Here is a 121,896-nt window from a genome sequence, read left to right on the forward strand (position 1 = left end):
CACATCCCATCACCCGGGTCTGGCCATCGTTGTTAGCGTCTAAAACCTACGCGGGCAGAGAGTCATGGGGTCCCGGGGCCTTTGTCTCCCAGCCACTTCACCGTGAGTGCAGCGGGCTGCAGGCCTGGACACAAAGGCCAGTGCCTCCCCCCACCTGCACTGACGCAGCGGGGCCTGCGCTCCTCTGAAAGCCTCTCCCCTCCCCAGGTCCACCTCCCCAGCAGCTCCATCTGGGAAATCTGCCTCTTCAACCCGGAGCGGGCAAACCACTTCCCCTCTCAGCATCTCAAGCTTTTTAAAAGCAGAGGGAAGAGACAGATATGACTACCCCCCTTTGATCCCCACCTCCCTCTGCTTCTCCTACGCATCTGGCTGCAGGGTGGAGGCAGCGACTACCCCAGGAAGAGCTCATGGCTTTGTTAGGGACAAACGGAGCCGGCAGACCTTCCTTCTCCCCACTGGCTGCAGCTGAAAAGGCAGGTCCCCTTGACAACATTTGTTCCCTGTCAATGACTGTCTCAGGGCTAGTGTTCTCAAGGCTGGGCCACCAGCTGCCCTGGGGACTAGTCAGCACAGATCGGAGGTGGGGGTGGACCGTCTGTCTGTGCTGCTCCGTGGCTGGTCCTGGGGACAAAGCTGCCCTGCTCCGTGGGGTCTGTTAAAGGACCCAGAGACCCTTCGTGGGCAACCATGGCCATCATTCCCTTCTCTTACCAATTGGGGTATAATTTACCTACAGTGAATTGCACCCGTGGTAAGCATACCTTTCGTGGGCCCCTGACAGATGCGTACACCTGTGTAACCCACACCCCATTAGGACATAGACTATCTTCCTGACTCTAGAAAGTTCCCTCAAGTCTCTTCCGAGCCAACCCTCCTCACCATCACCAGGGGCAGTACTCATGGGACTTCTTTCACCCTGGATGAATTTTGCCTATTGGAGAACTTGATACAAACAACCATACAGCGTGAATACTTCTGACTTCTTTCACCCAGTGTAATGTTTTTTTCAGATTCATCTGTGTTGTATTTATCATTAGTTTGTTCCCTTTTAAAGTAGCATTCCCTTCTGTGAATATACCATAATTTTTTATAAGTTTTCCTCCACAATCATCCCATCTCCATTTTTTGTTTCTTTTTGTCTTTCTTTCTTTCTTTCTTTTTCTTTCTCTTTCTCTTCTTTCTTCTTCTTCTTCCTTTTTTTTTTTTTTTTTTTTTTAAAACTAGGCTCTGCGCCCAGCTTGGAGCCCAATACAGGGCTTGAACTCATGCCTCTTAGATGAAGACCTGAGCCGAGGAACTCCTTGGGGAACTCAGTGGTTGAGGATCTGCCTTTGGCTCAAGGTGCAATCCCGGGGTCCTGGGATCAAGTCCCACATCAGGGTCCCTGCAGGGAGCCTGCTTGTCCCTCTGCCTAGGTTTCTGCCTCTCTCTGTGTGTCTCCCATGAATAAATAAATAAAATCTTCAAAAAAACAACAACAACCCCAAAACCCAAACTGAGCCAAGATCAAGAGTCTGACACTTACCCGACTGAGCCACCCAGGTGCCCTGTGTATGTTTCCTTATACAGCACTGAACTGGATTTTTAAAAACCCATCAAACGTATTTTTTCTTTATAGATGATTCAAGTCCATTTACATTTATGAATATACTTTTTTAGGTCCCAGTTTGTCATATAGCTCTATGTTTCACATGTTATATCAGTATTTACCGTAGGTTATACATACTGAGTAGAGCTTTTCATTAGATGGACTATATTTTCTTTCTCATTTTGTGGTGTTTAGGAAGGTATATATTATTGTTCCAGGGATGATCACTAATGAATACTTTTATTATATAATATAATACCTTTAGTTATCTCTCTCTTTTTTAAAAGATTTTATTTAGTAGAGAGAGACACAGACAGATACCACAGGTGGGGAGGAGGGGCAGAGGGAGAGGGAGAAGCAGACTCCCCGCTGAGTAGGGAGCTGGATGTGGGGCTCTGTCCCTGGGACAGGACCCTGGGATCATGACCTGAGCCGAAGGCAGGCGCTTAACCTCCTGAGCTGCCCAGGTGCCCTCTAGTTATCTCTTTATTTAGAGATTTAGATGTTGTCCCTTGGTTTCCCATTAGGAGCTATATTGACATTAACTATGAAGTACTTCTTTCTCTCTTTTGCCCACTATTTTGCTGCGCAGGATTTTACCTCTGTAAAGGGAAATAAACACCTATTACTTGATTTATCAGTTTCTAGTGTATTGTTTTATTTTCATTGAATACCCAGAAGCACTCAGAGACCTTATTCTATTTTACACTTATTGCTTTCCTTCCTCTCCCATTCATTGTTAGTCGAATTATTTCTACGTTGTCAGAACATATAACACATTCTTACAGCTTTGCTTCCCTTCTCCAAGTTTTAGTACTTGGGTTATTCACATTTAACAGTAACACTTCCAGACTTATGCTGAAGTTTCAAAACTATCTTGTAGTTGCCTTAAATTTGGTCTGTGGTCAATCCCTGTGCTCCTCATTGGTTGTCTGTGGTCTTTGCTTTTTTTTTTTTTTTTTTTTTTTTTTAGTTTGGAATATCACCTTTATTGAGTTTATCCACTGGAGTGGAAATAATGTCTGTACAAAATCAAATGTTTGTTACAATAACTTCTGTATCATAATTAAAATCCAAACAGTGTTTTTTTTAAACAGTCATCTCAATCAAAGCCCACTACTTCAGAATCAATAGCTTCTTTGAAGCCACAGTAACATATACATATGGTTAAGACTCGAATGCAGAAATTTGGTTGGTTGGAAAGCGAATTAAACTTCCAACTTAAAAAGAATTACAAAAAGGCAAAATTGTGTTTTTCAGAGAGGTACAGTCCAGTGGAATCACCAACACTGTAGAGCTGTTAAGAGTATTTGAGTCCTGAGATAATAAGGAATCCAGGCATCCTTTAAACAGTCTTCGTTGTCCTTTCTTCCCAGTCAGAGATTTGTGGATATGTGGAATAATACCACCACCAGCAATTGTAGCCTTGATGAGGGAATCCAATTATTCATCTCCATGAATAGCAAGTTGCAAGTGATGAGGGGACTTACCCCTGAAGACTTACCTTCAAGTCTTTCAATGCATTTCCTGCCAATTCAAGTACCTCTGTGGCAATTCAAACTCAGTCTTTGCTCTTGAAGAATAATTTAGGGCAAGACTAGAACCCTTGGCTCACATTTTTCCATGAGAATGGCGCTTTATTAAATAATAATTGACTGTTATTAATTGATAATTGATTTCCTGATAATAAGTCTGATTTTCTTTGATTTTTCAGATTTAGACTTCCTGTGTTATGCTCAAAGCATGTTTTCCTTTTAATAAAAGCCCAATGATTGATTGTATGGGAGTATGTGTTGGCACTGAACATTTTGAGTCAACTTTTCAAGTTATGGAACACCCTTTCAATATAAATATCAACATATATGTATACCTACATATGTTTAAAATTTTTTCACATTTATTATTATTTTTTTAGTCATATCTACATCCAAAGTGGGGTGCGAACTCACCCCAAGAGCAAGAGTCACACTCTCTTCTGACTAAGCCAGCTGGGCGCCCCATGTATATCTGTATTTTAAGGTCCTTTTAAAAGCAGTGTTTCCTTGAGTTAGAGTTTTATTTTGTTTTATTTTTTTTACAGATTTTATTTATTTATTCACACACAGAGGCAGAGATGTGGGCAGAGGGAGAAGCAGGCTCCAGGCAAGGAGCCTGATGTGGGACTTGATCCTGAGACTGCGGATCACACCCTGAGCCAGGGGCAGGTGCTCAATCGCTGAGCCATCCAGGCGTCCCGAGTTAGAGTTTTAAATATTTATTCCATTGCTTTGGTTTTCTTCTCTGGAGACTCCAGTTAAACATCAGTTAGATCACAGTTGTTTCACTTCTCTATCATTTTCTCTAGAAGCTTTTCTTTTTCTTTTCTATGTGATTTTTCTTTTACCTATATCCTTTTACACTTTATTTCCTTTCTGTGCTTTTAATGATGTGCATTTTCTCTGGTGTTTGTTTCTGTATTTCTTCTAATCTAGTCTTTATCTCTGAAACATGATTCTCTCCTAATATGTTTTTAATTCAGTAAGCCTTCTTTTGCCTTCTCCTGCCCACCCCCACCTCCCAAATAACTCCTTGAGGTGTTAGATCATATCCCTGTTTCCTTTCCTTTCTTTTTTTAAAAAATATTTTATTTATTTATTCATAAGAGACACACACACAGAGAGGCAGAGACATAAGGAGAGGAAGAAGCAGGCTTCCTACAGGGAGCCTGATGCGGGACGCAATCCCAGGACCCTGGGATCATGACCTGAGCCAAAGGCAGACATTTAACCACTGGGCCATACATGTGCCCCTCATCCCTGTTTTCTTTTGCATGTTTAGATTGGATGAGTTTTCTGAGGCTACTACAGGAGGAATTGCATGAGATCATGGGACATAGTATTATTGAGATAACAGGAAATATGTAACAGTATCTCTGCCCTTGGTTCCTGGCACTGTTCCTAAGACCCTAGCAATTTCCTAAGTGATAAGACTACTAGGGGCATCTTTTGTTCTATTGAAGTGACTCTGAGTGGGCTCCTGGATGGCTCTTGGATGGACCCAGTCACCAGAAAGACCAAGGCATATTAGAAGCTTGAAGTTTTCAGCCTCCTACTTCCTCCCATCCTTTAGAGAGAGGAGAGGGGCTGGAAATGGACTTAATCATTGATTATGCCTATGTGAGGAAGTCTCCATAAAGCCTTAGTAGTAAGGGGTGCAGGAGCTTCCAGGTAGGTAAACACTAGAAAGGTGACACACCCCACCGGACAGAGGCTTCTGCTCTCGGGACCCTCCCAGACCTACCCTATGGGTCTCCTCATCTGGCTGTTCACCTGTATTCTTTATCATATCCTTGAACAAACTGGTGGATGTGTTTCCCTGATTTCTGTGAGCCATGGCAGCAAATTAATCCAACCTGAGGAGAGGGTCCTGGGAATCTCGTTTGTAGTTAAATCAGATAGAAGTCGTGGGTAATCCAGGGACCTGCTATGTGCAATTGGCATCTGAAGTGGGGTGGGGCCAGTCTTGTGGGATTTAGCCCTTAACCTGTGGGATCTGACTATCTCCAAGTAGACAGTGCTAGAATTGAGTAAAATTGTAGGATACCCTCTGGTGTTGTGGAGGATTCTCTGATGTGGGGGAAAAAACCCATATATTTGGTGATCAGAAATGTCAAAAGTGAAATGTCCTGTGTGAGGAGACATGAGAGAAGGGGCAGCCCAGGTGGCTCAGTGGTTTAGCGCCACCTCCAGTCCAGGTCCTGATCCAGGTCCTGATCCTGGAGACCAGGGATCGAGTCCCACGTTGGGCTCTCTGCATGAAGCCTGCTTCTCCCTCTGCCTGTGTCTCTGCCTCTATCTCTGTGTGTGTCTCTCATGAATAAATAAATAAAATCTTTAAAAAAAAAAGACATGGGAGAAAAAAAACTAATGTTTTTTTCTTACACAAAGGGGTGGTAGGTCTGGGTGGTTTTCAGTTTCACATCTGCAGGATCCCCTTTTCATTTATTATGTTGAGAGATTCAACACAATCCTTTCTCTGCAGCCATATCTTTGTGTCTCAAAGAATTACCCCCTTTTAAATCATGGTGTTATTGAGATATAATTCACATACTATACAATTCATTCGCTTAATTCATGTACAATAGTGGCATCTGGGTTCCTCAGTCAGTTAAGCCTCTGCCTTCAGCTCAGGTCATGATCTCAGGGTCCTGGGATGGAGCCCCGCAACGGGCTCTCTGCTCAGTGAGAAGTCTGCTTGTTCCTCTCCTGCTGCCTCTTCTCCTCCCTCGCCTTTGTGTGTGTGTACACACGCTCTCTCTCTCAAATAAATAAATAAATAAATAAACAAAATCTTTAACAAAAAATAAAGTGTACAATAATACTCAGAGAGTTGTGCCACCATCACCACAATTTTATTTATTTTATTTTAATTTTTAAAAAAGATTTTATTTATTTGAGAGAGAGAGAGAGAAAAAATGAGCACAAGCAGAGAGGCAGAGGGACAAGCAGACTCCCCACTGAGCTGGGAGCCAGATGTGGGGCTTGATCTTATGCCCCTGAGATCATGACCTGAGCCAAAGTCTGACAGCTGACTGAGCCACCCAGGTGCACCTCACTACAATTTTGGAAGATTTTAATTACTCTAAAAGGAACCCCTATACCCACGAGTAGTTACTCCGATATCCCCCAACACTCCTAGTCCTAGGTAACCACCCGTCTACTTTGTGTCTGAATGAACGCACCTCTTCTGAACATTGTGCATAATGGAATCACACAGTAGGTAGCTTTTTGTGTCTGCCTTTTAATTAGCACGTTTTAAATATTCATCTGTGTTATAACGTCTATAAGCACTTGGTTTCTTTTTATTGCTGATAATATCCCACTGTACAGGATATGCCACATTTGGTTTGTCCATTCATCAGTGGATGGAGATTCGGGTTGTTTCCGCTTTTTTTTTTTTTTTTAAGATTTTTAAAATTTATTTATTCATGAGAGACACAGAGGGAGAGGCAGAGACACAGGCAGAGGAAGAAGCAGGTTCCATCCAGGGAGCCTGACATGGGACTCGATCCTGGGATCCCAGGATCATGCCCTGGGCCAAAGGCGGCATTAAACCGCTGAGCCACCCGGGCTGCCCTGTTTCCAGTTTTTGGCTATCATGGATAATGCTGCTACAGACATTCTTGTATAAGTTTGGGGGTATATACCTGGGAGTGGAATGGCTGAGTCATGTGGTAACTCTTGTTTAACTTTTTACAGAGCTGCAAACTATTTTCCATTCCAACCAGCAGCAAAACTCCCTTGAAAAGCAAATATTCGGGACACCTGAGTGGCTCTGAGGCTGAGCGTCCGCCTTCAACTCAGTCCTGATCCCAGGGTCCTGGGATGAGTCCCACATCAGGCTCCCCGCAGGGGGCCTGCTTCTCCTTCTGCCTTATGTCTCTGCCTCTCTCTCTGTGTCTCTAATGAATAAATAAATAAAATCTTAAAAACGAAAAAAGACCTTACTATAATATAAAGGAGAAATAAATGGGACATAATTGATGCATTTTTTTTTTTTAAAAAAAACTTTATTTTTAAAAAAGATTTTACTTATTTGATAGACAGCTCAAGTGCGCAGGGGGAGGGAGAAACAGACCCCAGCTGAGCGGGGAGCCCAACTTGAGGCTGGATCCCAGGAACCTGGGATCATGACCTGAGCCACCCAGACGCCCCGTTGATGCATTTTTAAAAATGTGACTTTGAGGCAACTCTGGTGGCTCAGCGGTTTAGCGCCGCCTTCAGCCCAGGGCGTGATCCTGGGATCCCAGGATCGAGTCCCACATCATTCTCCCTGCATGGAGTCGGCTTCCCCCTCTGCCTGTGTCTCTGCCTCTCTCTCTCTCTCTCTCTCTCTCTCTCTCTCATGAATAAGTAAATAAAATTTTTTTAAAATGTGACTTTGGAGTCAGGAGACTGGCCTTCTGGGGTGACTTGGAAACTGGCCCCGGGGGCGGCTCCCCAGTGGGGTCTGCCAAAAGCTCCAGCGCCGTCCCCACTGCAGGCATCAAGAACAACTGTGGGGGGATCCCTGGGTGGCACAGCGGTTTAGCGCCTGCCTTTGGCCCAGGGCGCGATCCTGGAGACCTGGGATTGAATCCCACATCGGGCTCCCGGTGCATGGATTGAATCCCACATCGGGCTCCCGGTGCATGGAGCCTGCTTCTCCCTCTGCCTGTGTCTCTGCCTCTCTCTCTCTCTCTCTCTCTCTCTCTCTCTCTGTGTGACTATCATAAATAAATAAAAAATTATTAAAAAAAAATAACAACTGTGGGGGCGCATGCATGCTTTGAAGTGCATCACTTTTCAGCTGGATGTCAAGATTTTAGCCGGTTTGTTAAAAACCAAATCAAACTACCCCCCACCACGTCGGTGCCCTCCCCCACCCCCAACGTGCGCTCGCTAGTGCGGCGGGATGGGCGCCCGGGGCCTCGGCCCATCAGGTCACCGTGCACCGGTACTGCCCAGGCCTGGCGTCACCCTCCCAGGGCAACGGGACTTGAGGGCACGGCGGGGGCTCTTTGGGCCTCCATTCCTTTGAGCAGGGCATGAAATGCAAGATGAGCCCAACGGGTGGGGCTCCGGGACAGGGCTGAGCTGAGTGCCCGTAAAAAGGCCACTTCAAGCCCCCTCCACAGCAGCCATTGTTGGATCTGCAGGAAGAGGACAATTCCTGGGCTTCTGAATGCCTCTCCTCTGATGCACTAATGGATGTACATTATCAGTGTCCTTCCTGGCCACCAAGTCACTTTCCTGACTTCAACTCCTGGCTAGAGAACTCTGCATTCTTCTGGAAAAGCAGCTGTCACCCCCAAGGCCTCACAAAGGCATTTCCCCACAAAAGAACCATTATGACCATCGCTGCATCAGAACGGTGGCTGCTGGCATCTGGGCTCTGTCTAGAACTAGTGGCAGCAGGGACATCGTGTAGTAAAGCTTAGTGTGTCCTGTATGTCTGTGACATCTTCAGCAAGACCCCCACCTCCAGGAAGTCCACTTTGGTTGCACAGGAACAAGCCCTCAGTTTGAAGAAAGGGATTAGGATAAGAGAGTGGCTCTGAAAGAACATACACCTGGTTCTGTGTGCCCATAGACCTACGTACAGAGTGGGTACGTAGGTCTAATTTAAAAAAAAAAAAAATTTGTTTTTTAATTTTTTTTTTAATTATTTATTTATGAGAGTCATACAGAGAGAGAGAGAGAGAGAGAGGCAGAGACATAGGTAGAGGGAGAAGCAGGCTCCATGCACCGGGAGCCTGACGTGGGATTCGATCCCGGGTCTCCAGGATCGCGCCCTGGGCCAAAGGCAGGCGCCAAACCGCTGCGCCACCCAGGGATCCCAAAAATTTGTTTTTTAAAGCAGGTTCCACACCCGGTGTGGCTTGAACTCACAACCCTGAGATCAAGACCTGACCTGAGATCAGGAGTCACATGCTTCACCAAGTGAACCAGCCAGGTACCCTGGAGTGGGTGACATTTCTAAGGTGGGACTGTAAATATGAAACCCTGTCACACTGAGATTGGGCCTGTATAGAGAATCAGTTGCAGGGGACTCTACTTGGGGCTGGCCATCTGGAAGCCCCTGGACCCCTCAGTAGCTGCCTGCAGGACTCTGGGCAACAGAAGAGAAGGAGGTTTGTCAGGCCAACCCCCGGCTTCCTCTGGGATTTGGGGAGGAGAGAACAGAGATTTGACTGGCCCATGGAGGCAACTAGAGCAGAAAAATGAGAAGAGCATGAGAGAGGCCTAAGAGGAGGGACAGAACTTTGCTCCTTAGGCCAGCAGGTTTTGCTGTCCCCATTCTAGGCCATATTCTGCAAAACTAGCTATTTTTACCACAGAGTTTCACTCTAGATATGAGCTTAAAACCACAGAACATCAGGCCTGGATGGGACCAAGGGGGCCATGGACTCCAGGAGTCCCTTCCCTGCCACTGTTTGGAAGAGACAGACCCACAGGTCGGGGGAGGGAGTGCTGGCCCAGGTTTCAAGGCCATCTGCAGCAGAGCTGGGGCTGGAGCCCTGCCCCTGCTTCTTCCTCCACTCTGGACTCTGCCTTGGACCCTAAAGAGGCTGCAAACCAATTCCAGGGGGGCTGGGGTGGGTGGACTCTGGCTCCTGGGCCCCTCCAGCCTTGTCCCCCCCTCCGCCCCACTTCCTCCCTCCCGCTCCCCCAACCAGATGGAGGCCCAGGCTGCTGCACTAATGCACGCAGGAGTGGATAAAAGCAGTCTCAAGGGTCTCTTCAGGAGGCCCCTTTGGCTGTAATAAAGCAAATTAAAACCCCATTCAAAGGTCAATTGAAATCACTTTCATTCCAATTCTCTGCACAAATTGATTCCTCTTTGCCCTTGGGGTCAAACTGAAGGCCATCGAAGTGGCCCAGCTGCGGTGCTGAATGGGAAGCACAGAGCAAGGGCTGCAGCTGGGGATGTGTGGGTGGCAGGGCATAGAGGGGGAGCCGTGGGACCCCTCCCCCTGGGCCATCAGCACACCTCATCGGGGACCCTCTCCACTGTGCTCCAGACTTCAGGGTCCCTTTCTGGAGACTAGCTCTGCCCCCAGCCCCCATCACGCTCCCCTTGGACGACTTCATTTTTTTCCCCCTTGGAGGAATTCTAATTAGTGCTTCCATTGATAAGACCCTACTTAGCATTTCTCACATCTGCTTAGGAGTCTCTGATCTAGGGCTTTGAAAATCCCCAGGGACGCTCAGAGGAGTAATTTGCCCAAGGTGGCAGAGCTCATGGTTTTCTCCTCCAAACCTCTGAGGCTTTCAGTATTCCCCAGTACCTCTGAACAATCCCAGGGACTCACTCTCCAGCTGCTTAAACCAGAATCTGGAACCTTCTTTAAACCTTCCCTTTGATAGATGGATAGATAGATAGATACATAGATAGAGAGATAAATAAATAACCCCCCCCCCCGCCCCGCCTTGCTTCACTTCCACATCTGCTCCAAGTCCCATTGATTCTGACTCCAAAAAGAAGTTGGTTTTTTGCCCTCAGACTGATTCTGCAGACAACAGCCAGAGCCATCTCTTAAAGGAATTCTAGTGGATCCCATTACTCCCTTGCTCAAAACCCAGCACTGGCTTCCTTCTGTTCTTGGCATAGAATCTAAGTCACCATCTAATGACCTTCACAGCCCTCAAGACCTGTCCCCTCAATATCAGAAAGGGAGACAGAACATGAGAGACTCCTAACTCTGGGAAACGAACTAGAGGGGGTGGAAGGGGAGGTGGGCGGGGGGTGGGGGTGACTGGCTGATGGGAACTGAGGGGGGCACTTGATGGGATGAGCACTGGGTGTTATTCTATATGTTGGCAAATTGAACACCAATAAAAAATAAATTTATTAAAAAAAAAAAAAAAAAGACCTTTCCCCTCAGTTTCCTTCATTCCAAGAGTTACTCTCTTCCCCTTGCTCCCACTGGAGCAGCTCCTGGAAGGCTCTTATCTTCTCTGCCCCAGGGCTTTTGCATGTCTTGATTCTGCTAAGAAGTTTTCCCCTCCTCTCTCCCACTGTTTCCTTCATGGTATTCACCACAGTTTTTAATTATTTATTAATGTGAACATTAGTAATGGGAAGCCTCACTTAAATGGAGTTGGGAGGATTCAGCAGGGGGAGCTGTACTGCCCTACCAGTCAATTGCAGACCCAAGAGGAAGAGATGGACTTGACCTTATCTAGACTTGACTTTGCACAGGACACTCCTCTACTACTCCAGCTGGAGGAAGAGAAGCTTTCCTCATTGCCCAGGGTCACAGCTCCACCTAGGAAAAGCCAGCACATTTCAAACTCCCAGTTGGCTCATGAACAGTATGAATTACTGTTAATTCATAACAGCCATCCCAACTTACCCCTTTTCACCTTAAAAAGTATGGCTCTCCTATGTTCTGCAGACTTGTCTATGGTTTGCTGCAGCTTGCTTGTTCTGTATTGCAATTCTTTTTTTTAATTCCCAAATAAATCCATCTTTTGCTGGCAAAATAACTGGCAGCGTCTATTTTTAAGGTTAACATCGACTAGTTTATTTGCAGTTTTCCTAAGGCTGAATTCCCCACGAGAGAAGGTCTGTCTAGGCACACATAGGGGTTAAGAACCATTTGTTGAGTGAATGAGTGATAGAAGTAAATCTGGGCACTCCAAGCCAGCACTTTCCCCACCATACCAGGCAGCCTAATAAGCCCTATGTGAGCAACCACTGGGTGCCTGGTTTTGGGCCAAGAGCAGATGGGACAGTAGTTGCTTCAGAGTCAGGATGTCTCAGCTATTCCCCATCCCCGAGCCTCTCCCTTGTTCTCCCAATCTGCCCCCAGCCCCAGGGCCCCACTAAATCCTGCCCAAATTCTCTCCCCCCAAACTTTGCCTCAAGTCAGAGCTAAGGCATGACCATGGCCCTTTAATGGCTCTTCCTCCCAGTCTCTCTCCTTCCCTTGCCCTCCCTTCCCTCCTCTGCTCCTGGGGCAGAGTGTGCCCAAAGCCCTGGTCACCCCATCCACCCTGCTGTAACCTTCTCATGGACCCTCCTTTCTGAAGCATAAGGCTGGTGGGCCTGGGGCCTGTCAGGGTTTTGCTCCCTGGCCTCTTCCCTGGGAGTCTCCTCTTCTCCCAGAGAAATGTGCCCGAAACGAACTAGGGGTGGTGGAAGGGGAGGAGGGCGGGTGTTGGAGGGGAATGGGTGACGGGCACTGAGGTGGACACTTGACGGGATGAGCACTGGGTGTTTTTCTGTATGTTGGTAAATTGAACACCAATAAAAATTAATTAAAAAAAAAAAAAAAGAAATGTGCCCCTCTGCCTCAGCCCCTAGGCTCAGGGCAAGGCCACCTTCCTTGTGCGTCCCTCCCCTGTTGGGCTCCCAGCTACCCATCCTTGTTGCTGTCCTCTCAGCTATTCCCTCTCCCCGGGAGGCCAGCTCTGCACCTGTCTATGTAACGCACTCACACCCTGGTGACATTTTGCTTTTTCAATTAAACCCTTAAAGGTGAAAATCTGGAATGACGAGAGCAGCCCTGGCCCTTTGCCTCCAGCCAGGTGTGGGTGCGTCACCTTGTCTCAGGGTCCTCACACTCAACGTCCCTTAAGGAACCCTCGCCTACTCTGTCCAAAGACCCTGTGTCTGCTCCCTCTTCTTTCCCTCCCTCCTTCCCTCCCTCCCACTCTTCTTTCTACTCCAGGCTGGGCTCTCCTGGGCCAGAGCTTCTATAATGATAAGGACAAGGGCTAGCTCTCTACAGGGCTAACTAGCAGCCAGGCTCTGCTCTAAGGTCTTTGCATGTATTATCTTATTTCAGCCACATGATAGCCACATGGGTTAGTACAACCACTTCCCTCATCTCACGGATGGGCCTACTAAGTATGGAGAAGTTGGGAATTTGCTCAGAGGCTCACAGCTCAGCAGTGGTTGAGTGAAGGGCCCAGGGAGTCTGTCTGGCTTCAGAGCTGTGCCCTTAACCATGGCACCATATGGGGCCATCCATGTAGCCACACCTACCTTAGAGAGGGGGCTTCCCTGGCTCCTTCCTTGACACTGATGCTGCCTCTTTAATATTTCATAAATTTACCTTTGTCTCATCTTCCCCCTCCCTGCTCCCACTCCTGGCTGGACTGGTCTCCAGGCCCTGGAGCAGAGCACTGGACTTCTGATCATCCCTTGCTGTCTCCAGGCTCCCTCCTCTCTGCCACAGAAACCTGGTCCTATTGCTCCTCTGACTCAATCCCAAAATGGTCCTCTACTTCCTCTCCTCCTACTTCTGACTCTTTCCAGTATTCTCTCTCTCCCTCTACCACATGCACCCAGCATCTCAGGAACATAATCGGATTTCTCCTGCCTTAAGCTCTTCACACATGCTGTTCCCTCTGCCTGGGTTGCCTTTTCTTTCTTCATCCTGTTGATCCACCGTATCATGGCTCAGCCCAAGTCAGCATTCACTTCTCTGAGAAGCCCTTACTGACCACCCACTGCCTCTACTTGGCAGAGCAACCTGCCTCCAGATGCATGCTTGGAAGGCCTGAGCTTTGTGTAGGCAGTCCAGCTGCAAGAGATCACATGGCAAGGCTACATAGAGACAGAAAGGGGTGTCTGAGGAGTCCCACCTCTTCTTGTCCTCAGCTGTTTGAGTTTTTCCAGCCCAGGAACCAGTCATGTGAAGGAGTGATTTTAATCATAATAGATGCCAGTCCAAGCTGATGCCAAGTGGGGCAGGGACATGCTGGTCATACTGCAGATTTATAAGCAAAATAAGTGTTGTTTCAAACCACTATGTTTTGGGAGTGGTTTGTAATATAGTGTTAGATAACCAGAACAACCACTACAGACAACACTTTGATATCTTTAATCTTTATCTCAATTCCTATCTCTATTTATACCATTATCTTATTGTATTTCCTTCACTTAACAACACATAGTGGCCATTTTTTATGTCTAGAAATTAATATCTACATTGTTATTTTGAAATGCTTCCAAGTATTCCATTATATGCCTTTAGAATTATACCCTACTATAGATGTTCAGTTTATTTCATTTTATTGCTAACATAAACAATTCATATGAATAGTCTTGAATAGTAATTAGTGTAACTGTTAAGATGATATTCTAAGGATAATTCCCAGGAAATGCTGGGTTCAAAGGTAAAGGCTTTGGTTCAGACAGAAATCCACTCATCTTGCTATAGCTTATCTTACAAGTTTACTTGTGTCTGCATCTCCTTCTCCTCCTTCACTACTGCTGTGGAAGAGGAAGACCTTCCACTGTTCTAAGGTTCAGTTCTTCCTAAATCCGATCTTGTTGATACCAAAGGCTTGGATTATACAGTTTCTCCCCTCTCAACTGTAGCATCAATTTCCCCCTCTCCACTAGATTATTCCCATCGGCATGTAGTGATCCCCTAGTATCTTTCTACTCTCTTTATCCTTAACCCTATATTACTCTCTACCACCGCCCCACATTCACCATTAAATTCATAGAAAGAGTTGTTTTTATGCCAGGACTAAAGAGAGAAGTAGATGAATCTACAAAAATAATGAGATTTTATTTTTTTTTAAGTATTTTATTTATTCCTGAGAGAGAGAGAGAGTGAGAGTGAGAGAGAGAGGCAGAGACACAGGTAGAGGGAGAAGCAGGCTCCATGCAGGGAGCCTGACATGGGACTCGATCCTGGGTCTCCAGGATCAGGCTCTGGGCTGAAGGTAGCACTAAACCGCTGAGCCACCAGGGCTGCCCATGAGGAGATTTTAAAACATACATCTATTAGTAACATAAAATAAGATAATAAATAATCAGAAAGGATATAGAATATTTAAGAAACCATAAAATACAATGTTTGAACTGGGTATGAAACATTAATCAAAACGGGCCAGGGGATTCCTGGGTGGCTCAGTGGTTTAGCGCCTGCCTTCAGCCCAGAGCGCGATCCTGGAGTTCCAGGATCGAATCCCACAACTGGCTTCCTGCGTGGAGCCTGCTTCTCCCTCTGCCTGTGTCTCTGCCTCTCTCTCTCTCTCTCTCTCTCTCTCTCTCTGTGTCTTTCATGAATAAATTAAAAAGAAAAACATGGGCCATACGGTCATCTATTAAGCAGCTCCACACATGTACACTAACTTCAAAGGACTGAAATAAAATAGAGCATGGTCTTTGACCACAGGGGAATCAGTCTAAACATTAGTTTCAAAACATAACTAGAAAATCCCCAATGTTTGGAAATTAAGCAAAACACTTTTTAATAACCCATAGGTCAATCCAGATATCTTAAGGAAAATAAGAAGATATTTAAAACTAAATGGAAGTAGAAATACAACATAGCAAAACTTGCAGGATGAAACCAAAGCCATACTTTACTTATTTTTTAAAAGATTTTATTTATTTATTCATGAGAGAGAGAGAGAGAGAGGCACAGACACAGGCAGAGGGAGAAGCAGGCTCCATGCAGGGAGCCCGACGTGGGACTCGATCCTCTGTCCCCAGGATCACACCCTGGGAGAAGCAGGCTCCATGCAGGGAGCCCGACGTGGGACTCGATCCTAGGTCCCCAGGATCACACCCTGGGCTGAAGGCGGCGCTAAACCGCTAAGCCACCAGGGCTGCCCTAAAGCCATACTTTAAAATAAATTCATAGGGGCCCTTGGGTGGCTCAGTCAGTTAGGTGACCAACTCTTGATCAGGTCATGATCTCAGTTGGTGAGATCCGGCCCCATATAGGGCTTCTGTGCTCAGTGCAGAGTCTGCTTGTCCCTCCCCATTCCCCCTCACTTACACATTCTCTCTCTCTCAAATAAATAAGTACAATCTTATTTAAAAAAAAGAAGAAATTTATAGCTGCAAATACATATATCAAGAAGAATAAAGGTTGAATATCAATTATCGAAGTAAAAGCATTCATTTAGTGTCTAACTCAAGAGGATAAAAAGGAGGGGCACCGAAGTGGCTCAGTTGGTTGAATGTTACTCTTTCTAAAACTTTTTGTTTTTTTCAGAGAGAGAGAGCGAGAGAGCACGTGGGGTGGGGAGGGGCAGAGGGAGATGCAGAGAGAATCTTAGCAGGCTCCATGCTCAGCGAGGAGCCAATGTGGGGCTCAATCTCATGACCCTGAGGCCAAGACCTAAACTGAAATCAAGAGTCAAATGCCTAACTAACTGAGCCACCCTGCACCCTAAGCCTTTAACTCTTGATCTCAGCTCAGGTCTTGATCTCAGTGTTGTGAGTTCAAGCCCCATGTTGGGCTCCATAATGTGTGTTGAGCCTACTTAAAAAAAAAAAAAGGATAAAAGAAGAATAGATAACTAGGAATTAGAAAGCAAAAAATAATAACAGTGGAAATTTCAGAAGTAGGTAAAAGTGTATATGCAATAGAGAAAAATCAATGAAACTAAAATTGATTCTTTAAAAACACTAATAAAATTGAATAACTCCTAAGAAACTAATCAAGAGGAAAGGAGAGATGACATAAGTTACCAACATCAGAGATGAAAGGGGATCATAATTATAGATTCCATAGATGCTAAGAGGATAATAAGAAGATATAGTAAACAATTTTAAGCCAATTAACTTAATTTAATTAATTAAATAAATTAAAAAATTGGGCAGCCCGATAGCTCAGCGGTTTAGCGCTGCCTTTGGCCCAGGGCCTGATCCTGGAGACCCAGGATCAAGTCCCTCGTTGGGCTCCCTGCACAGGAGCCTGCTTCTCCCTCTGCCTGTGTCTCTGCCTCTCTCTCTGTTTCTGTGTTTCTCATGAATAAATAAATGAAATATTTAAAAAAAAATTAATTAACAATTTTAGATAAAATGGATACATTGTTAGAAATATGCACTTTGGGGCAGCCCTGGGGGGCTCAGCGGTTTAGCGCCACCTTCAGTCCAGGGTGTGATCCTGGAGACCTGGGATGGAGTTCCACGTTGGGCTCCCTGCATGGAGTTGGCTTCTCCCTCTGCCTCTCTCTCTCTCTCTCCCGCTCCGTGTGTGTCTCTCTGAATAAATAAATAAATCTTTTAAAAAAATATGCACCTTACTCAAATTGACACAAGAAGATCATTAGAATAGTGCTAATCAAGTGATTGACACTGATTCAAAGCCATTCAACAAATAAACAAATGTGGTATCACTGACGAATTATCTCAAACATTTAGGGAAGAGATAAATATCATTGTATATGAATTGTACCAAATTATAAAACTAGAGGAGATGGGGGATAGAGATTTCCAGCTTGTTTTATGAGGACAGCCTAATTTTGACACCAAAATCTAAGAAGAATTCTATAAGAAAGGAAAATTACAGGCTAATGTCATAAACACAGATACAACATCTTAAATAAAAGATTAGCAAATTGAACTCAGTGTTACATAATGATAACATATCATAATAAATTAGGCTCAATCCAGTAATACATGGTAGGTGTAGCACTAAAAATCAACAATGCTATTCACCACATTATCCCAGTAAAGGGGAAAAAATCATATTATCATCTGACACTATTCATTCTATATTCTGTTAAGAAAATTATGTCAGTATAAGAAATCTCTCAAGAAGATGTAAAACATCAGACTGGGGAAAAAGCAATAAAGTATCTGACTAAGTAAAAAGTCTCTTAACGAAATAATATTGGAGGGGGACCTGGGTGGCTCAGTGGTTGAGCGTCTGCCTTTGGCTCAGGTCATAATCCTGGGGTCCTGGGATGGAGTCCTGCAGGGAGCTTGCTTCTCCCTCTGCCTGTGTCTCTGCCGCTCTGTGTCTCTCATGAATAAATAAAATAAATAGAACTTAAAAAAAAAGAAAAAAGGAATGTTGTGGATGGTTGAAGTGCCAGGATGTAAGATGGACAGGTGGGAAGTGACCCTTGAGACTCAGGGCAAGGTCAAGTGATAAACAATCTTGTTTACTGTTTAGGAGCTTAGATTTCTCCTGTATCCCAAAAGGAAAGGATTGTGGACTATAAAGCCAATGTCACCAACCAAGAATTCTCACAGGACTGTTGGAGTCCGAAAGAACATCTGACTGGGAATAAAGAAAGCTGCAATTGGCAGACTAAAATGAGCACATAAACAAACAACAAACAAATAAATAAAACAAGCACCTTGATCTGAAGTTCAGTTTTGTTCTAACACTCCCTCCCACCCCTGCCGCTCACAATTTGTTTCTTCTTTACTCCAGGTTAAGGTAGACCACAGGGAAAGTACTTCAGCTGTTCTCCATAGAGCACCCCATTCCCCTCCCCATTAGTAGTAGAAGGTTAACAGCACCTTTTCCTTGGGGTCTGGAGCACAGGAAGGAGCCTGCTCTGGCCTAGGCCCCAGGAGCGGCAGTGCAACTTGCCTTCACACCTCCAAGAAGGCAACCTTCCCTGGGCCTCAGGTGAGTGACCCCTGACCTTTTCTGCTCCCCTCCCTACCTCCCTGGTTCCCACCAACCTACTCTGCTAACCTGAGGCAGCGGGATTGTGATTCCCCATGACATCTTCACCACAGTTTCCAAAGGATGGGGAAATCTGAGGTATTACAGACACACTCCCCTTTGCGGAATATTTACCTCCAAGTGTGAAGGAGGCTGATGCCAGACCAAGCACGCACACAAGTAACTTCACCCTCTCCTCAAAGACCTCAGCCAGCGCTCCAGGCCTGCCCCACACCGGGGTGCTAAGCCACCTGCTCGTCCTAACTGGAGACCCAACACCATCCTTAATTAAGTTCTCTCCTGATAGCTGCCAGGTGCACCCTTCAGCAGAGCAGTGCTAATTCCAGCCTGCGGGGTAGAGACCCGGCCCCCTTTCCGGGCACTTCTGCCCTTTCGCTAGCCCTTACCTGGAAACCTCCCTCCTGAGCCCCATGGCCCCCCCCTTCTCATGGTCGGGGGAGTTGCTTGTTACGCTGCCAGGAAGTCCACGTCCGTTGCCCACCCGGGCGAGCCCCGCAGGTATATAAGGACCGAGGACAGCGACTCGGACCAGGCGGCGGCGGAGGAGAAAGGAAGAAAAGTGACCTGACGAGGCCGCCGAGCATCCTCGCCCAGCGCAGCGGGAGTCGCCCAGAGCGCAGCCTCTCTGCAACAGGTAAGGGCGCAGCGGCGCCGAACCTCGCTCTTACCCCGAAACCCCCTGCCCCTGGGCCTCGGGATGGTCTCGCCCGGCTCCGATCGCTGACTTGAGGCGCCTCTGGCTCGCTGCGGTCCTGAGTTCCTTGAAAACTTTCTGTCCTGAGTGCGGCGCGGGAAGCCTCGGGATGGTGGGCGAGCGGCTGCGACGCTGAAAGCGGTCCCTTCCAGGAGCCGGCGGCCGTGTCTTTCCCGGGGAGTCGGGCTGCTAGGACCCCTGAGACTCCTACCGCCTTCTGGGGGGAGATCTCGGTAAAGCCCCGTCTTTTGGTTCCTCTTCCTCTCGATTTTCTTTTCTTAAAAGATACCATATGCTGTAGAGCAAATTAACGTTGGAAATGAGAGCAAGAGAACAAAGGCTAGAAGTTACAATAAAATCCCTGCATTCCAGACTTCTTTGGATTCAGATCCCTGAATCCTCCTTTCTCTGCCCACTTTAGGGCACCTGAGGTGTCTGGATGCAGATGCGGGTCTCTAAGACCCAGCTGGGGTTAAAAAGAGGTGGCCCCGTGTGGGAACTGTCCAAGGTTCTGAACACCCTGTGGGTGCCCTCAATAGGACCGCAGAGTGGACCTCTATCCTGAAGACCCTAGATTGCAGGGTGGAAACAACCCTTTGAGCTGTTGGAGGCTTAGTTGATGGAGATTTCCAATGAAAGAGGAAGAGTCTGCAGGGCATTTGGATCCCCCCAATTTTTCGTGTATAAATGGAAAGGTGGTGGTTCTCACAGATGGCTGGAAGAAGCCAAGGAAAGTACAAGTGCATTTATTTTGTCACTTGCGAACATATGCACAGATTAGACCTTATTTAATGACTTAATATTCCTTTGGCACTTTTGTTTTAGGACTTGATGCACGTGTATCATGGTGAAAGGAGAAAACTCTGCACCTCTGCTCCTCTAATCTTTACAGAAGGGCATGACCAGTGTGCAGTTTTAGACTGACAAACAATATTTTGTTTATCTCAAAGAGAATTTGCCTACACATATGAAGTGCTCATAAAAGTAGTTCTGTTTAAAGTTAATGTCAAGATTAGTAAATCATAAATTTCTATTTATTTTCCCAAGGCTTTCAATTATTAAATTATATATAACACTATCCCTACCTACAAAAGCACGACATCTGACATTTCTTCGTTACTTTATTGCTTGTAAAAAAATGACACAAGATAATATTTGTTCATTATAGAAAAATGGAAAATACACATAAGCAAAAAGAAATCAAGTTGCTTTCAGGAAACTGACTTTTTAGCAGTAGAATGGAACTCTGAGAGGGAGGGCAGTGTGAATGTTATTATGTTGTATGACACAGCCAGTGCAGTAGAGAGAGGAGAAATGCTCTCTGGGGCTTCTCAGGAAGGCCTGAAATCATGAGGTAGGTTTTAAGAAAATGGAAATCATCCCAGAATGGCCAGCCTTGAGGAGAATTGAAGTATAATTGAAGTGACTGGCAGATCTGTATGATTTTACTTTTTCTCTACTAATGTTATTTTGCACTTGCCCACGGTGATATGTAATGACCATTTTTCTGCCTCTCTTGTAAATCTCACATTTTTCTGACCCAGATGTTTGTATAATCTCAGAGCTTTTTTTAAATTAAGATTTTATTTATTTGACACACACAGAGCACAAGCAGGGGGAGTGGCAGAGAGAGGCAGAGGGAGAAACAGGATCCCTGCTCAGAACCTTGAGATTATGACCTGAGCCAGATGCTTAACAGACTGAACGACCCAGGCACCCCATCAGAGCTTTAATCTAAATTGCTTTGCCCACCAAGTTTGGGCTCCAATTTTGAACTGGAGCATCAAAATGCTACAGTGGGGGCAGCCTACCCCTGGTCAAGACTTAGACATCAAGGGGCACCTGGGTGGCTCAGTGGTGGAGCATCTGCCTTCGGCTCAAGGTGTGATCCTGGGTCCAAGGATCGAGTCCCACATCGGGCTCCCTGTGGGGAGTCTGCTTCTCCCTCTGCTTATGTCTCTGCCTTTCTCTCCGTGTCTCTCATGAATAAATAAATAAAATCTTAAAAAAAAAAAAAAGACTGAACATCAAGGTTGATCAAATGCTCTCCTGGTTGCCCCTTCAGCCAGCTGACTGGCTGCCAGCGCCACCTAATGGCTGCTCTGAAGACACTCAGGTTGTGCCTGGCAATCATTCAAGAAGGGAGCCCAGAGCTGGCTCAGCTTTGGGGGGAAGGATTGGGGGTGGGACAAAGAAAAGGAAATGGCTTTCTGAACTAGACAATGAGAGCCAGAGAGAACTTTCATTTCGAAAGCCTTCTCTATAAAAAAGATTTGCCCCCCCCCCCTCCACAAATAGGAGATTTCTTTTAGGCAAACATTTAAAAATGCAAATGTCCATTAGGACAGATAAGAAAATTAGTCATCCACACCTTAATGTGAATTACTTTTCTCATCTAATTAGATTTCTTTCTGCAGTTGGTTGAGAAGTTCTTCTGAAATGTAAAATGATTGTGGGTTGGTTGTGAGCTAATCACAAAAGAAGCTGACCTGGGTGAGGGGGGAAATGACCATGGGAGAGGTGGAAGGCTGGGGAAAGTGTGGGGTGCAGGGGCGAAGGGCAGCATCAGTGCTCCCTTCTTTACTGCATCCTGACCTCTTGACTTCAGCTTCTGCTGGGAGGTGCTTTCTGACTTCTCCAAAATTGTCTTTGGTGGGTGTTCACAATGGGGGGGGGTAGTTCCCTTCTCTTTTGTGTGTCCATCTCCTTCCCTTCTACACTTATAGCATCTTCTGCTCCAGCTATTTCAGACTATGAGAGACTCAGAGAAAAAGAGGAGGTCCAATACGGAATGTATTTAGACGATGAGCCAATTTTAAGAGAATGGGGGTCTGCTTTAAAAAGAAATCTCTTCAAAGCTGCAGGAATCTGAGAGATAGTGATGGTCTAAGTGATTTCTGTACAGGACATCAAATTAGGCTGGTTGAGGTTTTGACCAAATTGGCCAGAGGTTTTATTTGCTTTTATGTAAACCTACTATTCATAGGAAATAAGAGTTTCCAAAGAATGATAGGATCCTAGGGGATGAGGAGGAGGATAGACCATCTTGAGCAGGAATTTCAGAATCCCTTGTCTTTCCCAAGTTACTCCTTGGATCTGGAATGTTAGAACTATGCTGCATGAAGGTGGTTAAATGGGGAAGTTTAGGATAACAGTAGAACTTGTCATGAACACCCAAGTTATTCTCTGTCTCTGGGCCTCAGTTTCCCCATTTCTCAAATAAGGGGCTGGACCAAATGATCCCTAAAATAGCTTCCAGCCCTAATGTCCTTTGGGGTCTGATTTTAACAGGAGACAAAGTGGAAATTGTGCATAGATTACCCAGGTCCCGTTCCCCTGCTCATACCAAACTTCTCATACCACAACTCATACCAAACTTCTCCTTGAACTGCCCCTGTCCTCAAAAAGCCTCGAGCTCCACAAGTGAGTGTGTTGTTAATATTGGCTCACAGTCCTTCCTGGTCAGTGGCCAACATTGTTCTGCTCCTCGCAGGGGTCCCACCAATCTTGTTTGCCTCTGCAGAGCCTCAGCCCGCCTGGAAGATGCCGAGATCATGCTGCAGCCGCCCAGGGGCCCTGCTGCTGGCCTTGCTGCTTCAGGCCTCTGTGGAAGTGAGTGGCTGGTGCCTGGAGAGCAGCCAGTGTCAGGACCTCACCACGGAAAGTAACCTGCTGGTATGTGGGCTCTGGCCGCCATCTGGATTTGGGCACTGGCTGGGACTGGGGCTGGGACTGGGACAGCACAAAAGAAAGGGGTGCAGGGAAGGGGAAATTCATTTCCAGAGATCTGGTAACTCAGCTCAGGGTAGGAACAGATCTCTAGGGTGAAGTCAGAATTGAGCTAAGGAGAGAGGGAGAAGCTTCGGGGAGATGAGTCTGGTCCACAATTTCTACTTGATTATCTTCCTACCCTGTCTTCTTGTATGAAGACCCACTCCGTTTAAGCTATTTAGAGATATTGCCATTAAGATAATAATGATAGTAACAGTAATAATAATTGTTCCCTCTATTGATTCTACATTTTCAATCATTTAGCATTTTATTCCCTTTCAAATAACTTTGTATCACTTGACATTTTCATTCCCTAGAATTCTCTACAAGGAGAAGGAAAAACCCAGGTGCCATTTTCCTCTAACTGGTCCCAAATGTCTCATGCTTCTTCTGGAAGACTGATCTTCTGAAGCCTTTCCAGAAGCATGTAAAGACCCTTTGTGCCAGGCTGGAATTTTGTGTGTGTGTGTGTGTGTGTGTGTGTGTGTGTGTGTGTATTGGGAGCTCTAAATGAAAAATTACACCACGTTAAGGACTCAAAGACACACTGCCAGTATCAGTGACTGAGTTCCATCCTGCTGCCAGCATCTGCCTGGTGAGGGTGGAATGCACGTCATTACATTTGTGTGCTTCAGTTAAGGTGAAGAGAGAGAATTTAAAAACATGGAGCAGGGGTCATGTACAATATAAAACAGAAGAAAAAGCCCAGGGAGTTATGTCCCTTCTAGTCAGAGAGAGACGCAAGAGACTTTTGATTAGAGACAACCACTGCATAGCCTCTCCTGTTGAGAGTCCACTAGGGAAGGAGCAGTGGCCACGGTCAGAGCCCATGGGTTCTAGCCCCTTCTCTCCCACCAAAGAGTTGTGAAACTTCGCCAAGGTCCTTTCACCTCTCTGAGCCCCCTGTTATGTGTCCAGGGGAGAGGAGTATGAGATAGTTTTCACTTTCCACTGTTAATATTCTGCAGTGTCATGATTCTAAATCCCTGGAGTATGAAATTCCCAACTCAACAGAGTGGATGGGATCCTTCTGTTTCCTCCTTTGCAGTCCCACGTAACTAAAAACTCAAGGTTGCAGCCTATAGGTCATTTCCCCAGGCAAATGTGTACCATAGTGGAGTTGTCTGCTTACAGAAAGCAGAGACATAGGCCCCGTGACTAAAGCAATGGAAATAATCGTGGCTGTTTACCCTTCCCTCCAGTCAGAATGAGGTAACAGGGAAGTGAACTGCTCCCTCCCAAAGCTCACTGACTGGGAAAAGCACAGGATCAGCTCAAAAGACTTGAAAGAAACAAAGAAAGTGCCAGATGGCATAGGAAACATTTTTGAGGCATGGTACAGGGAGATGGCGGGGGGGTGTGCCATGAATTAGGTGTGCAGATCACTGGGGTGAGGTTGAGGCATTATTGAAAACACAGGCTCTAGAGGCCAGGCTTCTATTTCTTCCATCTGAATAGCCTCTCCCCCAAATTTCAGCCCAATGCCCCTCCGAGACTCGAACTGAACCATACTTATTTATTCAATATTGATTGAGTGCAAACAGCTACCACCCATTTACCATTTACTGATCAATTCCTATGCATCCTGGGTATTCCGGGAAGCTGCTGCCCCTGCTCACAAAAGCCCTGGGATAAGTAAACCGCTGGATGGCATGGGGTGGGGGGGGATTGTTGTAGCTGCCAGGGAGGAGAACCAAGGGGTCCAGGGGACAAAAGGGGTGATGATGCTTAAGCCGAGTCTTAGACGTCCGCGGGCGCCAGCTGGGCGGGGAGGGCAGGCGTCCTCGAGCGGGTCCTCCGCGGCCCTGGGTCCCGCCCGCACGTGCTGAGGGCCGCGGGCGCACAGGGCGCATGCGCAGGCGTGGGGGGCGGGGCGCAGGGCCGGGCGGCCCTAACCCTCTGGCTCGCGGCCCTCCCCGCAGGCGTGCATCCGGGCCTGCAAGCCCGACCTCTCCGCCGAGACGCCCGTGCTCCCCGGCAACGGCGACGAGCAGCCGCTGGCTGAGAACCCCCGGAAGTACGTCATGGGCCACTTCCGCTGGGACCGGTTTGGCCGCCGCAATGGCAGCGCGGGCCAGAAGCGCGAGGACGAAGAGGTGGCGGCGGGCGGAGGCCGCGCCCCGCTGCCCGCGGGCGGCCCGGGGCCCCGCGGCGACGGTGGCGAGCTCGGCCTGCAAGAGGGCAAGCGCTCCTACTCCATGGAGCACTTCCGCTGGGGCAAGCCGGTGGGCAAGAAGCGGCGCCCGGTGAAGGTGTACCCCAACGGCGCTGAGGACGAGTCGGCCGAGGCCTTCCCCGTCGAGTTCAAGAGGGAGCTGGCCGGGCAGCGGCCGGAGCCGGCGCTCGGCCCCGAGGGCCCGGCCGCGGGCGTGGCGGCGCTGGCCGACCTGGAGTACGGCCTGGTGGCGGAGGCCGGGGCGGCCGAGAAGAAGGACGACGGGCCCTATAAGATGGAGCACTTCCGCTGGGGCAGCCCGCCCAAGGACAAGCGCTACGGCGGCTTCATGAGCTCCGAGAGGAGCCAGACGCCCCTGGTGACGCTGTTCAAAAACGCCATCATCAAGAACGCCCACAAGAAGGGCCAGTGAGGGCGCAGCGGGGCCAGAGGCTTCTCTTCCCAGGAAGTCCACGGAAGGCCCCCCTCCTGCCTGCCCTCCTGCCTGCCCTCCTGCCCTCCGCCCCCCGCCCCCCAGCCCCGGATGTGCTCCTCGCCCAGGCGGTGGGGGGCCGCCCGGTAGTCAGCCTCCTAGAGCTGCCTGTAGTCAGGAAATAAAACCTTGCAAAGTTTCACACCTGACTCTGACTTTGAATGTCCACTGGGTGAATAAAAATCCGCATCCATCCAAACAAGAGCAGCATATATTCATTGGAGAGACTGGTTTCCATGTGGCCGCGTGGCAGTATAATTCATAGGACACATTGGGAATGGAAAGAAAACGTACCCTTCCTTGTCCCCCGTGGGTCTGAAAGGGGAGGCTGCAGGAGCTCCCCTCTGTTAAAGAACAAAATTCACCTGGGTAAATTAATCGATTATTTATTCATTTAAGTTCAGTTTGCCAACATATAGCATAACACCCAACTGGGTAAAATCTGAAGATGTAATTGGCTTTATTAAGTGATTCAAGAGTCTAGAAGCATCCCATCTAGGAAGTAGAAGGAAGCTCAGAGGAATGAGACAAGATGGAAGATTTTTATAGGAAGGAGGGCTGGGCAAGAAAGTTATTAGCAAACGAAAGGATTGTTCAGGGGCAAGGTGGCTCCCTTAGAAGGAAAAGCGGGGGTGGGGGGGTGGGGGAGGTGGGGGGGTGTCTTACCCTGATTGCCTAATCTTTGGGATGGGAGTGGGTGATGTTTGCCTTTGCACACATTGGGCGTGTTTGCATGTTGGGTGCTGGTGGGAGGCAAATGGGAAAGGCCCATGTGACAGATTACCAGATTGGTGCTAGTCGGAAAATTCCCAATAGAGGAATTAGATTTACATTTCTGGGGGAGGTTGAAACTGCAGTTAGGTAAGCCCCCGTTTGGTGACTTGGCCTAAGTGATGCCATTTTGGGCCTGTGGTTTTCTTTTTAATATGTCCAATGGCCAGCCAGACATTTGCTGAAGCTTACTGCTACTGGGGGGTGGGGTGGGGGTGGGGGGCGGCTCTGGGCTTGGGGGTGGGAAGCTGTGGTAATACCTCCCTGGCTCTAGCTGTCTCTGTGACCTTAGGCAAGTCTCTAAACTTCTCCAAGATTTGGTTCTCTCATCCATCCACCCCTCCGTTCCTAGTTTGAGGACTATTGTGAGGATTAATGAGAAAATAGATGTGATCTTTTTTTTTTTAATTTTATTTATTTATAATAGTCACACACACAGAGAGAGGCAGAGACATAGGCAGAGGGAGAAGCAGGCTCCATGCACCGGGAGCCCGACGTGGGATTCGATCCCAGGTCTCCAGGATCGTGCCCTGGGCCAAAGGCAGGCGCTAAACCTCTGTGCCACCCAGGGATCCCAGATGTGATCTTTTCATCACTGAGAGGTTATGTGTGACAGCTGAGGATGGGTAACAGTTCAGATTTGACTGCATTCCCAGGCTACTCACAAATATTCGCAAACCCTTGTTCACACCTACAGATGCATCTTCTAGTCCCCCAGGCTCAAGCTTTCATGTCTCTGGTTTTCTTTTTGCTCTTGCTACACCCAAACCCCTCCCCATGTTGCCAAGCTGCAACCTTTCTCTTTATTATACTCAGTGCTTAGCCTTGACCTTCACTACCACTTCCTAACCAGCTGGTGTCCTTGTCTCCCCAACTGGTCCCTTTCCTCCCTAACCCATCATACACAAGTTCTTCAGATTAATGCATACGAAATCTTGCTTTCCTCACATTCCTTGGTTCAAGAGCCCAAAGTCACCCCACCTCAATGTTCTTTCAATGTCAAATTCCAAGCCATGGCAGGGCCCTCGTCCATCAGCTTCACTCTCCTTACCAAACCCCATTTCCCATGTTTTCACCGACCAGTATTCTCACTCTTCTTTTCCCTTCTTCCTTCACCTGTGCCTGAAACCCACCACCTCCCCCGATTTTGAAACCCTTTTAAAAACATGAGCCCAGGATTGACTTTAGTTCTGCTGGGAAAGTTATGATCTCTTCCAGGTAAGCCTCTTCATTCTCTGCTCTGGAGGGCACACAGTCCAGCTGGAATGGCAGTTTCTAGCTGCATGTATATCTTGTACTCTCTTCAGGGAAATTCTAAGCTCCAAAGGGCAAAGGCCAGGAGTTGTGTTTCTTTTTCTTTTTCTTTTTTACATAGGCTCCATGTGCAGCATGGAGCCCAGTGGTGGGCTTGAACTCATGACCCTGAGATCAAGACCTGAGCTGAGATCAAGAGTCGGACACATAACTGACTGAGCCGCCTAGGTGCCCGTTTCTCTTTTATATGTCCCATGGTGTTTGTACAATGCTGGGGCCGTAGATTTACAGCTACATTTATAATTCACAAGAAACTCATACTTACATATACACAGAGATCCACACATATATGTCAATTGCATTAGACATACCCGTGAATGATATAGATCAAATCCAGCTGGGAAACATCTATGTATGGCACTTGCACGTAGACCCCCATATATTGATGCTGTAGGAGTTCATAATTAAAGAAAACTGGAATGTATCCTCAGAAATCCCATATAAAGGGAATCAGAAAGCCTGATTTTTAAGTCTATTGTCTCCCCCACAGTGGATTATATTATGGGCCTAGAGTCTAGTCGTTGTGAAGAAGAAATGGCCCAGGCTTTCCCATCTGAGGATGCTCCCATGCTGGGAATCCTGAGCTTCATGTTTACATCTTGTTAGCATCTTTTCCCCTAGTCTCCTTCCTTTTTAGGTGAGTAAAGTAATGGTAAGTGGAGGTGGCTAAATGTCAGTAGTTAATGTTGGTATTTTCAGATCCTGTTTGCATCTCAAAAAACCATTTACTTTAAAGAAATCAAATACACAACCATGTGGTGACAACATTAACATTTATTTGAAAAGGGCATCATGAAGACTCACTGGGAAATCATGACTAAGAGTCTTAAAGAATGATCTTGCTAAGAATCCTTCTGCCTACAATCCCCCCCTCCCACTCCTTTTTCCCCTTCCTTAAAATAAAACTAATTTGATCAATGAGTTTAAAATACAGAAAACTGCCACAGGCACTAATTCTGCACTCCCATATAAATACATCAGCTGTTATGTACATATATTGTCAACTATGAGCTACATTAATCACACGTGTGCACGTGGGCACACACACACTCAACCAGGTTATGAGGGTCTAAATGGACACAGACACATTACGATGTATGTGTAATGCTGCAGCATTTGTGGATTTACAGCTCTGTACTACATAGGCCAGAATCAACAGTCACGGAGGAAGAGCTCAGAAGGGGAAAGTGATAGCTTGAGGCCCCAAGATCCCCTGAAGGAGAAAAGACCAGGTCAACCTGGCCGGTGCTAAAAGAGAGCCACAGAGCCCCATCACAGTCCCTGTATTGCCTCCCCACTTCCCCAGCTGGCGAGGCCCACCATGAGCATCTTTCCAACATTCTGCAACCTTCAGACCTAGGGTCACTTTCACCAGAAAATTTCTAGGGGATGGAACAGCAGCACATGGCCCTAAACTTCCCCAGACACCAGGGAGATACCTTATTTTAGCAGGATCTGGCTGTCAGGTCTATGGGTTAGGAGAAGCAGGCATGACCTGCTCTGATGGGACATCTTTCCTGTTGACTTTTAAATTTCATACTCAAACTCATACACAGGTCTAGTCCTTTCCCACAGACCCTCATAGGCCAGTTGCCATTTCATGGTCACAGAGAAGGATTGGAAGAAATGGCCTCACTTCCCAGTGACACTCTCTGTGCCCAGGTTAGAAGGCCTGGGGACCATGCAACAGCAACTGGAAGCTGTCATGACCCAGGGGCCCCCAGAGAAACCCAGAGGCCTGGCCTTAGAGCTGTTTCAAGGTACTCTAAAGCTGCTGTGATTCTTAGGCCAATTGAATCATGTCCTCTGGGACCCAGGACACCCAGGGCGAAGGGTAGCATGTATATGATCCTCTTACTACTTCTCAAGTGCTGTAGATTGTTCCAGCCCCACCTTATCACTGCACATCCATTTGTACTTGTGTAGGAGGCTGGACAAAGGACAGTATCTGAGTGAGGATGTTTCTAATTCTTCTCACCTACTTGGGCTCCTCCTTTGATGAGGAGGCATTTAGGAGTCAAGGAACCATTTATCTTTACTTTTCAGAGTCAGGAAAGTGGGAACAGGCCCCTGCACAGGGTAGCAGGGATCCCATTGAAAGGAAAACAAAGATCCTCCAGGATCATATTGGTACTTTTGCTGACCTGCTTTTTACTTACTTACATGATTCAAACAATATTTTTAAAAAGATTTTATCCATTCATTTGACTGAGAGAGAGCACATAAGCTGGGGCAGGGGCAGGCAGAGGGAGAGGGAGAAACGGCTCCCTGTCAAGCAGAGAGCCTGACACAGGGCTTGAACCCAGGACTCTGGGATCACAATCTGAGCTGAAGGCAGATGCCCAACCAACTGAGCCACCCAGGTGTACCATGATCCAACCAAATTAACAGACTCTCCAAATCTCAAATACATTCATGCCTCAAGTTCTGCCAACAGAGTGCTAACTCCATGGCCATGAAGCAAGAGTTCTCAGTGGCTCTAGGGAGCAGTTGGCTTAGATGGGCTTTGCTGGCTCAAGCAAAACAGAAACAGGCAGCAAAGAGGGTTGGTCGAGTGACACAGTGCAGCCAGACACCAGAGGGTTTGGAGGGCAGTAAACGGTGAATTTCAGCCAAGGGCTGGGGTGCCTGCCACACTCTGCTTCATCTTTCTTCCCGGGCTTCTGGGAGTGGTGGGGAGCTATGTGTGTGAGTGAAGGATACTGCTCAGTTTACCAAGTAATTGTCTGCTCGAGTTAAGTCACTTTACACTTTGTGATTCCGAGGCATATTTGGTTAGGATCCAGGTTCTACTTCATGTCAGGAGGCAATCCAATATTCTACTGAGTGAGTTTTTAAATTGAAACTGAGAAGAGGGCATTCAAGAAATGGCTAGTCCTCTAAAAGCAGTTGTGAGGTAAAGAGCGAGCTGCTTTAGACAGGTACAGGGGTGAGTGCGTATGAAGAACAGCAACTGCACCTTCTCTTTTCACTCTGTTCCCAGGGTGGGAAGAAGGAGAGGCATCTGAGTGGGCCTACGGATCTCTGGTTCTAGTGCTGGCTCTAGAAAGAGGCTCGAGGGCCACAACGCCCCAGTCCAAGGACCAGGACCCCATGGGCAGGGCTCAGGGTACAGCTGCCATGGGGTAGACCCTAAAGTCAAGTGGACACAAGAAAGAAACAGGGCTCCTCATCAAAGACAAGCAGGGATAAAGATGGAGAAATCTAGTAAGGAAAGATGTTTGTGGCTCAAGATTGAGATTTTTCTCTGAAGTTTCTTCCAAAGGTTATTTGCCTTCAAATTTTAGCTTAAATTCTGTTTTTTAAACATAAAGAGTAAGGTAAAGAGAAATCTTAGTTCATGCTTATAAATTTGGGTTGAGCATTAGCCAAGAGCCATAGGACAGAGCCAAAAGCCATTGGGGCAGGGTGGGGGTGGGGAGCAGGAGCCAGGCTCCTGAGGGCTTGTAATCATGCAGGCTGTCTGGAAGCCACAGGCCCATAGCACAGAGGCACTGACCAGCATGGGAACTATGGGAATGAGAGTCAGATAGCTCCCCCATCCAAAACATTTATTGCACATGTAATGGGAAAATGCATATGTTAAGGTTTTCCCAGTTTGGGAAAATACACCTATTTATCCTAATAATCAGGCTTTCATTGTGTGTTTGTGCAGGGCTGTGTGCGTGGGTGGGCCAGGTGTCCCGAAGAAGCCTGCCTTCCCCTTGGCAGAAACATCCTACTTCTGGCCCTTCCCCACACAGCCTAAAATTGTAAAAAGAGATTCCTTTGGGTCAGGAATTTACTTACTCTCTCTGTTTTGAAAAAACAAATCCTCTAGGGAGGAATGGTTTGACCATTCACATTTTCCTATAAGTTACATCAGCTCAGAAAAGTTATGAGAAGTCTGCCTGGAAGGGAAGAAAAGGGCTATTTGGGATACAGGGTGCTGCCACGGAGGATACCCAGGAGGCTCTGGAGGTACAAAGGCCCCCAGAGGGAGGATGGGTGCGGGGAGCGGAGGGAGCACAGCAGAAGGCCTCTAGCTCTGCAGCAGCCCCTCCTCTGCACACAGGCAGGCATGGCACTCAGGGAAAATGGAAATCCAGAACCCACAAGGGTCTCCACTGCCTGCCCTCCAACCTCAAGCTTTGCCAGTTGGCAATGATGTCCTGACTTTGTCCAAAGAGTGAAGACATCATTCCAATACCAGGTGCTGGGGCCTCTTTCCTTGAATGAAATATCCAAAAGGTTGACTCTGACAACCTTGCAATGCAAAATGCTATCCTCATAACTTGCTCCCCTTCCCTCTCCCTAAACCAGGCTGGGAGCCTCTTCCATAAGCAGTGAAGTAAGCAGGCCTGGGGCCCCTTGCCACTCTTCTTCCTTTTGAGCCAGGTAGAACCAGATTTTCCAGAACCAGATTATCCCATTCTACCCTCTCTCAACCCAGAGGCTATAGAAACATGCCAGGATCCTCAGGAAGAAAGGCATCAGAGAGAGAAAACTCAACTCAGAGAAACATCCAGAAGGGAGAGAACGATGGGAGGCCCCAACAAGCTCCCTCTGAACGAAGAAGGTGAGAAGATGCCATAGAGGGATGGCGGCCTTGCCCGCGTCTGCCGGCTGTTCGTCTGTGGGGGGCAGGCCCAGCCTGGGGAGAGCCAGCCCCCTCTATGGCCAGCCTGCCCACCCTGCCTCTTCATCCTTTCTGGCCCCGCATGGTATCTTTACCGCAGTTCCTGTTGGAAGGGCTCAACATGAACGAATAGTAGAACAAATCACAAGGACACAGCTGGCAGGGCGAGCAGGAGAGTGGAAGGGACAGCAGGCCGAAGGAGGGAACGCTCTGAGGAGCAGCCACCTTCCAGCCTGGCACACTGCTGCTCTCCCAGAGGAGCTGGAAGCTTGCCCTGCTTCCTCCTGACCACAGGCCGTGGCGGCTTCTTCTGACTGACCGAGTCTCCATCTGGTTCCCTCCCGGGGGGCTGGCAGCAGTGACCCCTGACCCACCCCCGTGAAAGCCCTTCCCACGCTACACCACGCAGGAGCTTCTCGGGACCCCAGCCTCCTTCTGGAGACGCCCATGGTTCTTGGCTCCTGGTGGACACAGAAGAGGAGAAGGGTGGTGAGATGCTTATTGACCCCAGAGGCAGGGGAGGCCTGTCTCCCTCGGGGAGGACAAGGAGGAAGTGGGAGGGCCGAGAGGTGGCCTGAGGGAGGGCCCTCCACCTTGCTTAGCCGAGAAGGTGATGCCAACCACAGTGCTTTTTCTCTGAGGTCCCAGTTCCATTTCCATGCCACAGGGGTGGGTTGTGAGGGCAAGTGCTTCCCTCAGACCCCACCCCTCCGAGGAGCTCTGTCTTCTGGAATTCAGTATACGCACAGATCGGGAAACTTCATCTCGTAGACGGGGATGGAGTGGTTCTGAGGCTGGCCATAGGCTGCGGTGATGGTGCCTGATGGGCTTGGGGGTGGCCTGGGCAGGAGCACACGGAGGAGAAGGGTGTGGGAAGGTAGGGTTCTGGGGTCCCGCCCCGTGCAACCAAAAAGCATAGCTGATTTGGGTTTTTCTTTGGACAGGAACCAGAGACTGTCACCCCATGGGTTCCTAGGTTGCAAATTCTAGAATCTTCTAAACTTCACTTGAAGTCTAACTTCACTGTAGGTTTTAGTAACACTGTTGCTTTGGAAAGTACCAGCCTGGGACACTAGGACTACTGGCCCTTTTCTGGGGTTCACTGAGCTGTCTCTATCTCTCTCTAGTCTTGATTTCCTTGTCTGAGAAAGAGAACTGGTGGCAGACTCCAGCCCTGGAGAGAGAGGCTGTAGGCAGGAGGCCTGGAGACAGGTGTGAGAGGAGGACTCGGGAAGAGGGGTCCCTGCCCAGGGCTGCCACTTACCGGATGGTGATTTCAAAGATCTGGTTGAGTTTGCTCTGCAGCAGTGATGCCTAGACACGAACAGAGGGAATGTGACCTGGTGGGTCCCCCACACCTATGCTAGTTCTCTTGGGTCCATCTGTCTAGAGAACCCATGGAGGCATGGGGCAGTTACAGTCTTAGGAAGGGAACTAGTGTGAGCTCCTTTCTGACACTTATCTGTGGATCCTGGCCATGGGTTCAGATTAGGCAGGGCCACCCAGGGAGGCCTGCTGGGGACAGAACAGAGGCCAGGACCACCAGGAGGACCTCGACAGGCAGTTCTTAAAGGGCCCTTCATTCCTCCAAGTGGGCAGCAGGGCTTCCTGGGTATACAGTCATGAGGCTCAGAGCTGGTTTCAGATCTCCCCTTAACTCCCAAGGAGTAGCTGTGCAAAACTGGTGGGTTAGGGAAGATGCTCTCTCTGGTCCCTTCTGGCTGCAGCTAAGCCCATGTGCATAGAGAGCGACAGCCTGCATGTGCTCAACTTTGAGCTCATGAAATGAGCAATATCTATTTCTGGAGCTGGGACAAGAGGTGAGAATAACGTAGGCCCAGGAAAATCTATATGCATTTACATATACTATTATATTGTTATATATCATGATATACTAGAAATATAGATAATATATCTTGGGTAATAGAAAAGAAAATACCATGTATTCTTACTGAGAGGAAAAATTACAATAAAATAGAAGTTATTTGTAGATTTTGGATGTCTGCAATTATGTTTCATTGTTATGAAGATGGCCACTGTGACTAACAAATCCTGGCATGTAATCAGTTTCAAGAAATGCAAAGACATAAGTCACTCTTCTTACTTATCTGGCACTTTCTCTTTCAAATCTCTTTTCCAGGGCCAGACTATTCCATTCCCCCTGTTGGGGTCCGCTGGTTGGAAACTGGGCCCTGATGCAAATGTTGGCCATCTGCCATGGCTCCTTCCCCCCTTATCCATAATGAGATGAGCATAAAGGCACAGACTTCACAGAGTTGTCTTGAAAATGACATAAGCTAATAAATGTAAGATGCTCTGGCTGTGCCTAGGTGCGAGTTACATACTTGCTATTCTATGTATTACAATCTGTCCATCTGATGCAGGAGCTCCTGAGTCGGGACTTCCTCATTATACAGAAATTATGAGGTTTAAAGGAGTATATGGCTAAGAGCCCAGCCTTCTGGTTCTTGGGGGAAACGATGTAGTACCAGGGCACTGTTGGGATCTAAACCTTAATTTCTGGGTGACAAAAGTGCCAAGACCTCCTAGAAACTCAGTCTGCCCTGGATCCAAATCCAGTGTCTGCTTGGTCCCCAAGGACTCACCCCTGTTAGGGCTCACTTACCCGGGCCCCACAGTGTGCTGCAATCTCCTCAAAGGGTGCCTTCTGGAACTTCTCCACCACCTGTCGCCGCCGTTCACGTTCCTGCTCCTCAACGGCCACACTGTCCACTGCAGCACAGATTGCTGGGTCAGCCCTGGGGTCCCACCCACTGATGCCGGGGTGAGGGCTGGAGAAGATGGACCCCTCCAGGGGAGCTGGGTCTGTGACTGTGTTTTAGGTTCTGCCCTCTGCTGATGAGCAGGGCCATGAGCATGGCATGGAGGATGTGGTGCCCATTACTCAGGCCTACAAAGGCTAGATCTTTTCCCGACTTGGTCTGAGGTTCAGCCCCACTCCTTGTGAAAGAGTTTGAGAACTAGTTAAGTGGGCCCTTAGGCTGGAGTTTATTTATTTATTTATTTATTTATTTATAACAGATTTTATTTATTTATTCACAAGAGACACACAGAGGCAGAGACATAGGCAGAGGGAGAAGCAGGCTCCCTGTGGGAAGCCCAATGTGGAACTCGATCCCAGGGCCTGGGGATCACAACCTGAGCTGAAGGCAGATGTTCAACCACTGAGCCACCCAGGCGTCCCTAAGCTGGGCTTTTAAAGCCCCTGAGTAGCTGTGTTACCACTAGGACTCTCAAAGAAGTTCCTGGAACAGGAAGTACTCTGTCACTAATTTGAAAGGGACAGCAACTATGGAAAAGCCAGATGGGTCCCAAAAGCTAATATGAGAGCTCAGCCCTCCGTGGCTCTGCAATCCGAGATTGTCCAGTTTAAGGCTTCTATGTATTCCTTTTAGCTTCCAAAATAAGTCAGTGAAAATAAAGGGGGAGGGTGGTCAGATATGTTCACACGTTAAGGCGGCAGAGCAGTATGCACATTCAGAAAGTATTACTACCAGAGACAACTGAAATTAAAATGGTTTGGCATTTGAAGGTATAATTTATCATCAGTTATCAGAAAAATTCTCTTACTTGGGACACTTTATTGCCCAATAATCCAAGTAAATGAGGTACTGCTGCATTTTAAAATCTGCTGCCAACAAATATTAATATGATTTGTTCTTAATATCTTCTTTTTTTTTAAGATTTTATTTGTTTATTCATGAGCGACAGAGAGAGAAGCAGAGACACAGGCAGAGGGAGAAGCAGGCTCCATGCAGGGAGCCAGTTGTGGGACTTGATACCAGAATGCCCTGGGCCGAAGGCAGGCGCTAAACCGCTGAGCCACCCAGGGATCCTCAAGTTCTTAATATCTTTCATTAGTCAACTTGTTCTTTTGTATTATAGTGCACCAAAAAATGGTCTAAGTATTTATACAAAATTGCTTTTTATCTAACTGGCTATAACCCTCAATTGATTACTTTTTTTTTAAAGCTTTATCACTTTATAAAACATTTTATTTATTTATTTCAGAGAGAGAGAGAGTGAGAAAGAGTATGAGCTGGGGGAGAGGCAGATGGAGAGAGAGAGAGAGACTCTCACTGAGCTGTGAGCCTGATGTGGGCTTGATCCCAGGACCTCAGGTCATGACCTGAGTCAAAGGCAGACGTTTAACTGGCTGAGCCATCCAGGCACCCCACAACTGATTTTATTTATTTATTTATTTATTTATTTATTTATTTATTTAAAAGATTTTATTTATTTATTCATGAGAGACACATAGAGAGAGAGGCAGACACACAGGCAGAGGGAGAAGCAGACTCCATGCAGGGAGCCAGATGTGGGACTCGATCCCGGGTCTTTAGGATCAGGCCCTGGGCTGAAGGCAGACGCTCAACTGCTGAGCCACCCAGTCATCCCCAACTGATTACTTTTAAAGGCATCTAATTGTCAGTAGAGAAAGGGTTGCCTGACATAGGATATGCTGGCAGCACTACGGATCCCCATCAGGAAAGTGGAACTATTCACTGCAGGATTTGTAGCTGTCATGAGTTTTGGGAAAGCTGCCAGCCTCCCTTCACCTCTGCACTGAATCCCGTAGCAGGCTGCACACACCTGTGCCTCCCCCAGGACCAAGCACTCCCTCTCCTCCAACTTACCGATGGCCTTCTTCAGGGTCTCATAGGTGATCTCCTCGGCAGGCACTCGCTGAGAGAGAAGGTGCAGAAATGCTCAGAAAGGTAAAGTCGGGGTGAGGGAGGGCGGTTTTGGCAGCTCCTTTGCTTCTCAGAAGAATGTCCCCATGGGCAGAAACTCCCCCAGGACCCCCACATTCTCACCAGTCTCTGAACCTCCCCCAGAAGGTGGCACAGAGCCGCCATGGGTGGGGGGGCCATTCCTCATCAGCATGCAGAGGATCACCTGATAGAGCTCACTGCCCTCCCCCCACCTCCAGCTTGTCCCATTAAGCCCCATGGGAGGAAAACACTGTGAAAGTAAAAAAAAAAAAAAAATCTTCAGAAAATATTGGCAGCAGGAGGAAGCAGTTGGCAAATATCTCAAATGTAAATTTTAAGAAGTGAATAACATTTTGAAAGAATCAGGATATAAAATTATCCACCATGGTGATTTGAATATTTACTAAAGGTCAGACATGCTGAAGTTATTCAGGGACCTGGGTCACAGGATCTCAGCCCTCACAGAGCCTATTAAAGGAGGTGAAAAATAATAAACCCAAAGAAGGATTATCCCATAGATGCCTAGCCCCGGGCCAGAGGCTGAAAGCTGTGAAGAGTTTGAACTAAGTCCCAGGTATTCCCCAGTAGACTCTGAGCTCCCTGAGGCAGGATCCATGATCCACTCCTATCCCATCATTCAAATGTAGTATTAAATGAAAGAAGCAGACACAGGAGAGAATGATGTCACTGATAGAAAGTGCAAAAAGTGACATAAGTCAGGCTTTGGGAGAGGGTCCTCTTGGGCAATGACAATGTTCTATTTCCTGATCTGGGCTTGATTGCACATATACATTCCTTTTGTGAAAATTCACTAAGCTGTACTTTTGTGATTTGTTTGGCATTCAGCAAATGCTAGTTTGCTAGAACTAGAGTAGTTCCTACTAGAGTAGGAAAGGCCAGAGATGTAGGTATGGGATACAATCGTTTAAGAAATATTAAGTAAGCACTGGGTATGTGCGGGACTTGTGGCTGGTCACTCAGTAGAAATGGCACAGTCTGTCAGCATGGGAATTACAGGCCAGAGGGAGCTGTGCTGAGCTATCAGCCACTCTGAATCCATCCTCCGCACGTCCATCCATGTAGCTGCTCAGCACTGACCTGTGTGGGAGGTGCCAGGGAAGATCGCAGAGACAAAGAAGATCACTGGTCAAGGGCAGGTAGACAGGGGCTTATGGAGGAAATGGGACACAAGCTGAGCTTGGAAGAGTAGATGATTCATGGGCACAAAGGTGCAAAGGGAGGGGCTTACATATGGGATTACTAGCAAAGACCTGGCCGAGACCTCACGGGTAGACTGAGCAGACCAGCCACAGTGGCACACAGGCTGCCTGCCAGAGCGGAGAGGAAAAGAACACGAACCAGTCACACCAGCCCAGACTATAAATGGCTCTGGATGCCAGGCACTGGTTGGGGGTTTGATCAAATCAGTATTTATTGATCAACTGCTTTGAACTTGGCATTTAAGGCTATAGGGGGCCAGCGTGGGATTCTGATAGGGCATGGTGGGCTGAGAGTGGAAAGAAGTGCAGCGTGGCGGAAGGGCACAGGGTGGAGGCCCCCACACCCCTTGCTTTGGCTACCAGGCTCCCCCTGAGTTAGGTGGACCCTCCAGGAGGGAAAGGAACCCATTCTGGTGACCCAGAATACTAGAGAGTAGTAGGCTCTGTACATGGGCAAGCATTTCTCCTTCTCCTTCTGCTTCACTTAACTCATCAGTTCCTGAGGGTCTTAACTCCTGGGCAGGGAGAATCACAACTATGGTGGGGGGACCAGCCTACTCACATCGCAGTCCTGACACATGTGAGGTCTCCTGTCCTGCAGAGCTGGAAGGCCTTGGAGGGCACATGGTTCAACCTCATTCTACTCTTCCAGTTAGCCTGACTCAGAGCTTCCTTCTTTCCATGGGAAATTTCCAGACAAGTGTCCCAATGAGAGAAGAGTTGGGAAAGTGGAAAGTGGGCACAGTTGGAGGGAAGCTCAGTCTGGACCCCAATGACTTGCCCTTGCTCCAGGGTATCTGGGGAAGGGCTTAGGGTTGAAGCTGTCCCCCATGGCTACCCCAGCACCAGTGAGCAGAAACTGACCCAGTTCCCCCTTCCCTGCCATGGGCATCCTCCTCACTTCCCGCTGAAGCTCTCTCATGTGTCTGTCAATTCCGTTAATGGTGGGAGACACCATTAGACACAAGTATGCTGCATCTTATGGTTTTACCTCCCTCACAACCCCCTTCTCTCCCTCTCGACCCCTTTCTCTCCCTATCTGCCCCTCCCCTTATTTCTTTTTCACTTGTAGGAGGAAAGATGGGTCTTTCCACTGTGATTCCTTCTTCTCTCTTACTCATGGGCTCATCTGCTTTATTTTCTGAGGCGGAAGAAGTAATGGCAGGGGAGATATCGCCAGTTAATTTGAGCAGAAATTAGGTATTCATGGCCCCCAAGAGAAGATGAAAGAGAGATCTTTAAGCTGCAACTTTGTCTTTAAAAAAGCACTTCTATCGATCTATGTGGAAGAAACACTGTGAAAGCTATTCTTGCCCTCATTTCTCCCATTAAGTCTTCCAATTTCCTACATGGAGCGCATCTGCCTCCGTTGGGAATGGGAAATGACCACTAGCAAGCGATCCGTGTGATCTGTATGACACTGTCATGGGAGTGTGTGTGTGTGTGTGTGTGTGTGTATGTGTGTAGCACATATATTTTTTCCAGATGGAGATATCTATGATATATGTGAGTAGAGACAGTAAGAAAATAGGATATTTGAGAACTTTGCTTTCCATGCAACTTTAAATGTGTTATGTAGTTAAGGGAGCCTGGAGCATGGAGTGTCTGACTGCAGAGGAGGCAGGAGCAGGTTCCTTCCTTGGGGATGCAGGATAGCATTTAAACAATAGGACACTCACTTCCTCCTTCTCGGGGCTGTTCCTAGATTCCACCTCCACCTGCAGGGAAATGGTTTCTCCAATGCTCTTCCTCTTGGATAAGCGATCCTCATCTGGGGAAGAGAAGCCCAGAAGCTAGAGTTTCCACTGCTCAGAGCGAGCCAGGATCACACCCTTCATACTGTCTCCCAATCCCCCTGCCTTTGCCAAGCCCACAGCCCCCGGAGGGCTCAGGACACACTGAGGCTATGGCAGGTTTTTTGAAGGCTGCTGGCCTCCTCTGCCCACCTTAGGGTGGTGATTTTGCTGTTTATGGCTAAGATTTTGAAACCATCGAGGAACACAAAGGTGCTGCTTGTGGCATCTCAACTTGCACGAGTAGCTAGCTGTCACTTGTGGAGCATTTACTAAAGTGCCTTTGCCTTTATTATTCTGTGTGCATCTCCCACCAGCCCTCTAAGGCAGGTGTCATTAAGCCCTATTTTATACTCAAGGAAACTGAAACTCAGAGATGCCAGGAGACTTGTCTAAGAATTTTCTGGAAGTAAACAGCAGAGAACTCGCACAGTCCATGTGTGCTCTTTAGGGCTCCATGGGGCTGCTCCTGCCTGGCTCATGGGCCACTTTCTCCCAAGGATCCTGCCCTGGGGAGAAAAGGTGGGGGAATCAGAAGGCTCTCACTTCCACTATGTTTTTCAGCTCCTGTGTGACATGCAAGGTGCCGGGCGGGGGGGTGGGGAGCGAAGGGCACCCGTGTCCCTCACACCCAGGTGCTGTCCTGTGAGGAAGAGCCAGGGGGCAGGCTTGGATGTGCTTGCATGGAGCACCTACCTGTCAGCTGAGGGATGTAGGGCAAGCAGAGCCTGTCTGAATTGTAGCCGCTGCCCCCCAGGACTTCACTGATCTTGCTCTGGCGGAAGAGGAACTCAATCACTACCCCATCAAGATTTTGGGACAACCTGCAGGACAAAGAAGGAAAGAGGCAACCAGAGTGATTTCCTAGTGACTTGATTATAAAAGGAACATGCATCATGCAAAAGTCCCACTTTCCAGAGTCAACATCTCTACATTCTGCATGAGTTCCTTCAGTCATGTACGCTTCTGCACACACACACACACGCATCGCCCCACCCCTGAATTCATCTGTTCTCTGATCCTTTTTATCTACAGATTACACAGTGCGTATTTCACATGAACTCTTCTTCCAAACCACTGTGGTGGAAAGGCCATAGTTTACAAAGCTACCCCCTATTGTTGGACATTTTGCTTTTTCACAGTATTTTTTTTGAGTTTCTCTGAGGCTGACGAGATGCTGGCCCACAGACTGCAGTTGAGGATGCCCCTGGGATGGGTCTAGTGTCTCACAGGAATGGCTCCTCCAGGATGCACATCCCATGGGCTTGGCCAAGGCTCCCAGAGGTTATGTCACATTATCACACAACACACTGATATGGCTCAAGGCGTGGATGATGACCCCATGACAAAGTCCCACTTGACCTAGGATTTCTGGGCCACAGGGTAGGGTCCACTTTTGACCCTCGTGCTCATAAAGGACTCTGCCCCTGGCTTCGGACTGCCCACCTTCTCACTCCGCTGCCTTGGGTGCCTTTGACCATGTCACAGGTGTGCTCCTTACCTGGGCCTCTCCACAAAGACATCCTCAGGGAGCATGTATGGAGCCTCCTTCTTCCTGGTCTCTATCACCTGGAGTCAGGAGGAACAACATAGGAGAGCCGGGTTTGACAGGAAGGAGGAGCTCCAAATAGGCAAATGACGGCATTCCCTCCCCTCCGCACTCCCTCCCCTCCGAGCAGTTCCTTCCTCCCACAAATGCCTTGGCACAGTACCCTACAGCTGAGCTGAAACTCCAATCAACAGTGACCCATAGAGTACCCCAAGAAGCCCAGGCAGACTGCTTAGGCTATCCCCAATGACAGGTATGCATTAAGTGTCCTCCAAATGCAGGGGACTCAGCCCCCAGGAGACAGCAGTTTCTTGTTCCTATGCCCTATTCCTGTTTTCTGCATAAATATGAAAAAGGGAGCACAGGTCACATGGTTCCCCAAACCCTGGTGCATTGCGGAAACATCCTGATGAGCAGTCACACGTGGAAACCTTTGCAAATTTTTGACAGGAAAAGCAAAAGTTATTAAGACAGTAAGAAGTGGGAGGATAGTTGGCAGGCAAGTATGTGCAGGAGGTGAGTAGGCCATGCTGCTGCTATTTTAATGAAGAGGCCCTCTGGGCATTGCCTTTCCTACGTCCCCTTATAGGCCCATGCTGGGGGGGCACAGTGACACAGCACCCTCTCCCATGCCCTCTAGCACCCCCAAACCAGCTGAGACCCAAGGGTTATTTTATTTCATTTTGCATGCGTATTTTAAAGTTAATCCTAGACATTATATCATTCCACCTATAAATACTTTGGAATGTTTATTTATTTATTTATTTATTTATTTATTTATTTATGATTTTATTTATTTATGATTTTATTTATTTATTCATGAGAGACACACAGAGAGAGGCAGAGACACAGGCAGAGGAAGAAGCAGGTTCCATGCAGGGAGCCCGACATGGGACTCAATCCTGGGTCTCCAGGATCACACCTTGGGCCAAAGGCAGTGCTAAACCGCTAAGCCACCCAGGCATCCCGACTTTGGAATGTTTTAAAACATTTAAAAACATGTCTTTTGCGGACAACTGAGAACATTTGATTATAGACTGGGTACTAGATAATACCAAGGCATTATTGGCAACTTAATTAGGTATGTTAATAGCACAGTGATTATGTAGGAAGGTGTCCATATTTTTTACACGCAATGCTGATACAGGTAGGGTAAAACAACATGAGAGCTGAGATTTGCTTTAAAATAAGAAAAAGAAGAAACAGTAAAAGGGGCCAAGAGAAGGAGGGGAAACTAAGTGGGGAAAAATTAGAGAGGAAGACAAATCATGAGAGACTCCTGCCTTAGGAAGCAAAGGGTTGTGGAAGGGGAGGTGGTGGGGGGATGGGGTAACTGGGTGATGGGCATTAAGGAGGGCACATGATGGGATGAGCACTGGGTGTTATACTATATGTTGGCAAGTTGAATTTAAATTACAAAAATATAAAATATAAAAAATTAAATTAAATTAAAAATTTAAAAAAAAAGAAAAAGAAAACGAGTTAAAGAAAAAAGGGGAAAACCTTCCTAACTATTTCATCTGCACGATAGCTATATGGATGTTCACTGTTCTACTCACTGCTTTGGTGATATTTGAAAACTTTCATAATAAAAAACTTAAAAAAAAAAAAAACTAGAGTTAGTCCCAGATGACATGAGAGGCATGAGTGGCTGGGTTTCTGGGAGTGGGGGCGGCACAGAGCAGCAGGAAGTAGAGGCGGGCAGGTAGCAGGTGAGGAAGGGGTACTGGTTCCTGCCTGTGGCGCTCCCCATCATGCTATGTCCTGTCATACAGGAGGAAAGGCTGCCTCTAGTAACTTCTCACTGTCCCTAGTCATTCCACCAACCCTTCCTCAATGCCTAGACTAAGCACAGGGGCTCAGGTAATTAAGGAAAAGTTCTGGGGAAACTGAAAGCCAAGGGCCTCCTGAGCTCTCAGGGTCACGAGAACACCAACCTCATGGATGTGCTGGCAGAAGGCAGGTACTGTTGTGAGCTGGCTGATGAGGTTCAGGTAGGCTGCGCCCAGTGCGTAGAGGGCACAGCGGTTATACACAGGCAGGTTCTCTTCATTGACCTGGGCCACGTCCTGTGGCGACACAGAGGGGCCTGGAGTTTTCTGATTGACAAATTATACTGGTGCCGCACTCTCCACCCAACCTCTTCCAACCTTCTGTAGAGAGGGCCCATCTCTCTAGACTAAGCCTTTTTCAGCATTTGTCCCATAACCTCCCAGGAGACAGAAGTCATCCTCAGTAAAGCAGAAGTGAATCATCCTTAGAACAGTCCATGAGCTGGGAGCTCATAAATACTTGAGTAGAGGGGTGATGACCTATTCTCTACTTTGCAGTGCCAGCTTTGGTGACCTTGACTGTCCAAACCCTCATCGTTAATCCTACCTCTAGGATGCTGTGTCCTTGAATATAGACCTTGAATGATTCTTGGGGGGACTGGGCTGGTTTGCTAAACTGGGTCCATATGTTAAGTTGAAAGAGTTGCAATAGTTACTAGGGATTGGGACACAGAGGAATCTCAAATTCTAGAGTGAAGACAGTCACAGCAGCTGGGTTGGCCTTGCAGGATTTAACACTGGTGGCCTAAGATTCTCTACCACTGAATTCCCAGGGTTGCCATCATTCCTGCTCCTAGGTAGGATATGATGCCACCTAGCTTTAGGAACCTGGACACCCTGGTCTCTTCAGGTCTGAAGGACCCACCCCAATTCTCAGCATCTTTGAGAGTACACTTCCACCCAGAAAGACTCTGGAAGTCTGAAGCCTTATCTAGTGAAGCACTGGCTAAGAGTCATGAGAGAGGCTTGTTGAATCTCCAGATCTCCAGATGTGGGGAGAGAACTGGGAATATATATTTTTCATAATGCTTAGAATAATTCTAAAACACAGCCAACCTTGGGAACCAGACGATCTTTAGAAAAGTTTGTTTTGGGATCACTCGGGGTTTATGAGCAACCTCTTGGTATTCTTGGAGTCTCATCCAGACCTTGTGAGACTCAAAATACTAGGGACTAAAGGGTGTTTTTGAAAGACCCTGTTCCTTGGGTCTCCTTTAGCTGGAGGGATGGGCTAAAGCCATGAATCAAGCATTCTTGGGTGGTTCCCCAAACAGAACCATGGCTTGTGGTCTCTGGAGGAATGGGCAAGCATGGGTGCAATATTCCTGGGCTCTGGACAGTTAGTTGTTGAGCAGCCACAACTTGGTGGTCCCCTGCCCCAATCTCAACCCTATGAGATGCCCACCCAGGTCCCACCTGAACAGCCAACACCAGGCGGATGAGGTCTACCACCACCTCCTCATTGGCCAGCTCAATGCTGATGAGAGCCAGCAAGCCGTAGAGCGCCTCGTAGTGCTTCTGTATGTTCGTCTCCTCCTTACAGCTCAAGTAGATGTGTCTGTAGAGCTGCTGGGAATGCTGGGTGTGGGGGAAGGGGAGGGAAAGTTCGCAGTGGGGTGGGGGTGGAGGCAGGAAGGGCAATGAGAAAGAGAGGAAGACCAATCTGCAGGTGGCACAACAGCTGTGTGTACCCCACCTCCACCTTCAGGGAGAGGATGCCTTCTCTCTCTCTCTCTCTCTTAAGTTTTATTTATTTAAGTAATGCTTACACCCAATGTGGAGCTCAAACTTATGACCTTGAGATCCAGAGTCTTATGCTGTTTGACTGAGCCAGCCAGGCACCCCAGGGAGAGGATGCTTTTAAAGCAGACCCCAGTGGAAGCAAAGGTGCAGGACGCATTTAGGGAAGGGTGAATGTAGCGAAACCAGCATCAGAAGCTGCTGCCTAAACTCAGCTGTGTTTAGGAGAACACAGCCTGCAGCTCAGCTCCGGCTAGGCTCACCAGCAGGTGCTCCCAACTCTGGCCTCTGTGTTGGGCTTGACCCTGGGGGTTTGCTGCCCCCCTGCCCCGCCCATGGGTCAACTGGTCTTCCCGACTAAGCATGCTCAAAGAGCAAGCGAGAGAGCAGGTCTGGCGGCAGTGGTCAGCACTGACTTAGGGGGCTGGGAGGTGGGGGTCCACAGAGCCTGGCCCACCTGGGCTTCACTGGGGCTTGAGGTCACACTTGCTAACCTTCTTCATGAAGACGGTATCCTGTCGGGAGCACTTGTCCACTTTCAGCTTCAGGACCGAGATGTCGCTGAGGGTACTGAGAGGGGACATGAGGGGCTGCCTTAGCCCTGTGCGAGGCCAGTCAGAGCTCATGTGGTGTCACTGGGTTTCATTTTGACATTGTTAGTTGAGTCACAGCCACACTGTGCTTTGGTTCTTAGACCAATCTCCACTTTCCTCAAGTTCTCATCCTCTCTCCTGCCCATTCTTGTTGCTTTTTCTTAAATCCTGATCCAGAGTATTCTCTTCCTCCCTTACCTCCTCCCCCAGTCTTTACGGATAAACCTGCATCCCCTTCCTTCCTCCCCACCCGCTAACTCCATTTAGTACCTGCTCTTGGTCTCCCCCATGTCCAATCCATCCCCAGGCTCCCTGAGAAAGGTGCCCCTCCATCTCTCCTGCCCCCATGGGACCCCAGGGTCAATGTCCGGGATCTGCTCCTGCTGGTTCCCACCAAATAAGGGAACTGTCCTCTCACCTGGATGTGAGGCCTATTGGGAGTCTTCTCCCCCATCACACACCAACTGGAGGGGAGACCCCAAGTTCACCTGATGGTTGAGAACTTGTGGCGGTTGCCATGACGATCGATGAAACTGATGAGAATCTCTAGAACGAAGAGGCGGATCTCTGCATCCTCCATGAGGGCGGTGGAGAGAAGGCGGTCAAGGAAGTTGCTGGGCAGTGCTGACATCATGTTGTTGCACTGGAAACCTGTGGATACCTGCAAGGGAACCCAGAATGCCCATGCTTAGGAATGCTGGTCCTCCCGGTGTAGGGAGGCTCTCATGCACCCAATCTCTCTCAACATCTCCCAACCCAGGTCCTCTGTCCTCCACCCTAGGCCCTGGATGCCTGATGCAACTTTTTTGAACATGCCAACAACCACCTAGACAGGTCTTAGGTTGTTAAAAGCAAGCAAAGGGTAAGCGCAAGAGGGGAGCAGGAGCCAAGGAGCCTCTGAACCTAATGTTCCAGCCATCTAAGCGCAGCCAGTGAACGCTTACCACAAACACAATGTTGCATTAAGAGCGTGGACAGTCACAACGACATGGAGAGATGGTGGAAGAGCATACAGTTGGGCTGAAGAACCAGAACCCACACACATAAAACAACCATTTTGTTACATCTCTTCTACGTAGCCTTACTGGGGGTCTTCTGGTTAAAGCCAGCGGGCATCAGTAGACACATCATATATGATGTTGTCAAAGCATTCACAAGCAGCAAAACATATTTCCTGTTAAGTTCATATTGCAAAAACAATGCCTTTGATGATTCAGTAGGCCCCAGGGGATCTAGCAAAGCCTGGTGGCATCATTGGTGAACATCAGCTGACGGATATGAGTGTACCCCAAACTGTCACCTTGATAAGGAGCTGAATGCAGTGAGAGTAATGAGAGTAAGCTCAGCAGAAATGGCAGGAGTACACAGACCAAGGAGGTCACCAGATGTGGGCAGTGCCCGCATAAAAAGCCTTTATAAAAACACAATGACATGAACGGTGTGGACTCGGGACAGGGAATGTATGGGAGTGACAAGGTGACAAGGTGTGAATGGGAGTGAGTGGGGTGTGTGTTTCAGTGTGACTGAACAGAGACTGGGGCTATGGGATGAGATGGGGAGTCGGGGAGGGGAAGGGGACTGGGGATTTCCCACTGTTAGTCTGAGAAGTGTGAAATCTGAAGGCACATCAATTGTACACTGCCACCTACTATTTGAAAAGGAGCATTTCTAGAAAATTCTTCTTGTGATTGTATGTGTGACTGGTGAGGGTAGATGGAAATAAGGACAACCATGAGAAGAATCTAGTTGTGAGATGTCCAGGGCTTAGGTGGGGCCGTGTGTAAGAATAGTAGGGGAGGGGCTGTTATACACAGATTCCAGGACCCCCCTGGGACTGATAGCTCCGAATCTCTAGGGAAGCTATACCTATTTTAACAAGTTGATCATGGAGATGGCATTGGATTGGAGGATAATGAATCTGGACTCCAGTGATGGCTGCAATGATGTAAAGAAGAGGAATGTAAAACCCTGATGAAGGCAGAGCTAGTGGCCAGGGGACAGAGGTGAGAACAAGTGCGGAGGAGCAACAGGTGGAAGGGACCTGGGGAGGTACTTGGAAGGTGAAAAAAGGCAGGAACTAAAGATGCCATCCCAATTCAGAGATGATGTTTGACAAGGCTATCAGGAAACTTTGTGAACATTAGGAACAGTATCCAGCCTGCTCTGGGTGACCCAGCTCTGTGGATACCCAGACTGCTAGAGTGTAAGGCAGGTTGGATTTCAGCCCCCCTATTCATTCACCCTTTAGGCTGGGCATATTTGTGCCGTGTGCAACCTGAACCACTGTATATGGTAGCCTTCTCTTGGTCCCTTGGAGGAGCTGCCTCCCGTAGAGGCAGAGCAGGAATGGGGACAGGAGAGACTCACCTGAAGGAGGGATTTCAGCAGCATAATCTGGGTCAGCCGGTTCCTGTTCTCTCTGTAGACCAGAGACACAGATACTAGGATGGTGATGTGGGCAGAGATCCCATGCTTCTCATGGGCCCCTTGTGATTAGATTCTCCATGAGGCTTGTTACCCAGGACTCCAGTTGACTTCCAGGGCCAGGAAGCAGACCAGAGAATTATTGGCTTGCCTCAAAAGTAGGAGGTAGCTATTGGTAGGGAAGCTTGAGGAATTGTTGTGGGACCCAAGGGCCCCACTAAAGCCTGCTGAGGGATTCGAGAGTAGAAGAGAAGTGGGGGCAGGACCAGGAAAGTTAAAATGGAGAAAGGAGTCAGCGAGAAAACACAGGAAGGGAAGCTGGGGTGGAACGTCGGCCGATAGAGGAGAAAGGGGAGCAAGGCTGGTAGGCTTACCCTGTTTTCCCTGTCTCCATGGGATGGTGCAGGGAAGGCAGGGGGACCTTGCTCATGATGAAAAGGATCACCTCGGAGCGCTGATAAGTAGGCAGCGTGCTGGCAAAGGAGCCTGCAGGAAAGGGATGGGGCCCAGGTGAGGCTGCCAGCTGCCAGGGTCTGCCCTCCACCCTTCACCTGAGCAAACCACTGCCCAGAGTGCCGGCTGCGTCTCTAGGGAGACAATTAAGACGCAGAGGGAGAAACCTAGACGACGCCAGGGGACTCCCGGGCTCCGGCTCCTTCCCTGGTCTTTCCGCAGGCTGTGGTGAGTGTCTCGGGGAAGCAGAGGGGAGCGCCCGCGGTGCTAAGCAGGGAGGCTCTGAAGTGAGGAGCCCTGCACGCTGGAGGGGTGGAGGCCCGGTCCCCCCGGTCCGCAGCCAGGAGCGCACCCACGGCCTTCTCCCTGTCCTCCCTCCCGCTTCTTCCCTTCCTCGCTCCTCCCCTCCAATCGCTCTAGGGCGGAAGCATCAGACACGCCTGACCCGGGGGCTTGGGTGCAGGAAGACTTCGCCGCTCTCAGCCTGTGATTGGGAGTCCAGCCCGAGCAACCCCGCGGACCTCGTTCCGTGCTCTCCCTCAGGCCCGGCTCAGGCCAGTCCCAGAGCTGTGGGCGCCGGTGACTGATTCCATCTTCTCCGACGTCCGCGAGGAACACAATTTGAGCCGACGACCCTCTTAGAGCGCCGGGGCGTCGTGGTCCCTGCGGCGGTGGAGGCTGCCCCCTGCCCCGCCCAACCCGGACCTGACCCTGCAGCGCAGGCCACGCCCACCGCCCGGCCCCGCCCACACAGGCCCCGCCCACCGCCCGGCCCCGCCCACAAGGCCCCGCCCCCGGTCCCACCTATGGTCTTGATGACCGCCTCCTGGAACATGCGCTCTTCGTGCTCCTTGATGATCTTGGTGCCCAGGCTCATAGCCACGTCGTAGCTCCCGGTCAGGGCGTAGTCGATGCTGAGCCGCAGCTGCCTCAGCAGAGTGTTGAACATCTCCAGCACAGTGGGCCCTGGGCGCAGCCGGGGTCGGGGGGTGTGTGGAGCGAAGGGAAGACCCGAAATCCAGGGCTGGCACCTCCCCCTCCCCCCCTCCGCCCCCGCTCATTCTCCCCTGTCTTGCATTCCAGCCAGAGGCTTCCTCTGCCCCCACACCTGCCCTGGTTGACTTCTTCCGAGGAAAACCGTCTCTGACACCTCCCTGCGCTCCCTTGCCCTTTTCTGGAAGGCGGAGGCAGCTTCCCGCTAAGGGCAGTGCTTTGTATTTGGAGGCTTCCCGGCCTCCACGCTGTCACTCAGCGCCCCCTTACCGACAGAGCCGGTGGCGGCGATGACGGCAGCTTCCGACAGGACCTCCACGATGCCCGCCCGCACCGTGGCCGCGCTGCGGCTGTTGGCATCCAGGTGGCTCAGGAGCTGCTGGATAACCAGGTGGGAGTGCTGCGGCTGGGGGGAGGAAGACGTGCTGGCCCCAAACAGCAACCCCCACATGGCCTCTGCGCCAGGGCAGCCCTGGACTGGGACCCAAAGGCTGGCGTGGACAAGAGTGAGGTCCTGAGGCCAGTGGGCGCGGGAGGTGGTGCCCAGATTCCATCTCCTTAGTGTCCCCCCACCTTGGTCCAACAGGAGCAGAGCCCCATCCCAGTGACGACCTCTATTTCCAGAGTTGTCCTGGGCCCTTCCACTTCAAGGGAGTCAAAAACTAGTTTAAAATACTGTCTTTTCATTGTTCCCGGGTCCCAGGTCATACTGATAAGGGCCCCACAGGCTACAGGGTTAGTCCAGTGCTGCACAAAGTGTAGCCGAATTACACTGGGATAGTACAGAAATTGAAGGTAAGCACTAGTGAGCAATGTGATGATGCTGATGATGAAGCCCGGTATGGTCTGTGGGCTTGTATTTTGCATGAGTTTTCATTTACTTTTTCTAAGAATTCTTTAAGATTTTTAAAAAAGATTTTATTTTTTTAAAGATTTTATGTATTTATTCATGAGACACACACACACACACACACAGAGAGAGAGAGAGAGAGAGAGGCAGAGACATAGGGAGAGAGAGAAGCAGGCTCCATGCAGGGAGCCTAATGTGGGACTCGATTCTGAGACTCCAGGACCACGCCCTGGGCCAAAGGCAGGCACTAAACTGCTGAGCCATCCAGAGATCCCCAAATTCTTTACTTTTTAAAAAATTTATTTGAGAGAGTGAGGAGAGAGCTCAGAGGGGAAGAGAGGGAGGGAGAAGCAGGCTCCCCACCAAGCAGAGAACATGATGTGGAACTTGATCCCAGGATCCTGAGATCATGACCCGAGCCAAAGACAGATGCTCAGCTGACTGAGCCACCCAGATGCCCTAAGAATTCTTCTTAATTGTATTTTATAAAGTATTGATCTGTGCTGGATCAGAAATAAAACTGAAACCCGCCCTTCCTCACGGCTAGATCAATGAAGCGGCATGTCTCGACAAGTAGGGGCTTGGAAGAGGTCACAGAGCAACCCTGCTTTCTCCTTTAGCACATTGTCCTGCCCCCACCCCCGCCACCCCGAGATGCCCTGGGCCAGGGGTGAAAGCTGGACCGAGGGATCCACCATACCTGAATTGAATACATGATGATTTTAAAGCAACGGATGGCGAACACCTTGGGTTCCCAAAGAGAATGGTTATCCAGGTGGCTGTGAGGCAGAAAATATGGGGGGATGGCTGTGAAAGGCAAAGTGACTGAGGGAGGACAGGCAAGCTTGAGGGAGAGGGACCTCCTGAGAGACCCAGCCCCTGGTTTCGCTCCCAGGTAGCGAAGGTTATAGGTAGCCCTGAGGGAAGGGGATGAGGGACCCCGGGGCCGTCCCGGCGCAGGAGCTGGAGAGAAGACAAGGACTAGAGTCCCACAGCTGTGGACTCAGGAGTGAAGCTGGGCACTGTCCTTCTGTTCCGGGGGGCCTCCTAACCAGCACCTCTCCCCAACACCGAGCTAGGCCACTGTGGGGTAGCTTCTGCTGTCACGGTGCAGGGAACACAGGCACAGAGGACCATCTGGACACAGCACCACCGCCAGACACCTCCTTCCCCTCTCCCCAAGTCAGCCAGCAGGATGCCAGCACCTGAGACAGTTCTCTGACGGCCAGGGGCAGGGGGCACTCACATGAGAACAGGCTTGATGGCATTCTTGATGTTGCCAAAGGCAGCCCGGCCCAGCAGTTCCCGAAGGCACCTCTCGGCCAGCTCTGCTGGGTTCTCTTTCTCCTTCTCTGGTGCTTGGAGGGGCGAGGGCGAGCGGCTATAGAAACAAGCAGTGTGTGGGGGTAAGGGGCAGCCAGCAAAGCCGGAGGCAGGCTTTGTGCAGCCTGCGTTTCTACGCTGCATCCTTGCCAGCGGTGGCACTAAGACAGGCAGGAATTTTCCGTGGGCTGAACGAGATAATGTAGGAGATATCTTGGCTGGTGGAGATGAAACAGGGTAAAGAAGCCCAGGGTAGAGGAAGATCACGGGAGAAGGGATCCAGTTCTCTTTCTGGAAAGCCTTGAGGACATGTGCCCCCCACGGGAAGGGCAGATAGCCTGCACATAGTGGGCCTGGTGAGGCTCGGACCGAGTGTCTCCATGCCCCGGACCTCAGGAAAGAAAAAGATGGGGTGTGAAGAGAGGGAGGCAGAGTAAGAGAAGGCATAAGTAAGTGGGAGAGAAGAGGAAGAGGAAAAAGAAGGAGGGGGAAAAAAAAAGAAAGAAAGGCATGGAGGTTGGCCCAGGTGTGACTCAGTGGTACCTAAGTGTCAGGGGCTGGTCCGGGATCTGGACAGAGGAAGGAGCCTCAAGGTCTCCGGGAGCGGGAGCGCGGAGACCACGGGCGGAGCTGGTCGGTGAGGCGCAGTTCCTCGAAGGGCCACCAGGGGGCACTTACTCCCCCCGCCCGTCCCCAGCCGCAGAGGCTGCACGGAGTCGAGTGCGGGAGGACCTCGCTCTGCGCGGACAGCGGGACAGCGCGGGGCACAGCCCAGGTGCACAGCGGCACCAGCCTTTCCCTGCGTCCCGCTTCACAGTCGGGGAGAGCGAGGCGCAGGGACAGACTGGATCCCCCGACTGAGGGCTCCCAGATTAAAACGCAGGACCTGCAACTTGTGTCCCGTGGCTGCTGGCTGGTCAAGAGGGTTTTCAGGGGCTGAAATACCATTAGGAAGGGAGGGAGGAAGGTAAAGTCCTCAGTAACTGGAGCCAGTTGACTTGGCCTGCTGCTTTCGGGGAGACAGAGATAAATAACCTGATTCTTGGTTCTGTGTGTTCTTACCAGCACACACTTTCGCTCAGGGAGTCCAGCACAGTTACTGTCTTTCCCTCCGGATGGACGCAGACCGTAGGGGGTACAGCAAGCTGGCAAAAGGCCAGACCCAAGGCTCCTAGGGAGCCGGCCTTGGGCTTATTGCAGAACAAGCCACAAAAACCACGATCCCTGGCCTTTTAGTTAGGCTTTACCAAGCAGCCCAAGCCGTCTGGGTCCCCAGAGGATGGCAAAGGCAGCCAGGTCTGCTGCCCAAGCTCCAGCCTTGCCTGCTTACCTCTCAGCCTCTTCCACATGCTGCAGATTGAAAAGCAGTGATGGCACAATTTTGTCCATGTGCTGTGGGTCCCAGATATTGGCTTGCAATTCATCGTTCACCGTCTTCCTTACCACCCCTTGCAGACCTTTGATGCCTGACATTCTGATTCTGTAAGAAAAAAAAAAGGCAAAATGGAGCCATGGAATCCTCAGGCCCTGAAAGGCCCAGCTTCTGTGGCCAAGGGAGGAGCATGGCGTGGGGACTGGGGATGCGCTCATCCATCTAAAGGCAGAATGGAGCCCACCTTCTACCCGTTGTGTGACTCAGCCTCCTGGCTGGCTGGTTTCCTGTGCTAGTGGATGCGAGCCCAGGAAGCCACGACCTCTGGCCCATCCTGGAGATTGCCAGGTGCCCTTGCCTGGGACCACACGGGCTTCTCCCTGATGCTGCCAGTTGCCCCAGGCTCCTCCTCTTTAGTACCCTGCTGGGTTTGTTCCCAAGATGTAAGGCCTCAAAGTACTGCCAAGAACTGATGAAGCAGGATCCAGGGCTATGAGTAAGTTACAGCAGGGAGGGGATCTGGATGGAGAAGCATGGTGCTGCCAGACTCTGAGCCCAGAGAGGTCTCAGCTGGGGCTAAGCTGGCTGAGAAACCAGTAAATCGAGTAATAGTGCAGAAAAGGCCCCATTCACCCCCACCCCCACTCTTGTACCTCTGCAAGTTCCACTGTGCTGACCAAGGGTCCTTGTGGGGTGGGGGGTGGGGCTCTTTACTGGTTGTGTATTTCAGCCCAAAGTCTCTTTTTTTTTCTTTTTGCAATCAAACTTTTTTTAATTATAAAATAATACATACCAATTATAGAAAAGTATAAAGAAGATTTACCCCTATGATCACCATTCAAAGAGAGCCTTTATTGGCATTTTAGTGTCTTTCCTTTCTTCTGTGCATAATACATAACAGAATTAAGAACCTGTACTGGCTTTTTCTCCCCATAATATTCCATCATAAGCATTTTCTTATTATCATTAAGTCTTCATAAACATGCATGATGTACTGTCATAAGAACTTTCTCAACCAGTCCCCTGTTGGTCATGTGTTTCAAACTTTTTGCTACTGTAATAATGCTATAATGGACATCACCAGATAAAACACTTTATAACATTACAAATCATGGCCATGAGTGGAATTAATGAATCAAAAGGTGAGAAAGGAGGGGCACCTGGGGGGCTCAGTAAGTTAAGCAACCGACTCTTGATTTTGGCTCAGGTCATGATCTCAGGGTTGTGAGATGACCTCTGTGTCGGGCTCCATGCTCAGCAAGGAGTCTGCTTGAGATTCTCTCTCCCCCTCTCCTACCTTCTGCCTCTCCTGTGCCCCCAAAAAGTGCATTTCTCTCTCCCTCTCTTGCGCTCTCTCTCTCTCTCTCTCTCTCTCTCTCTCTCTATATATATATATATATATATATATATATATATATATATATATATATACACACACACACACACACACACATGCATGCACTTATTTACAAGTCCCAGGGGTTGTTCTGGGCTCTGGGCTCTGCCAAGGCTATGAATGAACAACAGAGGGGATCTCAGGGAAAAAGGGTGCATGGAGGCTGTAGAAAAGAGAAACAGAAAGAAAAAGGATGACTGATGCTAGAAACACCTGTCACCTGGCAGGCCTTCCTTTCAGGGTTGGCCTGTGGGTGCTAATGGCACTGTCCAGTTGCCAGGAGAAAACCTCAGCCACCCTCCTCCTGATGTGCAGCACATCCTGAAGCTGTTAGAACACAGAGCTAGCTACGTATGCTTCTGCGCCTTCCCCTACTGTGTACTGTGTGTGTGTGATTGTACATGTGCTGTTGCACGTATGTGTGATTATGTGTGTGTGGTTATGCATGTGCTACTGTGTATGTGATTGTGTGTGTGCTATTGTGTATGTGTGATTGTGTGTGTGTTTCCCCTCTGCTCCCCTCCTGAAAGCACTGCCCGAGTGGCCAGCACCTGTTCCAGCCACACCTGGCTCCAGTCTGGCATCTTCCCCAGCACCTGCTCCTGGACATGCCCCCAGCTGCTCTGGCCCCTTCTGTCTCCTTACAGCCTGTCTGCAGTGAGGTGGCTACTGCAGGGCCAATGCTGGGGACAAGATGAGGGGCTCCTTCCTCTAGGGACTCCCACTGTCCGCCGGAGGCATGGGGTAGCACACTTCCAGACCGGGACTATTTTAGGAGATGGGGAGCTGTGGAGGCTGGGATGCTCCCAACCACTCACAGGGTGGGTGAGCTGTCCTGGAGGCGCTCCACAGGCTCACAAGCTTTGGGAACTGGCCACCTGTGGGATGGAGGGGTTCACTTCCTGTTCTGCTAATGCAGACCCTCAGCTGTGGTGATAAGCTGTTGTTCGGGACATGCAGGGTTCCCTGACCCCACTGTTGCACAAAACATGGCAATACCCTCTGAAATACTGGTGTGATGAAGGAAAAAGCCATCAGCTGAGTTCTGGAAAAACCACTGGAGAATTGGAGTCCTATGGGCATAACTGGCCACATGTCAACTTCAGCCCCAATCCTCCTTTCTTTCTCTGACGACTCCTGCCCTTTCCCTTCTCTTCTCTTCTCTTCTCTTCTCTTCTCTTCTCTTCTCTTCTCTTCTCTTCTCTTCTCTCTCTTCTCTTCTCTTCTCTTCTCTTCTCTCTCTTCTCTTCTTCTCTTCTCTTCTCGTCTTCTCTTCTCTTCTTTCTCTTTCTCTCTCTTCTTTCTCTTCTCTTCTCTTCTCCTCTTCTCTTCTCTTCTTCTCTTCTTCTCTTCTCTTCTCTTCCCTTCCCTTCTCTCTTCTCTTCTCTTCTCTTCTTTCTCTCTCTTCTTTTCTTTCTCTTCTCTTCTCTTCTCTTCTCTCTCTTCTCTTCTCTTCTCTTCTCTTCTCTTCTCTTCTCTTCTCTCTTCTCTTCTCTTTCCTTCCCTTCCCTTCCCTTCTCTCTTCTCTTCTCTTCTCTTCTTCTCTTCTCTTCTCTCTCTTCTCTTCTCTCTCTTCTCTTCTCCTCTCCTCTCCTCTCCTCTTCTCTTCTTCTCTTCTTTTCTTCCTTCCTTCTTTGTCGCCTTTAAACATATTCTCTGGTTTCAGATAGCCTCCCCGAGTTGACCACACACCCTTTGTGGGCAGAGGCTGACTTCTAGTCATTTTGCACCTTATCTGTCCCATGATAGGACTTTGCACAAAACACCTACTCACGGGGATCCCTGGGTGGCTCAGTGGTTTAGCGCCTGCCTTTGGCCCAGGGCGCAATCCTGGAGTCCCAGGATCGAGTCCCACATTGGGCTCCCGGCATGGAGCCTGCTTCTCCCTCTGCCTCTCTCTCTCCCTCTCTCTCTCTGTCTCTCATAAATAAATAAAATCTTAAAAAACAAAAAGAAAAAAACCTACTCACTGCTTCCTTGCCTCTGAGTGGTAACTCATCAGTCTGCTGCTGTGCATCCCGCCTTGGCTTCTGTAGGCATATATTCACGTATATGTCTTTGTGATGTCATTTGAGGAGTTTTATTTCTATGTTGATAAGTGTGTGACTGTGAGTTAGATAACTTTATAAGTTTGAGTCTGTATTCTGTAACTCAAAATGTTTATCTGAAAGCGTTAATTTGGGGTGCCTGGCTGGCTCGGTTGATAGAGCGTTCAACTGTTGATCTCGGGGTTGTGAGTTCGAGCCCCATGTTAGGCACAGAGATTACTTAAAAGAAATACAGTCTTTAAAAAAAAAAGAAAGCATTCATTCATTTATTCATTCACCCAACAACTGTTTATTAGTTGTTTACTGATCCCCAGGTAGCACTGCAGCAGGTGAGATGCAGCAGTGAACAAAACAATGACTCCTAGCCTCACAGACTTTACATTCTGGTGTGGGGGTTGGGCAGACAATGAGTAAGAAACAATATGTTACAGAACATGTTTGAAGGGGATTGTGCTATGGGGGAAACAGCAGGGTGAGGGAATAGATGTACAGGATATTCAAGAGAAGGGATTATTTGAGCAAAGGATTTGAGCAAGGGATTGCAAGGGGTGAGCAAGTGAGCTAGACAGATATCCAGAGAAAGCTTTCCAGGCACAGGAACAGACTGTGCAAAGGCCCTTTGGCAGGAATGTCTTTGGTGTGTTCATGGGGCAGTGAGGCAGCCTGTGTGGCTGGAAGGGAATGAGCTGGGGAGAGTGGAGGAGACAAAGTAGGGTGCCGGCAGACGTCAGTCAATGTGAAGACCTGGGCTTTTTATTGGCAGGGACATATTGTGATGGAGAGTGGTGAGTGGGTACGTTTCTGGGGGGTATAAACACATGTACTTCTAAACGAAAGAGCACAGGTGTGTGCATGTGTGTATATATGTGTGTAGCTGACTCTCAGATTTGGCTCCCAGGACCATTCCCTTCCATCTGTTCCTATTTTGTGCCCCAGAAGATTTTCCTTTGAAAGCACATGCTGGGAGCTGGGAGCCCAGCTCTGTCCACCTGCCCACCTGCATCCCACCAGGTGTTCCTTTCCTCCTCAGCAATGTCAGAACAGAGGTAGACACTGATGAAGACAGACAATGCACTCTGCGCTGGGAGCTCTGTAAGACCCTTCGATGCCCTTGTCATTAGGTGAGTGGGCCCCCTCACTTCCCCCACTCACTTAGTCTTGATTTCCATGTCATCATGGCTGGAGTGGCACATTTCACTGAAGCGGGACACAAAGAAGTCATAGCTCCGGTGATAGGATGGGGTGTCCTCTTCGATGTTGGCAAATTTCACAAACTACCCGGGAGGAGAGAGAGAAGTACAGGTGAGAAGTGACCCACTGTGCTCTTCACCTTCAGGCTCTAAGCTGTGGGCTCTGGGACTTGCAATCCCAAGGCCCCCTGCCCTAGAAAAGCCATGGGACAGACACATCCGGGAACCATGCATTCCAGGACTTGGCTCTAGTCTGCTTCCCACAGCATAACTGGTCTCCACACCTCTGTGGGTTCCAAATCCTGCTTTTCCTTCCTGTCTACACCACCAGACTGGACCTCTGGCCCTTTCAAGCCCTTCTCCGCTGAGGTGAGCAGAGGATGGAACGGGTGAGGACACAGAGGGGACTCCCTTAGGCTCTGCCCCCTTCCATTTCCAGAATTGCATCAAACACACAGAGGCTGGGAGGCAGTGAGGGGTCCACTGAAATAAGCAAAGCCATCATCAAACCATGTCTCAACACTTTAGAATGAATTCTGGGAACCAAGAACAAAATTGAAATTTGATTTAAAAATGTAATTCCGTTTTTTAAAAGATTTTATTTATTTAGAGAGCTAGAGAGCACAAGCAGTGGGGAGAGGCAGAAGCAGGCTCCCCGCTGAGTAGGAAGCCCCAGGGCTCAATCCCTGACTCTGGGATTATGACCCAAACCCAGGGCAGATGCTAAACCCACTGAGCCACCCAGGTGCCCCTAAAAATGTAATTCCATTTTATTGTTTAAAATATGAGTACAGTTGTAAAGTTTGCCGGTTCAGTGCTGTTAAGTCTTGCTCAGCATTATCAGCTGTTGAATTCCTTCTGCCACCCGGCTGCAAATTTGCAATTCTAAATAGGGACTTAATTTCAATGGAATCCCACGGAGAAGCAAGAATCATGGACTAAGTAGAGTTAAATAGCTAAAAATTAAGTATAATTCTTATAGGTTATTTTGTTTAATGTTATAAATTTAGTGCTGCAAACAACTCAAAAGATTACGCTTATAATAAAATCTATTCTCCATTATTCTATCTTGTATTGTTATTTAATTTTTGTAAACATTTGTTGGTTCTAAAAGGATATGCTATTATTTCTAAAAATTATCTAGTTAGTGCAGTCATGATATTCATTATCAATTGCCAATCTGTTTCTCTAACGATTCAAAATTTGTTAACTTTTTCTGGATGACAATTAGCAACTTCCTTTTTTTTTTTTTTTTAAAGATTTTGTTTATCATGAGAGACACAGAGAGAGAGAGAGGCAGAGACACAGGCAGAGGGAGAAGCAGGCTCCATGCAGGGAGCCCGACATGGGACTCGATCCCGGGACTCCAGGATCACGCCCTGAGCTGAAGGCAGGCACTAAACCGCTGAGCCACCCAGGGATCCCAATTAGCAACTTCCACCAACATTAATTATTCTTTCACTAATAAGTATACATTTGTTTTCTGCTGACTAATAGAGTCTCAACATACAAAGCAGATAAGGAGGTCTTTCTTTCCAAGTTAACATCTAAAATGTATACATCTATTTGGAAGTGAATATTCTGATATTAGCAATAAATCCAAAGGACACTGCTTGCATTATTGATGGGGTTCTGGAGAAGAGGCGTAACGGTAATTCATGTGATCATAAGATCATTGATTAGATATAAGTTCAGGAGTTCTAGAAACAACTATAAAGCCAGCCTTTGGCTACATGAACGTCTTAAGCCCACAAAAGGTTAGAACACGGATGGAGGCTGATACCCAGGCTAAAGTGAAGTTTAGGAGTACTGCTGCTCTTACCCACCAACAGGAAGTTTCCAGGCTGCACTCCCCTCCCCAGAAGCCTGGCGTGGTCAGGGCGTCCATCTACTCAAAGTGGACAGGCAGCTATTGGGGTTCCTGCTGCAGATCCACCTCTCAATGGTAGTGTGACTTTTGAGTGGGACATTTAACTTCTTGTATGGTTTGTTTTTCCCGCGTGTAAAATAAATACTGCAGTCATCATTCACTAAGATTCTTAATTTTTAAAAAAGATTTTTTAAGAGAGAGAGGGAGAGAGAGCGATTCCGCATGCATGAGCAGAAAGGAGGGCAGAGGGAGAAGCAGGCTCCCCGCTGAGCAGGAAGCCCAGCCCCAGGACTCTGGGATCATGAGTGCACCCCTTAATTTTTTTTAATACTGTATGTACCTTACATATGACGAGGCAGCTTAAAATAAGACAATCTGAGTGTATGCAAGAGAATATGCATTTAAAATAATTAAAACATGGGCAGCCCTGGTGGTGCAGTGGTTTAGCGCCGCCTGCAGCCCACGGCATGATCTGGAGACCCTGAATCGAGTCCCACGTCAGGCTCTCTGCATGGAGCCTGCTTCTCCCTCTGCCTGTGTCTCTGCCTCTCTCTCTCTCTCTGCATCTCTATGAATAAATAAATTTAAAAAAATCTTTAAAAAAATATTTAAAAAATAAAACAATTAAAACAAGACTGAAAAAAGAGACCATAATAAAGATGGAGAAATAGTCAATGAGTTTAGTCTAACATTTACTGACCGTGTAGACTCAGATGTGTATCAGGAGGATGAATGCCCAAACTTCATGTTCTCGGGTTTGGGAACCGGGGGCTAGCAGCGAGGAACATGCAGAAGCTCATATATGTCAGGTACTACCCTAAGCATTTCACACACATCATCTCTTTTATCTTTAAGAATGACTCTAAGTGCTCCAGAGATTATGTACAACGGAGTCATGAGGCTTGGGAACCACGGAGATTTGCGTCACCAGCCCCAGACATGCTGAGTCACTCTGGGATGAGGCCCTGGGGTTTACCTTTTAGCACAGTCCCAGTAGTCTTGATGGGACAGTCTGCATTTGTGGATCTCTGCTAAGTCACTGACAGACAACCTGGCCTCCGGGCTTGTACACACTGCCCCCCTCTCCCCACACGGACCCTTCTCTGAACCGATTCCTGACCTCTGTGCAACATGACGTCAAGTTCTCTTGCACTTTCAACTTTGACTTTCCTCTTCTTCTTCTTAAGATTTTATTTATTCATGAGAGACACAAAGAAAGAGAGAGGCAGAGACACAGCAGAGGGAGAAGCAGGCTCCATGCAAGGAGCCCGATGTGGGACTCGATCCCAGGACCTGGGATCACGTCCCTGGGATCACGTTCCTGAGCCAAAGGCAGACGCTCAGCCACTGAGCCACCCAGGTCTCCTGATTTTCCTCTTCTAAGTGCCATGAAGCCATTAGCAGGACCGGCAGACAGTCAGGGGCATGGCCTGGGCGCTTGTTCATGCCCAGTGTCTGTTGAGACTGGCCATTCCCCACGCTGCCCAGGCTGCTAAGTATTTTTGACTAGTACCCACTGGCTGTAAGGTTAGAATTAAGATTACAATCAATTTTTAAAAACCAAAAATTCCATGACAGCCACTCTGGTAAAGCGGGATAGAACACATCCACGGGGATTCTTTTTCTACAACCAGGGGTGGCCTTTTTCTAGTTTCTTCTGTATCTATGCCAGTGGGGCCAGCCCCTGCTGCTAAGCACAGGAAACCGCCCTGGTTTTTCTTGTCTGACTGTGTTCCTGGGATTTCACTCTTCTGCACTTTTCTTCCCTGGAAACTTCGGTCTGAGTCTTCTCAGCTCAATCAGAGTTCTTCCATTTAAATGGACAATGGTCCCCCCTACACTACTGTAGTCACAGTTGGATGGCACCTCCTTGCTCTGCCTCTTGTCATCTGTGTGACTATGGACCAGCTGGGTAACTTCTGAGCCATGGTCTCCTCATCTGTGAGTAGGGACACTAGGACCTATGTCAGGGGGCAGTCACTGGGATTAAACGGGGTGGGAGGGGATGCTGAAGCAGAGTGACTAGCACAGTGCCTGGCACAGGGGAGGTACTCAGGAAACAGTGCTGTGGTGACCATGATGACAGTTGCCAGTTATGGTCTGGTCCATCAGCTCTAAGACCAGGCAGCGTGACCCTCAGCCTTTTCATGTCACCAATACAGGACTGGCTAGGCAATCAGAGGAACCCAGGTGGGAAGCATGGACCAGGCAGGCAACACACCTCAAATGCCTGGGGGTGTGGAGAGAAGGAAAATAATTTTAGCCACCCTAAACTGAGGGTGGGAGTGATGACTGCAGTGGAGGACAGGGAGGATGGAGGGTGATGGCCACGAACCCTGAGGCACCATTCAGGGACTGAAATCATTTAGTGCAATAGGGTGGGACAGAGCACAGCACAGAGGGGCAAGAGGGTGAGACTAGGGGATAGCCAGCAGCCATCACTGCAAGGCCAGGGACAAATTGGTGGAACACTGGTTTTCTTCTCTTTAAAATGCATACATCATCTCCTAGGAATGTGAATAAAGTAGAGATAATTAAGAAAAGCTCCCCAAGTTCCTGAAATAACAGGAGTTCCATGAATCCAAGTTTCAATATTAGTAAGGTTCTTATTTCTAAGAGGCTTAAGCTTTTTTATCAAGAGGTGGGGGAGGGGCAGAGGGAGAGGAAGAGAGAATCTTTTTTTTTTTTAAGATTTTATTTATCTATAAGAGACACAGAGAGAGAGAGAGAGACAGAGACAGAGACAGAGACAGAGACAGTGACACAGGCAGAGGGAGAAGCAAGCTCCATGCAGGGAGCCTGATGTGGGACTCGATCCCGGGACTCCGGGATCATGCCCTGGGCTGAAGGCAGGCACTAAACCGCTGAGCCACCCAGGGATCCCCAGGAAGAGAGAATCTTAAGCAGGCTCCAGGCCCAGTGCTGAGCCTGATGCAGGGCTTGATCCCCTGACCATGAGATCAGGACCTGAGTCAAAATCAAGAGTTGGAAGCTTGATTGACTGAGCCACCCAGGTGCCCCGAGGCTTAAACTTTTTATGATTCCTACAGGATTCGGCATCACACGATCATTGAGTGGAGTGCATGCTGGGGCAGCGTACAAATACATTCAAGACCACTCAACAAATAGTGGTCTGGTCTTTACACGTCTGCGACTCTGCTCATTTGTGCTTTCTCATCCCACCTGACCAGAAAAACAAATTTCAAATATGTTTGTAGTGAAGCTTGTTTGCCTTGGTTTAACTCATACCTTCTTCTGTTGGAAGTCCTCAAAATATTCAAAAGGCATGGGTCCTAGGAAAAGCTGTTTATAGAAAGGAATTGTATCAGGTGGAGCCACAAAAAGCCCAGCCCATCTTGACTGCTGAAAGTGGATGGCAGCGAAACACAGAAGCAGCTAACACCCATATTCTAAGTTATAACAACATTAAATATTTCTATGGCACCTGCAGCTCACACATCCTATTAGTTCCCTGGGGCTGCACCACACCGGCCTTTGCCTTCACGCTTATCTCCTCTGCATCAAATCTCCTTTTGACTACCTCTTATCAGACTCTTGTGACTGCAGTGGACTCATCCAGGATAATCTCCCCATTTCATGATCCTTAGCTTAATCACATCTGCAGAGACCCTGTTTCCCTATAAAGTGATGTTCACAGGTTCCAGGGACGGGCACATGGACATCTTTTGGGGGGCCTATTTTTCAGCCTACCAAAATATGTGTCACCTAATGTAATTTTTGGCAAACTGGCAAGTTTTTGCAGGATCTCTGTTGTTCCCATTGTGAAGATAAGGAAATTGAGGGAGCAAGTGAATTATTTTGGGTCATCCAGTGGTGACAGGTAGAGTCGGGCCTCAAACTTGGAAATTCTGATACTCTGGTGCTCTTTGCCCTCCACCAGTGGGTTTTAAATTTTAATGTGCATTGGAATGACATGAGGGAGCTTGTGGAAAATGCAGACTTCTGAGCCACCCCAGGCCTGGTGAACAAGACTACCTGGGGAGTAGGGTCCAGGTATTTGCATTCTGAAGCGCCATCTCCCAGCCAACTTTTGCACAGGAGGTTCTGGGGCAGGGGTTGCAGACCCTATGTCCTTTGTCCCTTTACTGGCAAGCGGGACCAGTAGCTCTAGAGATGTTCCCAGTCCAGGCTTATGCAGGATGCTAGAAAATGTAGAGAAGGACATCCCTGGGAATGAAGGTCAGCAAGGCTGGCTAGATGGCCATCTCCTTTGAAGACCACCTCTTTTGAATTGAAGTGGTTCAGAGTTAAACCAAGGATTGGATAGGTGACGGGGCCTTGGCTCCATTTCTGGGGCCCAGAACAGCCTTGGGGCAGGGGGTGCAACCATTTGAGGCTTTGGCTGTCAACTATTCTATTCCCATATTTGCCAGGACTCCTGCTCTGTTAGGAGGTCTGATGATAAGACTGCGCTTAACCCTATTCTGAATCTCCCATACAGAGAGTATGTGCCCTGTTTATTACATTATGGGTCGTGCAAAATAGGTAACATTTTGTTACCAGGATATCTGAGCATCTCTAGGAACCCTTGGTGTGATAGCTTGATAGAAGGAGCTTCCCTCCCTCGAGTCTGAAAGTATGACTCCCCAGACACACCAGCAACAATGGCCTGGCCAGGGAGCATTGGCCTGTGGAGTCCCCCAGGGACACCTCCCAGAGAGCCCATCCCAAGCTGCTCCTGAGGCTTCTAGAGGTTGACAGGAATCTTTGGTGATCGTGATTCAGAGGGTCAAATCGGGGTGCTTCAGGGGGGCCCAGGTCAAGGCCCCACACTCACTGTGGAAGTCCATCAAGACCTGCCAGACATGGGGTTAGAACACTCCAGTTTCATAGTGAGTAAGGCCTCCGTTCCTTGTAAGAGAGACAGTATAGTGCTACTGTTATAAGAAGGGGTCTGGAGCCAGACTGCATTTCTGAATCCCACCTCCTCCACTTATGAAGCTTATCTGCATGACCAGCCCATCCCAGGTGACAGCTGCAGCCTCATCCACCCCCCACCCCCCACCCCGTGGCATTTTTGGCTTGCTAGGAACAACCCCTGGATTCCTACTGAGTGCATTTACCTGTGTGGCCGGTCACTATTTTTTAAAATGCACAATACAGCAGGTACTTCCTGTCTGCTTCGCTCCCTTTATTGCAAATTCATACTTTACAAATTGGCTCTTGTTAAAATGCTACTTGCCTAATGAATAAGGTTGTGAAATAATAAAACTGGGTTTGTTTTTGGTTTCAGTTTTTTAAGATATAGTAATGATGAAGAAGGTCTCCATAGCAACAAACTGAAGATTCGGGACATGTGACACTTCAAAGGCCCCAGGCACTGCTAGGGCCACCCTTTCAAGATCAAAGTTTCAGTCCTTTATACCCAACAAAGGGTGCCAGGCTTGCTGGAGCAGATGAGCCACCTTTGGTACAGGCGGGAGGGAGCCACAGTTATGTGAATACTGAGGGTTACTAGGGGCCTGAGTTAATAAAAGGAAAGCGATCTCCAAATATTGACATTGTAAAAACAGCTCTCCCCGGGGAGGGGAAAAATGGAAGCTGAGCTGGTTGGCCTCACTTCTGTGCTGAGAGTCTCAAAGCAGGAGTTAGCCTTTCTCTCTCGTACGGATGAGCATTCTGAGCCACACGACTTCCTGCCATCAACGACAGACCGCAGTCTACAATGTTGAGCATGGAGAGAACCCCAACTTTCCCCTAGATCTAGGACTGCAGGCCGCCTCGCTGTGTTTACCTCTGCCAGGAGAAATGGGAACCGCTTCTCAGCTTTGCTGAGATAGATCCTAGCTGGGAAGCAGATCCTGCAAACCGCATGGGTTGGACTGTAACACCCCCTGCCCCGTCCTCCAGCTGCTCTTGTTGATAGCAACTTCCAGAGAAACAGTTCCACTGTGATGTGATCATGTCCTGCCAATGCCAGCTGAGCCACGGTCATTCCCTAGACCTTACGTTTTGCGAGATTCTTTGCAAAGCTGACATGGTTTCAAGGTCTCTCAGGAAAGCCTGGTCCTTGCCACTAGAGAGGGTGATCCCTCCAGCCCCGAGCAGCCCCACATACCAGCCCGGTAGACACAGACCCAGGAAAGCCCCAGCCGCCCCTGCTCTAGAATCCCCGTGGTGTGCTGGTGCTGACCCCTGTGACCTAAGCGGTACAACTGGCCTCACAACTGTGATTTGATCCGCCTGCAAGGAGCCCACTTCTGGCATGTGGGTTTCCAGCAGCGGTTCCTGCACTGGTGTTGGGTGGGGGAGCATTTTGAGTCAATAGATGACAGTCAAAACCGCAAGAGCTGATGAATCGTCCAGGGGGAGTATACAGAGGGAGAAGATGAGGGCACCAACTGTGGAGACCACAGACATTTAGGGGCATGTAGAGGAAGAGAATCATTGCAGGAAACTATGTTCATTTCCGATTGCTGCCGCAATAAATCACCACAATTTAGTGGCATAAAACAATACAAATGTATTATCTTATGGTTCTGGAGATCAGAAATCTAAAACAGGTCTGTAAGGCTGTATGACTTCTGGAGGCTCCAGGGGAGCATCTCCTTGCCTTTTTTAGCTTCCAGAAGCTACCACCTATGTCCTTTGGCTCACAGCCCCCTTTCTTCCATCTTCAAGGCCAGCAGAGTAGTATTTCAAATCTTTCTCTCTTTCCCTCTGCTTCCATCATCATTCACCTTCTAGACTCTGACCCTCCTGCTTCCCCGCCTATAAGCATCCCTGTGATTCCACCGGACCCACCTGGATAATCCAGGAGAATCTCTCTATCTCAAGATCCAAAACCTGATCATATCTGCAAAGTCCCTTTTGTCATTTAAGGTAACATTCATGGATCCCAGGGATTGGAACGTGGATATCCTTGGGGGGACTGTTGTTTAGTCAACCACGGGAACTAAGGAGCATAAACCAGGTGGGAAGAGCTTGGGCAATAGGGCCAGGAGGTCAAGGGAACCCCAAGAAGGTTCAGTCAACAGGGAGATATGCCATTAAAGATACAGCAGCTGAAAGACAAGTGGGGAATGGATTACTTGCCTGGTTCCCACAGATTTCTACTGGCAAAGACAAAAACGTGCTTTTAATAAGAAGAGAACTGGTGAACACCACCCTAACCCAGGATGGCATCCATGAAAAAAGTGAGATCTCAGACATTTGTGGTCTGTCATAATTGCAGTTTGCAAGAAGTATAGGCGACAGAAGAGCAAAAGAAATGGTGCCACAAGCAATTAACCAGACAAACCCAGAATGTGGGGCCATTCCGCAGAGCAAATGACCTGGTCTCTCCAAAAAGTCAGTGTCGTGAAGAGCAAAGGTGGGCAGGAGAGGGCTGGCAACACGCCAAGAGGCAGAGAAACAAAGTGAATGCATCATCCTTACTGAATTTGGATTTGACCCATTGCAACACAAGACAATTTAGGGACTCTTAGGGAAATTTTGGGCACTCAATCTGAAAAGAATATTAGGGAACAATTGTTCATTTTGTCAGGTGAGCTGAAGGCATTTTGCCGTTATGCAGAGCGTATTTTTTTCCCTGTGAGTTTGTTTATTGACTTTGTTTGTTTATACTGGAAGAGACTTGGATTTACGTGTCCACCGAGGGAAGGGACCAGAGAAGGGTTGCAATAAAGACCTGGAGGGGCAAGAGAGAGAGAGAGGATGGAGGAAGGCTCCTGACCAGATGGGAGTCTTCTGGAGAGGAAGATGAGGGAACCTCACCTATTTTCTTAGGATAGGAGAAGGCAAGGCCACCTCTGACACAGAGGAAGCCACTATGGGGAGGGAGTTTGGAGAGAAAAATAGAAGGTTTTCGAAGAGACCACTGAGAGGGTGAGTGCAGGCAGTGGCCAAAAAATGGACCAATGAGCCACGCTGAAAGCCTGAATAAAATTGTGAAACATGTATTTGCAGAGGCCCCGACCCACACATTTTGTGGTTTTCAGAGACACTTCTCTGAACCCGGCCATTCAGGTGGGGAGGGCAGTGTGGCCACAGGACCGGGAGGTGAGGGCAGGTGGAGAGCGGATGGCTCCCAACAGGTCCAGGAGGGGGTCAAAGAAAGGGAGGACCAGTGGCAGGTGAACTCTGGAAAGAAAGGAAGGCATCCTGGAGGTGAGGTCTGGAAGGGGCCAGCGAGGACAGGACAGGAAGGACAGGACACAGGCAAGTCCCAGCCAGGAAATCTGCTTTCCTGGAGGCAGAGGGCTGGGGCGCCTGCAGGAGCCTGCATCCCTCCTGCTGGAGGAAGGAAGCCACCCTTCCCTGCCGCACCTCAGTTGTCACCTAAAACACGAACGAACACGAACGCCTCTGTGCCATTGACCTTGGGCTGCTTAGGGCTGAAACTACGGTTTAAAAAATTTTAGGTAAAATTTACAAAACCTAAAGTTAACTTTTTTTTAAAGAAAAAGAAGATTTTATTTATTTGACACAGACAGAGCAAGCACGAGCAGGGGGAGCAGTAAAGGGAGAGGGAGAAGCAGGCTCCCCTCTAAGTAGGGAGCCCGACTCAGGGTTCTGTCCCAGGACAGAGCCAAAGACAGACGCTTTACCGAGCCACCCAGACACCCTAAAGTTAACCCTCTTAAAGTGCACAATTCAGTACCCCTTGTTAATTTCCTAGCAGCAAAACCCTTTATCCAAATGAAAGTTGCAAACTTCCACACAGGATCCTTCTAGTCCTCCTCCCAGGAGACCTCAAAGCCCCCATGAAAACCTATTGAAACTCTGAGGCTAGACTCTCTAGGACTACATCAAGTGCTAGCATGCTGGCAGTTCTAAGATGATGAGGAGCAAAAGAACACTGTCCTAGGGAAGGCCTGTGGAGGTCCCAGGCTTTGTGAGCTCGAAAGAGCATCTGTTTCAGGGGCACCACTAGCAAAAGCTGCCTCCAAAGCTGGGCTTTGAATCTATTGCATTTATTTGATTTACCTTACTCATAATCACCTGTCCTTATATAACCTTCATTGTGTGCAGTACAGGAATCATTAGCTGACTCACTGTTGCTGAGGCAGTGATTGGCTGTGATGGGGAATCTAGGAATCTGCAAGGCTGGAGCTAACAAAACCCCTACCCCGGGCCAGGACTTGCTGTGGGGAAAGATAGCTCTGGCTTCCGTATCCCTCGGGGGGAGAGGCCCTCTGGATGCATGATGACTGGTTTATTTTCCATTCAGATGTTCTCTCCTAGGCTATAGTTTTCTTAAACAGGATAAATGAAACAGTATCTGGAGCTGTTGCCAGGGCAACCTGACACAGGACCTCACCCTCAGGTACTGTATATGTAATTTGTCAAAGGCAGCTGGCTTACGGAGAGAGAAAAGGAAGGGAATAGTTGCTACTTGGGGTCCTTAAAATTAAATTTAAAGACTATCTCCTGGTTAAATCAACTTCTGTGGAACAAGAAAGCAGTTGTGATCCTTGCAATAAAAATTCAGAAAACTCAGGCTGGAAGGTTAAGAGGGCAAACGTTTAACTTTTCTTTCTTTTGTGATATCTGTAAAATCATTGCGTATCAGGGCTTTTAACACCAAGCTGCTTGAAGGCCTGGAGCTGAAAGCAATGCCCTGAAGGGGATGGAACAGTTAGATGGTGTGACACTGAAGGTGGGTGCCTGGGTGGCTCAGCGGTTGAGCATCTGTCTTCAACTTGGGTAGTGATCCCGGAGTCCTGGAATCAAGTCCCACATCGGGCTCCCCGCAGGGAACCTGCTTCTCCTTCGGCCTATGTCTCTGCCTGTCTTTCTGTGTCTCTCTCATGAATAAATAAACAAAATCTTTAAAAAAAAAAAAAAGACACTGAAGAAAGCCAGCAGGATATTCAGGTATATGTAGATAAATATGAAATGGGGAGTTCTTGACGCATTTGATAACTCTTCTCTCCTCAGACCATAACCTCTCATGACAGTAACCACTTGTACAGAGACCAGCATTACAGAGCATTGCAGAGCTTGGACCAAGTTCAGTCAGCTCACAGTATGGATAAAAAGACTGGTCCATAAAAGATAGCCCACTCAAGGTTAGCTAGCTGGGCAAGGGCAGAACTAAGCCAGAAACCCCGTTTCCTGCTTCCCCATGATCTCTCCACTAATCTGATGGCTCTTTCCTGTGAAAGAGGCACAAGCTGGACAGCTTTCAAAGTATGCCTCATGGAGCCAGGGGCCGAGCTGTGAGGGCATGGGCCATCCCCTGCCCTCAAAGGAATGGCTCCCTTTCCATCTATTTTTATATCCACTGGGGTCCCCACTTAAAATTATTTAAGGGAAAAATCTTTACTAAAAAAAGTTTGAAGATCACCAGTCTAAAAAGATAAATTCAGTAGATCGTGGTGGTAGTTGTGCAACCTTGTGAACATATTAAAAACCTCTGAATCATATGCTTTACTATAGTTATCCGTTTTTTTTTAACATTTGTTTTATTTATTATATATTTATTTAAATTTAAAAAACTAGGGGATCCCTGGGTGGCGCAGCGGTTTGGCGCCTGCCTTTGGCTCAGGGCGCGATCCTGGAGACCCGGGATCGAATCCCACGTCAGGCTCCCGGTGCATGGAGCCTGCTTCTCCCTCTGCCTGTGTCTCTGCCTCTCTTTCTCTCTGTGACTATCGTAAATAAATAATTTTAAAAAAAATTAAAAAAAAATTTAAAAAACTAAATAGCCCTTTATTCACACAAAGAGGGGCACTAAGATAAGAGGTGAGTGGTACTTAGGGTCAGGGACCAAATAGGAATGGAATAGAGCAAGGCTGAACCAGACATCCTCCATGCCCACCCCATCCTCCCCACTCCCAAGCCCCTGGGCAGCTCCTTACCGAATTGGTGCCAAGGATCTGTAGGTTGGGCTTCTCTGATTCCAGCAGTTTGGCCACCATCTTGAGGAAACTCTCTACAAAGAGGTTGATGCTCTGGCAGTGGCAGGCCATGAGCAACTGGTCCAGTGCCTCCATGGCGATGCACACGTACCTGGGGAAAGCAACACCATCACTGGGTTTCATGCCCATCCCACTTTGTTGCATGACTGGGACGATCAGCATAGTGACCATGTGGCCAGAATCTGGGTACTGAGGCTCTTCCAATAGGCTGCCAATGTCTGAATAGCCATTCCAACTAGTGCCTGCTCCAGTCCAGCACCAAGAATCAGAAGGAACCAGAGCTGGAAGGGAGCTTGGAGACCAGCTCCCCCCTAGTCCCTCATTCTACAGATGAAGAACATGAGGACAGACGAAGTGTGCCATTTCATAAGTAGACATAAGCAGAAAGGATTGATGCCTGGAAGAGCAAATTCTGAACCCAAACCCAATGAGATCAAAGAATTCCTTGATCCAAGGTCAGGAACTGTTTGTTGAGCACCCACAGGAGAAACTCTGTCTTGGTGCAGGGATGTAAGGAAAGAGGAAGTCCTTTAAGTCAAGGAGCCTCAAGTTAGATGGACAAGATAAACACAAAGATACCTCCTGTAAATGGAAAATAAGAAATGCTACAAGAAAATCATGCAGGACATCCCAAAGAGTTCCACCGAAGGGTGATGGTTCCAGGGGGTGGAAGAGAAGAGCTCTAGGAAGGACATTTGTGAAGAATCTGAGATGGGCCTGAAGACCAGTCAACTGCAAAGGTTAAGGAATATAAAATCTGCAGGTATTGCATTTGAAGACCTCAGAAGTCCTATGATCATCACACAATATGGTTGATGGCAGGCAGTATGATATTTAGATGATGCATACCATACCTCGGGAGCATCTGTACCTCACAGAGGATAAAATACACATAGAACAAAATTATTTTTTTTCCTAATGAGGATGATTCTAAGTCCTTACTGACTTATTCCCTCTAAAGTCTAAAACCTGAGTGAATACCTCTGGAAACCAGAAATACGCAGTGCCCAATGATGAATGGCTTCTGAGGTAAGTCAGGTCATCCTATTTTTTGACAACCAAATAAAAACTTCTTTATATTTCAAGCTAAATCTTAACAACTTTATCCTTTATTCACAATTTTACTTTCAGGAACGGTAAAAAGACAGGGCTATACCTTTTACATGCCAGCCCTTCAACCACTTGAAAAGATCAATCCCGTTTTTCTTGCTCTTTTCTTCCCCGTGCTAAAAACATCCAATCCTTTACAAACTAGCCTCTGTTGGACAACCCCTGATTATCCTGGCTGGTAGTTGTCTTCTTCAATGCCTCTCTTGAATCCCAAGAAAAATGCCACAAATCAAATTCCTATTGAGAGTGCCCTTTGAGTGCATGTCTGAGTCCAAACTCGACGTGTGTTCTGTGGTGGAGACACAAGTGCATGGTCAGGTGAGGTATATCATCAACGGTACATGTCCCCCTTATAAAGTACTTGCACACTAAAGAAAACAGATGACCTGGGTGGCTCAGTCAGTTGAGTCTCTGATTCTTGATTTTGGTCCAGGTCATGATCTCAGAGTTGTGAGATGAGGCTCCACATTGGGCTCTGCACTGGACCTGGAGCCTGCTTAAAATTCTCTCTCTCCCTCTCCCTCTGCCCCTCACCCTGCTCTCTCTAAAAGAAAGAAAGAAAGAAAGAAAGAAAGAAAGAAAGAAAGAAAGAAAGAAAGAAAGAAAGAAAACGATGTAGGTGTTCAATGGAAAAGGTTATTGTTTAACTTCTGACAAAAACACTGTTGCAAATCTGTCCAAAATAATTTTATTTTTATTTATTTTTAAAAAGATTTTATTTATGTATTCATGAGAGACACAGAGAGAGGCAGAGACATAGGCAGAGGGAGAAGCAGGCTCCCTACAGGAATCCTGATGCAGGACTTTATCCCAGGACCCCGGGATCATGCCCTGAGCCAAAGGCAGATGCTTAACCACTGAGCCACCCAGGTGCCCTGTCCAAAATCATTCGAGTTAAAATCTTTATAATTTTCTTTTGGGAGTTAGGTTTCTGACGCAGAATGCTAGAAGTCTTTCCTGTAATCTCTTCCTCCCTCCTCCCCAGTAATTAGGAATTTTAGCTGAGCTTGTGACTGCTCACCAGGATCAGTTCCCAGCCCCTCTTGCAGCTAGCTGAGGTCACATGACTGAAATATTGCCATTAAAATGAGGGACAGTGAGGTGAACAATGTCAGTGTCACTTGCTTAAAGGACAGGATTGGCCTCCATGTCCTCTCCTTTCCTTTGCCTGCCAGCAAAGGAGTGGCAATACCTGGAGTCCCAGACATGGAAGTCTCTGGACAGCCTCAGGGTGCAGAACCCACACAGCCAGACTGGACGGTGACACGAGAAAGGGCAAAACCACTTCCATATTGCTGGAGCCACTGAGTTTTTACACAAATAACACAGATACTTAATGATCAGGTTTGGGAGCGCTTGGGAAGCCTCATGATGCAAATAAAAGCAAATCCTGAGCAATCCAAAGCAAATCAGCGACTGATCTCATAAGAAGGAGAAGAGAAGCTGGAAGTGATTCTATCCTGTGAGGGGAAGATTATCCTAAGAACCCTGCGGACTCATGTGTGAGCTCACGTGCTGTTCCAGGGCCTCCATCCTCCTACTTGTTAAGCCACACCATGTGGACTAGAATAGTACTTCCTTTTACACAGAAATGCACGACAGGTAAAGTGGGCAGAGAACTCCTCACCCTAACAGAGGTGCTGAGGGATCAGGTTAATGCCTTCAAGTCAAAAGCAAGTAGCAAAAGACTTGTCTGAAAGATTATGGTGGATGTGTCAGCACGAGCTTTTAAAGTGTGAAAGCTGCCTGATGCTCGAAAGCCAGGTTCATATGCCAGGCATATCATAAAGGATGAATGAAAAGATTTATTCTCCTTTATGCCTCAGTCCCAGTCATACCCATCTTTGGAATGTTAGGCAGATATTTGAAAAGCCTTGATTAGCTAGTTGCTTATCTTCTTTTTCAAACAAAGTTTGGTTGAATAAAAAAAATAGATAAAAAGTATGACTATGAGGTGATTTCTGGAGGTACCCTGAGGCCACAACACAAACCCGCACAACGCTGCTTGTGGCAGCTGTTCAGTTTCAGACATCATGTGTCCAAACTGCCTGGCACATGAGCCAGCTCTGCAAATCCAAACATATAAAGTAACAGCAGCCGTGGCATCTCCTCAATGTTTGCGGTTTTTTTTTTTTAAGACATCAGATACCATTTCTTAGATACCCTTGAGCTAACTTTTATACTGAGCAATCGTAAGAAAAACAGCTTCCCTACTCTGAAATTGTCCTGTCCATTTTTGAAAAGTGTTTACTGAACTGAGTCTACTATTATTAAATTATTATTTAATAATATTAAGCACTATTAATTATCATCTCTGGGCATGTTTACAAATGGATCGGGTCATGCTCTTATCTACAGAATGTCTTTCAAATATAAAGCCAGCATTGGTTTAGAGCTCCTGGAGCGCACAGGAGCCACCAGTCCCAGCTGGGGCAGGGGTGGGGCGGGGGGTAGGAGTGGCTGGCCATTCCTAGCACACGACAGCCTTGCTCTTCAGAGGCCATCCCCATCACAGTCCAGGAAACCTGCCATTCTTTGCAGACAGTCCCTGCATGTTTCAGGTCGGCTGTGCTGGCCAGTGAGGCAGACTGAATCCCATGTGGTTGGGGAAGCAGCCTGGCTGAGGCCCTTCCGAAAGAGACACGCTTTCCTTGCAGACGAACCTGGCCACGTTTGGGCAACGGTGGCAGGAGAGCAGAATTCTCTTCTCTCATGAATCATCCCAGCATCTTAGGTATGAAGGGCTTCACCATTTGTTCACTAAGTTCAAATGAGGGAAAGGAAGAGGTTGGGTGGGGTTTGGCACGAGAAGAAACTAGAAGGCTTCCCAAATTCCAGAGTTTAGATCACTGCTTTTCCTCTTCCTATAAAATATTCCCAGAAAATCCTAATAAGGTAAAACCATCCTTTGCAAACAAGATGAATGAATGAATGAATAAAAAGAAAAAGAAAAAAGAAAAATTGGCAGGGGTGGAAATTCTGATGGAAAGTGAAAATTATGGTGGCAGAGAAAGTGAAAAGTCAGACAGTTGAGGGCCTACTTCTTTGAATACACTCTTCTTTGTCCCTCATGTGGCACCCCAATACTAACGATGGAAGGATTGTAATTATGAACTGGAATTTTTCAAAGTATCTTATAAGATTCAAAGCTCTCTGTGCTGGTCTGACCTTACCATAGCCCTCTTGGATACGACCTGTAGTGGGGCCCATCCTCTCAGGGAGAATAGAGCATGAGCTTCTCAGGATGATGGCTGCTCAAAGGACCAGAGCCAGACGGGTCGGTCTCAGCAGAAATCTGATCTGGGCTCGGTGTCCTGGAAGGAGTCCAGCATAGTAATAGGTCTGGGAAACTGAACTGGCCTGAGAACGAGGAGCAGGAGGGAGCTGGTGAGGACGAGCCCGCCCCAAGGGCCCAAGGGGGAAGGGCAGGAGCGGGCACAGACTGCAGCAGCAGGTGACAACCAAGGGTCCTGGATGTACTCGTAGGGCTTCCCAGCAGGTGAGGAAGACAGAACCCATGGAATTTGAGATAGAATCGGGTTCACAGGTAGCAACCGACACTGGGAGAGGACACTTGACCGGTGACAACAGGAACGCAGGGGTGAGTGCCAAGGCAGGAGGTGAGTTATAACAACGGAGGAGAACACACAGGGCATGAGGCAAGAAGTATCTCATATTGAATTCCAGAACAGGCAGCTGGTTCTGCTCAAACACCTTGCACTCAGTCAAGAGGCACTGAGCTCCAGGAAAGGATGAGCAGGTGTAAAGAGTCTGGGAACGGGGTGGGTGGGAGAAGACAGGCAAATTCAGAGATGAAGACCGGCAGGCAGGAGATAGGGGACAGCTTAGACAGGGCCAGTCACTGCCCAAGAATCACTCAGAAGTCAATCGCCTTAACATAGAACCTCTCATTCTATGCAGTTAGAATGGACTTGGTCAGCCCCACTCCTGGACAGAAACTTCTGGGTTTTAGGAACACAAAAGTAGGGGCTGACCTCAGCCAGGGGAGGAAAGGATAAAGCTCCTCTTCTAGTAGGAATCTGCAATATCTCTGTCTGAAGGGTCAGGGCCATCCTCCAACCCTGTTCAGGCTCCTTCCGGGAAATGCGTGTCTCTTAGGAGTCCCACCAAATCAGGTCTGGGGTCAAGGTCCTCAGGGAGTAAGCCCATCTCTCTTTGGCTTGGGGATCTCCACCCTCCAGGCTCTAGGCACTGAGGAACCTGATAGAATCTGTATATGGTCAGAGCTCTGTGGTCACTGCCAACTGATCTTGAGTCTCACAAGGCACTTTCGGTGCCCCACCCCCGCTGTCCCATGCTCTCCAGTTTCTAGGGGTGTTCTAGCAGTTGGGCTGAATTGGAAGGAAAATGTACAAAGATGGAGAAAAATAGGGGGAAATCTCACTTTTTGCTCCTCTGCACATCTCTGCCCATCATGGCCCATGTCAATGAGCAGTAACTTGGAATTCACACCTTGTTCTCTCCCTGCCCGCATCTGGTTATCATCCCGGATACTAAACACATATAAAGGCAGAGTTCACACACGACTGGAGTTGGGTGATGAAGCAGGGAGGCAGTGGGGTAAAAGAGGACAGTTCTGCTACTGAGTCCAATACCCAAGGTTTGTGTCATCCATATGGTCAAACCATAAATACAGACACCTGTGTGATGACATGGGGACACAGCCCCTGAGCCTGAAGGAGGATATTTTGCTCTTCCAGAGCTGCCATCAGGAAGTTACTGATTACTAGGAAGATAATAATGATGTGCATGGGATTGGGGCGGGCCAGGAGAAAGAATAGGAGATCAGATCTAACAGATTTTTCTTCTCCAAATGTTTATGATTAAAGCTTCCAGTGAGGCCTTCAAGCCTTTAAATACTTAGATGCTGCAATGACTATTTTTAACAGAATGATACCAATTTTGAATTGCAGTTCTAAGGGCAGTGGAATATGATTCGAAGTGGCTCTGCTGGCTACAGGACATTTTTACTGAGAACCATCACTGCAGAGAGGGCAGATAAAATTAGTATTAAATGTGTAATGTTATTGCTAGCATATTAGTTTTAGGTTCAATCTAGGATAAAGTCATTTTTACTTGCTTGAGCATGCTTTATAATATGTCAAGGCGATTTATATAATCAGCACGTACAGTGCATTTGTGCCCTTTTTATTGAGCGTGTAGCCTAATTTTATTTTATAAGATGATGATAGAAATGTATTGTTTCTGGTCTTGCTGTTACTCCTAGGGATAGTTTGATTTCAGATTTGCTGGTGGATCCTGCAGAGGTTGGACCTCTACACCCTATTGGCACAATGCACACCTTTTCATTCTAGGGCTCATTCTGGCTTCCTCACCTGGAGGAAGGTATCTTGGCAGGTGGTAGGGCTGATGGGCAGTGGCGGGGGCCCATGATGGTGGTGGGGGGTCAAGGGGAAAGAGCACTGCCCCTTGAGAGAGAGGTGTGAGGTACAGAGAGCCAGGGGTGATCGCCAGCTGGTCTATCTGGAGTGGGTCTAGAGCAGGAATGGCAGGTGCAGCAGGCATGGCTGGTGGAGCATGACTTAGGGCCAGGTTGTAGAAGTCCCCAGAAATTAAGCTGAGGAACTTGGATTTTATTCTTAAAGAGCCAGATCTTCGTTTTGAAGATCTTGTCTGGAAGAACTGGAACAAGAGAGATGAAGCAGGGGAATAATTTCTAATGCTGCCATAATCTGGAGTCTGCAGCAGGAGAAAGGAAGAAGTAGAGGATGGATATATGGGGAATAGAAGCAACAAGACTTAGGAACAATTGTCCTAGATCTACCCCACCACCCGCCCTATCAGCAATGCCACCAGGGATGTCTTTGGGTTCCTTTACACAAATTCCCCAAATTGTGGTGTAGGTAGGACAGCAAACACAGTAGGTCCTGCTGCTCACTCTTCTTGTTGGAAAGTAACACATGCTTAATAGAGAATATTTAGGAAACACACAAAAAAGGTAGATAGGACATAAAACAAAGCACGCACACACACACACACAAACCTAAACACACTGCTCCAAAAAAGAGCACTCCTAACATTTATGGCATAATTGTTTTTACTATATTTTCTAGGCATTGAGATTTGTTGTCTATTTTTTAACTTGATTGTAAAATACTATATACATCATTATTTATTCTATTTTTCATTTACTTAAGGCATTTTCATTATTATGTGGAAAGCATGTTTATGAACATCATTTCTATCAAATTATATTCTATTTTTCATTTATTTAAGGCATTTTCATTATTATGTGGAAAGCATGTTTATGAACATCATTTCTATCGAATAGATAATATTTAACTAATCATAATTTGCTAAACCATTTTCCTCTTATTGGACATTAATTTTCACTATTTCATTATTATAAAAAACACCATAATGAACATATTTGTGGGTAAAGCTAGTTTATATTTAAGATTGATTTCTTGGGATAGAAGAATAGAAAAGGAATTTAGTGGACCAAAGGGCATAAATGTTTTTGAAGATTTGATCTACATTTCAAAATTACTTTCTAAAAAGGTTCAATCAATTTGTACTTATTCTTGAAAAGTATGAAACTGCCCCCCATGTTACCATTCCTTGGTTAATACTGGAAATACTATTTTTTCAAGTTTTTATTTACTTATTTGACAGAGAAAGGGAGAGAGAGTGAGAGAGCACAAGCAGGAGAAGGAGAGGGAGAAGCCAGCTCCCTGCTAAGCAGGGAGCCCAATGCAGGACTTGATCCCAGGACTCCAGGATCACCTGAACTGAAGGCAAAGACACTTAACTGACAGAGCCACCAGGTGCCCCTAGAAATACTTTTTTATCAGTTTGCTAAGTGAAGATGTTCTCTTAGTATTTCAAGCCACATCTTTGATTATAAGTTTGTTGACTATTATTATTTCTTCTTCCTCTTTCTGCGAATTGGTTATTTGCGGCTCTGGCTTCACAGCTTTTAGTGACTAATTTTCTCCACTCCAGCCCCACCATTTGTTATATGCAACTAATAGATGAGTTTGAATCCTTTGTCTTATTCTTTCAAAACACTTTTTTTTTGTTCTCTTTTAAATTTTGATGGTTTCTTTTTTTGACAGCAAAATATTTAAATTTTTTAAACAGTTAAATCTATTGATCAGTTATTTCCTTTTTCTTTTTTTTAAGATTTTATTTATTTATTCATGAGGGACACAGAGAAAGAGAGAGAGTGATAGAGAGAGAGAGAGAGAGGCAAAGACACAGACAGAGGAAGAAACAGGCTCCATGTAGGGAGCCTGATGTGGGACTCGATCCGGGGTCTCCAGGATCATGCCCTGGGCCAAAGGCAGGCACTAAACCACTGCGCCACCCAGGGATCCCTGATCAGTTATTTTCATTTCAGATTTCTTTACTAAACATAGCAAGTCCTTCCCTCTCAGAAGATTGATAAATATTTCATTTAAGTGTATTTTCAATGGACAAATTACCCCTAACCTTGCCTTCTCCCTAGAATGTAGATGGTCCCTTTTTAATATTTAATGCCTGATTTTTTTAATTAGAGAGAGAGAGAGGGAAGTGGGCCAGAGGGAGAAGGAGAGAGAGAACCCCAAGCACACTCAATGCGGGGCTTGATCTTAAGATCCTAAGATCATGACCTGAGCTGAAATCAAGAGTCGGCATTTAACCAACAGAGCCATCCAGACACCCCCCTCCTCCTACTCTGCTTTTTAAGACTGTAAGTTTATTGGTTTGATGAGAATAATTGCAGATTCTGGACTAGACCAACATTTCAAGGCCCCAGATTGTGGGTGAAGGCTTCTGAATAGAGACACAATGGGTAAAAAGAGGTGCTCCTAGAAAGCCAACATCCCCTTCTTCCTACATCTTGACAGCAACATCAAATTTTACTCTGCCATTGCAGGAACACATGCAACTCTCCCTCAGGCCCAGTCCCTGTTTTCCTAGTTTGCTCAATGACCAAGTCTACTATCATTTTCATAAAAGGATCCTATATTTTGCCCTAAAAATATAATATTTTTGAAAATATCTCTCATTTTCTCACATTTCTTACCCATATCGATGACGACCCACATCACGGATGAGCCTCTCAGAGAGGTAGGCGCCAATTCGATCCAGCTTCTCTGGAGCTGAGAGGGCATAGAAGGTCAGCTTCTCCATGTTAGTCTTCACTAGGCCATCCTGTAAAAGACAGGCCATCATGTTGCACCATGGCCATTCCATGGCTAGAAGGGTTCAAGTCTAACGGTAAATAATATGTCAATTCAATAATCATTTTCCAGAGTGCCATTCTGTATGTGACAAATCCTGCTATGTGGGGTCAGGGATATAGAGATGGTTAAAGCATCATTCCTGCCTCCCAGGAACTCACAACTTAGCCCAAAGTGTGCCAGCTATAAATTAGAATAGTGGCATAAATGTATATATTATGTGTATATATATATATATATATATATTGTGTGTGTGTGTATGGGGGTACATGTGGCTGTGTATATATATGCACGTGTATATATGTGTGTATACGTGTGTATACGTGTGTGTGTGTGTGTGAGTGAGTGAATGACAAGGCTTCATTGAAAGCAATCAGAATTAAAATGTACTGGGTATCCAGCACCAAGACATGAACAGGAAAAGAAGGCAGCTCAACAGCAATTAGGAAATTTTCCAGAGGATGCTGGAAGTATGGTCCTTCAACTGTTCATCAAGAAGATGTCACTGATTTCCGGAGAGCAAATAAAAAACATCAGATTCTGTCATTTCCAAAACCACACAACCTGTCATGCAGCCTGAGCAGGGAGGGGCGGCTGGGAAGCCGAGAAGCCAGGCCTTCTGTGTGCGTGAGTTCATCCAGACACCTGGCAGCTGCCAGAGGGAGCCACAGAGAAGACATGGGCTCCTGAGCCAAAACCCAAGAAGGGAAGTGCTCCCACTACACAGCAGGGAAATAGAACCATCAAGAGAGTTTGCTCAAGGCATCATCACTCAGAGAGGAGACATGAGTGAGAAGGATGTCTCAGTGGTACAGCAAAGGCCCGGAGTGTGCCAACTTCCCAAACCCTCTGCAGATGCCAAATCTCCTCAGCCTGCAGGCCCCCAGCTGGCTCTCCCCACTGACCAGAGTCTGAGCAGGCCCACAGGCAGGGGCCTTCCCCTCACAGCCTTGGATGGGGTGAGGCGGTAGGAGGTGATGCCAGGGGGAGGTGTCACCCACCTCGGGATCCTCAGGGAAGATGTTGTCAACCAGCCTTTTGTACCGGGGGCGTAGAGCACCGCAGCAGCCACACACACCTACAACGGCAAGAAGATAAACCTGTGAGTATAGCCTCCCAGGTAGGCTGAGGGGACTTGGGAACCAGGCCAAGGTGGCTTGTAAGGAACCAAACCCATGTCAGGAAGCAGAAAGATCCCTCCCCTAGAGTGCCAGGGGCCCTGGGGTGACTGTCTCCCACAGCTTGCCCACATTCTAAACATTTGTCCTTTGTGTTTTGCATCTTTTGTTTGGGGCTCCAGCGCAGGAGCATATGTGAGCATGATACCAGCATGTGTTCATGAAGCCAGGTGTGGAGGAGCACTTTGAGGGCTGGGAGCTCACCTAAAGGTCAGGTGCCACCCCTACATATGTTCCTGGTGCATGGGCGGGCATGTTCAGGTGGACACACACACACACACACACACACGCACACACACTTTTGGGGGCAGGACTGTAAACCTGCCTCCGGCAGCCCAAGAACCTCCCCTGGCATCCTGGGAAGGTGGACACAGCTTGGAGGCATGCTTGTTCCTCCTCCTGCTCCTCACTGGCACCCCACTTCTTCTATTCTCTTCTCCTCAATCTCCTCCACCATCCCATCCCCTGGAGCCATTTCTATTATAGAACGTTACATGAAACTATGATAAATTAACATGACCATTAATTATTAACATTTGAAAATGCATCTTGAATGCGGTGTAAGGGTGGTGTTTCAGGGTGGGGTGGGGGTCCTAGCGGGCAGCCAGGCCATGCGTGGTCCTCCAGGCCAGCACCCCCACCCCACGAAGTGTCCACAAGTCTGTGGCGAAAGACTAAGAACAACGTGGTACATTTTTAGAAAGCTGAATCTCTTCCATGGAGAAGACTGTCTGACATGACCTCTTTCTTTGTCTTCAGGTGCTTGAGATGGTGGTGTTAGGAAGTCAGCAGTAATAGAACAAACCTTGGGAAAATAAGAAGCTGACTCTTGTAGGTCCCACCATCAAAACTTTCAGTGGACAAAGGAAACTGAACCATCTGGGAAGCGCTGCTGCTCTACCTTCCTCGGGGGCCCAGGGATCCTGCCTTTCACATCTCAGCCGCACCCCTCCCTGTCCCATGGGGGGAGTGGGCCTTGTGGGGAGGCACCGAGGGGAGGGCAGGGAAGGGCCTGGGAAAGTCCACCCCTCCCCAAAATAATTGCTCCCTCATTCTCCCAATTAATGCTTAATTCTGCTTGTACAAACTTTCCAGTTGAAATGCAAATGAACCACAGAAGGATCAAGCCTACGGGTCATTCAGAAAAGAATGAATTACTTTAGTGGGAATTACTTTAATCACACAAAGAGCTTTACAGCTTCGGAGAAAGGCAGCTCTCTGGGAATTTTGATTGGGAGGGGGTGCAGGGCTGTGGTGCCAGGAGGAGGAAGGAGAAGTGATTTGGGCCCTGGGGTGACTCAGGTACAAAGGAATGGGTGCTTTCTTGGGGAAGCCAAGGGGCGCGCCAAAGGAAGGCAAGATATCGCATAACCGATTCATGTCACCCCTCATGGGGAGCTGTGTGCCCCCAGCAGCGTCCCTCCCCCCATGCATGGGGGGCAACAGAACTGGGCCACGGCTGCAGAGCCAGGCTGTCCAAGTTCAGTCTCACTGGGTTGGCCTGGCATCTCCTCATCTCCCCTCTGCCCATGCCTGGGGGTGGCGGGCGTTAGGGCTCTGGATGCCAGCTGGGGCTAGTTCTCATGAGTGAACAGCACCCAGGGGTGGCGTTCTCTGTCTTGGGCCTGCAAGCCTGGGATTTAAACCCATCCTCCTTCCCCCTTAGGCCACCTTGACTTCTACCCAGGGCAGCTGTCAGCAGGCTTCTTCCCGAGACGCCCACAGGACCTGCCCTACACTCTCCCGGCAGCCTCTTTGGTCACTGTCCCCAGACCAGGAGCACCGGGCCTTTGTGTCTTAGGGGAATGAGGAAAGAGCAACACAGAGAAGCTAGGGTGGCAAAGCCGCAGGGCCCGTCCCTTCCTCAAACATCTCTGAGAGGCCTATGAGACAGGATCTGCGCTGGACAGAGGCCAACTCATGGTTGCTAGAAACTCAGGCTTGTTGAGGAAGCACAAGCCCATTTTGGGTACTCAGGGCAGAAACCTCTGTGCAGGGACCCTGAGGGGGCGTGGGGTTCTTGGTGTTACCAGGGGGACCAGGAGCTGCTTCCCACAGGCAGCAGGCCCAGTTGTAGTTTGGTTTAGGGACGCTGGCTCTCTTTCTTCCCTGTAGAAACCAGGCAGCCTGTTGGTCTCCTGCTCTCTTGTGTTCTAGAAGGAATAAGAAACCTCAAGCTACTCTTCTGCTCCAGCGCCTCTGCCTGGAATGCGCCTTTCCCAGCACAGAGAACTCAAGGAACCACCAGGCAGGGCTCCCCACCCACCCCTCTGTGGGAACCAGTCACATTCAAGGCCCTAGGGCACTTACCCACCAGACAGGAAGAGGTAAAAAGGCCTTAAAATAATAAGAGAGGAATGCAGGTGTCTCCTCATCAGCAGAGCTGGCATTGCTTTCAGGCTGCTTCCTTTTTCCTTTTTTTTAAAGATTTTATTTATTTATTCATGAGAGACACACTGAGAGAGGAAGAAACACAGGCAGAGGGAGAAGCAGGCTCCTTGCAGGGAGCCTGATGTGGGACTCGATCCCAGACCCACATGCCCTGAGCCAAAGTTAGACGCTCAACCACTTAGCCACCTAGGCGTCCCTTGAGGCGCTTCCTGACTGCTTCTTCCTAGTCTGTTCTTTCTTTCTGACCTCCTCAGACCCCTTGAGGGCTCTCGAGGCAGAGTGGTCAACAGCATGGGTTTTCATTCATTCAACCTTTCTTTTTTTATTATTTTATTTTATTTATTTTTTAAATATTTTATTTATTCATTCATGAGAGACACACACAGAGAGAAGCAGAGACACAGGCAGAGGGAGAAGCAGGCTCCACGCAGGGAGCCCAATGCGGGACTCAATCCTGAGGCTCCAGGATCACGCCCTGGGCCGAAGGCAGACGCCCAACCACTGAGCCACCAAGGCATCCCATTCTTTCTTTTTTTAAAAAAAGATTTTATTTGGGGATCCCTGGGTGGCCCAGCGGTTTGGCGCAGCCTTCAGCCTAGGGCGTGACCTTGGGGACCCGGGATGGAGTCCCAAGTCGGGCTCCCTGCGTGGAGCCTGCTTCTCCCTCTGCCTGTGTCTCTGCCTCTCTTTCTCTCTCTCTGTGTGTCTCTCATGAATAAATAAATAAAATCTTTAAAAAAAAAAAAGAAAAGATTTTATTTATTTGAGAGAGAGAGAATGAGAGAGAGAGAGCACACGCATGTACAAGCACCAGTAGGGGGAGGCCAGAGGAGCTGGGGGAGGGCAGAGGGAGAAGCAGACTCCCCGCTGAGCACAGAGCCTGCCCATAGGGCTCAATCAATAGGACCCAGGAGATCATGACCTGAGCTGAAGTCAGGCGCTTAACCGACTGAGCCACCCAGGGGCCCCACAGCACAGCTTCTAGTTAAATCCCAGGACCGCTACTTCTGAGATGCATGACCTGGAGCAAGTGATGACACCGCATTGGTGAGTGTCCTGGGCTTGTGGCACCAGGCTGTTATGTTGGGAGGTCAAAGTGAGTTGGTGGCTGCAAAGCCCACGAAGCAGGGCCAGGCGGTCGCACTCAGCGAAGGCTCACCAGTACTCTCCTTCCCTCTGCATTCCCCACCCCCGGGGTCAGCTGAGCCCTTCCACCGCTGCCCACTGCTCTGTGCTGGCTGGTACAGCGTAGTGGGGCTTGCCCCATTGACCAAGGCCAGTGGACACCCAAAAAGGCCCAAGAAGTGAGGCTCACAGCAGTTCCTTCAGATCAAAGCTCATTGGGTCTGTGGATCTGAAACATGAACCGCTTGCCCAAGGCAGCTCTCTGTACTTGCCTATCACAATAACTTGACTCCACCTCCAAGGACTGGCTAGCATCTTCCCTAACCGAACGGAACCGGGTGTCCCCAAACCTTCTTGCCTCTGCAAACCCCAATGCAAATGTGACACATCAGGCGCTCACTCAACAGAGCAGACTTGGATGGTGATGCGATAAAGCAAGACTGTTGTTGGAGAGAATCCACAGGCCGGCCCTCGGGAAGTCAGTCACTAGCACAGCAGTTGCTACATGTTGAGATGGAAACAAAAGGGGCCCCACGAGAGAAAAACTGTTTTTTTTTCCCCTTTGCTTCTTTTTGGGCTCTATTCTTTCTAGGACCTGCACCCGCACCCCATTTTATACATGCTTTGTAATGCAAATAGCATATGCCCTCCTTTTAAGGGACAAGAAGCTGATAGATTTCTCTGGAAGAGATAACATCTAAGGAAGGATCCGGTGAAAATGACCAGATGAAGCTATCATTTGCATATTCCAGACCATTGTCAAGGTCCCTGGCTCCAAGGAATAACACCTGGGTCCTAGTCTTTATTTTAACTGATTCCCAGATGCCTGCGAGGACAGGTACACCAGACTACCATCCTCAATAAAAACCCGCAGACCCAGGCAGCCCTGGTGGTTCAGTGGTTTAGTGCCTGCCTTCGGCCTTCGGCCTGGGGCGTGATCCTAGGGACCCGGGATCGAGTCCCACGTTGGGCTCCCTGCATGGAGCCTGCTTCTCCCTCTGCCTGTGTCTCTCTCTCTCTCTCTCTCTCTCTGTGTCTCTCATGAATAAATAAATAAAATCTTAAAAAAAAAAAACCCGCAAACCCCAAAGAAAGGCTCATGTTCTTCTCCTTTCCAAGTCTCCCAGATGGTCCACCTGTTTCTGCTCTCTCTGCATCTTCTGGCTCAGCAGCACTGTGGGGGCTCTCGAGGCAGAGCCTGCCAGCATCACTGTGGGGGAAGTGAAGATCAACCTCAATGAACTGACCAGTACATGGGGATAGAACAGAGGTCTGGAGAACAGAGCTGCATTCCCCAAACCACATTCCATGAAGCTCTAGTTGTGAGATGCTAACAAGCATCCCTCGGGAAAAGGGTCTAAGGACAGATAAATGTATCAAATTGTGCATGCCAAATCTCCTGATTTCAGACTCATGGTGCAAATTAACATATTAAAGTCTCTGGAAAGTCACAAGGTAAAGGAACCTGTTGACACTTGTCAAACCAACATCTCATTTTTTTTGCAATTACAAATATCACTGTGATGAATACTTTTAACATTCTTTTTCCAAGGTATATGCACTTCCTATCATAATGTACTATAATACAATGCTGTAAATGTAATACATTGGAAATGGTGCTAATTTTAGAGTCTGAAAAGGACTGGGTTCAAGTCCTGGTTCTGTTGCGTTGAACTCTGAGTTCAAGTCCTGGTTCTGCCATTTTATCTTTGAGACTTATTTCAATACAATAAGAGGAAAAGTTTCTCCCTAAGATACAATGCTATGACCACAGTCCCAGAATTTACCACAGATTCCAGAAAGGGAGAGATCACCTAGAATTCTGATGGCTAGGGGAAGGGCTTCTCAGAAGAGAAGGGATAAGATGTGGGGTAGGATTCACAGAGGTAAAAAACACAATGGGTGCTTTATTTTTTATGTGCCAGGCTCAGGTGCTAACATACTTTACTAGTGTTAACTTATTAAATCTTTACAACAATCCCATGGGGTGGTCCTATTTTGTCGCCACTTTACAGACAGGGATACTGAGGCATCAGAAGGTTAAGTTACCTGCTTAGAGTGACACAGCTGATAAGTGGCAGACCAGGATTTGAACCCCCAAAATCCAGGGGCCATGATGTTAACTATCATGCCAGAGAGGGGGAGGAGTTGGCACCGTCATGGAGCTGAGAAAACCAGGGGCTTATATGGAAAGAGAAGAACCATCAGGGCAGCACATCCTGAAGGGAACCAGAAAATGTCACCCTAAAATATGCCTCTTTGACATAAAAATTATTTTGAACTGAAGGCCATCAAGAAGCAATAAATGGGGGCACCTGGGGTGGCTCAGTTGATTAAGTGTCTGCCTTTGGCTCAGGTCATGATCCAGGGGTCCTGGGACAAGTCCTACATCAGACTCCCTGAGGAGCCTGCTTTTCCCTCTCCCTCTGCTGCTTCCCCTGCTTGTGCTTTCTCTCCCTCTGTCAAACAAATAAAATCTTAAAAAAAAAAAAAAAAAGAAGCCGTAAATATAGAAATACGTCCCCCTTTCCTACATGAAGGCAGAAATGCAGAGAAGGTACCAGAGGAATCTGCAAACAAACTTTATAAAGCTAACCCATATTTTCCTAGTTACTTCTTCACCATTTACAAGTAAGCCAAGCCCTTTCGTTTTGTCAATTCTTCACAAATTTTTTGTGTCTTTGTCTAAAATATATGAAAGCTTTCTTCTGGTTGTCTGGTAGGTTCTCATTCTCTGATGAAGGTCCCCACCTTCCTCTAAGACTTCAAGTGAATTTGTCCCATTAATCTCTGTCAGTTTCATTCTCACACCCAGCCCTAAGAGGGTCAAGGGAGACTTTTTTCTCCCCTAAAACCTTAAGCCATAAAGGGCATGAGTCATCTGGGGACTTCACTAAAATGCAGATTCTGGTTCCGCCCACAGGGATGGGGCCTGACACCCTGCTTCCCCTCGGCCACCACCGCTCCTGGTCCACGGACCACACTTTGAGGGGGAGGCACCCCAGCACTGCGGTTAAGAATTTGGGCTTAGAGGGTCACCTGGGTGGCTGAGTCGATTAAGTGTCCCACTCTTGATATTGACTCAGGTCATGATCTCAGGGTCATGAGATGGTGTCTGCTTCGGGTTCTCTCCCTCTCCCTCTGCCCCTCCCCCTGCTCACACATGTACTCTGTCTCTCTCGCTCTCTCTAAATAAATTTAAAAAATTTTTTTAAAAGATTTTATTTATTCATGAGAGACACAAAGAGAGGCAGAGACATAGGGGCAGAGGGAGAAGCAGGTTCCCTGAAGGAATCCTGATGGGGGACTCGATCCTATAGGACCCCAGGATCACGATCTGAGCCAAAGGCAGATAGTCAACCACTGAGCCTCCCAGGTGCCCCCTCTAAATAAATAAACTCTTAAAAAAAATAATTTGGATTCAGGGGTCAGACGGGCTTAGGTTGAAATCCCAGCTCTTCTTGTTTCTGACTGTTTGACCTGGAATATGTTCCTTAACCCAGAGCCGAGTTTCCTCAGGTGACAAATGGAGCCAGCGATGGTCCCTGCCAGGGGACCGAGGTGCGGATCTGGCCACCACAGGCCCACCGCCTCCTCTCTCTTCCTCAACTCACTTGAAGGGAAGACACAGGTGGCCAGGCTGGGCCAGCCGAGGACAGCTTTGCGCAGCAGGCTGGACAGCTTAGGTTGTGCCTAGGTTACCAGGAAGCTCTGGGAGCCGCGGTAGCCGGGGGTGACAGTGACGATCAGCCTGGAGGTGGCATGCAAGACTGGACTCAGATTTAAGGCAGAGAGAGTGAGTGATTAGCCCCAGGTGGGGTAACCGCCTGCAGTGAGGGATGTCATCGGGATGGGGAGGAAGGGGCGGAATCCGCAAGACTGGAGACCTGCGGGGAGGAAGGGCAGATGGCACTAAGGGGGACTGCGGGCTTTCCAGGACAGTGCCGGGACCTAGGCTGAGCTGGGAGGCCAGGGGGCGTGGGGACATCGGGTGGGACTGCCCAGGAGGGCAAGGGCTTGTGAGAGAGACCAAGGCTGGAGCTCCGAGGCTGGTGGGCCCAGACACCACCGACCACCAGTGCCATGAGCCGGGGTCCGATTGCTCAGGGCAAATGGGCAGGAGGAGCAAAAGACAGAGCCCCTGAAGACGGCTGCCTTGTCCTTTCCCTCTGCCACTTTCTTCCTGTTTTCCCTTCCCACTAGTTTTCTATAAAACATTTCAACTTTTCCTCATTTTTCTCCCCTTCCAAACGCCCTCCATCTAAGGTATTTGGGGCCTTCAGGCTGCTTGGTACCAGAAACATGGCCTTATTAGCATGCTAAAAATCAAAATTCCCTCAAAAATCTGATTATCTAATTCACAAGATGCAGTAGCTGATAAACAGGCTTCCAGAGGGCATATGCATCTTTAAAAAAAAACAAAGAAAACAAAACCCTAAAACCAAACAAAATCATGTCTAACAGTAGAATCGTAGAGGCATGGGGCAGGGATAGGATGTTTATATGAGAAAAAGCAGTACACAAGTGTCTATAAAATGATCTGTTGTGTTGGACACTGGAGTTTTTTGTTTGTTTCTCAATCCTTTACATACATAGTTCTTAAAAATTTTTTTTAATTTATGTATTCATGAGAGACACAGAGAGGCAGAGACATAGGCAGAGGGAGAAGCAGGCTTCCCACAGGGAGACTGATGCGGGACTCAATCCCAGGACCCTGGGATCACACCCTGAGCCAAAGGCAGATGCTCAACCACTGAGCCACCCAGGGATCCCTACATACCCAGTTTTAAGGAAAATTAGGTAGAGAAACAAAATTAATAGGCTTGTTCTTTTGGAGCAGAGAGGAAGTATAGAAAAAGTGAAAGTATGGAAAAAATGAAAAGTGAAGTAAAGAAAGAATGTTTTTTATGTTTTTAAGCACAGGGTGACTTTCAAAAGAGGACAGGATGGACAACTCTGAAGCCATACAGCTGACCATATCCTGGAGGAAAGAAACACAAGAACAGATCACAGAGGAAAAGAAATCTAACACTATTATGTACTGTCTTATCTGCTCCAGGTTAGAAAGGGACCAGTCATATAATGAAAGAGATTTTTTTGGAATCTCAGCCAGAGGGCAGAGAGCCTTGAGCTGCACTCTACACTTCCTGGGTAAGTAATCAGAGCCAAAAGCAGAAGATAAAAGTCTCCTCTCTGATAAGGGAGATGTCTGGGGAGGCTTGGTCAGGACCCCCTGGCCTCTGGGTGCCATACCAGCTCAGGAGATGATAGGAACCCACAAGCACCACTAGAAAGCTTCCAACCAGGAGATGATGAATTCAAAACAGCCACAACTGGGCCAGGGGTAAAAAAGCCAAAGAACAGAAGACATTTAAAAGAATTTGTAGGGCACCTGGGTGGCTCAGTGGTTGAGCATCTGCCTTCTGCTCAGGGCGTGATCCCGGGGTCCTGGGATCGAGTCCCACATCAGGCTCCCCATGGGATGGCTTCTTCTCCCTCTACCTATGTCTCTGCCTCTCTCTGTGTGTCTCTCATCAATAAATAAATAAAATCTTTAAAACACAACAAAAGAATTTGAAAACAGTTCATTGCTACAAGAGATTCATTGATACATTTTTATGTATTTCTTTAATCCTGCTACTGACAGTATTTATTCTTAATGTCAGTACAAAGAGGTAGGTGGAGTTTAACTCACAGCCGTGTGCCTGTAAAAGAACCTTTTAAATTCTGAGCCATTTTATTTCTAAGGCAGGAGTACTCTTCCCCAAGGCTCTGTCTTACTCTCCAGGGATCGTGTCTAGCAGATCCAACTACAGGATGCTAAAGGTAAATTAATTAAGGATCCTCCTCTGTCATAGGACTTTTCTTGCCTAATATTTTTATATCAATTTTTTTAAAGATTTTATTTACTTATTTATTAGAGAGCACTCACGAGGAGCAGTAGAAGGGGAGGGAGAGGCAGAGAATCTTTTTTTTTTTTTTTTTTTTTTTTTTTTTTTAGAGGCAGAGAATCTTAAGCAGACTCCCAATTGAGCATAGAGCCTCATATGGGGCTTGACCACAAGACCTGAGATCATGACCTAAGCCGAAAGCAAGAGCTGACACTTAACCAACAGAGCCACTTAGGTGCCCCCTCTGTACCAATTTTAAGAAAGAGAGGGAAAAGTGGCATAGCCAGCCTCACTACCATGTAGCTGCACTGGTTACTGAAAAATCACATCTGTAGGGATTAATGGTGTTCAATGAACAGGATTTTAGTGGCCTTCTCGAACTTGCAAATTCTAAGAATGGTTAGACCTGCCTCAGCGGCCCTGCCTCTCCTGGGACCTCTCTATGGCTCTCTCTGCCCCAGCTGCATGAGCCACGTTGCGTGACCCTGTCTCAAGGTCCTTGTACTTAATATTCCTCCATCTGGATTATTCTTCCTATTTCCTCTGGGCTCCCTGGCTTTTTTTCTCCTAAAGTGTTTGCCCAAAATATCACCTAACCAGTGAGAACTTCCCTGACCCTATTCTCCTTTAATTTGGGAGAAAGGGATGATGGTCATATATATTTGCTAAATGAAGAATGAGTGTATAACTGGGTAGAAAAGGAGTCACGAATTTCAAAGTCAGTAAGGGGGGGGGGCACCTGGGTGGCTGAGTGATTGAGTGTCTGCCTTTGGCTCAAGGCTTGATCCGAGGGTCCTGAGATGGAGTCCCACATTGGGCACCCTGCAGAGAGCCTGCTTCTCCTCTGTGTATGTCTCTGCCTCTTTCTAATGAATAAATAAATAAAATCTTAAAAAAAAAAACCAACATCACAAACTAAGTAAGGGGACAGCAAGGCATTTAACAAAAGAACAGAGGTCCAGGAGGGCCTTGGGGAAATGTTCCCTTTGGAGAACCACTGATGCCAGCCCATCTTCTGGGGTTGTCACCACCTGTGCCTCTTGAGATCAGGGTCACTGGAGCCCAGCTCCCTCCAGGTGGTTGGGGATGGGGTGGGGAGGGGGTGCTTTGGATGGTGGGTGGTCAGGGATTAGGATTCCTTTGGCCCTGTCCCTGCCACACACTGGCCCCCTGCTTGCCAGCTCCCAGCTTGACCTGTGGCTGCCACCACCCTGAGTCTCAGGAGGAGCCTGAGGTATTCCCCCATGATTCTGGTGCACAGCCAGGGGGAGAAGCACTGGCCTGGCTCTTTGCACGTAGTAGCAGATCTCACAGCTGCTGGCAGCCTCTGCGGACTCTGGACCTCTCACCTTGTCTGCCAGCAGCATCTGTGTCCCTGCGCCTCCTACACTTGGCAGCTCTGTTTCTCCTTTGCTCTGCTTGCCTGATCCTGTTTCCTCCACTCATCTGTCCCCTTGCTAGGAACTACCCATGAACCCGGGTGATTGGTGATCTGAAATAAACAAACAGTAAATCTCAAACAAATACTATAAGCACATCATTCTTTTCAACATCGAGGGCCCTTGCTCTAAATTCCCCATGAACACATCATCTGTCAGATGCCCTGAGATACTGTGTTCATTCCTTTGGAGTCCCACCTGTCCTTTATCACTGCCCCAGCTTCTCATATCAGCTCCTCTTTAATATCTAAAAAAAAAAAAAACCCAACCAGGGTTTACCACCTACTCTATGCTTAGCGCAACACCAAGCACTCAACAGATATTTAATATAATACTCATAACTACCCAGTAAGGTATGTACTATTATTCCCATTTTACAGATAAAGAAGCAGGATCAGCGGGGCTAAGTGCCCTGCCTAAGGTAACACAGCATGTGACTTTCTGCCCTGAGGCTCCTCTAATTCTCCCATCATTTTCCCAAAAATACATCTTCAGCAATTCCTCAGGTTCATCGCATGCTTTCTTTTGCCATAGCCACTGTGCTAGGATGCCTGCAGGACTCCTGCTAGCCAGTCCTAGGAAATGCCTCTTGGCCAGTCTCCTTGCTTCGGGTCATTCTATGTGTAGTTTTGAGGCAAATCTTTGTTTGATTTAGTTTGCTTCACAGCCAAGCAGTTAGTGCAGCTAGCCACTGCATTAAATGCCAACCTTTCCACATAGTATTCAACATGAGGTGGCCCATAAAGGTGGGGTGGGGGTGTGCTCCAATCCATGTCCTTCCCCTGCTGTAGGTTGGCCTCTCACCCATGCTCTCCTCCTGTGACTGCTGGTCCAGCAGCTAGAGACCACATCAGCTGTGAGCAGAGAGGGAGGTCTGAAGAAATAGGAGCAGACAGGGGGAGCCACCCAGTTACAGAGAGTCCCATAGCTGCAGACAAGAGGGTGTTTGGGTGACGAGGATGTGCAGAAGCTGGAGATGGTGAAAGGGCAGGAGACTCAGAGCCTCAGACCTGGGGGCCTTGAAATCATCACGTTGGATGGATCCTGGCACCTGCTGGGTCCTCCTTGAACAACCTCCATTAACCACAGCCCTGGCTCTAGGCATTACCTTCCGCTCTGCCAGCTGTATTCTTGTACTGTCTCATACACTCTTCTATCACCGTTCGCTCAGTCTAAGTGATTTTCAGTGACTCATATATCCTCCCTGCAGATAAACTGTAAATTCCTCAGGTCTCTTTCCTCTGACCTCAGTACAGTATCCTGAGCCCAGCAGGACCGGAGGAAAGCTGGTATGACGCGTGATGTCTTTGATCAGCGTGAGACCCAGTGAAGCCACCTCCTCTCCTGGCCCTTACTTTTTCCTTTTTATAAACATCAACTGCATGATCCCCATTCACCAAGAGAAACGCCTTTTTGCTCAAAATAGTTCATATTTATTTTCTTAGCTTTACAGTCAATCCTTACCAAAGCAAACTAATTCTATTTAAGCAATTTACAATAAAATTTAACCCAGGGCTGATAGCACAGACACCCTTCCAGATGAATTGGAGGAAACAGAACAAAGTTAGGAGAGCCGGGGCGTCAGACTCAAGTGCCTCCAGAGAGGGCCTGGCCTGTCTCCAGCTGATGCTAACTGACCTAGCACATTGCACAGTATTTGCTAGGTGGGGTGGGGAAGAGGAGGAAGTTTAAAATATATAGTTTCTGCCATCAAGGAACTTACTCTCCAGTTGAGATTGACACATATTTCAAGTTGATGATGTGTCATAATGAGACATAAGACTGAAGAAATCTCTGGGAGTTCGATGAGTCCAGGAAGGCTTCCTGGAAGAGGCAAGACTTGAGCTGGATCTCAAGGGGGTGGAGAGAATTGGTAAGTACAGGTGAATCCGCAGAAGGAAAAAGCAATAACTCTTCAAAGGGGAAAAATTTAAGAAAACCAAAAAGATTCCATCTTCTCTTTTTCCTTTTTTTCTTGTTTCTGATTTTAAAAGGAATACATACTTCCGTGTGTATGTTTGTAAGATAAGAAGAAATAAAAATGAATGTAAACATCACATAATCACACTCATCGTGATTAACTCAAAATTTTAGTGTTTTCATTGTATTCATGTGACTACCAAACTCCATATTAGACACCACAGAGATGACCGAACATTTCCATCATCACAGAAGGCTCTATTAAGCAGCACTACATTAGAACATTTTCTTTTTTTTTTTTTCATTAGAACATTTTCATACTGCCTTTTCTCAGATCAGTTCATCTGTGTTAGAGAACATGGATATCTTAATTTGATGGCTCATATGTTCCATGAAAATTCTTGAAAATACAATTGTATGTTCTTTTTAATTTTCACAAGCTATTCTCGCTCTGCTTATTTCTTTTGCAATTTCCTACAAAGTTTTTTCCAAAAAAAATTTTTTTTAGTGTATTTGTTCTAGCTTTCATTTCCATGTCTGTGCCTATTTTTAAATATATGCATAAAAGTGGGTCATACAGTATGGTGTTAATAACTTTTTCTTCTTTTTATATTGTACCTATCTTCCCACTAAATGTTTTCCAGAACCTCATTTTCATAGCTACTCATTACTCCACCTTTTGACAAGACTCTGATTTATCTAATCATTTCTTCCTGTTGTTTCTAATCTTTCATTATTCTGAATGATGCACTGATTTGCCCTTGGTAATTAAAGCCAGGAATCATGCAGGGAGAGCCTGGTTTGGTTTTATTAGGGATCAGGAAATCAAATGGCGACATGTGGCTGCTGGACTAGTGATGCAGTACAGGGGGCATGTGGAGGGGCCAGACCTGTCTCTCACTGTCCAGGAAGATTTGGGAGCAAATAAACCAAGAGGATGTGCTGATGAAAATGAGCTTAAGGGAGCACCTGGGTAGCTCAGTAGATTAAGAGTCTGCCTTTGGCTTGTGTCATATTCTCAGGGTCCTGGGATCGAGCCCTGTTGTCGGGCTCCCTGCTCAGCGGGGAGCCTGCTTCTCCCTCTCCTTCTGAGGCTCCCCCCTGCTTGTGCTGTCTTGCTCCCTGTCTCTCTCTTTCAAATAAGCAAATAAAATCTTTAAAAGAAAAAAAAAGAAAATGAGCTTGAGAAAGGAGGAAGGGTCCAAGTTTCCAGACAGATTTTACTGCGGAATGGAATTAAATAGCCAATGAATTGTCCCTGGGTAGACAGTTTGGGCCAGACCATGTCTGACAAACCGTAGCTACCAGCAGCCTGACCTTTCTGAGCCCTCCCCCCCTTTCCAACATGCTCACTGCTTTCCGGCCAATCTTGGTTAATCCGATTGCCACCTTAATTGAGGATGGGGATGAAAACAAAAAAGAGAGAAATGTGTCCAATTGATTTCATGTCAAGGCTTCCATTCTTTACTAACGCCCTGGGCTTTGGTATTGCTCTTCAAGTGAGAAATTCATTAAAAATACACAGAATTTGGGGCGCATGGGTGGCTCAGATGTTGAGCATCTGACTCTTGATTTCAGCTTAGGTCATGATCTCAGGGTTGTGAGATCAAGCCTGTGTCAGGCTTTGTGCTGAGTGTAAACCCTGCTTAAGATTCTCTCTCTCCTTCTGCCCCTCCCCCCCACAGCTCAAACTCTCTCCCTCTCTCTAGAAAAACAAATAAAAATAAACAGAATATTTTTCCATTCTTTATCTCTTAGAACCACTGACAGAGGGAAAAATTTATCCCAACTATTTTCAGGAGCCAGACAGCCCAGCTTCTGACCCCAGTTCCAGATCTCACCAGCTGCACACACTTAGGCAAGATATTCAAGCTCTCCCTGCCTTTGGCTACTCATCTGCAAAATGGGCACAACAGAACCACTTCATAGGGTTGTGGTGAAGATGGGCTGAGTTAATACAAGTGAAGTTCTAAGTACTCTTCCAGGCACCTAATAAGCACTCAGAAACTATTAGCTATTATCATAATTAATATTACTCTAATAATTATTATTAAAAATTTCTTCCCCAGCTTAGGAGAGAGAAGGCAAGATAGAATAAAATGGAATTTCAGAGCAAGAACGACCTGGATATCTCTTGGTTTTATTTTATACTTGGGAGTGTGGAGTAAAGCACAAACAACTCTTTAGAGATTTGAATCCAAATCCAGGTAGATACACATCACCTTGCAGATGCCCAAGGACAAAGCTCCCAGTAGAAGTACAACTGGGCAGCTGCTACCATGTTTTGAGGCTGTTTGTACCAGGTGCTATGCTGACTGTCTCACTTGCCTTGGTTTGTTTAATCTTTACAAAAAGCCTATGAGGTTTATATAATAAGATGGCACCAAACCTAGGCTCATCCAATATGTCGACTTGTAGAAGTCAAAGCACTGAGGTCAGTCCTCAGATACCTTAAGGTACAGACAGGCAAAAATAGAAATAAAAATATATTCAACAGGAACAAAGAACGTATAATCAGGATCGTACTAATTATATGTTACATGGAGCAGGATTGCTGAGGTAATGAGAGATGGGATGAAAAAATCTTTCTTAAAAAGAAAGATTCCATTGAACTGTGAGAAAAAGAGGGCTTTTCTACCCCTTTCGAGAGGGTAGAAAGAACATGCTGGTATTTCCTGAGTGCCTATGATATCATGTTCCTAGGTTAAGCACTTCACACTTAAGCAAGAATTCCATGAGGTTAGTATTGTCACTTTCTGGATGAGAAAACCAAAGCTCAGAGAGGTTAATTAATTTGACCAAGACCACACAGGGAGCAGGGAACAGAGTCAGGAACAGAGCAAGAGGGCCCTCTGACTTCAGAGCAATGGTGATGCATAAAGATTTGAAGTGAAAGTATGTCAGGCAAGCATATGAAGAAAACATGCCCAGGTAGAAAAAAACAGTTTCTAAAGTACATTATTTTTCTTTGGTAAATATAACTGATGATGAAATCTGAACCAGCTCTGTGGATTGTACCAATGTCAGTTTCCTGGTATTGATACTCAAAGTATTAGTATTACATACTAATTATGCAAGAAGTAAATATTGGGGGTGGTTGGATTAACAGTTAACAGGCCTTCCCTGTACATTTCTTTGGAACTACCCGTGAATATATTTTTCAAAATAAGAAGTTTTTAAAAAGTTGACAAAGGCACTTGCTTTGAGTGGAGGTAGTAACTGGAAGAGGACCTTGACTTTGGACTCTGATCTGTTTCCGGAGGTCACAAGACTACCATCATGCTGGAGCCTTTCCCACTGCCCCTTTGAATGACCAGCCAGCACCATGCTAGGTTGGCTACAACTGGAGGGAGAGATAGGCTTATCAATGCATACACTGAGAACCTACTATGGGCTCTCACTGTGCCAAAGGCTGCCTGGGTATACGAGGTGTTAACAAGACACAGGTCTGGTTTTCGGGATTCTTACAGTCTACTTGGAGAGAAGGACCAGCCAATAAATAAAATGTAAGTCAGCCTGGGTGGACTGATGTTTCTCAAGCAAAGATGCATGTGTTATAGCAATTCAGAGAAGACATGCTCCTTAGGTTGGGTTGGTTAAGGAAGATTAACCCTCTAGGGGGGGTAGGATTTAGGGCAGAGCCCCAAAGGATGTGGGCCTAGCAAGTACACACCCCAAATAGAAATTGTGTCATAACATAGCTACTATCTTATATTTTATAGCAGAGAAAGAACATGCTTTGGAATTAAGCAAAACTGGAACTATGAACTAGGTGACCTCAAACAGGACATCCAAGCCCTCTGCTGATTTCCTTGTCTGTGGAAGATGAACAAAACACCCAGCAGGAACTGGTACACAGTAGGTGCTCCATAAATGTGAGCTGTCTGGTCCCCTTATTTCATAAGCATTTCTCCCATTACTGAATTGTCATCATAATCATCATTGTTAATGTGACTTAAAAAACCCCAAAAAGAAGACCTGTAATCATTTGCTGAACTTTTTCTATATTATTTGACATTTATTTTGTTTACATTTTCATGCTATTAAAAACAATGTCAGGATGAGTGTGTGTACATTGCAGCTGTTTTTAATTTTTTGGATTATTTCCTTAGGACAGATTTCCAGAAATTGAGAAAGTTATCTCATAGATGATGGGGAGTCATTCGAGGGTTTGTTGAAAGGTGAGAATCGTGTAGTAATCTGGATGGTTGAATGTTAGTTTGGAGAGAACAGAAGAAGGGAGGCACCAAGAAAACGAGCAGGAACCAAAGCATAGGACAAGAAGGGCCGGAGTAGGGGAGAAGGCAAAAGAGAAGAGAGAGGATGGGCCGGATGAGTCATACCTGAGCACAAGGACAGCCCATGGCCCTGGCTGATGGAGCAGAGTTGGGGGCAGAAATCCAGCGCTTGGAATTAGTGACAGAAATAGGGCCCCCCACCCCCAATCGCGTTTCACTGGCCACACTGGTCCTGGAAATGGGGTGAGAAATTCAGCCACTGCTTTGGAGTGCCAGCTTTAGCAGCACTGCATCAGAATGCCATGCGAGATGTGGGATCAGCCATGACCAAGAAGGTGAATTAAGGCCAGAGTCTGAAAACTGTCCAGTAAAATCAATGCGCTGAAAGCTGATAAAAATCTGGAGGGAAAACAATGGAGCAGAGCCTTCCAGCCCTGGCTCTCCTGTTTTCCAGATGTCTGCTAATCAGAAGCACAGGAGCCACGTTCACCACGATGTTTGTAAACAAAGAAACTCAGACTGAAACTTAGCCAGCTGGCTGGCATGTCTTCAAATAAGTAATTTAAGTGCAAACCTCATTGGCATAATTTTGAAGACTAGGAGATGACATGGAAACATTTTGGGATGGGGTGTTTAATGAGAAAGGTATATGCTTAAGTGTGTCCACAGGATGGCCCAAACTATGGAATTATGGTCAAACCAGGACAGGAGATGTTCAGTCAGGAAAGGAAACATGTTGACCTGTTGGGGGTATCAAACCACAGCAAATTTTCTCCTTTGTTTTCATGCCTAGGAACGCTGGATATTTTCATTCTTTCCCCAATTCCACTTCTCTGTAAGTCTGACTAGCAGGCTCTGTTCCCACAGAGCCACTGTTCCCTTTCTGTGTTCTCAGTTCTATTCCTTTCTCCTTTCCTGGTTCTTGGTTGGACAATGGTCCGTTCCTTCTGCTGGCTGTGGAGGGGCATTTCTAATTTATAAGATGCTACCTGCTGTTCACCACATTCTTCCTCCCCGGTTAAACTTTAAAATCACCGGTAACCCCTGTTAACCACTGGGGAAAAACCTAGTACAGAATCCTTACTGATTTTTATTTCAGCATGCTTTGAAATGAGGGGAAAAACAAAAACAAAAAGAGCACCAGATAAGATACACACTGCGGCCACCAGAACAGGCAGTGGCCTCTTCAATTCACACGAACTACTGGCTATTCCCAAGGTGTGGGCCTCTTTCGCCTCACTTAGAAAATGACTCTCTGGTACAGATCGGACAATGAATCTTTGTTTTACTCATTGCTCAACACCCAATTTTCAAGTGCCAGCAAATATATGGGTTTTTAAGGCCAGTTACCTTATTTTGTGCCCCAAGGTGGGAATAATGACTGTGCTTTGAGAAATCTAACTCAAAAAGGAGGCACTGAACATTCCAGGGTTTTTACAAGCTCTGCATTGGACTCGGGTTGCTTATATTGCTGAATGCTGTCTGTGTCATCTTCAAATTGTTATTAACATCTCACTATTTTCAGAGCTCATCACAGCCTGTTTGATAAAATCTAGGTTTCAGGTTCTCAGCATGAGCAGTGAAAACAAAGATCACAGTATTACATGGCTGCCAGCTTCCTACAAAATAATAACAACACCAATAATAATGGCTCTTGAGCACTGTCTGTCGGCCCAGACCATACATGCATGGTCCAGGAGAACCAGGCCTGGGAGAACCAGGGGTGGAATATAGATACTTTCCCCTTGCCTTGGTTCAGAATTCCATTCTCAGTATCTGCACCTGCCCAAATGCACAGGGAAGCAGGTAAGAATGGGTTGATGGCGGGCACCTGGGTGGCTCAGTAGTTGAGCTTCTGCCTTTGGCTCAGGGTGTGGTGATCGTGGGGTCCTGGGGTCGAGTTCCACATCGGGTTCGCTGCAGGGAGCCTGCTTCTCCCTCTGCGTATGTCCCTGCTTTTCTCTCTGTGTCTCTCATGAATAAATAAATAAAATCTTTAAAAAAAAAAAAGAATGGGCTGGAGGTTTTGTTTGGAAACAGCCTCAGTGTTCATCAATAGGGAACTGACTAGGGATCCCTGGGTGGCGCAGCGGTTTGGCGCCTGCCTTTGGCCCAGGGCGCGATCCTGGAGACCCGGGATCGAATCCCACATCGGGCTCCCGGTGCATGGAGCCTGCTTCTCCCTCCGCCTGTGTCTCTGCCTCTGCCTCTCTCTCTCTCTCTCTCTCTCTCTCTCTCTCTCTCTCTCTGTGACTATCATAAATAAAAAAAAAAAAAAAAAAAAATTAAAAAAAAAAAAAAAATAGGGAACTGACTAAATAAACCAGTGAACCTCCAGGCAATGGACTTTATGCAGCAGCTGAAATTAATAAAGCAGGGCTATGAGCACTGCCCCCAGTAACTCTCCAAACATATGATCAATTAAAAAGGAGGCTGCAGGGATCTCTGGGTGGCGCAGGGGTTTGGCGCCTGCCTTTGGCCCAGGGCGCGATCCTGGAGACCCGGGATCGAATCCCACGTCGGGCTCCCGGTGCATGGAGCCTGCTTCTCCCTCTGCCTATGTCTCTGCCTCTCTCTCTCCTCTCTCTGTGTGTGACTATCATAAATAAATAAAAAAAATTTAAAAAAAAAAAGGAGGCTGCAGAACACGTATGGCATCATATCATTTGTATGAAACACTCAGAGATGAAACAACCTTGGCATGTGTGTAAATGTGTATATAAAACAAGCTGTGAATGCACAAAGAAAGACGAGTAAGGAAACGCAGTGCAGGGTTAGCAATGGTTCTCCAGCGTGGGGGCTGGAGCTTGGGGCCTAAGGATGAGGAGACAAAGTACTCATTAGCCCCTTGTGGTTATTTAAGTAAAATTTAAGGTCCAATTTCTCAGGCACAGTAGCCACACTTTATGTGTTCAACAGCCACATGTAGCTAGTGGTTACCATATCAAACAACATAGATATAAAACATTTGCATAACCGCACAAAGTTCTCCTAGACAGCTCTGACTTAAACCTTTAGTCTTTTTTTTTTTAATTTTTTTTTATTTATTTATGATACTCACAGAGAGGTAGAGAGAGAGGCAGAGGCACAGGCAGAGGGAGAAGCAGGCTCCATGCACCGGGAGCCCGACGTGGGATTCGATCCCGGGTCTCCAGGATCGCGCCCTGGGCCAAAGGCAGGCGCCAAACCGCTGCGCCACCCAGAGATCCCTAAACCTTTAGTCTTTATTTCAATTTCCTACTCCAACAAAAATGTTTATGTATTATATAATACAAAAATGTATTATGTATGGATAATACATCAACATACATAATTTTCATGTTTCTGCCATTTTCTCTTCAAATCTGATGGGAATCATTTTCTGTTCAAATATTTGGAATCCAAGAATTTAAACACACACACACACACACACACACACACAGAGGCTGTTTTCTGCACTTGTTCAACTAGGTTTTTGCTGGAATTTTGACACAGAGTTGCTGTTAAAGACCTAGAAGTCATTTCACTTATTCACCCATGTGCACACCTGTGCATGCAAAAAAAAACACATCCGGTACATTAGACATGATAGAAGATGAAAAGAAACAGAATGCAGGGCTCTCATCCCCTTGGAGTGAAAGCATGTGCACAAGCAGCCTTAACAAGGCAAGTACCAGTGTCACTGGAGTTAGAGAGCCAGCGTGCTGGAACTTCCAAGGGTGGAAATGTCGTTTTAGTTGAGAAATATTGAGGCACAGATAATATTTTGACAAACAAGAGAAGCACAGGCATTCCAGGCAGTGGGAACAGCATCAGTAAAAGCTCAGAGGGGCCAAGTCCAAGGGAGCATTGCATGGTGCGCGTGTGTTAAGGAGGGGGAGGTGGTGAAGTGCCTCCAGATGGCAGGCCAAGAGGGGAACTGTCATTATTAGGAAATGACAGCCTCGACCACTTTTTTTTTTTTTTTAAGGTAATCTCTACACCCAGCATGGGGCTCAAACTCACAGCCCCAAGATCAAGAGTTACATGTACTACTGGTTGGGCCACCCAGGCGCCTCTCAATCACATTTTATTGGGCTGTAGAATGTGTAATGAATCTACTTCCAATGGATGATACATGGATGGAGCATGGTCTGTTCCTCCCATAGACCACTGGGAATGAGATTCTTCCGGCAGAGAATCAAGACAAGGTGTGAACTAGCAGTGCCCACTTGGAGGTGTAATGAATGTAAGGGAGGCAAATTCAGTCTCTTGCCACAGTGGAGTGGTGAGTAAGTAAAAAGAGAAGTCAGAAGGAAGGAAGGGCTTCTGCTCGGTGGCTCACCTGCCCCAGAGCGAATGATGACATTTGGGATCAGAGATGAGGTGGGCAAAATGCAGGCTCCCCTCGGCCTCTCTCCCTCCCTTTTTCTGTGGGGGTCACCAAGTGGAGTTGACAACTGAAGGGGAGTAGAGGGGCCATCAGGACAGACACCTGGAGACAAGCAAGAGCAGAGCCTCACGGCATCAGCACCGTGACAGGCAAGGACGCCTGTCATCAGATGGAGGTGAGCACCCAGAGGGCACCCGTCACAGCAGTTCAAGGGCAAAGGGAGTTTCAAGAAGTGTAAATGGTCAAGATAGGAAAAACCTGAATGCTGAGAGGACAGTGAAGGCATGGGGCTCGGCAGTCAGGCCTCCGCTGGCAGCTTTTCAGACAGGTTTTCTGTAGAGAATTGGCAGTAGAATCTCAAATAGAATGGATAAGTGGACAGCCACCAAGGAGGAAGGAGGAGAGGTGTACTGTCATCTTCCATCACTTCTGGTTTAGAAGCGTCTAGAATATTACATGAGTCATTTTATGTAACAACAGCAAAGGTCATGCTTGGTCTATCTATGCATCCGTCATGGTGGACACGCTGCTCTGGCAGCGCCCCAACCTGCTGCCAGGTGTGGGCACTTGAGGAGCCACAGGCCACCTCCAGAATCAGCAACACAGGCTCCTGGGCTCGGGGGCCAGCTTCTGAAGTGGCCCCACTCCTTGTGCTTCGAGAGTGGCCTCAGTACCCTAGACATATTTTGTAGCTTTGATGATAGAATTACTGTTAACAGAGTAATTATTGAACCATTGCTCTTTAATGATTCACTTAGTACTACTTTATAAGCATTGTTTATCAGTATAAGTAGTGTACTGGGTACATTTGTGGAAGGAAGCATTTTGTGGCCCTTTGAAGCCCAGAGAATCTTAATCAATGAGAGCAAAGAGGGGAAAAAAGTGAACACTTATGTGTGTAGTTGTCTGTAAGGTGTTCTGAGCTCAATGTGGGAATTCACTCATCTGAAATGTATTCATCTGAATACAGCACATTGAGGCATTTGATTTTTCTTTTAAGATTTATTTATTTGAGAGAGAGTGTGTGTGTGTGCGGGTGGGAGGAGGGGAGGAGAGAGAAAGAAATTTCCAGCAGACTCCCCACTGAACACAGAGCCTCACGACATGGGGCTCAATCCTAGGACACTGAGACCATGACCTGAGCCAAAACCAAGAGTCAGATGCTTAACCGACTTAGCCACCCAGGTGTCCCTTGATTTTTTTTTTTAAAGAACGTTTGAACTGTGGGGCATAAGAAGCCTTCCAATAAATAAGTCCTGCCTTCAAAAAGCTTGCAGAATAGTCCGTAGAATCTATCCCATGAAAACAGTGCAGCGTTAGAAATTTCACTGGCAATTTGGCTTAAGTTTGGAGCTAAGAACTAGAAATTAGGATTTAGGATTTACAACGCATGTATGCCTTCCCCGTTCCCATAACATGTCCAGCTTCCTACTGTGGTCACTAAGCAGCCTATAAAAAGCAGGGTTACTCACCTCTAGCTTTCCAAATGAACACACAGTATCAAATATAGAACCCAGAGGAAGCTTCATTGTTAGGGAGCCAAACTGATTGAGAGCAAGTGTGAGTGCTCTAAATATATAGAGGAACTAGCAGATTTAAGATGCAGACTCTTACGGGCTATGAATCCAAGATCAATCACTTAAAGAATCCAAATATATAATCAGAAAGTCTGTCACAGCACGAGCTGTCAGTGCCAGAACGCAAAATCGGCACCATGCCCAGAGATGCTAAAAAATAAAGCCAGGACCAGGGTGGTCGCAGTGCCAGAGGGAAAATTTCAAAAGCAACACTTTTGAAATGCAAAACAGAATCAGGAGCAAGTACCAGAATTCTGCAAAAATGCAAAACAAGTACTAGGTTGAGTCATACTAAAAATGCCAAGTAAGCAGCAGGCCGAGCACAGCCAAGACTCATTTTTAATGAAGCAGTTCTAGCGCACATGGGTGTTCTGGACAAACCGGCACGGGGAAGAAAGTCCCCCCAACAGGTTCTGGCCTCTGCAAGAAGCAGAAAGCAGGTGGACTAGGAAGACAGCCCAGTGAGTGCAGTGTGTCTCTGAAAGCAGAAACCCAGCTGGAAAGGAACAGCTCCTTAGAAAGCTCTCAATGAGAACTGCAGAATGGCTCCTTGGAAGCATATCCTCGGGCCGTGTTACTGCTCTGTTGTCATTCAAAAGGATGTTCATAGTAAAATATCTATTATGACCTCACCTGTTCATATGAACGTCAGCTAGCATTAAGCTCTCATTATGTGTCAGGAACTCCTAAGAGGTTTGAATGCATTATGTTATGTAATCCTCCCAACAATATTGAGGGGAGGTTTCCCCATTTTACAGATGAGGAAAATTGAGGCTTAGAGACTTAAGTAACTTATCCAAAGTCATACCACTGTTAAGAGAGGTAGCTGGAATTCAAACCGAGGCTGTTCACACTTGACCCTGGCCTATAAAGGAGACACTGAGATTTATTCCTTTCTGTGTGTCCTTAGGGAAAAAAAAATTTAACCAGGTCTTTGTGCAGAGATGTCACAAGCCAGCACACTTTTAAGAATTATTAAGACCAGGTGAATAATAAGGCTCAGAATTCTTAAGCAGAAGACATCGCTGTGGGCCATGAGGTCATGGAAGCCCCAAAGAAGAAATGGAAAAATCAATCCTGTATACATGCCCGGCCCGGCTCAGCCATCAGCCAATGCCTATGTTTGTACTGAGACGGTGTTGTAGACCTGGTAAAGCCAGGCTTTAGTTTGTCATTTAAAGTCCCAGAGAATGCCAGTGGCAGCTCTCAAAAGGCCTTACAACAGATGGCCCTGCTCTGTGGGCCCTCTGCCCACTGCCCTGCCGGTACCATCAGCTCCCCGGCTGCCAGAGAGGAGCTGGACTTCCCGGGGCACTTTCCTCCATTCTCTGCTCAGCAAGTAAGTTGTCTAGCAGCATACCCGCCCTGACCAGCAGCTCTCAATGATTGCTTTTACTGGGGTGCTGGGGACCATCTTGGGCTGCGGGTAAGATCCCTGGTGCCGGCTGGCACAGGTCCTTGGCTGTCTCCTGGCACACCGACTGCCAGCAATGCAAAACAGACCCACTATTGTTTACATGCATGTTTTCTTCTTTAGCTGGGTTTCGTACGGTCTTATTGCAATATAATTAACATGCAGTAGATGCTCAGATCTTAAGAGTTCGCTGACTTGAGTTTTGACAACTGTTTATACACTTGTGTAACCACCACTCAAACAATAGATAAAACATTTTGGATCCCTCTAAAGAGTCCCCCTTACTAGTCAAGCCCCTTACCCAACCACTATCATCTGACTTCTAACTTCTATCATCATAGATCGGTTTTTGCATGCAGTCTTGCATAATTGTTTCTAAAACATAATTAGAAGATTCTAGATAACTCTCCACAGGCTCTTAATGATGACAAATACTTTTAATTATATTTGTGTTCCACCATGAAAACACATGCTCACTACACAAAATGTGAAAAAAACACAATATTTTTTAAAGGAAATTCAAAGATCATCCATAATCCTATCACACGGAAATAACCACTGTTAGTATTCCAGTGGACTTCTTTCAGGGCTAGTACACATGCATTGATTATAGACTGGCTCCCTAGTGGAGCATGAGCTTTTTTTGTAAATAAATAAAGCTTGTTGCTGCTCATCTCAGAGCAGGCCATTTAGGGCTGTCTGTGTGAGAGGCGGCTTGATAAAAAAAAACTAACCTGCAATTTAGGGCGCCAGCCCTCTGGTTCAGAGATCAACATCTGAATTCACTGTTTATTTTCTTCTGTGGAATCTGTTTTGCATGCCTTTTCCCCTGGACCTCTAACGGAAGTCACTGCTTACAAGGACAGTCGCTAGTTCCTTGAGATACACCCCTCACCTAGTATACACATTTGCCAGCCACTCAGACCACCCGTAATGGACCCTTCAAATATCAATCATTCCAGCCACTTCCACCACTACAGGGCAGTATCAGACACATCCTCAATTTTATTTATTTAAATCTTCTTTCTTCAAAAGAAAAAGAAGGTACTTTTGGGATGCCTGGGTGGCTCAGTGGTTGAGTGTCTGCTTTTAGCCCAGGTCGCGATCCCGAGGTCCTGGGGTCGAGTTCTGCATCAGGCTCCCCTGCAAGGAGCCTGCTTCTCTCTCTGCCTAGGTCTCTGCCTCTCTCAAGAATAAATAAAATCTTTTTTTTAAATTGGTACTGTAATGATATTCTTCATTCAAGTTGGAGGAGTTTTTCAGAGAGGCAAAGAATATGATGACATCAGTTTGTGGTCTCCTTTTCTGTACACCCCGAGCAATCAGGGGACTAACGCTAGGTCATCAACCATGTCTGAGGCTGAATAATGTCCCATTGTATGTATAGATCACATTTTGCTTATCCATTTAGCTGTGGATAAGCACTTGGGTTGCTTCCACTTTGGGCTATTTTGAAAAATGCTGCTATGACCGTGGGTGTACAAATACCTTTTTGAGGCCATGTTTTCACTTTTTTCAGTATATATCCAGAAGTGGAATTACTGCATCATATGGTAATTCTATTTTTAGTTTTTTGAGGAGCCGCCATACTGTTTTCCATAATGGCTCTATCATTTCACATTCCCACCAGCAGTGCACAGGGGTTCCAATTTCTCTATATCCTCACCAATACTTATTTTCTGCTTTATGACTCTGAGGTGGTATATTATTGTGGTTTTGATTTGTATTTCCCTAATAATTAGTGACACTGAGCATCTTTTCATGGGCTTGTTGCCATTTATATATCTTTGAAGCAATGTCTAAAGTCCTTTGCTGATTTTTTAATAAGTTTGTTGTTGAATTGTAGGTACTTTTTCGGAGAGAGAGAGCATGTGTGAGGTGGGTGGGGTGATGTGGGGGAGGGGTAGAGGGAGAGGGAGAGAGAGAATCTTAAGCAGGCTCCAGGCCCAGGGTAGAGCCTGACTGGAGACTTGATCTCATGACCCAGAGATCATGACTTGAGCCAAAATCAAGAGTTGGATGTTTACCTGACTGAGCCATCCAGGTGCTCTGGCGCTCTTTATATATTCTGGATAGTAATCTCTTATCAGATGTCTGATTCACAAATATTTTCTCCCATTCCATGGGCTGCCTTTATACTCTATTGCTAGTGCCCCTTGGTGCACAAAAGTTTTTAATTTTGATGTGGTCCAATTAATGATGGTGTTTTCAGTAAGAATCCAGGCATAATAGAGGAAAATAGCATTGGAATGAAATAGACCTGCTTCTTTTCTTGGCTATGCCACTTAATGAGCTGGTTGACCTCTAGCCAGACATTTAACTTTTCTGAACATTCTTTTTTTTAAAGATTGTATTTTAAACTAATCTCTACACCCAACATGGGGCTCAAATTTAGAACCCTGAGGTCAAGAGTCACGTGCTCCACCGACTGAGCCAGCCAGATGCCTCCTTTTCTGAACTTTCTTATCATTATCTGAAAATGGGTCAGGGGAAAGGAATATCACCCCCTCCCTAGGATTTTTGTGAAATGTGAATTACATAAAGCCCAGGTGGCTCAGCGGTTTAGCGCCACCTTCAGCCCAGGATGCGATCCTGGAGACCCGGGATAGAGTCCGTGTGGGGCTCCCTGCATGGAGCCTGCTTCTCACTCTGCCTGTGTCTCTGCTTCTCTCTCTCTCTCTCTGGGTCTCTCATGAATAAATAAATAAAATCCTTTTTTTTAAAAAAAGCAAGAATCGTAGTGCCTAGCACTTGGAAGGTACACAGCTCTTATCCATGCTTATCCAATATACTTGTCAGCTTGCATCTTCCCATTCAACAGGACCCCAGGACAGACACTGTTTGTATTAACAAAGGGATCATTATTCTCATCTGATCAATGAGGAAATGGATGCATAGCCAGGTTACATAAAGGTCCTGAGATCCCAGTGTCTATGTTGCCATCCAGAACTTTTGAAACAGCTCTTGTGGGTGCACCCTCAGCCCCTGCTTCCTCACCCACAGGACAGATGACAGGTGCTCCAGCCCATTAGCAGACCCAAGAACTGGGAAACCCTTAAAGACCATCCAGTCCAGCTCTCCCAATTTGCAGATGGTGAAACTAAATCTGAGGGAGGTTGGGAATTTTGCTCAAATTCACAAAGCCGGAATCAGGCCTGATGGCCAACTCTCCCTCCCAGCACAGGAATGAATGTCCTTGATCGAGCAGAAGGAAAGCGTTGTATGACGTCCAGGACTGCCCACTCCTCAGAACACTCAGCCTTGTTCTTCTCTGATAGTGCTGTCTGGGGAGAAGTGGACATTCCTAGTAGTGCTGAGGAATAGCTTTGGGGCGGAACTTCTCGGGACAGTCAGACATGTTTACTGCCTTTACCAGCTGCTGGGCCAGGCAGCTAGTAGGACAAGGCACTTTCAGAAGTTGGATGGGAACACTATGGAAAGACTCTGGTGTTTGTTTTCTCTTCTATTCTGTCTATGACCCTCAGCCAAGATTTGCATACTTGCTATTCTACTCAGCTCTTCCATATTCCAGCTCTGAGACTGCAGGTGCACAAGGCTGTGTAGTGCTTTATCCAGGAACATTCTGGTGAGGTACGTCCAAGCAATGAGAAAACAGACATTTCAGAGTGCCTGGGTGGCTCAGTCGGTTGAGCATCTGCCTTAGGCTCGGGCTGTGATCCCAGAATCCTGAGATCGAGCCCCCGCATCGGGCTCCTGGCTCAGTGGGAACTCTGCTTCCCCCCTCCCTCTGCTCCTCCCCCTGTTCATGTTCTCTTTCTTGATCATTCTCTCAAATAAATTAAATTTTTAAAAAGCCAACAGACATTTCTTTTTTTTTTTTTTGCCTCAGAGGGCCTTTTTATCTTTCTTGTTTCACAAAAGAAGAATGTACAAAAGATATGAATGGAAATCAAAATAGAGATTTGCCCATAATTATACTACTAAGTGACCTTCCTTTTTGAAGAAAAAGATTGTGATATTTATTCTGAGCTCCACAAACCAAGGAAAAATGTGTGAGAATGTTTCTCGAACTGCCCTTCACCATTTCTGCAGGCAGACTAATTAGCTGTTTCTCATAACTGACACTGTCAAAGTCTAGACGGAAAGTCATGGTTATATTCTGGAATATTCTTTACTGTACACAACATTATGACCAATGGGGGAAGACAAAGTAAAATGATGAAATATTGTTGCTGTTGCTACAGGATTCATTATGAGATACCCACCCCCCCATCCTGGCCCTGCCCACTATCGTTGGTGCTCTAGAAACATAGACTGCTCATAGACTGCTCTGGATGGATGGATGGATGGATGGATGGATGGATGGGTAGATGACACATAATTATTATATAGTTAAATGCAAACATTTGAACACTTCCTACAAACCAAAGATCTCTGCTAGATGTTAAGAAAAATAAAGATAATTAAGATAGAGGCTGTGTCTTTGAGAGTGTCACAGATCTAGTGTAGAAAGAAAGAAATGACATTCAGTGTAACAAATAAATGACAAAAATAACAAGCAAAGCATAAGATACAATGGGGACACAAAGAAGATTGTGGCAGGAGGCTGTGGGGCTCTTGATTTTTTTCAGCATCATCTCTGATGCATCTGCTTTAGAAGCATCCCTCCTGTACAAGTAGTGAGAAGACGTCACATTACAGGCTTTCTGTTCTGAAGAAACTCTGCCAAGGTCTTTATAAACGCTCTTGTAATTTGGGGATTCTTTTTCACACAGTTTATAAACATTATTTAAACTATTGTCTACCTAAAAAGAAAGTTGGGACACAGAGCAAAGTCTTTCTCAATAAGCATGGAGCTCTGCCAAGCTAAGAATCTAAGACTCCTGCTTCCCAGGTGCTAGAATTTATCTAGGTCCTTTTGTAGGGTGATGGCAAAGTCAGTATTTGAACCCAGAAGCCCTAATTCTCAGATTTATAGTCAGACCACAGGATGTGAATTAGGGAACTGAGCTTAAAAGTCATAGATGTAAAGCTACAACAGAACTATGCCACATCTACTAAAGTATTCGGTTTGGAATTCTTTCCCTTACGGTGAAATTTGCTGTTTGGCATAAGGTGCACGAATTGCCACCAGGTATGAGGGCAGTGTTTGATCCTTCACGAAGCTCTGTGAGCACCTGCTTAGGAGACAGTGGAGAGAAATGACTTCAGCCAGCTGCATGACCTTGAGCAAACTGTTGGACTTTTAAATCTCTGTGCCCCCAGCTCAGCCACAGAAAGAATGGCACCCACCATCAAAGGACTGTTCTAAGTTGAGATAATGAGTAGAATGACACGGGGTTGCTAACTGTCAGTAATATGTAAGAACTTAGCATAGTATAAGACTCGGCTAAAGGGGCCCTGTCTATCCTCTTGGTGGTCTCTAAGATTTTCTGGTCTTTCTGGTGCAGGGATGAAAGGAACAGAGTCACGGACTGCCAATCTGTGAATGGTTCTCGAAGAGACCCGAAAGTGCTCAACATAATCAGCATTCTGGTGGTCCCGTCTCAGGGGCCCCACCTGGCAGGCAGATTTCACAGAGGCAGGTGTCTAGCTCGCAAGATGGAAGCCACTCACTGGTTTTACTTTTTTTAACCTTCTATCTAAGACATTTAAAACAGAGTCTAAACATAACACCTCCATCCCTGTATATAGGGATTGTCACTGTTTCTGGAAAGGTTAAGGGCATGCCCCGGAAACATCCATTAGAATTGCTTGGATGGAAAAAAAAATTGCTTGGATGGGGATAATATCACTTTTGATAGGCATAGAGTTCTGTGTATGACAACATACTCACCTAGACAGTATCTCTTTTGACCCCGTCAGTAGACCCTCACCACATCAGACAGACTGATTATCCCTATTTTACAGGGGAGGAAATGGGCTCAGAGGGAGGGGAACTACCTGTCCAGGGTTCTATGGCTAGGGAGTGGTTATCTGGGACTGGGGCTACTGTCCCCCTTTCCCCCACATGGCTTAGTCCCGAACCACCCCTCAGAGGCAGCGATCACCACATCCAGACTAGCTGGACCTGAAGGTGTGGGGATTCGGTGTGGAGAAGGAGGTTTTTTTTTTTTTTTTTTTAAGATTTTATTTAATTATTCATGAGAGACACAGAGAGAGAGAGAGAGAGGCAGAGACACAGGCAGAGGGAGAACAGGCTCCTTGCAGGGAGCATGATGTGGGACTCGATTCCGGGTCTCCAGGATCACGCGCTGGGCCGAAGGCAGGCGCCAAACCACTGAGCCACCTGGGCTGCCCGGGAAGGAGTTTTAACTCACAGGCAAACTGTTAGAGAAGCAAAGGTCCTCCTGCTGGAGCATCTGGGTGGCTCAGTGGTTGAACATCTGCCTTTGGCTCAGATGGTGGTCCTGGGGTCCTGGGATGGAGTCCTGCATCAGACTCCCCACAGGGAGAATGCTTTTCCCTCTGCCTATGTCTCTGCCTCTCTCTGTGTCTCTCATGAATAAATAAGATCTAAGAAAGAAAGAGAAAGAAAGAAAGAAGAAAGAAAGAAAGAAGAAAGAAAGAAAGAAAGAAAGAAAGAAAAGAAAAGAAAAGAAAAGAAAAGAAAAGAAAAGAAAAGAAAAGAAAAGAAAAGAAAAGAAAAGAAAAGAAAAGAAAAGAAAAGAAAAGAAAAGAAAAGTTGTCCGGCTAAAGGAGGTGCCCAGTGGGACGCCTGGGTGGCTCAGCAGTTGAGCGGCTGCCTTCGGCCCAGGGCATGATCCCGGGATCCTGGATCGAGTCCCACATCGGGCTCCCTGCATGGAGCCTGCTTCTCCCTCTGCCTATGTCTCTGCCTCTCTGTGTGTCTCTCATGAATAAATAAATAAATCTTAAAAAAAAAAGAAGGTGCCCCGTATCCCAGGCCAAGTGCTGACTGGAGAGCATGTCTTGAAGAACACTGCCAGTCTAGGCATGTGTGTAACTCGGTGGTGGTTGTGACAGCCCCACTCTGCTCCCTTCCTGTCCCTCTCTCTGTGACACATTGGCGTGCCTCCTCAGATCTCATGCCATCACTGGCTCCTATATCCTCTTTTGGCCATAGCAGCCTGCTCTCTTGGTTCCTCTCTTACTTACTCGTGCATACCTAGGGCTTTCCCAGGGCCCTTTCTCTCCCACAAAGCAAAGCAATGATAAAGAAGGTAAGAAGGGTTCCAAGAGGCAGAGGACCCTGTTCAGAAGTGAGAGCTCCCAGCTTCCATGCTAACTAGCTTGGGACCAAGGAGAAGGCACCCTTCATGGCTTCATGACTGTCTTCTGCACTCCCCACTGCGGCCCCAAATTAATATGTGTGAGTCTGTGAGGTACAGTGAGCTCTACAGAGGAAAGGTCTGTATTCTCTGAAAAAATCATATTATGGGGCAGGCCAGTGCTATGGAAGGGAGGGGGAGTCCACACTCCACCTAGATTGAAATCCCAGCCCTATCACATAACTGTGTTGCTGTGGGCAGGTTACTAAACCCCTCAATGCCTCCCTGCTCTCATTTCTAAAATGAAAATAATAATCCCTAACTCATAGAATTTGGGGAAGATTAAATCACTTAATACATAAAAAGTGCTTAGATTACTCCTCAGCACACAATAGTGCCCAGTGAATGGAAGCTAAAGTAATAGTAATTGTATTGCCATTAGAAATACATTTAAGGCTGAAAAATGTAGAGGATCAGGTTACAAAGGTAAATAAAAAAGATGATACTTAATTTAGTATTCACTCATTCAATAAAGTTTTTGAGTGCCTTATTCTGTACCAGGTAGTGTCCTTTTTTTTTTTTAAGATTTTATTTTTATTTATTTATTCATGAGAGACACAGAGAGAGAGAGGCAGAGACATAGGCAGAGGGAGAGGGAGAAGCAGGCTCCCTGCGGGGATCCCAAAGCAGCACTCAATCCCAGGACCCCAGGACCACACCCTCAGCAGAAGGCAGATGCTCAACCACTGAGCCACCCAGGCATCCCTACCAGGCAGAGTCCTATGCCCTAAAGAGGCAGTTGGGAGAGAGAGAAATGATTCCTTGTTTTCATGGAGCTGACAGGCTAGTGGAGAACATACAGGAGAAATACTGGATTTTGATAAACAGCTGTGCAAGGCAGTAAACTAAGGCACATGGACGAGAGGAACCAGGCAGTCTCCCTTACTGCAAAGGCAGGAATGGCTTCTCTAGGGAGCAAACTCTCTGAAGACTCACAGCCATCTGTGGAAGGAGAAATCACATCCGTGGCCATGAAGTGGTTCAAGAGCCTCAGTGAGTCTTGGTTTACTGCAAACCAGGAAGGAAGCTGAGAACAGAGCCAGGAGCAATTTCAAGGTAAGGAATCAGAACCCACAAATTTGTATTTGGACAGGTCTTAATACTCTCCAAACTGGCAGGGAGCACATTAAGGGAACTACATTTGCAAAAGAAAAATCTAATTTAGATCAATATTTATGAAATATCTTGTCTTTTTGGTGGAACTCAGGCAGGATTTTTCTCTCAGATCTTAGCATCTCAGAAAGCTGTTTTGGGCTAAGGCAACTGGAAAAAACACACATATCTACAGATGCTATGAGTCTTGCAAATGACTTTTCCCCTCTTTTTTGGCCTACGGAAGCTCAAAACTGAATTTCCTGTAGAAAACTCAAAACTCAGTTTGCAACAGGACCTGCTGCTATGCACTCCACCAAAATAACTTTATTCTTGGCTTTATTTTTTTTCTGTATAATTCTTGAATTTTCCCTGCTTTGATCTCTTTATTATATTGCAGGTATGTGAACATGTGTATGTGTATGTATAAAGTATAGGCTCTCAATCATCTTTAGAACAAGTTAGAGTATAATAACTTTATAGCCCTAAGTAATTTAGCACCTATTTTGAAATATTTTTTCTTTTTCTTGTTAAAAAAATTTTTTGAGAGAGAAAATAAACTATTTTCTGTACATGTTTGTATAACTCACATTGATGTAGCATGGAAAAAATTTTTTTTTAAGTTTCAATTCCCTTCCCTTCCCCACCCCACCCCCATCCCAAGTCCTACTGCTTTTTTTTAAGGGACAAACATTTCCCACTGAAAGTGCACCATTCTAAGGGGGCCAAAGCTTTCCCACTCTGGTTACTGCCTGTGCCTGCAACAACTCTCTCTACTTTCCTTCATTTTCACTTTATCCCGCACCCCCCCCCATTCCATTCTGTAGAGTGCCCCCAGCTTCATTTCTCTAGAAGATCAATTGTGCAAATCAGCCTTTTGGCAGTTTAAAATCTTCAATGGCTCCTAACATTCATAGAGTTAAGTGAAAAAACCCTTATTTCGACAAAAATCTCCTCCATCAAGTTGTTCCCCAACCTGATCTCTGCCCAAACCCAGGTAGCACCTGCCCCTAATTCTCTCTGGATAGGTCTTCTCTTTCCCCACCTCCATGCACTTTCTCACACTGGTGCCTCCACCGGGAACACCCTCATCCCCTTCTCCATTTAGTCTTCAGACCCCCTTGAAAGTCCTCCCAAATGGTTTCACCTCGCAGTGGTCTCTTATATTTTATACCTCAAGATACTGCTGGCTGAACATCTTAATGAATAACTCCTGGATCCTGCAACACTGCAACTTTACTGAATCTACCTTTGTATCATTTACAGTCTCACATGTTTAATAACTTGGTTACCTACTGAAATTGTAATCTTCTTGACAGAAAAGGCTTCTCTAAGTGTTTTTTTTTTATCCCCCTTGATGCCCTATGGAATATCATATGTAGCTGACACTCCAGAAATACTTGACAGTGTGCATCTTCAAAACACAGTGCATAAAGCGGATAGCAGACAAGTAGTTAATATCCTCAATAAATAAAGGACTCACATGTATGAAAATTCACTAAAATGCAAATGGCAAAAATACACACCAACTGCTTAACTGCTAGAAATAAAGAATACAAGTTAAAATGATACAACTTGTCTATCAAATTAGCAAAGGTTGGTGGGAAATTTCAATATTTAATGCTTTTGAGAGTACAGGGGGACAGGTACTCTCAGGACTGCTAGTGGGATTACAACTGATACAAACAAAATAACCTGACAATATGTAACAAATATTTTAAATGTTTATATACCTTGATCAGCCCCATTTGGAGGGCTATAGCCTAGGGAGATAGTCTAAAATTCAGAGAAAGCTTTGGTACCCTTCCCAGCGTCATAATACTGTATGTACAACCTAAATGTGCAAAAAGGAAATTATACTTCCACTCAGTGGATTGTTACATAGCCATTAAAAATGGCAGCCATGAACCAGGGCAGGGGCAGGCAGGAATGCTTATATTGTAATGTTAAAGTAGAAAAAAAAATAATACAGAATGATGTAAAATAATTCCAACTACATAAATGCATAAAGGAAAGATACCAAGACAGTAAAAGTGATTATACTTCTTACAGTTTACTGTGTTTTCCAGATTTTCTAGAAGGATTGGATGACTACCAGGAAAAAAAAAAAAAAAGATGCTTTTCATATTAGATTTTCCTTTTTTTTTTTTTTAATATAAGGAACAGTCTCACAAGCACTGATATCAAGCTTTTGGGACATACATTTTCGTTTCCCCCTGGCCTTTTTATTAAGAAACGGAGAGAGTTGAGGAAAGGGAAGGAGGAAATGGGAGCAGCCCTCTTATCCTGATTAATCTCTGCAGTGAGGTGGGCGGGTTTTGTCATCTTTGCAGAGCCAGGAAACAGGTTCAGAAAGGCTCAGGTTCAAGGTTACCTGAAGGACAGAGTCAGGGTTCAGACCCAGGCTATGGGCCCCTCAGTGCTCCCTCACCCTCACACTCAGGGTAACCCAGCCAGGATGAGGCAAGGAATTGCAAGGTAAGGGCAGAAGGTGAATACCAAATCCTAGTGGTCATTTCTATGATAATATTTTATTTATTTATTTTTTGATTCATTTATGATAGTCACAGAGAGAGAGAGAGAGAGAGAGGCAGAGACATAGGCAGAGGGAGAAGCAGGCTCCATGCACCGGGAGCCCGATGTGGGATTCGATCCCGGGTCTCCAGGATCGCGCCCTGGGCCAAAGGCAGGAGCCAAACCGCTGAGCCACCCAGGGATCCCTATGACAATATTTTTTAAAACATTGGTTTTAGTGAGTAGGACTGTGGACAGTTTTATTCCCTCTCTTCTAGACTTTCTGTAAGGCAGTATTAACTTTCTACTTTTATACATGTACAAAAAGAAAATTGCACTTGGGTTAACTGAACCGTGAGCTGCAAGATCTCACCCTGCTCGAGGGGACCAAGGGAATTGAGGTGGGGTGGGGTGGGCTAAGAGGAGGCAGGGCACACAGCTCCTGGCCCAAGCCAAACACCACACCATAGGGCTGCAGGAGCCTCAATATTTGGGGGAGGAGACTGCAGTGTGTGTGTGTGTGTGTGTGTGTGTGTGTGGTGGGAGTTGCCTGTGATGAGGAGGAGCAGCAGAAGCTATAGAGCTTTCTGTGACAGTGAGCCTTGCACCTCAGAGGGAGTCAGCTCCACCCTGCAGCTTCTCCACACCAACCACACAGGTTGCACACATGCGTGCTCCGTAAGACACCTTTAGAGAAGGCTGTGCACCGTGGCTCACTGGCCTACAGTCAGCATTCTCAAACACAAAGCATGAAGACAGGCAGGTGTTGAGGATGAGACAGGATCTAGAGTTAAAGAGGGATTTGTGAGGGATGCCTGGGTGGCTTAGTGGTTGAGCATCACCTTTGGCTCAGGTAGTGATCCCGGTGTCCTGGGATTGGGTCCCACATCGGGCTCCCTGCATGGAGCCTGCTTCTCCCTCTGCCTGTTTTTCTGCCTCTCTCTGTGTCTCTCATGAATAAATAAATAAAATATTTAAAAAAAAAAAAGAGGGATTTGTGAGAGCAGCTTCTGTTCTAGTGGGATCAGGCTCCGTGGACTGTGGTTCTGGGAAAATCCTGTCCAGTGGCTTTCCATGGCCCACTGCCCTCATCCTGAACGGTAGTGTTTCTTGGAGAGCTCTGCTTCACCTCGGTGGGTAAGTGGGACACTCCCAGGCAGGACTGCTGTGGCTCCATCCCAGGAGAGAGGGATAGGGAAAATTAGTTAGACAATTCTAACACAAAGAAACATTAAGGGGAATTCTTCTCTTTCCAGAAAATTTGCATACCCTCTTTCTACCCAGTACCAAATGTTTTTATTTTTCTAGCTCCCTTATCAACCTGCGTTTATCAGTCTAAACAAGAATCTGGGAAGTCACTGCATCCCTTTGGAGAGCCATTTCCAGAAAGTGACTGGGGTTTAGGAAGTAAGGAGGTAGGAGGGGTGAGTTTGGCAAAGGGGAAGCAGAAGCAGTTCAGGGGCTTGAGTGGCCAGTGAAAGAAGGTGACCAGCATGGTTATGCTGGAGTGGGAGGTGATGGCAAACAGTTTTCCAGGAGCTGGCAGAGAGGAAAAGAGAAGGGTAGAGGCCCAAGAGAATCTGAAGGGACCAGGCTCTTGAGCGACCTGTCTTGTGAGTGCAAAACCTCTTAATGTACTGTCACACCCACTACCCAGCTTTAAGGCTCACCCACAGACCCAGGAGGCATAGATGGACACTCACTCCATCAATTCATACCGAGATGTAATTCCGAGGGATGACCCCACTTGTTTGTGGTTCCAAAACCATGAGCTGGCTCTTGGATTGAGTGGGCGGACCTCAGTTTTAAGATTCTGTCTCGAATAGCACTGTGTCCTCTAGCCAAGACAAGGGGCTCTTATTCTCCCACAGACAGAAGAATGAGGAGGAAGGAGATTGACAAATTCATAGTGGATCAAGTCACCAAGGTAGGCGGTCAAGGGACACCTTTACATAAAGCTTAGGTGACTTTTGGCTATCCATGGGGCCCCCACTGCCCATTAGCCACTAAAATCCTGAGTGGCATTTTCCTAATGAGCATTTATTCAAGGCATTCAGGGGAAAGGGGCGCTGAGCTAGGAAGCCTGTTTTCATTTTCCCTGGTTCCACCTATGTCACCTTGGGCAAATCACTTGGAAAATATGGTAAAGCAAGAACCAAACATAAGACTGTGCCTTCCCAACCTCTCTATACACTTCCTTTTTCATTTCTCTCTTGACAGCTGGAGAGGGAATGATTATAAGTATTCACATGGACCCTTTCTTTTCACAAACTTTAAGAAAACACTGAGATCCAGGCCACTGAGCCCTCCCCTTGGAGAGCAGGCTCCCTTTTACAATCTCCTAAGACAAGGCTTTGCACTAAGCAAGACTCAGTAATAATCTCCCAACCAGCACTGGGACAACTTTCCTTTGCTGCAGGCAACTGCCCAGAGGATTCCTTCTTTATAATCTCTCTATGAATGATTTAGGAGTAACTACCATCTCTCTTTGCATCTGGAGGAATAAAAACATAACAGAGAAATGAAAAAGCTGTGGTGTATCCAAAAATAACACCCAGCAACGTTGGCTTCCCACTTTACTTTTCTGTACCAACCAACTCTTCCTTGATCTGCTTCATACAAGGGAGGCAGATTGGGACCCCCTCAATGTCCAGATATCCGGGATCAATTATCAAACTGTCTCACACTAAATGCAATGAGTGGCCCAGCAGAACTCAGGTTCCTAATTCTTCCTCACCCTGATGGGCCTGGTCCTTACTCCCTCCCCACTGCAGGTGCCCTGCAGTCACATGCTCTTGTCAAGTGATCTGCTGCTTTGGGCTGCATACTCTGCAGAAAAGAATAGGGGGTAAAACAGAAAGAAAGAAAATACAGCTTTCTCCTGGGAACCTCACAACCTCCCAGCTTATAAAGCAACTAACTGCCTTGTTACCTTCCTGCAGAGTCCCCACTGGCCAGCAGAACACACTCAAAAGGTCAACCACCCCTCCCTTTGGTGCATCCAAGAGAAAGAGTACTTGCTGAGGGGATCTGCTGATGTCTCAGCCTGGTTCAGAAATGAAGATATGTGACCAATGGGACAGGGGAGGATGCGGATGAAAAGGCTGAATTTCTCTCTCTCTCTCAACAGTGAGGCCCGCCGATTGCGGAGCCTTTGTACCATGCTCAGCTTCCTCTGCCTCCACCAAACTTTGTGACTCACAGTCTGTGTGCAGAGTGAGGCAGCTGAGCGGGCCTCAGTGGTGGGTTAAATCGGGAACTCGCTCCTCTCCCAACACTCACCTCTCAGCTGTCACCTGAGTCCCTACCTGGCAGTGGGGATGGGAGGTGAGCACAGTTCCAGTTCTTTGGTCCTAAATAGCTGTCAGAACCTGGGACCTGGGTTCTGATGGACTTATGCCCATCGGGATCAGGTCTCTCTCTCTCTGTGTCTCTCTTTTTCTCTCTGTCTCTCTCTTTCACACACACACACACACACACACACACACACCAGGTCAGAGCATCTGGAGGCTCTGTAAGGCGGTTGGTTTCTAGACTGGTCTGGGTCTCCAGGGCTCCATCCATTAGAGATGCAGCGTGAGACCCAAAGCGCTCTCTTTTCTTCACCCATGCTGCCTCCAAACCTGAGAAATGCCTGGCAAATTTTTAAAGCAGAACTGTTCATCAGGAGGGTCTGGCTAACTGTTGCACATCAGTTGAGGAGATGGCTGGGGAAGGGGGGAAGAGAGGTAGGTGGGTGGGCAGCCAGAAGGTGGCTGGCTCCCCAGAGCTGCGCTGTACCCTCAGCAGCGTCTCCTCCCTCCATCACTGCGGAGGGCAAATCTGGAAGTTGGGGAACCGGGGACCCACGGGCCGCAGGGGCGGACAGAGGCCGCGTCCATCCAGGGGCGGCGACACGAGGCTCCCAGTCCCGGCGAGCGCCCCAGCCCCCGCCCCGGCGCCGCCCCCCGCATCCTCGGAGCCCCGCGAGCTCTCCCGGCTTCCCGCAGAAAACTCCCCGGCACAACCCGCTTTTGTTAATTCCGCAATTGCTGTCACACGATCACCTCCGCCAACGCTCCCTGCCGGCTGGGCTCCGAGGGTCCAGGAGGGGACCCGCTCGCCCCAGAGCGCGGCCGCTCGGGGTCGCCCCCGCCCCCGCCCCGCCCCGCGGACGCCCCCGCCCGCAGATGCCCGGCGCGAAGGACCTCGGAGGACCCGCGGCCCCGGCCTGGAGCATCTTTGTCCTCCGAGCGCAGCCGCGCGCTCGCAGCGGCAGCAGGGACCCAGCCGGGCTCCGAGGCTGTGCCGCCCGGCCCCGCCGGCCCCGCAAGTTTGCAGGCGGGGGCCGAGGCCGCCTTACCGTACATCTCTGCGGGGCGGGCGCCTCCCGGGAGGCCGCGTCGCCGCGTCGCCTGCAGCCAGCCCCGGCGGCGCCTGCCTTTCATTCACAGCCTGGGCGGCGGATGGCGGCGGCCGGCGGCGGCCGGGGCGGGGCGGGGCGGGGCGGGGGCCGGAGCGAGGGCGGGACGCGGAAGGGCCGGAGCCGGGGCCGCGCGCCGAGGAGCCGCCGGGCGGAGCGCGACCGGCCTCGGCTGGGGTCGCGGGCAGGGCCGCGCCGGGAGGGGAGGAGGCTGCGCTCACGGGGGTCCCGCCCCCGGCCCGGCCGCCCCGCCCCGCCCCGCCCCGCCCCGCCCCGGCAGCTCCCGCCCCGCCCCGGCAGCTCCCGCCCTCCGCCCTCCGCCCGCCCCGCCCCGCCGGCCTCCCCCGAACCCCCGACCCCGGGGCGCGCCCTCCCCAGGCTGGGGCTCCCAGGCCCCGGGCGGCGCGTTTTCCAGCCGCAGCGTTCCTCGGGGGAGCCGCGCACCCTCATCCCCTGCTCCTGCCGGGATGCGCAGGCTGACAGCTGGCCTCGCCACGAACCCGCGGGCCCCGAGGGCCAGCCCGGGCTCCCGAGGCTGCAGGTGTACCCCTCCCCGCCATCTGTCCGGGGTGCGGGATGCGTAGGCAGAGCCACGGGACGCAAGGAAGAGGGACTGAGGAACAACCCCCCTCCCCTGCTTGGCTTCCTTAGCGAAGCCGCATTCCCTAATTAAGAACCGCCCTGGAGCCTTCCCAGCCAGTCTCCGGCCAGGTGCTTGCTGCCGAAGGGCGTCCTTCCTGGGCCAGCCCCGCGGGAAACACCCCACTCCGCCCCCTCAGTGCAGCAGGAAGCCGCCTTGCTTCTCCTCTCTCCCATTATACGTGTAATTCACACGCTTCGAGCCCAGGATCCTCTCTCCCTGTGTCCCAGGCGGACCTCCCCCTCTGTGACTACAGGAGAAACAGACTGGAGGCTGAAGGCTCAAGCCCCAGCACCCTGATAAACATCCTCTGGCCCAGCCCAGGGCTTCCCTAAGGCTTCTCCATCCAGCCTCCTCTGTCTCACACATTTATTCACCTGGCCTTCCCTTCAGCGCCTCAGTTTCTCCTCCTGCCCCGTGGCTGAGGGGTTTTGTCCCTAACAAGTAGGAGTGAGGGAGCTAACAACCTTAAAGACTGTGATGACTCCCATTTTACAGAAGAGGAAACTGAAGCGGTTAATTTGTGTTCTTCTTCCTAGATACTGAGCT

General features: G+C 47.6%; 2 protein-coding genes across 4 annotated transcripts; one reads left to right on the forward strand and one right to left on the reverse strand.

Moving 5' to 3' along the window:
• Positions 1–22,755: 22,755 nt before the first annotated feature.
• Positions 22,756–25,742, forward strand: POMC (proopiomelanocortin). Its single transcript, XM_041756766.1, has 2 exons — positions 22,756–22,887; positions 24,906–25,742. Exons 1-2 carry the CDS (start codon positions 22,756–22,758, stop codon positions 25,569–25,571), a joined length of 798 nt encoding a protein of 265 aa, XP_041612700.1. The 3' UTR covers positions 25,572–25,742.
• Positions 25,743–28,472: 2,730 nt separating this feature from the next.
• On the reverse strand, positions 28,473–120,786 carry EFR3B (EFR3 homolog B). Of its 3 annotated transcripts, none has more exons than XM_041757162.1 (23): positions 120,648–120,786; positions 80,924–81,000; positions 79,766–79,893; positions 70,543–70,693; positions 57,809–57,930; positions 53,171–53,320; positions 51,764–51,898; positions 51,218–51,296; positions 49,938–50,043; positions 49,479–49,640; positions 48,596–48,707; positions 48,165–48,216; positions 46,286–46,458; positions 45,699–45,774; positions 44,881–45,042; positions 43,570–43,701; positions 41,585–41,652; positions 40,780–40,907; positions 39,970–40,061; positions 36,993–37,041; positions 34,961–35,067; positions 33,599–33,648; positions 28,473–33,174 (listed from the first exon to the last, which is right to left on the reverse strand). In XM_041757162.1, exons 1-23 carry the CDS (start codon positions 120,730–120,732, stop codon positions 33,069–33,071), a joined length of 2,502 nt encoding a protein of 833 aa, XP_041613096.1. In that variant the 5' UTR covers positions 120,733–120,786; the 3' UTR covers positions 28,473–33,068. The 3 variants fall into 3 exon arrangements, with proteins under 3 accessions (XP_041613096.1, XP_041613095.1, XP_041613094.1); XM_041757161.1 differs by having other exon boundaries at positions 49,938–50,046; XM_041757160.1 differs by having other exon boundaries at positions 49,938–50,073; positions 120,648–120,784.
• Between the last annotated feature and the right edge of the window lie 1,110 nt (positions 120,787–121,896).

This window comes from Vulpes lagopus, chromosome 5, assembly GCF_018345385.1.
Source record: "Vulpes lagopus strain Blue_001 chromosome 5, ASM1834538v1, whole genome shotgun sequence".
Lineage (NCBI taxonomy): Eukaryota > Metazoa > Chordata > Mammalia > Carnivora > Canidae > Vulpes > Vulpes lagopus.

Bases quoted from the DNA above. Each gene is read 5' to 3' on its own strand.
- POMC (XM_041756766.1), top strand. From the start codon at position 22,756: ATGCCGAGATCATGCTGCAGCCGCCCAGGGGCCCTGCTGCTGGCCTTG. The intron at 22,888-24,905 runs GTATGTGGGCTC...CCCTCCCCGCAG, and splicing joins CCACGGAAAGTAACCTGCTG to GCGTGCATCCGGGCCTGCAA.
- EFR3B (XM_041757160.1), bottom strand. From the start codon at position 120,732: ATGAAAGGCAGGCGCCGCCGGGGCTGGCTGCAGGCGACGCGGCGACGC. The intron at 48,217-48,595 runs GTAAGCCTACCA...TCTGGTCTACAG, and splicing joins ATGGAGACAGGGAAAACAGG to AGAGAACAGGAACCGGCTGA. The intron at 35,068-36,992 runs GTAAGTTGGAGG...TCTGTGCTGCAG, and splicing joins GACCCTGAAGAAGGCCATCG to TGGACAGTGTGGCCGTTGAG.